Genomic DNA, 144,179 nt, shown 5'->3' with positions numbered 1-144,179 from the left:
GGAAGGGAAGGGAAGGGAAGGGAAGGGACGGGACGGGAAGGGAAGGGACGGGAAAGGAAGGGAAGAACAGGACAGGAGAGGACAGGACAGGATAGGGGAAGAAAGGGGAAGGGAGGGGAGAAAAGGAGGGAAGGGAGGGTAGGGTAGGAAAGGAGACGAGGGGAGGAGAGGAGGGGAGGGGAGGAGAGGGGAGGGGAGAGGAGAGAATAGGAGGGGAGAGGAAAGAAAAGATGGGACAGGGAAGGAGAGGGAGCAAAAGGAGAAATGAGAGCCAGTCACGAGAAATACGTTACTCAGACACTGAAACAAAACCCTACAGGGAAACCTTTGGAAATGAAGACATTATATACCTCAGAGCTGCTTGGAAGAGTGGGTGGTAAGTGGGGCATCAGCACTCCCACACCTGAAATTGGTTGGATAGGACTGGTCACAAGGATTCCCAGGCACCTCCACATCATGATGTCTATGAACAAAGAGAATCTAGCATGTTGAGGATCTCTCTCCACAAACAATGCAGGGGTGGCACTGCCTTCTACAGGGAAACAGTGCAGGCATCTGCAGGAATACAGGAAGAAGGTAGACACTGCCTGCTGCTGCTATGTAGTGTGCTCTGACACACTTAGTGTGTGCAGTGCACTGCTTTTATGGTGCCTACTATTTCTTGAAAGTGTCACTGACTTCCACGTATGGTTTTGATTCTTTAAGGATACATTTATTTAAGGAAAATTAATTAACCTAAAGGAAAATGCTGTGCAGATAATGCTCCAGATGGTATGGGTGTTGGCAAGATTCACAAAGGGACAGAAGTCAGATGACTGGAATTTGATGCACATGAGCAGAGCTGTTTGAGACAGGGGAGCAGCACATTGTGCCCTTCTGTAAAGGGTCACCTAGGTATTTTGGCTTTTTCAGAGCACAAAGACGCACTCCTAAGCATCAAACTCCGGAGGTTGTGGGAAAGCAGCTACAGACATTGTAGAAATAAAATTGTATGGCTGTACTCCAATAAGTCAACACGGAAATTTGAATTTCATAGAATTTTCACCTGACATATTCCTAACAACTTGAAAACTGTAAAGTGGTTCTTAGATTGCAGTTGGCATAAAGACCAGAGACTTTGCCAACTCCTAATTCAAACTCCAGCCCTGAAACATGCTCTGGTCCTCTCCGCTGTTTATATGACCTTGGTAAATGACTTAACTCTCCCTACCCCGATGGTGTCGTCCATATCATAGTGACAAGTGACATATCAACCTCTCATGATTGATGCACAAATATACAGAATCCCAGTGGATTCTGTAATGTGAGCTTCCCTAACAAGGTGCATGTCAATCACTGGAGACTGTCTCCTCTTGTGATTCTTCAAAATGGAAGCAACGCACCTAAAGACTTTCGCCTCCCATCCTGAGATGTGGTTACAGAAGCCATCCTTCCTGCCTGCAAGGAATCTAAGCATGAGGACGCTAATGTTTCTTTCACCGTTGGTGTCAGAGACCCAAAACTGGGTGCATCAGAAGCCAAAGTTTTCATTACACCTAAACTGAGGCTTTAAAGCGTGTGGTTCTCAGGTATGAAGGAACCTAAGAATCTCTTCTAAAATCTCAGGTTCAGAAAACCCAGGGATCTCGAAATTATCAAATATCCTGGTGACTGTTCTGCTACAGATGAATCTGGGGACAATTTAGGAAAGGCTATTCAGATACAGAGCATCCATCTAAGTGAGCATCCGTTCTGAAATCTTCCTTAGTGTTTCTTTATCTGTTTACACGGCCCATGACCAAGAGTCCTAGATCCCAGGGTTTGCTGAACATCCCAAGAGCAAGGGCTCTACAGCCTATTTAACTCTTCTGCCCCCTTCCTTCCATTGCTTCGAAAACTCCTGGATTAGAAGATGGTTTATGCAGAATTCTATATTTCAGATACAATATGCAAATGATCACACCCAATTAAATTTGCCAGTGCAATCTCCATGGACAGAAGCTATTTACAAATTCTTACCTGCAAATGCTTGAGCAGAATCCTGTCCTTTCCCTGATAAAATGTCACCTCTAAAATGTCACCTCTAAAGGTGTCACCTCAGGGGCTGGGGATTTAGCTCAGTGGTAGAGCGCTTACCTAGGAAGCGCAAGGCCCTGGGTTCGGTCCCCAGCTCCGAAAAAAAGAACCAAAAAAAATAAAAAAATAAAGGTGTCACCTCTAAAATGCTTCTGTCTATACTCTCCTCCCAAAAACATATCCCCCGACTCACAAAAGTGGGAAAATGAAACTGTGCCAACAGATTTCACAGAAGTGCATTTAACGTAGTAAACAAACAAACAAACAAAGACGTTCTATGTGGGAATAGGACCAAACCGTTCTGTGCAACATCTATTTTGTCTTCATGCTACACTGTGGGGCAGAACTACAGTGATCTTCATTTCACAAATGGATAAACTGAGACCTCTACAATGGATGCTGTCCAGAGCAACACTGGAACGTGTCTATAAAGTCCAGATCTTTACCTACTGACCTATCCCACGAAAGGACAAACATCTTAATAAGCCCCAAGCTCAACTTTCCCAGCTTAGCATTACTTAGTACATGTGGACATCTTCAAACACCCGCCCTCCCCCCCTCAGCATCTTCGAGTATTTGAAAGAGAATACATTTTAAGCCTTGGCCCAAGCAAGGTTCTTAGCATCCTATCACATCGTGCTCCTTGCTTTGTTCCTGTAAGCCATTGGTCTCCAGATGCTAGGTGTTGCCTTTAGGATACTCAACCCATCTGTCTTGCAGATCTGCTGTTTTAAATAAAATAAAAAAAATTAAAAAACCACATGGAAGAGTTCTTGGAACACTGTAAAGAATCATCTAAAATAGTAATTTCCCAGCCTGCCCTACTCATAGGAAATGTAAAACATTGAGAAGCAATGAGTCTATAGGTTTCATGAAAGCATCTCTAGTAGGCTGTGTAGTAGGAAAGGAGTAACGGGGACTGTTTGTCGGAAGGATCAGAGTGGTGGGAATCGTGGCTGCTTGCGGACCGTTTGACCTTCGTGCTGTCCTTCAGTTCAGTATTTCCTCCTCCTTCTCAGAGGGGATACAACTACTTGGCAGAGAGTAAATGCTTCGCAGAGTGCGACAACCAAAGTTCAACACCAACTGCAGTGACACTTCCACATCTGACCTTGGGTGAGCCATGCTCCTGCCTTGATATCAGATTCCCCAATATAAAAATGGGGAGCAAGTTTTGAATCCTTAAGGAATGTACCAATGGGTGGTAGCATCGAGGTAAAGCAGTTCTAACAAAATACTAATTACAAAAGCTACTGGGTTTTTACCTACAGGTAATTCCTTCAATACACTTAACCATGAATTTCCAAGATAAAATATTGGGAAATAAATACAAAATTGCCCCCCCCCATGGCTGTTAGGAAAGGTAAATTATATAAGAGTTGTCAACAAAATTCACAGCCAGTGCAGGATGTGTATTAGCCTTAACTATTTACTATCTAGGGGGATGTCTGGGGCAAGCTGATGGCTCCCGCCCACTCCTGGGTTCTGTGTGTCAGAGATGTGACACGCATGAACCAAATGGGAGGCCAGGCCAAATGGCACTGAAAACAGAGGGCGGAGATGTGCCAGAAATCCAGGAGATGCGCAGACGGGAGGATAAGGATTCTGTGCAGGGAATGGAGAATGGGGTCTTGTGGGGAATCATGACTGTGCTTATTACACACCACATTATGTTTCTTCCCCATCAGACATCCCTTAAGGAAGAAAAAATATGCAGCCCTGTCGATAAATCTGCCTTTAAATTCTGTCTGCACCACACTAGCTGTTTGAGAGTAGGCAATGGTTTCTTGACTTTTCAAAAGATCACTTGTCACTGGAAAATGTCTACTGAAACTACTGGCATGAGTCCCTGACAGCTACACTTAGCCTGGATCGTGACCTTGACCTTGTGTTCACAGATGAGCGATCCCATAAGAGCCTATTTCTGGAGAATTCCAACTGACTGACACAGACCTTAAAAGGTGTTCCATTAATAAGGGCAACAAATAACACATCCTGAGCTCCTGGAGCGGAGCTCTCTGGAAGTGACCTTTCACCTTTCTGCCCTGGACTCTGGTTCCTCAAGTCCTTAAGAAAAGCCCCAGCGTCCTTCCAATAGACTCCAACCTTTGTTTAAGTAAAGCATTGTTAACAAGTACCATGCAGAGGTGAAAAAGAACAGCTAGAGTCCAGACACAGGGGTTCTTTAAAGCTCTAGACTGTGTTTTCCAAATCTGTAAATCACAGAATCAATATTTCTCTGAAGAGCTGATAGAAAAAAAAATCCAGAAACACGAGGCATAAAACATCTACTTGGGCTTTGTTAGCATAGGATGGATTCCCAATAAACATTATTCTACCTAAGTTTCTTTTTTTTTTTTTTTTTTTTTTTTTTTTTTTTTTATTAACTTGAGTATTTCTTATATACATTTCGAGTGTTATTCCCTTTCCCGGTTTCCGGGCAAACATCCCCCTCCCCCCTCCCCTTCCTTATGGGTGTTCCCCTCCCAACCCTCCCCCCATTGCCGCCCTCCCCCCATAGACTAGTTCACTGTGGGTTCAGTCTTAGCAGGACCCAGGGCTTCCCCTTCCACTGGTGCTCTTACTAGGATATTCATTGAAGGGGCTCGAGACCCCAAAAGTACAACAATGCCAAGCAACCAGAGCTTCCAGGGACTAAGCCACTACCTAAAGACTATACATGGACTGACCCTGGACTCTGACCCCATAGGTAGCAATGAATATTCTACCTAAGTTTCAAAATGCCAAGCTCTTTCTTGGAGAGATGGCTCGGCGGTTAAGAGTGTCTACTGCTCTTGCAAGGGACACAGGTTTGGTTCCCAGCACCAAATACAACCTTCTGGAATTCCTGTGTCAAGGAACCCAGTGCCCTCTTCTGGTCTGATATGCATTAGGCATCCGCATGGCGCACACATGTACATGATGACAAACACTCACAGAAGTAAAATAGAAGTAAGTGGATCATTTGTGTTGTTGTTGAGACAGAGTTTCTCTAAGCAGGTCTAGCTGTCCTGGAACTCCCTATGTAGACCAGGCTGACCTCCATCTCACAGTGATACGCCTGCCTCTGCCTCCCCAGGACTGGGATTAAAGGCCTGTGCCACTATATCCAGCAAATAAAATCACTTGTTTAAAAAGAACTTTCGGAACAAGTTTTTAAAGGTCCATAGTTTGGATGTGATCATGCAAAAATAAAAAAAAAAGTGTTGGCGCTCAGGAGGAATGTGGGGGTTGAGCGAATTTACATTTCGGTTGTTAAAGAAACTTTCTGATTTGTATTTCCTCAGTTACATGAAAATGGGCTGTGGTTTCCCACTGTTCTAATGTAGGTCTGAAAGGAAAGGGAATACAATGCAATTGCACAAGAAACAAAGAGGTGGGTGAAGAATCTTCCTACTTAGTCTCGCAGAGGAGTCCCATGAGGTTCTTGGCATCATACAATGTAGTAAAGGACTCTGGGGCTGATTATCCTGTGAGTGGGGTATTTTACCATCCAACTTGAGGTAGGGGTTGAGTGTAGACCAGGACATGGAAAGATCTGAGGCGGATGCTTAATGAGAGATGAATTCATCACTCTTATTGTTTTGGGATTTTGCTCCACCAATTCCTCCTCATTAATACAATGCTTGTTTTTAAAAGGTCATCTTTCCAAGGAAAGGTTTCATTTTAATTATCTAAGTCTTAATCCCAACTGTGACTTCTAGAGAAGCAGCAGCAGCGTGTAGACAGCCAGTAGATGTGAAAATCGTCTCACCCAGAAACAAAACATGGGGAGGCTGCCCAATGAGGTAGGCTCTACACAAGCCTGGTGGATATTTCCACTGCTCGTCACAGACTGAAGGCCCCTGTCTCTGACAAACCACAGATGTACAGAGTCAAAACTGATGAAGCTGTGGATCCGACTGGCAGCCTTAAAAGAAACAGTCAACCTTCTTAGTCGACCTTGGATCACCAAGTTTATTAGTCATTGCTACAAGAGTCACCCTTACTCTGACAATATTGCAGGCCAGTCCTAACGATTACCCTGTTGAGGGGACTTCTGCATTTTATTTTTATCTCTGCCTCAATGGCACGCAAAATGGAGTGCTCAAAGGGTGGGCTAAGAAGACTAAGGAGGGAGCTGATGAAAACACAGGCACTTTAACTTGGATGCCAAAGACAGTCAGTGGGGGAGTTGTAGAAATGGAGATGCCTTGTTCACTGCTTGGCCCCCCACCTCCTTCCATTTCCCTTTTCACTCTCTCCTCCAGGACCCCACCCAGCTACCCCCCTCTCACTATACACATACCTTTGAGCTAATTCTGAAGAAGAGAAGGTATTTTTCTTTTTAAACGAAGAATGGCATATGACAACCGACTGACAACCGAACACAATTTACACCGAAGTGTCTTTGACCTCCTTCCTAGAGGTCGACTTGGTTGCACAGCTAGGCTAAGGGGTCTTTTCGTTTCTCCTGTCTAGACTGTAACACCAAATCTCATCGCTGCACGGCAGTGCATTGTGAAGATCCCAACAAAGAACTGCAGCAGGACATCACACCAGCCGGCATCAGCACCAACACTCAGCATCAACATCAGCATCAACACATAGCTGAGAGAGCAGGACACATTTATTACCTATGTAAACTTGAGTCACTGCATTTCTAAAATGAAGGCAAGAGACCGATCTCCTCTCTCTCTCTCTCTCTCTCTCTCTCTCTCTCTCTCTCTCTCTCCTAGGATCCCTAATGAAGATTAAATGCGACATTCCACATAAAGCATTTAGAACTGTGCCTGGCACATATCAAGGGCCGGGTTAATGTGAGTTATTAAGAATATTAATGCCTCTGAAATGCACCTCGGCCCGCAGCACATCTTGAGTACTTGCAGGCAGAGAAGTAAGACAGTGAAAATCCAGGAGGAAAAAAGGAGAGTGCATGAGGGTAGCTAAAGAGGCATGGTAGAATGGCAGTTAGCAACATAGCAAGCGTTTGGTTGTAAAGCGTTGCTATGAGGCGACCAGGCTTGTATGACTTACAGGAGTGGTTGTCAACTAGACTATGGGAAGACTTTGTGCCTCCACTCACACAGTTAGCAGTGTTTGGGTATGGTTTCAGTTGTTGTAACATTGGGATGCTACTAATGGATGCTAGGGATGTTGTTAAATATCCTACACTACATAGGACAGCAAGGATCATCTATTCCAAATGCCAGTGCTGTTGAGGCCCGAGAAAACATGAATTATTATGTAGCATGACATTATCTTCATAAGGAAACTCTGGCACTTCACGAAGATGTGAACTGAGTGACCTTTAAAACCCCTGACTCTGAGGTTGAAGTTAATCCTCAACCTCAAACTTAAGTCAGCAGCAAATCTCACTTTTCCCCTTTAACCCTATCTTCAATCAATTTTCTTTTTTTTTTAAAGATTTATTTATTATATATGTACACTGTAGCTGTGTTCAGACACACCAGAGAGGGCATCAGATCTCATTACAGATGGTTGTGAGCCACCATGTGGTTGCTGGGATTTGAACTCAGAACCTCTGGAAGAGCAGTGAGTGCTCTTAACCACTGAGCCATCTCTCCAGCCCTCAATTTTCTTTTGTAAACAAAGGTTACTAAATTTTTTGAAGGTTCACATGAGACATTAGGTAAAGTTATTCTTGCTAAAATGGTGGCAGCTGGAGTGGGTCAATGCTGAGAGAATCTTTCAAAATGATCTAGTTGACAAGACTCTCTTTCAAATTCTGTTTCCACTTAGACAAATAAAGAAGCTAAGCCAGAGAGGGGTAGAGACCTGAGCTAAGTCACGCAATGTGACACTCATCAAGAAGTGATAGAGTGTTTTAGCTAGTCATTGGCGATCACAAGAATTCCCTCTTCCCTCCCTGCATTGATTCTCTCATCTTTCATTTTCCCTATGATCATAGTCTGGGTATGTCACGGACTTTGGAAATTCCCTAAATCCGGGTTTCATCTGACAGAGGTGGCGCTGGTGAGAATAAGAAAAGAGGGAAAACTGGCTCTGGGAAAATGGACAAACTGCTAATTGATTAAGCTTTGGCAACTCCTGATGAAGCAGGAGGAGAAATGAGAGGTGACGTCAGTACCCTGCTTAGATGACTTGGAAGATGATGCATCAGTCAGATGACGGGAGAACAGGGGTACAGGTTGGGATGGTGTGCTGCTTTTGACAACTCCAGGTGCTGCCTTCAGTAGGTGATGGTCCGGAAGGAAGAGAGACTGAGCGGAGATGGGATGATGTTGGTGAGTCCAGAGTACAAAGAAAAGGCATTCGGTTTGATGGCCCAAGGAATAACATTTTGAAGTAAAACCTGGAATACTTGAGGACAACCACAAGTGTTATTGTCCTGGTGTTCTGGAACCCCCTACCTGCTCAGAACAGAGGGATTAAAGGCCTCCTGAAATTTTGGGTAACTTCACTGTGCTCTCGTTCTCCTAGAGTTTAAATGCCAAAGGTGACTCTACCACATAAAAAGTAATTATCGCAAAGATACTCCCCAGAGGAGGAAATGATGTAAACACAACAGGGAGATCAGAGAAAGGATGTACAAAGAAAAACAAATGCAACATTTAGTAACAAATTGGGAATGTTGGAACATCTGGTTACTTTGTATAACCTTTTTTTCTATAGGAAGGTATTTCCTAGATGGGAACTGCTTGTCAGGACTCTGTGGGTCTTGTCCTTTCTCTCTCGGGTACCACATCCATCACCAATGCTGCTTTCCTTCTCTAGCTGTGCTCATACGCAACAATGAGCAACTTCTGATCCGTTGGTCACTGATGCTGAAATCTCTGAGGACCAGACAAACATCTCTCAGCAGCTATAAGCCAGGGTCACCTACAGCTTTAGGACCCAAAGAATTCTATCCCCGAAATATGAAGACCAAGAAGGCAAACTTGCGCCATTCTGCCCTCCCACCCCCTTATTGGAAGACACTTTCATGTCAAATCTGATCCTTAAGAAACACTTCCTGTTTTCATGGGTAAAATGGGAAATCGCCAAGATTTTCTCCCAAGACTCAACTCTAAGAAGTCAACCACTTGCCAAGACTTCCACACCTTTGCCAATTAGCATTCCCCTGAATCAACAGCCACTTCTCTCACAAGCAGCCAGCAGTGCGCCATGCACAAGGTACAAGCAAGCCCGGGCAAGAAGCATCTTCAATTGAGATTGGATTCCGGGAAAGGCAACAGCAGGATGGTCCCTAGTACTGCCAGTGACTGAGACATCATCACGCAGCACAGAACATCCACACACTCCTGCCACTACACACGCGGGCTGCTTATACACATACACGCAAAAGGCAAATACCTCGTTACACATAGAGGGCACACTCAGTCACACACACAATCATCTACAGTCCATGGAGACATCATCCATCAAATTAACACCAATACGGGCAGATATACAACATAGCCTCTCTCCCTCTTCTCTCCTCTCTCCTCCTCTCCTTTTCACACACGACCTCATTTAGTCAGGGAACACGCATGCAGTTTTACAAGTACTTACCTACACAGGTGCAGGGCAGCCTTTCAACCTTCAGTGGTCCCACGCTGCAGACAAGTCCTCCCCAGACAGACAGTCCACCCACCCACACTGACACACAGCCCATCCGTGCGACAAAGGCTGGTGGGTATCGGAAGTACAGAACCCTGAAGCCCCCTCCAACCCGGGCATCCCGCCCCGCCCCCTCTCGGCATCCCCACCTTCACACGTGGGCTCCTGGGGTTCTGATCTCGTGGCGCACTCCCAGCCCCACGCGGCTGCGGAAGGCTAAGGAGAGCGGCACCCTGGCAGATCGCTGCGGCCACCTTTAGCGCAGAGCCCTGCTTCTGCCGCTGCTGCTGCGCTGAGCAGCGCACCCCGCCACTGCCTGCGCCCTCGCCGCCGCCCCCTGATGCCGGCTCCAGCCCCCGCGCTCGGGAAAAGGCAAGAAGGCGGGCACCTGCACCAGCTTAGGCTGGAGACCCCAGATTGGGCTCACCTGGGCACGCAGAGCATCCTCCTCCTTCCAACCAAGCCAGGCTCGGCAGGCTCCACAGCCCCCAGCTTAGGTGTCCCTGCGGTCCGGCTCGCTGCCGCCCCCACAGGGCACGCGGGGTGCCACCTGTGCAGAGGGGCGCACTGGGGAGTGGGCACAGAGATTGCCCGATCTCACACCCCTGGGCTGGCCAGCATGTGCTCTCTCTGACCAGGACCACCGTACCCATTCGCTGGGGACAGGGGGCAAACCCTGGCCTCACTGCAGACTCCTCGGTGACCTTGGGCAAATCTGTTCACCTCTTTGAGTGTCCACTTCCTCTATTCAGAGACAATAAACTCGAGACTGCTCTGCGGTGTCTGTGCCAGAGGCAATCCTTTTGTGCAGTCTACTTCCTCCTTCTCATGCCTGACACCGCCTGGCCCAGAGCAAGGTTTGGCTGGGAGTGGCCTTCAAGGGAGTACCTGGCACTTCGGGAATTGGATCACAAGTTCTGCAGACTTAATGCTTTCAGATGTTTGAGGGCTCCCTAAGCGATCAGCCCCATCCTTGTGAGTCTGCTCTTTGCCATCTTATCTGAAGTTAGTGAGCTGGTTCTCCCAGCTCTGACCACCTGTGACCTTGACCACGTGACTAGACAGGAACTGGCCTCAGTGCTCTCACATGGAAGGCAGGGTACAAACTGATAGTAGTGTTACACGCTTCCGAACGTCCAGGCGTGGGTACCACTCAGGGATCTGAAGTGTCTGTGAGGGCCGATGACAGCGCAAAATCCATCTGCTGTCAACAAATCTGATCAAAGCCTCCAATCACAAGGAAGAAATAGTGCAAGTGTTAAAATGTTAAAACGTTGCTAGGGCAGTTTGGAAAGAGGCCGAGCCTTTATCAACTCGGATGTGGGAGAGGCCCTAAAACCTTAGAATGAAGAATTCATCTTCAAGTACCACCAAGGCTGTCTGGAAGCCGCCCAACAGAACTGTGAGCAGTGATCAACTTCTGAGAGCAGAGAAAGTGTCCGAGACAGTCTTAAAAATCATTAACCTACTGTTTGCCGGAACCAATTCAGGTGAAATCAGGAGTTTGTGCTGGATAGTTTGTATCCAGTATGGGGACTGAACCCAAGGTCTCACACATCCTAGGCTAGTCCCCAGCTGCTTTGTCCTGTTACTTGATTGTTTGCTTAGTTTTGGGACAGGATCCATGCTGGAATTTGAAGCCTTCATGCTTTAACCTCCATTGTGCAAGGATTACAGGAACCCACCGTGGTTGGCCAAAAGTTTAAATTGACCACCCTTTTCACCAAAACATCTCATGACTTTAGTTGGTCTTCCTAATGGCCTACTGCCTTCCTTCAGGGTAATAGGACCATATGGGTTTGAGGATGAATGAGTCAAAGAAAACAGACAGATTTTGGAAGTTGAAGACAGGCCTGAGTCTCACTACCTCCATGTACCCCCAGCCCAGAAAGGATGGCGTCCCTGTAGAAACATTGATATTAACAGGAGAAGCTATTCAATTAGTAAACTAGTGATTATTAAATTAGTAATCTGAAGAACTGTTAGGTGACCACACATCCTAAGTCATCAAGGGATTTGCTGCCATGATGGATAATTTATACAGTATTTGTCTCTTGCACGGTCACACCAGTGCCTTACTTTGATGAACAATGATCAAGGTATCCCAGATAGCCAGCTGCTTTGCTAACCCAAACCTTATTGTGTCAATGTCACAATGCCCTTTCCCTCTTCCTTCTACAATAGAGGTTCTCAACCTGTGGGTCATGACCACTTTGGGAGTCGTATATCACATATCTTTCACATTAGATATTGACATTTGTAATGGCAGGTTTTGCGTGTCAGCTTGACACATCTGAATCATCAGAGAGAAAAATGCCTCGGTTGAGAAAATGTCTCTATGAGATCCAGCTGTAAAGAATTTTCTCAATTAGTGACTAATGAGGGAGGGCCCAGTTCACGGTGGGTGGTGCCCTCTCTGGGCTGGTGGTTGTAGATTCTATAAGGAAGCAGGCTGAGCAATCCAGGGGAAGCCATCCAATAATCAGCACCCCTCCTTGGCTTCTGCATCAGCTCCTGCTTCCAGTACCTTTCCCTGTTTGAGTTCCTGTCCTGACTTCCTCCAATAATGAACAAAAACATGAAAGTGTAAGCAAAAACCCTCTTCTCTCCAACTTGCTTTTTGGCCACGGTATTTCATCATAGCAATAGAAACTCTAACTAAGACACTACAATTCAAAAGAGTGGCAAAATTACAGTTATGAAGTAATAACAAAATAATTTTATGGTTGAGGGTTCCCACATGAGGAACTGTATTAAAGGGCTGCAGCCTTAGGAAGGCTGAGAACCGCTGCAATAGAATGTCCATGAAAGGGTGACACTTGGGAAGAGAGAGACTCAGGTGCAGAAGGGTCGCAAATGTAACGAGTGGTTCAGATGCCTCAATTGTGTGGGTTTGCAAGGGTGGGACAGATGAGGAGACAAAGAACAAATCTATTCCAAAATTAATGAACAAAATTGAGAAAGAAAGCAAGAGGCCTTATCAAGCCAAGATCGTGTCTATGTAATAACTACTATCGCTGGCACTTTGTGTTAACCTAGCAGTGTTGGCTGCCGCCAAGCCAGCTGCCCCGAAACAGGGAGAACCGAGGCGACAAGAGTAGCCGAGCGGTTATCACAAGCAAGATAAGAACACCCTGGCCCCTCGTGTTCTCTGTTCTTTACCTGTCCTGATGCTGTTTGGCTTAACTATTTATCTTTGAAGGGGCAGTTAAATGATTCCTGTTTTATGACCAATAAAAATCAAATAAATGACTATTGAGTCTGTTTGGGGGGTGACAGCCCAAACATGAAGACAGGTAGTAAGAGTATAATTCAGTGAACGAAACCCAAATGAAAGGTTAGTGGTTTCTTCATTTATAGCTAGTAAACTTAAATTGTTTTGATTTGAAATTCTATTAGCTTCCATAAATCCCCAAATCAAAATTGTGTAAGCAATAGCAGCACATTTACTGCGCAGCAGATGGCTGTAACATGAACAAGTATGTTTGGCATAAACCTTCGGTAATATATTTAATGGGACAGATTTGGGTGATAAGCATCGTCCCCTCCCCCTCTAGGGCTTTTGTCCTAAAGAAAACAAGAGTCTGAGGAGGGAAGAAAGGAGAAAAGGGCACTCAAAAAAAATGGCCTTTGACCCCAGAGGATCTCTGGGATAATCTAATCTGTTTAAAGAAAGGAAAACAAAGCTCAAAACAGTGTTTAGAATGGGCATAGGTAGTAGCCAGGACTGTCCCAAGGCAGGTTATGAGTTAGGGCTCTGGCTTGGTTGGTTACAGCACTGTCTTTGGCTTGCAGGGTTGGATCATGTTTTTCAGATCTTTGGTCCAATTATCGGCAACCTCATCCGCCAGGAATGGTAACAAGTATCTGCTTTCAACCAGTGTTGCTGGCAGCAGAGATGGCTGGAGCAGAGATTCACAGGTTTGTATAACCATATTTGGATTATGGGTAATGTGGACGCTTTGAGATTTCTTACTAGTAATAATGAAACATTATAGTGGGGTAGTTGGTGGATTACTTGGTCCATAATTTAATGTTTCAAGTAGAGTTAACCTAGTAAGCTAGATGATTTGTAAATATCCATTTTCTACATTTTCCTCTGCATGTGAGTGTGTGTTACCTCTGTGTGCAGAGACAGAAGAATGTGGCATGGCCTGCTAAACATTCTTTGCCCTATTCTGTTAAGATAAGATCTCTAACTGAACCTTGGTCAGTGGCGAGCAAGCCCCAGCAAACCTCTACCCGACAATGATACTGTATGTGTTAGCAAGCCCATGCATAGCCATGCTCTGCAGTTTAAATCAGTGCTGGGTTCTGAATTCAAGCCCTTATGCTAGAGCAACAAGCACTCTCACTTGATGAGCAATCTCCCAGCCCCAACATTATCCTAGTCTTCCACACGGTGAGGCCTGTGTTTCATTTTAGGGGACATGACTCTAAGAAGATAGGGTCCTTTCTCTCAAATACTCATACCCAACCAGAAGAGACAGGATTTGGCAGAGAATTATAACACAGACTGCGAAGACTCATAATGGAAACATTGGTGACAGGTGGGACTCATCATTACTGTTACATTGTATTACTACTTAGCAGCCATTCACCAAGCATATACTATTTGCTGGTTGCTACTCTAAGTGCTTTAGATACATTCTTAAGTGTCTCCTAACAGCTCGGAGAAATAATATCGGAGTTCTACAAAGTTAAAAGAGCAATTGGTCAAGATGAAGGAACCTGATATGAACCTGATGTGGGTGGAAAAAGGCAGAGTCCACATTGGACTCAACATTAGGATCCAGGTTGTCTTTTCGTGAGCAAGCATGGAATCAAGAGTCTTAACCATGGCCACTATGCCAAACAACACTTGTGATGTATTGCATTCAGTGCCTTGGTCACTCAACAGCTTGAGACTCTTAGGAGAACATGTTTACAGTTGGGAACGATAGAGGCAGGCTGGACTTCTACGTTTGAGAAGGAAGAGGGTAGGTTGGGACATCACTGAGAACAAGGATCACATCCAGATGTGAGTTCTGCATTTGGAGTTTTCTGGAAAGGTGAGCATTCAAGCAGCAACTGGGGGCCATCAGCCAGGAATGGTGGAAGAAGAAACCCCTGTTCTCGGTGTGAGGTTCTGTGTCACCTCTGCTCTCCTCGGACTTGTCTGATGTCAGATCTGAAAAGCTGAGTGTCGCGTGTCAACTCTTGCTCAGCTGGTCCTTAAATAGCAAGGCTATTAAGGACCTTTCTTCCTTCTCTTCCTGGTCCTCTCTGTCTGTTTCACTGGAGGCTTGTGTTTATTGCCATTTGTGTGCTGACAAGCTCTACATTTGCTCTGTAGCCCAAGATTTTCCCTAGATGTAAGATACCCAGGGATGTTGCTGGTCTTGGGGGAATCTGATCCCATTAAGGCTGGATGACTGTGTGAAGAAGGTCTCTAGGAGAAAGAAAATATAGAGTTGTGCCAGATTAAGATCCTGAAAAACTTAAAAGAATACTTTGTTCACATGCGTTTTAAAAGTAAGGTACTTGAATTTTAGGGGCACAAACAGGCTTGTGTCTAATCTGCAAGGGGAATCTAGATGTCTGGGCTTTCAGAAAACAGTATTTATGACAGCATTGCCATCTAATGACATTTCCCAATTTTCAACTTCCCTATCCAACTTATAGATATCTGAAAAAAACTTACTTGGAGTGACAGAACAGCATGCATAACTCCTCATGGTGAGCTGAAGAAAGGACTTCAATGTCCCCACCACACAGAGTAACAGTCAAGAGATGCTAACCCCTTTCATAATGGAAGAGCAAATGCCAGAAGATCCATGCTGCTTAGAGTTGCCAAGGTGATCAGAGAGGGAAATAATTTACCAGAGATCACTCAATAGCAAATAAAGAAATAGTTACGGAAACTTGTTATGTACAACAAAAAAAGAGAATTCCTTCAAGAGCCACAGTGAACACTGATCTGTAGATAATTTCACCTTTCACCATTTACTGTGCAGTGATAACATCTCCCATATCTAGGCAATTTGTGTTTGAGGGAAACTAACCCATTGCGAGTCTTCTGTCTGACAGGATTCGTCAATATTCTACCTAGTTGGCGCTAATCTTTGACTCAGCGAGGGATTAATCTAGCTTGAGCCAGCGGTACACAAAGCCTTAGCTTTGAATTTTGGAAGCAATATTCTTGTTTTTCTGGGAGAGGTCTTAGAAAGAATATCTCATTCCATCATCAGGCAGTGAGATATAAAATGTTATTTGATGAAGTGCTACAGGTATCTCTTCTGTTTTGGAGAGGCTCAGGCTGGGGATAAAAAGGACACATGATAAACAAAAACAAAAACAACAAACAAACAAACAAACAAAAAAGCAAAACCAAAAACGCACAGTGTCTCTAAAAGGTAGAATCAGAGTCCTAATGATTTTTATCTGGATCAAACTGTAGTTAATGCTATAGGGGAAGGCATCTCTGATTGTCACCCATTCTGTATTGCCGCTGATGAGTAACCAAATCTCACTTTTATTCAGGGACAGATGACTTTATCCCCAGCATCTTAGCCTGTGGCTGAGTTTTGACCAATAAAATGGAAATAGATGTGCTCTGTGGAATTCCCAGGAAGACTCCTGAGAGTCCCCAATTATGTAGGGCGCACTTCGCTCCTGTTCTTTTCACTGTGGAGAATGTGGGAGCGATCTCTTGAAAACGGAAGTCATGAGGAACAAAGGAAAAATCTTGGGGTGTGGACTCCTCTGAGATATTGCCTTCTCAAAGACTGCAGAAAGACAGTGTTATTCATCGAGGAGAATCCCTGAGCCAAGGAGGAAAAAGTCGAATCTTTTTTTTTTTTTAAGAAACTCTAGTTCTCTTACAAATTGGAAAATGATATTCTAAGGAAATCCTGCACAGTTTTCTACCTAAGTGGAATTTTAAATTATGGATGGGGACACTGGAAGTATGGGCATGCACAGATACATATACCCAAACGCCTCTCAAAGAGTATCTAAATAATACAAGGGAATATTCACAAAACATTATTAAAAGGAAGAAGTGGAATGCCTAACGGTGCACTTAATAGAAATGCCTTCAGTGGCAGATTAAAAATGTATGAGTTATTTTAGAAAACACTGGCATCAGTTTTCTCTGCCTGACAGATCAGAAAGGTATGCTTTATTTAAAATGGTCATTACACGTTTTAATTGTAAAATGAAAGCTGGACACCGATAATTTGGGGGACTGGTAATGTATCTTGTGATGTCAGCTGTGCTGAGGGAAAATGAGATTGGAGGATGTGCAATCCAAAGCCAAGTAGGCGGGCCGTACAATCCTCCGAAGGCTCAGCATAGTAGGTATGGGATGGAAAGAAATCCACAGACGTAGAGAACTCACTAAACAGGCTGCCCTGGGAAAATGGTTACTCACTTCTGCAGGTCTCCACCTCAGACATTTCGGTGGAGCAGAAAAAAAAAAAATCAGGAAACACACATTAAGGCGATGAAGTGGTTTCCACTTAGGGGAGCATGGCTTTTTGAAAATCAGCTGAATACAAAGCTGGCTTTGTATGCACTTTACAACTTTTAGTATCTTCTTTATCGAGAAGGCTGCCTAGGTCATAAAATGGCTTCAGGAGAGAAGATGAAAAAGGTACAAAGTCAATAAAATGTCTCTTACGTTGGCCCCAGTAAATATAGTAAACACAAGAATGGAATATAAAGAGAAAACTGAAGTAAGACAATTAGCTTTTAAAGGGAAAGTCCTGGTCGTGAAAGAAATAAAACAAAACAAAATCGGGCAAAAGGTAAATATGTGTGTGGTGGATAAGTGGAAGATCGAGTAGCTCTTCGCTTAGCTCTTCACTCAGCTTTACTTTGTAGTATTAAGAAATGAGGTAGCCTTTAAGATCATTGATTTAAAAACCTTTGAAACTGCCAAGTTTGGACACAGTAAAGAGCACACACAATTCCAGTGCAATCGGTTCACTACTTCATTAATAGATGAGATCTCTGACCATGGATTTTTTTTTCAAGCACTTTAAAACAGAAATGCTTTAAAAGACAATAGCAACAGCCACTTACCATTCCCAGCCTCCAATTTTTGCCCCAGGGGACTTTTAAAGACTCTGCTGCCTTGCATCCTCAAAGCTAAAGCTTGTTTCAACTACTACCTACTGTGGGAGCCTATCAGCTCAAGGAATTTTGCAGCCATCCCTCCACCCTCCTCAGGTGGTTGGAATGAGAAGGACCCCCAGGCTTACACGTGTGAATCCTGATTGGTGGCAGCACTGTTTGAGGAGATGATGGAGCTTTGGTGGGGACAGACTTTGAACTTCTGTAGTCTCGCCCCACTTCAGGTTCACATTCCCTACTTCCGATGTGAAGGTGTGATGTTGAGATGTGGTCTTCTAGCTCTCTGCTACTGTCACCAGTATGGAGCCATTGTAAGCCAAGGTAACTCTTCTTTTCCTTTCTTTTGTTTTTTTTCCCCATTAATTTATTTACTTATTCACTGCATCCCGGTAGAAGTTCCCTCCTCTCCTCCCAGTTCCCGCCTCACATGGACATGGTCCCTACCCCCTCCCAGCCTCCTCTTCACCTCTGAAAAAGGGGAGGTCCCTCCCAGGGAGCCAACCTACCCTGGCACCTCAAGTCACTGCAGGACTAGGCACATCCATACCTTCGGTCATGGTATTTTATCACTGAAACAAAAATGTAGCTAGCACACCTCTTTTTCTCCTGGCTCCTCTCCTCCTATTTCTAGTAATAACAGTAAAAACCACTACAATGAAAACTAGTCATTGGCCACCTTGGGAACACTACTCACAATGTTGGTCTGGCAATTGGTCTTTTTTTTTCTCCCAAATTGAAGTAAGAATTTAGTTCTTCAGAGATATTTTCTTTGGCGTGCCTAAAAAACATTAAGAACAAAGAAAGTCTCTCCTTTTCACTCTTCTATTAATGTGTAAATATTTATGAATGCTCCTTAAATAGAATACACTTCCCTGTCATCACCCTTTTTACTGTATTGTCTTTCTGTTTTATTAGTATATTAGCTATAGAGAAAAACACGTTTCAATATTTTATTATCATTTATGTATGTAAGGAAGTATGATTGTATTTACTCCCCCACTGGCCATACTTGCCCTCTTCCACCCTTCTTATTCCTTAATAGTACCCCTTTCCATATATTCTTCCTTGATTGAGCTTATTTTAGTTAATATCACATCACAAAGAATGTTGTTAGAGCTGTAGATTCCATTAGAGACATGATCTGAGTATAGGTCTTCATGGCAGGCTGATTTGATTAGGACACTGAAAGGCTGGACCTTCAAAACCCTTTTCTAGAGAGAATTTTACACATAAGCACTCTATTTACATCATTTGCACCCCTTCCTTCTCCCTACACACACACACACACACACACACACACACACAGAGAGAGAGAGAGAGAGAGACAGAGACAGAGACAGAAACAGAGACAGAGAGACAGAGACTGATTCTCCCTCTCTCAGTAGCCATTACTTACCAGTAGTTCTTTATCTAGGGATGAGGTCATGTGAGATATCCTCCATCCACATTGGCACGTTAATTCGTGTTGCCATTTTTAAAGTCTTGCTTAGGCAGCCATCCTTTTGAGATTTCATGAGTACAGAAAATATTAACTTACAAAAGACATTCTGATCCTCTGGCCCTTCTTCTGCAATGTCCTCTTAATCTTAGGTATGGGGTTGTGTTTTATCAGTTGACACTTGAAATCCCATGGTCAACTGTTCTATGCATCTTGAGCAGTTGTGGATTTCTGTAATTGTCTCTCCGACTGCTACACCAAGAAGCTTCTTTGATTAGGGGTGTCTTAGTTACTTTACTATTGCTGTCACAAAGCACCATGACCATGGAAACTTACAAATGAAAGCATTTAATTGGCAACTTGCTTACAGCTTGGAGAGTGAGTCCATGACGTTCAATTGTGGGGAGCATGGCAGCAGGTAGGCATGGTGCTGGAGCAGTAGGTGAGGGCCAACATGTTGAGACAAGAACCATGAGATAGAGAAAGAGAGCTAACTGGGACTGTCATGGGCTTTTAAAACAAAGCCTACCAGCAGTGACACACTACTTCCAACAAGGCCACACCTCCTAACCGTTCCCAAATAGTTCCACCAACCGCAGACCAAACATTCAAACACATGAAACCAATAGGAGAGTTCTCATTTAAACCACCACAAAGGAGAGAGTTACACTTACCTGTGAGCATTAAGATAAATATTTAGGATACAATTAGAAACTATGCTGGTTTAGAAAGGTAGTGGTAGGAGGGCCACAGGCAGCTGGCTAAGTTTACAGTAGCAGGCAAGAGTTTCTTCCTATTGACCAAAACTTAATCCAATTAGACAGCTGCTGGCTATTCCTAAAATGTAAATGCTACTATTGAACCCTTGGGAATATCTTGCCGTGTTGGCCATGGCTAAAACTCATAGATTTTGGCACCTGGCTAAGATTGTTGATTGATTGGTTTTCCTCTGGTAGCTTTCATAGCATCCTGAGATGCTGTGAGAGTTGAATCTCAGGGCAAGCAGCTCCAGCTCCACTCCTCTACATCCTCTGACTGAAGAATGCTGTCTTCAGCACTGAGTTCTTGGTGGCAACCAATGGTAATAGCAATGGCCTATATTATTCTGGGATCTTATTGGGTCCTGACAAACAACTCAAAGAAAGATTCCCCAAGCCTGGCACGAGGGATTCTGTTAGATAGTGTATGGCTCTTAGGGGGAGCGTTATAACCACACATGTCACAAGTTCATTCAAACTGTGTGTGTGTGTATGTGTGTGTGTGTGTGTGTGTGTGTGTGTGTGTGTGTGTGTATAGAAACCAGAAAAGTGAAAAGGGACCTTGGTGAGCATAGAAAGAAGGCTATCTAGAGAGCAGATAATAGGAAACAAATACTAAGAAGGAGAAATAGAAAAAGTGGAGATTTAACTGAGAATGATGAGGAAGGCCAAGACTGAAAGGGAGGAAGGAAATGTGGGAGGGAAGAAAGGAGGGAAAAAAGAAGGGAAAGAGGGAGGGAGAGTTGAATACACTAAGAATGTTCATAAAAGCCATAGCAAAACATTTCGGTTTCCTTAAAAATTCATATATAATTTTGCTTTTCTTAATGGCTAAGTAATATTTCATATAGTGTCAAAGAGCTAGCCTAGGTAGTAAAGTATTTGACATGCAAGTATGAGTTCTTCGATTTGATACCCAGAATCTATGTAGAAAATCCAAGTGTCGTGGTACACACGCTTAGGATCCCAGAACTACAGGGGGTAGAGTTAGGCAGATGGTTAGTGGTCACTGACCAGGCAATCCTGCTTGGCTACTTGTAAGCTTCAGGATAGTGAGAGACTCTGTGTCTTAAAAAAGAGAGAAAATTGATACTCCTGAGGAATCATGCCTGAGGTCATCCTCTGGATTCTCTCTCTCTCTCTCTCTCTCTCTCTCTCTCTCTCTCTCTCTCTCTCTCTCTCTCTCCCTTCTCCCCCCCCCCCCCCACACACACACATTTGTGCCACATCCATATACCACATTTTCTTGATCTGATCAACAGTTGGTAGGTAGCTGAACTGGTTTTACTTTGTCGTTGTGAATGGTGCTGAAATAGACATAAGTAGAGTTAGTGCCCCAATTTATGCTCCTTTGGATCTTTTAAGTGCACAGTCAGAAATGGTCTGCCTGGATCATGCAGTGGTTCCACTTCTGTGTTTTGAGGAAGCCCTATGTTGATGTCCACAGCAGATACACCAATTTCCATCCCTGTCTACAGTGTAGGAAGGTTTTCCCCGTAAATTGTTTGTTGTTGTTGTTGTTGTTTTGTTTTGTTTTTCTTTGTGCCAGCCATTTGCACTAGGTTAGATGGAGTAGGTTGATGGGATTTTAAATTGCATTTTTCCTATAGCTAAGGGAGTTGGATGCTTTTTCATGAATTTTATGGGCCATCTAAATATCTATTTGTTTGAAACATAGCCATTGATTGGATTGTTTGTTCTTTGGTGTTTAGCTTTTTAAATGTTTTTTGAGTATTCCCCAAGTTAATCCCTATTGGATGAGTAGCTGGCAGAGACTTTTCTCCCATTCTATAGGCTAGCTCTTCAGTCTGTGAATTCTTTCTTTTTTTTTCTTTTTTCTTTTTTTCAGAGCTGGGGACTGAACCCAGGGCCTTGCACTTGCTAGGCAAGCGCTCTACCACTGAGTTAAATCCCCAACCCAGTCTGTGAATTCTTTTCCCAACCTCAGTATATATTTTTAACTTTTAAAGTGTTTTAAAGATAGGACTAGTGTCTTAAATTTATAACAGGCTCCTAAGCACCCGGGGCAGTCGGTGACATGCAGCTGATATATCTAGTTAGTTCTAAGAGCCAATGTGTTAGCACATGAACTTCCAAGATAAGTACATCATACCACACTGACAAATATCTCTTCCTTAGGTATCCAATTTATAACAGAATCATAACAAATTTAACACTTACCAGTGGGACTAGGAGATTAAGACAGAACATGTATTTTCAGATAATTTGAATGAATTCAATTCTCTATGTTCAAGATACACACAAAAACAAAATCAATTTCTATTATAGCAACAATCCTTTCATCTACATCATTCAGTTAATGTTTGCCTGTGAGTTAGCAAATGGGAGTAAAGTTTTCCACTCCCTTCTTTGGTCCAGTTTTCATGAAATACTTTTAAAGTGAGCACTTCATGGTGCTGAGAGTGATTTCAGCATCCCAGGTGAGATGTTTGCACCTAACATACCCTTGATACGAACCAACGAGAGAATGAGTGACCAATCCCAGAAATGACAACTCACCTAAGACAGAAATCCTGCTCAATTGGATTTACTCTGCAGTAGCATCATGGTTTCCAATGTTACTTTTTTTTAAATCAGATTTCCTGACACAGTGACATTTGCACATATGTATTTTTGCGTTTCACTTAAATCTCAAGATCATGTCTGAGCTGCAACTTTACTGTAAGTGTCTGTGGGGTCTGAGGAGAGTCGATTGCTGCACGAGTTGACATGGCAGGAACCGAAGCTTCAGGCAGAATGGAGATCCTTCTGCTATCACAGAATTTTACATTTTCCCATGTCCTTCTTTTTGGTAGTTAGGATTTGTAGTTGAGAAATTCAATTTTGCTGTAGTTTTAGAGGTCCTTGTTCTAGGGAAATGATTTTTTCCACCCAATTATGTCTGGTTTTATTTCAAAGTTCTGGGAGAGAGGAAGAGAGGGACGAGTGAGGAACAGAGGAGACCAATACATAGCATCTTATCTTGGGAATTATTTGTGCATTGCATAGTTTTCAGGGAAGGAAACTATCCAGACCATCTAAGGTTCTATCTAGGCAGCACTAAACAGATGCAACCCTCTACATATTCCATCCCTACAATGGCAGAACAATAGTATCTCTCCCAGAGGATGACAGGAAAACAAAATCTGTGGGCTTGGTAGGTAGCTCGCAGTAATGCGTTTTCTCAGCATGTACAAGTCTGTGAGTTTCACCTTGCCACTATAAAAAATGTAAATGGCGTAATTTTGGTATGGTAGGACTACTTTTCCTTGCAATGACTCTTCAAAGTAGAGTATCGTGTTTAATGCATATGTTGTAACTTAGACTAGTTTTATTTCTTGTACTTCATAACCACATGTGGCTGCTGGATTCCATTTACAGTAAGCACAGTATGAGACTAACCAGTTCAGTTTGAAGCATTCAGCTTTCTTTAACAAAAAATACCCCAAAGAGATGACTCATACTCTGTAAAGTGAGGCATTTGAAGCCAGGGTTAAGGATCTGGCTAGAAATAAACACAAGGGCTGGAGGGATGCCTCAGAGGTCAGGAGTACATACTGTTCCTGCTGGGGACTTTACTTGGATTCTCAATGCCTGCACTGGCCAGCTCCCAGACCTCTGTGACTCCAGCTCTAAAGAACTTGGGGCCCTGTTCTTGCTTCCACAGGAACCTTCACTCATGGGCATATAACCACACACAGACATACACATATACATTCATTTAAAATAGTAATAATACGTTTCCTTTAAAAAGAAATGGCAATAAGAATATTTTTTAGTATTGATACATTGAGAATGTACAGGTAGCATTAAGAGAGAGACACTATACTCTTTCCAGGGAGCCATCATTGAGTTATGGCCTCAAGGGAGTTCCAGGAAAATTATTTACTTCTAAAGAATGATTGGTTCTTGATGTTATTTTCTCCTGTATGGCCGATGAGAAAACTAGAGAAACTACTTACTTATGGTTATATACTTTTAGGGTTTCTATTGCCATAATAAAATACCATGTCCAAAATAACTTGGGGAGGAAAGAGTTTATTTCAGCTTACAAGACTCAGATCACACTCTATCACTAAAAGACGTTAGGATAAGAACTCCAGCAGGAGACAAGAACTGAGGCAGAAGCCATGTTGGAGGGCTACTCATACTAGTTTGCTTCTTATAAGCTTGCTCAGTTTGCCTTCTCATAGGACCCAGGACCAGTGGTACTGCTCAGGGTAAGGTGAACCCTCCTACATCAATCATAACAGAAACAATGCCCCACAGGCTTGCCCATGGGCCAGTCGGGTAGGATCGCTTTCTCAATTGAGGTTTCCTCTTCCCAAATAACTCCAGCTTGTGTCAAGCTGACAAAAAACTAGCCAACACCTATACGTAATTAAAATCCAAATGATCCATAATGACTGCAGTCTTAAGTACGATAAGAATTCTGTGTTGTAAGGGGGAATTGTAACAAACATTACAATATTAAAGAATATAAAGATTTATGTTAGCAGTTGAACCCAAGTGACACTGGAAATGAATTATGAAGATAAAGAAGCAAATCCTGAAGGTAGTGGTGATATAAAAATAAAGATGGACAGAGTGATAAATACAAACAGAGGGAGAGAGAGAGAGAGAGAGAGAGAGAGAGAGAGAGAGAGAGAGAGAGAGAATGTACAAGTAGCATTAAGAGAGAGACACTATACTCTTTCCAGGGAGCCATCATTGAGTTAAACAGAGAGAGAGAGAGAGAGAGAGAGAGAGAGAGAGAGAGAGAGAGCGCTAAAGCCACACAACCTAAGGAAGACCGAGCTTAGCTTCTCTTGGCTCAGTGAAGCCATGAAGATTTGGAACAACATACCCTGGAGGAAAGCAGGAACCCAGCAGAACTGCTAGGCAGGAACTGTAAGACATTACCTGACATAGATGCTGTTCGGTTGATCTTCACGAGCTATGTTACAAAACAACACCCTTGCACCCTCAACCTCTGCTGCCAGCCTGTAGGAAAGCTCGGTGACATTAACTAACCCCAACCCTGTGCTGGAGCTGTTTACCATGGTGGCTCCTCCTCCACCTGTAAAATGTAGACCCTGGGAATGGAAAGTAAAAAATGGCCGCACATGCTGATCCATCGGTTCTTCGTTTTGACAAGTATCATGGACAGATGAAGAGCTCAGAGGTTCATTCTTTTGTTCCTGGGCTTGGAACCCTGGCTACATCATCTGTCCTGGAACCTCAGTGAGCCCCACTCACCTGGATGCTGGGTACAAGGGAGATGGTGCATCCTATCCTATCAGTGCCAGGCACCAAGCTATTAGGTTTAATTATTTTTAACTCCCTCCCTATAGACATAGCTTTGGAAAATATACGCTTTTAACCTGGCAGACGGTCAGATGTTTCCATACATTTTTTTTTTGTTCCATGCTAAGCATTTAATTACTCTGGCTAGTTAGGGAATCAGTTAAAAATACCAATAAGAAAGACAATTTTAAAAATGTTGTTACCCTATTTTAGCATAAACATAGAAGGGGAAGATACATCCTGGCTTCCTAAAAAGAGTCTTTAAGATAGTGCCCCACCCTCACTGAACACAGAAGAATCGAATCAGGGGATGGGGAGGCAATAGAAGGTAAATGGGTGTTAATCTCACTCATGGAGATTACACTATTTAACTTTGGATTTCCCGCCTTACTCACCAGACCATTGCTGACAGAGCTGGAAAACACATTCTTAGATCTCGAAACTACTAACACTGCACCAATAGGTCAATTTCTTTGTGCTTCTCACATTTTAGCGCTCAGTCTGCAGCAAGCTGGATCCCTACAGTTATATTAATCGATCAGTGACAGGGTGTAAATAATTAGCTTTCATGTGACCTTTTCAAACCTGCAGGAGGATCTTGCTATAATTCCTTGGGATCAAGAGGAGACGATGTAGGCACAAATGATAAGGAGATAGTTTGGGGAGAGAGACAGAGAGAGAAATAAGGGGGACACCTGCAGATGGAGGCACAAGTGTGGGAAAAGAGAGAGTTTAGACTCTCCTGGAGATAGCTTCCCATCCCATGGTTGACACACATTTAGAAACGATTTGGGTTGCATTGAAGTGGCTATAGGTTACATGACTCTCTCTCTCTCTCTCTCTCTCTCTCTCTCTCTCTCTCTCTCTCTCTTTCTCTCTCTCTCTTTCTCTCTCTTTCTCTCTTTCTCTCTTTCTCTCTTTCTCTCTATCTCTCCTTCTCCCTCTCTCCCTCCCCTCCCCCTCTCTTCCTCTCCTTTTCCCTCTCCCTCTGTCTTTTAAATGCCATTCCTAAGCCAGTGGCATCATTAGGGTACCTATTGGTCCCAGATGCCAAGCAGCCCAAGGCCAGATTTTCTCCTTTCCCCTCGGTACACCTCCTTCATTGCCTGCTGGACCCAGTGCACAGCTCCCTGAGGGATCTTTTGATGAGAACTGAATGAATGTATCCCAGTGGTGTCTGTGTGACCCCCTTGCTTCGGGAAACTGAGTCACAAGGGCTCGGAAATTCCTTTTATCACTCTGATTAGCTAGCCTAGCATCCCTCCATACTTGGACATAAACCATGTAGAAACTTTATGTGTGTTTTGTCTGACTCCTTTTTTCTTTTCTTTACTTTGCCGGGGCTTAATTTGTCTCTCATGTTCGTTTCAACTTTTCTCCATGCTTTTTTAATTCAAAGAGGAAGATAATTAAGCAAGAAACTCAAACAGGAAGATAATTAACCTCTTCTCTAGCTAACCCCAGAAAAAATTTCAAGTACAATGTAGGAAATAGAGATACTGCCCTCCTGAAAAGTTACTTGACCTCTCCCTCTTACCTCTCTAGCCTCTCAACCACACTGTGCAGATGTTGGCGCTGATGGGACCCTCTGCCCCACGACAAGCTCTGTCACGTGGACCTGCTTCTCCTTGAGGCAGTGCACACATCTGACAGAGTAACAGAGTCTCCAGCAGCCACTGTGGAGTGGAAAGACTGACGCACAGCATCTCAACAGCAGCTCTTGGAGGCTCTTGTGGTCCTTTGCCTCTGCTGAAGCCCAGAGGGGCCGGGAAACCATCCCTCTCTAGGTTCCCATGGGAACGGAAATAAATGCAGCAACAATTAGAGGAGATGAACATACTAAAAATATCATTTTCACAAAGTAAAAAAATGTCACCACTTCAAACATTCACATTATACCTGCTGTCCTTTCTTGCTCTTTGGAAGGTTTTAAAACAGCGTATGAAATCATGGCCCTTTGTTGATTCTACGGCTTGTTCACAGTTCCCAGACTACACTACAGTGTGTGTGTGTGTGTGTGTGTGTGTGTGTGTGTGTGTGTGTGTATGTGTAAAGGGGGGGCAATTGTAAAATCTCTCCAGGTACACACTATGATCTTTTTTATTTGTTCTTTTGCTTAGCTTTTAAAAATATATCCTTTTTATTTTTTAAAGTAAAATATAATAATATAAATTTCCCCTCCTTTTCTTCCCTCCTACCCATTCCCTCTCCAATCTGTGGCCTCTTTTTCTTTAATTGTTAATTGTTTCATGTATGTATAAATACATCAATATATAAATGTAACTTGCCAGTTCCCTTTAGTGTTGATGTACGTATATGATATCAGAGCTGATTGCTTGGAATTGGATAGCCAATTAGGAGTCTCGTCCCTGAAGATGACTAATTACTCCTCACACAGCAGCCCTTAGTTGCCTGTCGTTACTTGTCTAGGGGTGAGGCCCCCGAGGTTTCCCCTTTTGCATTAATTTGTCTATTGATATTGTCATTGTTTAGATCCAGCGTTGTTGAGGCGTCACAGGTGTGTCTTCGCTGACACTTCCAGGAGACTCAATCCCACAGCAGACTGACTCTTACCAATCTTTCTGCTCACCTCTTCTGCAGTGTACCCTGAATCTTAAGTGAGGGAGTTGTATCCCAGATGTATCCACTGAGTCTGACGCAACTAAGATATTTGTTCTCTGCATTTCCTGGTTGCGGGTTTTGTAATAGTCTTTGTTTGCTGAAAGGTTTCTTTGATGAGGACTGACAGCTACACATGTCTGTGGGTATAAGGATAAGCATTTAGGAACCAGTTTAGAATTGTGCTAGCTTAGGGAAATGCTGGTAGAAGTTGTCCTCCAAGACTCATGACTTTACTAGCTCCAGGAGATAAAATAGGTTTCCAGGACCTAGTGTGGTTTTCCTCCATTGAAGTCCAACTCGAGCACTGTCGGTTCTCACCTAGAGGAGTGCTCCTATTGTGCCTTTAAAGCTATCCTGCCATGCCCGTCGTGGTTGTGGTTTGTACCCTCCCTCGGCACTGGTATAGCCCCTTCTGGTATGACAAAAGCTAGTCTTCAGGCTTTCAGGTCAGATCCAGCTTGGATCCTTTGAGTCCTGTGTTCAATGTGTGTGGTATCTTCAACAACAGGGACTACCAAGGTAGGAGGTTACCAAGGGCAATGCAAAAAAAAAAAAAAAAAAAAAACCTGTATCATCTTGGGAATTTCTAGGGCTTTCCCGGCCAACAACTCAAAATGCCTAATATTGGGAGATTTATTGGGAGGGGAGGAGCATTGAAGCCCAAGAGGTTTAACTTCATTTAAACTATATTTGTATGTGTATATGCACACAACACACACACACACACACACACACTTATATGTATTATATACAACTTTAGGTTAAAACAATTCCTCTGGCTCTTTTAAGCATCCTTAGCATCATTTCACCATCTTTGCTCCCTTTCTTTCTGTATGTTTCTTCTTCCCCCTTCCTTGGTTAAACACATTTCCTTCTCCCAACCAACTTTTATGAAGCGCCAAGAGCAAAATACCGGCACCATGCTATAGTCTTAAAATTTTGGTATACATAGTCTAGACGGAGAAACAGAGTTTGAAAAGCAAGCAAAAATGAATACAGTCTACGAAGTGAGACTTGCAGGAAGTCACAAGGCTCATCAGGAAGCACCTCGGAAGGGGTTCTCTCAGGAGGAGGGAATGAGAGATAGTGATCAGGGGACTGCATCCAAGGTTCAAGGCTGAGAGTTGGTGTTAAAGAAAATGAAAGGAGACTGTAGAAAGCTCAGTGAGACCTTTACATCTGATGCAGAGGAATTTATCTAATACTCAAAATGCAATGAGATATGCAATCAGCCAGTTTGTATTTCGAAGATTATAATGGACAGTGTTTTGAGAGCATGGATGATTTAAATATGGGAGCCAAGTGTGAAATTTTCCAAAAGCCCAGCAAGGGATAATGGTAGCTTAGACAATCATGGAGTAGTAGAAATTCGGATGCCTGGGGATGCTTGGAAAGGTGTTGAAGGGGACATGTCGGAACATCTTGTGCTGGTTCTCTGCTTAGATCTCTTCTCACTTAAGTGTCAACCCAAGAGTTGTTTCTCTGTTCTCTGCTGTTGTGCTCCTCTATACCCTGCTCCATCACTGTCTGGACCACAATGATCCTCCCTGGTCCTGGAACACACAAACTGCTCTCAGCTTTTCTCTCCCTCTCCCTGAAATAACCTTCGCCAGGCTGTTAAGTACCATTAGTGTTTACCTCTTCAACTCTTTGAATCTTTGCCCAAAATATATCAACAACCAGAGTTCTTTCAAACCACCTGACCTTCACACCAACTCCTAAAGAACCTTTTGCCTTTGTGTTCTAAGTCTCTCCCTACTGATATGGTCTGCCATGTTCCCCTGTCTGCCTTCTGATGTAAGAATAGACAAACTTCCACATATTTCTTTAGTGCATGGGGAAGGGGTTTAGTTTTATGAATGCAGGTGGATTAGGAAGAGTAACAGCTGGTTCTCAGGTTCCACATCTGGTAATTGGGTAGATGTTTGTAGATAATGTCAGAAAATTTAAACAAGAAAAACTTCTAACCAGGAATAAGAATCAAACCATCCCACTTTCTTCTAGGATATCAGTATTCAGAAAGAGCTGAGATTTTAGTAATGTGAGACATATTCATGTTAAGGGAACTGAGGGTGACCTCAGTTGGCCATGTGTTCTCCTCGGGTGCGCATCCAGACCCTTCCTCACTGTGACGTAACCACCCTCCTCTGTGAGCCTTATATCATGTGTTTTCATTCTGGCCTACCAGACTTCTTGCATTTTCTTATAGCTATTACTCTCAATTGTGGTCTTAGTCTTCTACAAACCAATCAAAGTTACTATCATAGAATAAAGTCCTTCCACTAGTTTTTCTCAACCTACACTTCCAAAGTCTTCATGTGTTTATAAGGACATGAACCATTCCCTGGGCAAATAAATCCAGAATAAACATCCCATTCTTAATACACCAGGCCTCCTTGGCAGCCCCGCCTCATTCTTCTTCTCTGTTCTTTATAATTGGATAAGGAATCAAAGCTTCAGTGGTGTGAGATAGTGAATGGCTTCCTGTTGTACCTAGAAGGCTGCTAGAAAGACTTTGATGAATAAAATAAACACTAACACCTCATTGCAGAGCCAAGAGCTAATAAGGAGATATCCTTAATCACTCCCTTTACATGCCAACCTTACACTAAACACCTACTTTGAGCTGAAGCATTAAGAGAGGATTCTTTTAATTTCTGTTTAAATATGATTTCTGTTAGAAAAAAGGCCAACTAGAAAAGTGCATATGGAAAAACTGAGAAATAGTTAACATCTAGATGGGACTTAGAAAGGTGCTCACTCAACAACGGCCCCCAAATGGTCCTCAGAAACAGGGAGAAACCTCCTCCTTTGAATTAATTTTTCAGGTGGTTCACATTTCAGAGCCTAATAATCTTCGTCGGTATTCAGCTCGTATCTAGTTCATGAACTAAGATGATCGTTGAACTGGAGATTTCTGGGTTCTAGTGTTTGTCGTGTTTTCCCAACCTGAGGCATGCAGTGATCAGTCTGTGAGTAGACAGTTGGAAAGGGACTTACATACTATCTTCCTTTTATTTTAAATTTCTTTTTCTTGGGGTAATTTAGGGTATAGAGAGGGAAACACAATTTGCCTCCAGACATGTAGAAATGTCTTCTCTAAGTTAGAATGCCAGCAAGGTTTCCAGCCCCACTGCTGTCTAGGTGCCCTGCCTTTCCAGGACAGGTTTCCTCATACAAAGCAAAATCTTACAGTGAGACAACTCTACCTAATGCCACAGAGAAGACATAATGTCTGGCTACATCAAAGGCAAAGTGCAGACAGAACTTCACCCTTTAACTTCTTGATTTTTCATTGGTCTTTGGTTCTTGGGTGTAGTCCAGAGCTGACCTAATCCAAATGCTGGGGCTTCCCAGTCAGGAACAAGACAAATGGAAGAGAGTATTCAGAACCAGAAGTGGGGACACACTCCACAGTGTGCTTCTTTCCATCAAGGATTGTATTGTTGAACAAATGAATGCATTCTCAATGTATCTCTGGCATTGCCCTTACATAACAGGCTCACATACAGTCTGAGTCTCACACTCAAATTAATCTGAAAAAGATAAGAACTGGACAACGTTAAGAGCCTAAAACACAAACTCTCCCAAATGTGTGCCTCAAATAAATTTGTATAGTGGATTCATTTTTTTTCCCAGTTCATTTCTCTTTGCTGATGCAACTTTGTAGTTCTATGTCTGTCCCAAAATGTACACATCCCATGCTCCAGTCATGGAGGAGAGACAATCAGTAAAGAAGTGATCATATAAATAAATATATAACTGGGTCATGGAGGCATATTGATAATTTACATACATCCATCTTCTCCAGAAATCAGGAAGTGATTTGTTACAACTCATGTCTTCCCTATACTTGAGTTCAGTTGTCATGACTGGAATTCTATGACTGCCCAGAGATTCACTGCTTCTGGGGGAAGCAGATAAGGTTTCAGGGTTTAGAGCAGTAGGATCTTATTAACTCTATGGAAAGTACCTTCAACATCCCTGGTGATTGGTCGTCTCTCTAACTCCAGGTACACAAGCAAAGCATTCTTGGACAGATCCACCTCACTTTGTTCTTACTAGCATGGGGCAGTCCTTTGAGTTCCAGTTGCCTTCTGATTTAAGATAAAACAAAGAACAGTTTATGGGGCCCGTTGCTTCTAGTGTCAGTGGTAGTCATCTAATGACATGAGGGCTCCCATAGCCTGTGATCCTCTGTTCTCTTCTCAATACAATCATAAGAAGACATAAAAAGGAATTCCCTTGTTTAGCCTTTAGAAATCCTCCCCACCCTTCTATTGGGGTCCACGGTTCAGCGATGCAGGGTATAAGCATTCATTGAAATGACTCTGAGACCTCATTTCTCCCCAGTAAGAATGGTCAAAGTCCAAAAACAAAAACAAAAACCAAATGGCAGTGAATGCTGGCATGGGTGTGGGGAAAGGTGAACATTTCACTGCTGGTGGCTATGCAGATCGGTACATCAACTGTGGAAATCAGTGTGGGAGTTCTTCAAAAAGCAAAAAGTAGATTGACCATAGGATCCAGTTATACTATTCTTGAACATATATGTAAAGAACCGTGTATCCCACTCTCGAGACAACTGTTCATCCACCTTCATTAATGTTCTATTGACAATAAAGTTCTCGATTTAATAAAAACAGACATGCCTGGTTGTTCAGTTTCCAGATCTGGGAAAGGAAGCTTCAAATAGAAAATAATCCTTTGTCATTCTTTCCTTGGAGGACAGTGGAATAGGTCCAGTTCTTGAAGACTCCAAAGACTTGAAAAACCATTCAAGTGTTCAGACAGACAATGCTAAGTTGTATCTCAAAGAATAAAGGGGAGAATTGAGTTCAAAGAAGCAAACACTGTTTGGCCATATTAGGAAACTCAACTTTATCACACATGCTTTCATAAATCCCAGAAGTTTAATTTCTTAGAAGTGTTTGATGCTTTTGAGATATACTGGGCAGGAGTTTCCACCAGTGCTCACACTAATACTCCACACCACACACTCTTCTTTCCATATAAGGTAGATTCTTCCTTGTCAAGAAATACAGTCTGTGACTCCTCCCTGAATCTGCATACAACTGACATACACTAAATCATAAACAGAAGCGTGGCTTTCCTGACTTTTCTTGGGGTATGTGTTGTATTACTTACCTTGCTCATTGCTGTGACCAAACACTTGATATGAAACAACTTAAGGAAGATGAGAATTATAGGTAAAAAGGAGAGTAAAGGAGGAGAAAACTGTGGTTGGGATATAATGTATGAGAAGAATAGATAGGTAAATAAAGATTTATTTTGGCTCATAATTTGAGCCCATCGTACCAGTGGCAGAAGCTTAAGGCTATAATGACAAGGATATGTGGCTGCCTGGTCGCATCTTTATGGATCAGAAAGCAGGGTTAGGTGATAAGCCTCAAATAGCTCCTTCTCCTGTCACCAGAGATCCAGTCCCACCAGCTAAACTTTCTTTTCCAAAGGTCCACAACCTTGTAACACAATGTCACCAACTGGGGCATACGTGTTCAAACACATGATTCTGTAGCAGACATTTTATATCCAAAAACATAGCATTATGCGCTTGGAATCCAACCAGCATGTCCTATGGATGCAGAAATGCCTAGGGAGGCCAGGCAGGATGATTGGCGCGACCACGGAGGCTCCAGGATAGCAGCACTAACTTGGAGCCTTGAGGATGGATGAGCCATGAAGCAATTCCAACTCTCAGGTATTGGATCATCTCACCACTTTTGATGATCCCAGCTGAAACCCAAGGATTTATAAAGCAGCAGCAAGTTTATATGACTGACGGGTACACACCTGGAGCACAATAAAATGTTTGCTGCTGCCTTGCTCCATTAGTCTGCACATGGAACCTGAAACCTAGGTCTTCTTATACCCATTTCTACTAATTTTCATCATTTTAAGGAAATTTACTGATGATACCTTCCCTTTTTATGTTTTACCTACTTAAGACCTTCCATGCTAAGTTGGTTTTTATATGCTTGGCCAGGGAGTGGCACCATTAGGTGGTATGGCCTTGTTGGAGTAGGTGTGGCCTTGTTGAAGTGGGTGTGTCACTGTGGGCATGGCTTTAAGACCCTCATCCTAGCTGCCTGGAAGTCAGTATTCTGCTAACAGCCTTTCAGATGAAGATGTAGAACTCTCAGCTCCTCCAGCACCAAGTCTGCCTGGATGTTGTCATGCCTCCACCTTGATGATAATGGACTGAACCTCTGAACCTGTAAGCCAGCCCCAATGAAATGTTGTCCTTATCAGAGTCTGCCTTGGTCATGGTGTCTGTTCACAGCAGTAAAAGCCTAACTAAGACACTAGATTTACACAAGAGCCCCTGCCACCAATTCTATTGCAATTTCAATTCATTTGCAGACTTTAAAGATTCAGACTATAACCTGACAAGGCATATAACCAATACATTTTCAAAGAATCCATAATGTTACCTCTCCTCTTTTCTGAGGTTGGTGCTTTAAGGGGAAAAGATGACAAAAACAATTTCCAAAATCTGTTAGTACCTACAGAAGATTGAAAGGGAAAGGGAAATAGATGTTACAAGAAAATATAGTTTCGGGGCTGGAGAGATGGCTCAGGGGTTAAGAGCACCGGCTGCTCTTCCAGAGGTCACAAGTTCAATTCCCAGCAACCACATGATGGCTCACAACCATCTATAATGGGATCCGATGCTTTCTTCTGGTGTGTCTGAAGACAGCTACAGTGTACTCATATACATAAATAAATCTTTAAAAACTATAGTTTCATCTAACTGTAAATGAATACCTGTTCATAAAACTTTCTCCCAGCACCAACACAACTCATGATTCAGTCTGCATGCAGACTTTTTATAATAACACTTCTTTTTTCATCAGAATAACCCCATGTTTTGAAACAGATCCATAATGACAAACTGTAAATTTGCCATCAATATTAAGGCTTCCCCAAGTGCTGGCAGAGAATTGCTCCATGCACTTCTTGGAATAGCCCTGTTTCCTTGTCTTCTCCTTTTTTTTTTTTTTTAACTTGAGCTCAGAAGCAGGAGACTCAAAGAATGGAAAATGAATGATAGTCATCGTCTGCTTTCTGGACCTCTAGCTACAGATTCCTAGACGAACCATCCACAGAGATGAAGTACGTGTGAGCCCCGGGACTATCTTTTTCATACCAATCACCCCCAAATACAAGAGCAATTTACTCTGCTTTGGATATGGTCATCTGCTGCTCTCAAAGAGCCCTTTGAGTTGAGCACAGCAGTAGGTCTTTTGGGTCAGTTTTCATTTTTAAAAGTTTCAAGGAATAACTTAACTGTGGTTTTATGGGATTTTTATCGTGTTTAGCAGGTCTTACTGAACCGTTTCTGACAGTAGATGTGTATATGCAACACATTTTTTTTTAATCCTTAAAGAGCAAATTCAAAGGAAAAATAATCTGTCTGACCTCTAACATTTAGAGCATTTGAGGACTCTAGCCATCCTAGACACTATCCACAAGGATTTTGTTTAGTTCTTCAAATAAACCTATAAATCTGAACATCAGATTGTCAGTCTTACAAAGGAGGAAACTGAGGCTTGCAAATCTTAAAGGAACCCGAACAGAACATAGGCACACAAATGAGTAATAGCAAGGCTGAGATCTAGCCCAAAGCAAACAGCTTCAAAGCCAACAATTATAAGAATTTGCACAGGGCTCTGATGTGGAGCCAAGCTCAAGGCTACAGGCTCCCAGCTTTCCCTTGGATCCAATCAGCCAGCAGATCAGTCATACAGAACAGCTTTTTCAGGCTGTCTGATCTCAGCTGATGCATGATATCCACTGCCCACACTGTTTGTAATTTTTCTTCTCGACTGTCTGGATATTGTTGGGCTTTTCTGTCCTTTAAAAAAATGTGAAAAAGAAATTAGCATCTAAAAATACCCCAGTAAGGGTATCTAGTGTAGTTCCCAAATTGAACTTGCTTAGAAAACAGAATGCTCAGTGATCACTGTATCAAGATTAGGGGCTGTCCAGCACTGGGACTGGAAGTTCAATGCTATCTATGATCCATATTTGGACCAAGGTTTCTGGGAAGCTGAGAAGCTTTGGGCAAGACACCACTTTTTCTGGACCCCACTGTTTCCATTTGTTTATGGTATAAAACAGTGTTTGTTAAGCTTTATAACTCAGAGATGTTTACAAGGTCACTTCCAGAACAGGTGAGGGGCAGAGGAAAAGTTCAACCACCTCAAGTTCTCTTATCCTCCTCCAAGAAAAGAGAGGAGCCTCACCTCATGAACAGTGGGATTCCAAATACATTGTTATTGAGGCAAATAACCAAATGGTATCTTCGCCTAGCTGCCATTAATTATGTCTCCTCAGAATTCTTTTCATAATGTCCTTCGACTTTCCCAATAAAGCTGTCTCCAACCCCACCTATCTTGGCCTTTGTTGTGGTATCAGAAAATACAATGTCACTTTGATAGCTCTATGGTCCAAAACAGAATCCCAGAATCTCTGGGAACATGAGTATAAAACATAGAGGTCAAGAACAGAAGAACTTGGAGCAGGTTCATCCCCAGACATCACCAGAAAAGAGCAGTCAATATTATGGAGTAGATGGTCAATGTATGTTTGAAACTTCAGCCAACCCCCATGAGACTATTTACAGATGCATTTACATTTATGATGAGTTTGTTTCCAAGCAATGTGATCAATTGTTAAAAATACTGTAGGACAACACCACCTTGACCACCACCTACCTTACCCAATATCATAGCACAGTAACACAGTTCACTGTCAACTGTTCATCTTGATATCTCTACAGTTGTTTAGAAACTAGGTCCTGCTGAGGTCCGCCATCACAAGAGAATAATTCCCAGAAAACTGAGAAAAGATGAATTCAAAGTATGGTTTCTACTAAACAAACATTACCGTCACACTATTATGAAACTGAACCATAATAAGTCTTGAGCTCTCTGTTGCTGGAGATTGGACCTTTAAGGAGATGATTAAGATCAAAGGATGTTATAGGGTGAGAAACAAATACAGAGAGACCACCGCCCTTACACGAGGACACCCAAAGTAAATGTACACAGAAAACAAATCACTGGGGGACTCAGGGAGCAATAGCCATCTTTAGTTCAAAAGAAAGGTCTCACCCAAAACCCAGCCTACCAGCACTTGGTCTTGGACAGCCAATATGAGAAAATGAACTCCTGCTGTCTGCGATATTATGGACTCAGCCAAGACTAACACCGTCAAGCAATAAAATCTCGGATCCTCAAGGTCCAGAACTGCCTTTTCTAAAGCTCTGCTTTTCTTTGCCTTTGGTCATCACTCTAGACTTTCCAATAGATTGGCATATGTTACAGAGTGAAATTCTGCTGTTAAAGAAAGCCAAATGACTGGAATAGCACTACTCAGAAGCAAAATAAGCAAACATGTGGCTAACTGGTCTCTGTAGCTCTATAGCTAGCCATTTATGGTTTTGATGTCAACTTTATCCTAGAACTGAATGTTTTTTCTGCCATTGCAAGCATTCAGCTAAGAAGGAAGAAACTCACAGCATTCGTCATTTATCCTGTGAATTTTGAAGTAGCTAAATATAGGAAGTAAAATATTCATTCTTTATAGTTACTTTAAGAATGTAAGAGCCTCAGGCTATGCCTGGGGAAGCTGTAACAATTCATGCTAACAATGAACTTATCACCGCCACTTACTCAGTTGTTAATGAATGGGAGACTTCTCAGAACCTTGGTTTCCCTAATTGTAAAACGAGTAAACAAAGCTATTTCTGAAGATATTAATCTATTTATTTAAGTCTATGCTTGTCTTCTATGCATGTGCGTATGTATGAATGCACATGTATGTTTGTGCGTGCGCACAAACACGGGGGTTTGGGTGGAAGAGAATGAGAGAACAGAGAGTTAGTTAGTTAGTTAGTTAGTTAGTTAGTTAGTTTTAAAACCAGTCAAGCCTTTGTATTTCTTTCGCTTGAGGAGCAAGGGAGACACATTCAACACAGAATATTCTTAATTCCCCATACTGGGATAATCTGTGCTAGAATAGGAGATGTTAGAAAAATGAGAGCTATCAATATGGACAAGAGGACATGGGTCTATGATTTCTAAAAATAGTTATGGGCCTCAGCTTTGATCAGAGCCATCTATCTCCAAGTGGGGACCAGGACTGGAGTAAGATCTTCTATCTAAGGAAAAACATCTCCTCTCAGGAAGGTGTCCCTCTTGAAGCTTAACAGGTAAGACACCTTGCTTGTTGGTTAAGGAACCATGCAAGTATACACAGAACATTTAACAGTGCTTACCATGGACAAGTACAACCAGAACGACGTTTCTAATATGAATCTATGGAAAAGGGAAAAGGTAAGCCTTGGTAAGAATGAAGTTTCTGTCCACCTACAAGACAGAGACCCACAGATTTCATTTCTTTCATGGAAACAACAACAATCTGACATTTCTTACTCAGCCACGTGTATGAATGCGATTTTTATGGGTCAGCTACATGAGGCAGACAATTCATATCTCTCAAATTTTTCAAGTATCAAATGCTAAAAGCCAATTTTTCCTTTTCAACGGGAAGAATTAAAGTTTGCTTTCCATGTAAGAGGGGAGCGTCCATTGTCCGGGGAAGTGGGAGTTGGCATCACATTTGCCACAAAGTGCACGTTGGTTTCATCAGTATCTCCCAGCGTAGGGGAAATGTGTTCCTGGGGAAGAGGCTGGAAGAGGAAAGCCAGGAAAGTGTTGTCTGCAATGGCATTTGAGTCCTTCCTACAGCGCAGCCTTGGGAAAGCACTGAATGTGTTAGGGAGGTTTCATCATCTCCAGCTTCCTCTTCTGCCTCCTGTTTCTCCTTCCTCGTTGTCCTCATCAGGACCACCATGTCATTGTCATAGCAGCTACTTACTCTGCTATAGACACTACTCTACTATTCTAAACACGTAAGCTTATTACCCTATTTACACCGCATAGTTCCTTAAATGAATTCCTGTTAGTATTCCCATTTCACTGTTAAACAAAAAACAAAAACAAAAACAAAAAAATAAAAAAACAAAAACAAAAAACAAAAAAACGGGATTTAGAGAGATCGCCTTACTTGAGAAATGGTGGATCACTAGATTTCACGAAGGTACCACAACTACGCATGCAAACGTATTCTGTGGAAAATATGTTTAATTCAGAACAAGATATAGTACACTAATTTAAATGTAATTGTAAAAGCCCAGAGAACAGCTGTAAGAAAACAAACAACTGGATTCTAAGAAGGATTATTGTTCAAATGTTAGTAGGAAGCTAAGACCTACTCCTGGTGGTTAACATGAGCATTCCCAAATATCATTATGAACCTCGTTTACAGCATCTGATGGACCCCACCCACTCACTCACTCTCAGTAACAGCGTCAACCTCACTTCTCTTGCTTACAAGTACAGTTCACAGACTTCCTAGCCTATCTGCTATCAGTATTTGCATATCTGTCATCGGGTTTGTTCTTTGACAATATCAGGCACGCTTAAAGTTCATTCTGACTACTAGAATGCCTAGCCCTCCAGTTTCCCTCTCACCTATATTACCTTCCTGGCTAATAGTACGTCGACATGGCACAAGCTAGAGTCTTCAGAGAGGAGGGAGCCTTAATTGACAAAATGTCTCCATAAGACCTGACTGTAGGCAAGACTGCAGAGCATTGTCTTAATTAGTGATTGACTAGGGGAGGTGCCAATCCATTGCAGGTGGTGCTGTCCCTGGGCTGGTGGTCCTGGGTTCTGTAAGAAAGCAGGCTGAGCAAACTAGGAGAGGCAAGGCAGCAAGCAGCACTCCTCCATGGTTTTTGCAATAGCTCCTGCCTTCAGGTTCCTGCCCTCCTTGAGTTCCTGGCCCAATGCTTGTATGTGATGAACTGTGATGTGGAACCATAAGATGAGTAAGCCCTTTCCCCTTCAAGTTCTGTGGTCATGATAATCCCAACTAACACTCTAGGATTAACCATGTGGCTGTAGGCTTGGGACCACCCACTAGAGCCTGGTAGGTATCTCAGTCTGCTCATTTAATTCAGCCCTCATTTATGTGCTAGTCACAGTTACTCAAGCCAAAAGTAACTCAGAAACCTAAAAACTGCTAATGATCAACAGAATTTTGAGAAAAATTTCTTTAGAACGATGTTGATTATATACCTAGCTGTCTCTGCATTCCCCTACAGCCACCCCCTTGTTGTGTGTAGAGTCATCTTGGTCGTGATGAGAACTTAGCTCAGGGCCACACTGCACTAAGAGCCACTTGACACCATGATATTTCTCTTTGATCATACAATCCCAGACGTTGTCCTTAAAAGGAACTCGCTCATATGTTATGCAGAGAAAAGGAAGTCTTGAAGTATATGGTTTCAAGCAAGGAAGTGGCATGCATGACTGTCCCTTTTAAAAATAGGCATTGACAGCTTCTCAAAGAGACATGAAGGTGAGGGTGTATATAAATATACACCATGAAATTCGTTTTTATAGGCTAACCAAAAATTTATTACAAATAATTTTTTCTCCTTCTTTACGGTCTTGGGTTTTCAAGTTCCTTTTGTTGGTTTTATTTTTTCTTCATAAAAAAATTAAGTAACTGGAAAGCAGAAGTGATGCCTAAGCCAGTGATTCACGTGAGATGTCATAAAGAACCCAATAGAGATGCCCAGTGAGACGAGGTGGACAAGACCGAGTGATTGACATGAAGAAAGGTCACTTTAACTGACATTATGATAGGTGAGAGAACGGGAGGGTTCGAGAACAAGGTGGAAGTGCGTAGCTAAATAGAATATGAAGAGAGGGCTCTTGGGGATGAGATTCTGACGCAAAGGAGAACTATGCCTTAGAGTGAGGGTGTGTGAGAAGGAATCCCAGGAAGAACACGGAGGTCTCATGTATGCTGGCTAGCCTCGATTTCAAACGAAAAGGGAGAAGTGAAAGCAACTCATCACAGAAACCATGACTTATGGTGGAATTACGGGTGGCAGAGAGGAGAATTATATGGGAGATTTTTTTCAAGATATGAGGAAATACCGGGGGCTTCCACAGGCCCAGTGATCAGAGTCACAGATTTATTTCTAGTCCGATTTGTTATGCTCGGTAAGGATGCTGACAGTGGAATCCATCCACTGAGCCCAGAGGAAGTCCCAGGGCTTCTGCTCCTAACTTGATCTTCTTACAAACATTTTAAAGGTGCCAGGGACAAAGGCTTCCCTTCCTACAAGGAAACCTAAGTCAACCTCCTCCCTTGCTTTCCAGATGGCACTGTACCTACTTGATGGAAATGCTCAGGAAGCACACTTTCTTCTTTGAACTAAAAGAAACACCTTCTTCCCTTACAGCCCACGCCCACCTTCTCTCCCTCCATAAATGGAAGCTGATGTCCTTTGCAAATTACCCCATGACCAGTCCTTGCACTGTCTGTGTTCTTGACAGATACTCTGCAGTAGACAGATAAGGCTAGAGCTTAGTGACGTTGATGTTTCTCCTGGTTTCCTTAGCGATGTCCCAGCATGCTGCCAGCTCCCCTACAAACCCGCTTCTGAGTCAGCCTCTTTTCGGCTGGCATCTAGACACTGCCAAAACACCACTGAAAAAAAAATGATAATTTTTTTCACAGCACTTCACAGTTTATAGAATGTTTCCCAGACTTTACTTACTTTTATCTTCACAGCAGAAACTCACAGAGAATGTAGTATCAATATCTACATTACACAAGTAAAGAAACTGAGGCACACAGAAGCTTCTGGACATTCCTAGCATCCCTGGCTATTAAGTAAACAAATGCATAATTAAATAGAAATGATCTTGGACACATGGGATGGTGGTGTTTTCCCATCTTGGACAGTAGTCGATACTGAGTCATAAGCACAGCATCTCCTAACTGACTGAGGACCTCAGACATGATGAAGAAGAACTAGAAATCAGGACTTCCTTGCAGATTAATGGAGGTCCAAACTGCATAGAAGCCAAATGTTACTTCAGCTACTGGCTTGTTCCCTATATGTTTTTAGTGTCTAAAATACAATAGCTTTATAGTGCTTGCTATATAGTAAGTGTCCTATGGGCTCACATAGCTGTACCCCTCCACTGAGCCATGTATAACTTTGACTTTACATTAAAAAGCTATTAAGACAAGGCTGTCTGATATAGTCCTGCATTGTGTAGATCGTTGAAATAGTGAATAAAACTTCTTTTGAATAATTAATATAGGTTAATATTAAATTGGCATCTCAGGGGTTGGGGATTTAGCTCAGTGGTAGAGCGCTTGCCTAGCATGTGCAAGGCCCTGGGTTCGGTCCCCAGCTCCGGGAAAAAAAATAAATTGGCATCTCAAGAGGAGTGTATGGTTATTGGCACAATGTCCTGTGTTTGTATGCATATGAGGACCTATACCAGCAATATGGGCTCCTTCTCATGACCCCTAAAACATTGATGGGTGACCACATTACAAAGTATGAAAGAATGGATTTATCTACCAAACCTCAGAGAAACTTGAAAATAGAATTAACATTTACAATGCAATGATTTTTCTGGGCTCATTTTTTTAAAAAAATCTCCTAATTTTTAAAAAATATCTCTAAATTTCTGAATTATGAAAGTGAGCTACACACTCAATAGAAAAACCTATTTTCCAGCTTCTATTTCTGAAAAACTCAAAATTATTAATTAAGATATTTGATTTGAAGGGCCATTGGGAATAACATGAAAAGACAGTTAAGTTAAATCATCTGCCCACCTGTCTACAAAAAATATATTCTACTCTCCCGCTTAACCCATTAACAGAGTACCACTACTTCATCCATAGTCTGATTTTTCCATTACGTGTCCAACAAAATATTTTGGTATCTTCAGTACTAGTGCCCTGCAATTCATATATTCTCTCTTGGTATTTTTTTTTTTGAGACTATAATACAATTACATCATGTTCCCCTTTCCTTTCCTCCAAATCCCCCTCTGCATCACCCTGCAATCAGGGTCTTTTCTACCCATGCCCCATTTTCCAATAATGACTCTGAGACTTAATTATTTATGAATAGATGATTAGGCGATAAGCTTGGGCTTGTTCTCCAACTAGCTTGTAGCTTATACAAGCTGTATATTCTATCCTATTTGTGCACCATCTCCTCAGAGTGCACACATCTATCTCCCAGAGTCCCAATTCTCTATTGGAAGTCCTACCTCTTATTCCGTGACTTTTGCTAATAGGCCATTGGCTTTTTATTGACAGCTGATGCTTCCACACAGAAGAGAGTCTCTCTACATCCCCCTAAACTTGCTCTCTTTCTTATACATGGCCTGTTTTTTAAAATTATTGTTTAACATATGTGTGTACCTGTTATGGCTATATGTGCAACAAACTAACAAAAGTCTATTGAGCTGCTGGCCATATAAAAATTTAACACACACACTGTGTACTTGATGGCTAGCAATAGGAAACAACATGATTTTATCACTAGAATATACTCCTTGCATAGAGTTTTTTGGAAAATAGCATGCCTCACTGTACAGGCAGCAGTGCTGAGTCCGACATGGTCATGTAAGAGATGGAATGACATGGCTCCCACCCTTGGAACAGAGCCAGCACTTTGGAAGTGCTGATGGTTGTTGTGGGTGTAAAACTTGTTTGTATAATAGTGTAGCTATTTTCACATTCCTCCTTTGAGGAATGTCCTCTCTGCCAAAGTTAATGACTCCATGATTATCACAGCCCCAGTCTGAGAGATGAGGGTGTATCTATGTCTCAGCAAAATGATAGAATGCTGTGACCTTCGGGACAACTCTTAAAGCTGTGGGAAAGAACACTGAAACCATGAGTTCAAGAATATATAATTTCTCAACTATGCAAAATATAACAATGCTACGTGAGTTATATAAGGAGATTCGCAAATCTAAAGGAACAGAGGTAGCTGCACAATGAACCAGCTTGTCAGGAAGCTACTAAGGCAAGAGATAAGGAAATTTAGGAATGGTGATCCCAGGACAAGATCCGCACCACCCCCAAGCTAAGATTTTTTGTTTATGCTTACAAAGGCAGACAGACTCCTGAGTTCAAGGTCAGCCTGGCACAGAAGAAGTTTAGGTCCAGGGCCAGGCGTGGTAGGAATGGTAATTTTAGGGCAAGGTCCTACCCAGATCTTTTGTTGTCTATGCTTGTGCTTGCTGTCTCTTTCTAAGAATCAAGGTGCTGGGGTCATGAGATGCCAACTCATAATAGAACGGGAACCTGGGGTAAAGATAGAATTGATATGTAAATAAAAGATTGGGCTTTCTGTCTGTAGGAGATGAGATTTTAGAATTGAAAAAAAAAAAGAAAGAAAGAAGCTGTCTCAAGCAAAGAGCTTCATGAAGATTTCCAGAGAAAGTAGATCATAGAGCAAACTGGAAAGCTGTCTAGAGCAGAACATTGACTGTCAAACTATAACCTGAGATTTGACTTCGAGTTATTTGTTTTGTACTCCTTCTCTCAGGAACCCCTCTCCAAGGGGTTCTTGGTCCTTAGCACAGCAGCTTCATCTAACGTGTGTGTTGCATCTCTTAACTGTATCAAGAAGCCAGGTTGAGTAGTTGGCCTCTGAATGCTCAAGTTCCACTTGTATAAATACACTTTGTGACGTTGGCATGATCATGAAATAAATAAAGGCACCTTTCTCAGAATTTATCCCCCAACTTAAACAACAGGTGACCCTGTTTTCTTTTATAGTGACCTAAATTTTCCCTTATACTAGTTCTCAAGATAAAGTCATGGGTTGTGAAGTTTGATAACCTGTATTTAAATGCGGGCTTTGCCATTTTCTCTTCAACAACTTGGGACAAATTACTCTCAATGCTTCAGGATCATACCGTAACAGACTATAACTTAGGAAGTATAAAGTTAATGCTACCTCTCATAGTTGTCATAAAGGTTCACTGAAGTAATGAATAATGTTCCTATAATACAATGCTTGTCATAGTTGCTACTTAATTAGGTGTTATTAATACCCTATACCTTCACCTTCTCTGACTTGGCCCTAAAGAGTTATATGAGGTATGCAAGTAAGCTCTACCTGTGCCAAGACTCCATATTTGAAAAGTGTTCCTGTTGGTATTCTGTCTAAGCTCCACCCCCACAGTTGCCTGGCAACAGCCAGCTGTGCCTGACGCTATAAAAAGGGGCTGTTTGCCCCCTCCTCTCCATCTTGTTCTCTTTGTTCTTTGCTTCTCTGCTCTCTTTCCCTCTTCCCTGTCCCCACCTTTTCCTTCCACTGCCTAATCACAAGCTCTAGCCTTATCTGACCAATGAAGGTTTCATCTGACCTCATCTGAGTAGTGATCTACTCCCCATGGGGCACCCCTCTTGAGGGAGCAGAAAATACGAACAGTAATCCACAACAGATTTTATCCAATCATTTTATTTCAAAAAACTTGTTAATATCAAAAATTATAGGGATAAAAGAAATAAATCATTTGACAGAATCTGAGACCTTGTCTTTCTCTTGTTTTTAAGGCCTAAGAGTCATCCATGGGAGCAAAAGAGCCTGAGGAGACCCACAGAAATACTATATAAGGCCACTGAATGCTGTGGGCAAGGAATGAGGATCGGACTAAAAATCCATCTAAAACTAGAAAAACAGCAATGAGAAGTCTCAAAAGTGGGGTAGAGAGGAAAACATAAACCAGAACAGCATAATGTATTTATCTACAATGTCATTTCAAAACAGTTTTTACGGTATACAAAAAGAAATAGGGAACTATCAAATACACTGGAGGAGAAAAGCAAAGAAATAGCTGTAAAACTAAGCAAAGCTCCCTAAGTGGCCATGAGAAATATTTCTAAGGAACTAAAAGAAATCCTGATTAAAGAAATAAAGTAAGTTTGGTGGTAGTGGGGCACGCCTTTGACCCCAGAGTGATGAGAGAAAATGACTTATCACTTAAATAGCAATTCAAAAAAAGGTGTTCTCATAAGATCATAAGTTCTTTATGAGAAGACAATGGAATGATAAAGTGTTCAAGGCGGGTGGAGGGGGGAAAGAGCTGTCAGTTAAGAATCCCACGTCCAGAGAAGTGATATTTTAAAAATTAAAGTGAAATTAAAAATTTCCAGATTTACATACACTGAGTAAAACTGACATTTCCCGGCTGTTTTATAAGCACTAAACATTCTCAAGACTCAGAGCATATTATTCCCCACAGTAATGTGATTAAAAAAAGGAACAATACCAATTATGCTGATTATGGATCTGAGACAATATAAAGATATATTTCTTCTCCTTGCCTCCATCTATTGATTTATGAGGCAGGTGCACTGAGCTCGTCTGTATTGTGAGGCTTACACAGCGCAGAAATGCAATGCATTCAAACAGGGTACAAAGGAAATAGATGGGATCAAGTTGTATCCAACAGGAAAGAGCTCTACATGTTCAGTTGAACTCAGATCAGAAGAAGCCCTGCAGAAACGATGAATGGGAAAGTTACCATGACAACTCCTGTGGCTAGGCACATGACATTATCCTCTGCCAGCTTATCTAGAAGGCACTAAGCTATACAATGAGATTACTACGAAAATATTTTCCTGAGTCTGTAACATTCATAGACATACTACCTGCAACCATAATACCAAAAGACAAAGGTTATATAGAAATAACATTCCTGCCTTTACTTGAATTAAATTATTTATACATATGATGTTGTTTTTGATAAATTATGCCATACATAAGATCTGATATAATCATGAGGGGAATAATTCAAACTTGAGTGAAGAATCATTGGCAAAATGAAAATGCTACATAAAATATTCATGTAATCCAAAAGAAGCCAGCGAAGAAAGAGTCATGGGAAATAAAGACGTGGGAACAAGAACACAGAATGAAAACTGGCAGAAGCATTCCCACCCCATTGATATAAAACAAAGAGAGACATTCTCAGATTGGATTAATAAAATAAATTCCAAGATGCTGTGGGCAGGACATGTACTTCAGACTTTAGACCCCTGTTCTCTACAACCCTTTAATGCTGCAACCCTTTAATACAGTTCCTCATATTGTGGTGACCTCCCCCAACACAAAATTATTTTGTTGCTACTTTGTAACTGTAATTTTGCTACTTTATGAATCACAATATAGATATCTGATAGACAGAGTATCTGATATATAACCCCAAAGGGGTTGTAACCCACATGTTGAGAACCACTGCTTTAGACTAAATGCTTTCATCCTAAAATTTGCACCAGGACAAGGAACATGTTCTCAGCATATCTTCAAAATTTTTTTAATAGAATGATATATACAAAGCCGCAGAGGCAGAAGGGTCTCTATGAGTTAAAGGCTGGCCTGGTCTACACTGTGATAGGCAGCTGCTATGCTGAGACACCCTGTCTCTAAAACAAGAAAGCAGAAACCGAGAGAGAGAGAGAGAGAGAGAGAGAGAGAGAGAGAGAGAGAGAGAGAGAGAGTCCTAATGTGAGACATCTTTCTCTTGTCCATCATCCCCAGTCTCTCTGGTGACTCTCAGGAGTCATAGATACAAGCATCACCAACAGAATACAAGAGATAGAAGAGATAGAAGAGTGAATCTCAGGGGCAGAAGATACTCTAGAAAACATTGACAAAACTGTCAAAGAAAGTGTAAAGTGCAAAAAGCTCCTAACCCAAAACATCTAGAGAATCCAGGACACAATGAGAAGATCAAACCTAAGGATAATAGGTATAGAAGAGAGCAAAGATTCCCAACTTAAAGGGCCAGTAAATATATTCAACAAAATTATAGAAGAAAACTTTCCTAACCTAAAGAAAGAGATGCCCATAAACATACTAGAAGCCTATAGAACTTCAAACAGATTAGACCAAAAAAGAAATTCCTCCTGTCACATAATAGTCAAAACACCAAATACACAAAACAAAGAAAGAATATTAAAAGCAGTAAGGGAAAAGGTAAAGTAACATACAAAGGCAGACCTATCAGAATTACATCAGACTTCTCACCAGAGACCGTGAAAGCCAGAAGATCCTGGACAGATGTCATACAGACCCTAAGAGAACACAAATGCCAGCCCAGGTTACTATATCCAGCAAAACTCTCAATTACCACAGATGGAGAAATCAAGATATTCCATGACAAAACCAAATTTACACATCTTTCCACAAATCCAGCCCTACAAAAAGGATAATAGATGGAAAACTCCAACACAAGGAGGGAAACTCCACCCTAAAAAAAGCAAGAAAGTAATCTTCTTGCAACAAACCCAAAAGAAGAGAGACACACAAGCATAATTCCACCTCCAACAACAAAAATAACAAGAAACAATCACTATTCCTTCATACCTCTTAATATCAATGGACTCAATTCCCCAATAAAAAGACATAGACTACTAGACTGGATATGTAAACAGAACTCAACATTTTGCTGTATACAGGAAACACACGGCAGTGACAAAATCACTAAGAATAAAAGGCTGGGAAAAAATTTTCCAAGCAAATGGTCCCAAGAAACAAGCTGGAGTAGCCATTCTAATATCAAATAAAATTGACTTGCAGCCAAAAGTTATCAAAAAGATAAGGAAAGACACTGTATACTCATCAAAGAAAAAAATCTACCAAGATGAACTCTCAATTCTGAACATCTATGATCCAAATGCAAGGGCACCCACATTCATAAAAGAAACTTTACTAAAACTCAAAGGTCAAAGGGGAGAGGGGCGAAAGTAGGTAACATTTGAAATGTGAATATATAAAATATCCAAGAAAAATAAAATGAAAAAAAAAATTGAAAGAGTTCAATTTTTGACAGCATCAAAAAGAATACTAAACAAGAAATTTGAGAAAACAGATAATTTTTGCTCTAAAAATCATGAAGCATTATAAAACAAAATCTGAATGAATTACAAATTCTCTGTGTCCATTAACCAAAACACTCAATTAACTCTTATTTGTAATGACTTCTAACTCCAAAAGTTTTTGAGTCCTATATTAGTATATGAAATTCAATTGTAACATAGATATGTATACAGATTTGCAATGTTGCTTGATATTCCTTTTACTATAATATTTTTATTTACACACAATATATTTTGATCATATTTATCCTCCACTACTTTCCATTAACTCCTGATTCTACTTTCACTCTTTTATCCCCTGACATGAAGTCCTCTTTTTCTGGTTTTTAACCACTGAGTTCAGTTCGGGCTATTCATACACTCAGGGTCTGGTGCCAACACTGCAGCACAGTTTACCTACCAGAAGACTCACTCTTTAAAAAACTCACTCCTCTCTCTTAGCAAATATCATTGTCAGTATCTCAGCTAAGAGAGAGGAGGAGGTTACCTGCCTCCCCAATCCACACTAGACTATATATTAGCTTGATCTTACTCAGGTCTTGTACAGGCAACCATGGTTTCTGTGATTTCAAGAGTGAATCAGCTTGTGCAGAAGGCACTGTTTCATATCAGTCCTCTCTAACCTCTGGTTCTTACAACCTTTCTGACCCTCTTCCTCAATGTTTCCTAGACTTTTTGGGGTGACCCGTGTACGTGTTTTCTTTCAATCCCGAAGACCTACACCCGATATTCACGCACTGGCGGCGCAGGCGCCAGCATCTGGAGGTCCCACCAAGACCAGTGTAAGCAAAAACACTCAATGTCCAAGATAGCAATAGTCACTAAACTGATTTTCAGATTCAAAAGATTCCTTACCTGAATCTCGCCTAATTTCTCCACATAGTTTTTAAGTTGCTTCTAAAATTCATGCATAATTTTGATGGGTGTAGAAAAATCAAAACTGTTCTGAAAAAGACGAAGTATGTAGAAAGCCTAACCTGTCCTCATTTAAATATTTACTATAAAACGAAGGTAGTTAGCAGAATAAGACTGATAGAAATAAGCTTGCGTTGTTATCAATTTTAAATATTGACACAAAGATTATTCTAAGTAAGGAAAAAATTGTATCCCAACAAGCAGTATTGGGATAAGAGGATAGAAAGTGCAAAAGAAATTAAATAAAGTTGGACTCTGAGTTTATATTACATAAACATTAACTTACAGTAGATTGAACCTAAATATAAAAGTTAAAACTGTAAAACAGAAGAAAAAAAGGAATCTGTATCAATTGGAAAATAGAGTTCTAGATTTATTTCTCTTATTTTTAAGTCTCTCTCTCTCTCTCATGTGTGTGTGTGTGTGTGTGTGTGTGTGTGTCTGAGTGTGTGTGTGTCTGAGTGTGTGTGTGTGTGTGTGTGTGTGCAGGTGCCCAAGAAATCTAGAAGCATCAGACTCCTCTGGAGCTGTAGTTATAGGCAATTATTAGCCACCCACCCAACACAGATTCAAGGAACCAGACTCAGGTTCTCTGCAAGAGCAGTGCAGACGCTTAGTGGATGGGCCATTTCTCTACCCACTTAAGTAATGGATCTTTTTAAAATGGCACCTAGTTCATAAGTAACAAAAGAAAATTTATATCAGTTTAACTTCCTCAAAATTAAAACTATATTACTGCAAAGTTTTCTATTGGGAGAGTGAAAAAACACCCCACAGAGAAAAATGTTTGCAAACCGTATATCTAATTAGGAACTTATATACAGAATACATAATCTTAAGGCCTAATTGTGAACAAATAACCCAATTAAAAATATGCAAATGCCTTAAAAACACATTTCTCAAAAAAGAACTATAAATATCACATAAACACATGACTATTATAATAGTTGACAGAATCACTCACCATAGGGGAATTTTTTGAAAATAGCATATCCCACGTCACAGCCATTATGGAAACTATAATCAAAGTTTCCTCACAGGCAGTATTAGCCAAGGGGAGGGTGTGTGTGGAGGCATTGGAACCCTTATGCACTATGGTGGCGCTATGAAATAGCCCAGATATTGCAGATAAAACAGTGTAGTAATTCCTCACTTTATCACATGATTATGGCATAATTAGTCACAACATTCAAAAGGTATAAACAACTGGATCTACCTAACAACAAGTGAATAAATAAAAACATTGTGGTATATTCATACAAGGATACACAACCTTATTAGGCCCTAAAGAAAAATTAAGTAGAAGTGAACATACTGCAGTTTAAATGAGTCTTGACCTGACACACACATCATGCTATTATGCTATTTCTATAATACATCAGTCTATGGAAACAGTAGATGAATGGTTGTTTACAGTGGGAGGCATGGGGATGGTAGCAGGAAAGTGGGTTCAGAGAGAGAGAGACAGAGAGAGAGAGAGAGAGAGAGAGAGAGAGAGAGAGAGATATTAACATAAAGTAAGAACTAAGGTTAAAACAGTCAAATTATAATGTTAGAAATACTAAGTTAATTCAAGTAAGAGATAGACAAAATAGTTTAAAATGACTGTCACCAGAGAGATTGGGGATGATAGACAAGAGAAAGATGTTTCCCATTAGGTCTCTCTCTCTCTCTCTCTCTCTCTCTCTCTCTCTCTCTCACACACACACACACACACACACACACACACTTTACTTTTTAAACCATATGAATGTATTGCACTGATAGATTTGTTAGTTGTTATTTAGAAAGGGTCTGCAAAAGGGTGACTGTCTTAGGGTTTTACTGCTCTGAACAGACACCATGACCAAAGCAACTCTTTTAAAGAAAACATTTAATTGGGGCTGTCTTAAAGGTTCAGAGGTTTAATCCATTATCAAGGCAGGAGCATGACAGCATCCAGGCAGGCATGATGGGAGAGGAACTGAGAGATCTACATATTGTTCCAAAGGCAAACAGAAGACTGGCTTCCAGGCAGCTAGGAGGAAGGTCTTAAAGTCCAAGGCCACAGTGACACACCTACCAACAGGGCCACACCTATTCCAACAAGGTCATACCTCCTAATAGTATCACTCACTGGGCCAAGCATATAGAAAGCATCACAATGACATTAAACTCCATATTTAATGTCAAGTTGGGGATTTACTCAACTGTAATAAGTTACAAGGGAAGAAAAGAAGCCTATCTATTGGGGGAGTTTAAAATACTTTCAGGCATTGAAATGCCTAGTTAAAACAAGAGTCAACTAAAAGAGCCATTTAAAGAACTCGGGAGTCAGTATAATATCAGTATCAGTATATTTAATATACATTTCCCCTGGGTGCAGTAGAATTGTCTTTACTGCTAGGTGCTTAGTGTTAATTTCAGCATTTAGCTATAGTCAGTGATTGACACATTTCACAGCAAAGGTGAAGATGAAGTGGCTATCAGATTCAAAAGAATGACCAGCTAGGCTTATGTAAAGAACTATATTAGAGGTCAGTGAGAGTTCAAGGACTGAGTGAGGTTCGCTAGGGTGTCCCAAGAGACAACAAGGTAAAAATATTAGAAAGAGGACATACCAGAGACCGAGGAAACATGGCGGATGGTTTTCATTGATTGAAAATGATAAGACAACTGGGAAAGTAAGAAGGGGAAATGACAAATTATAGAAAGAAGGGAGAGGGGAGGAAGGAAGAGTTCGGGCATGCTAATCTCAAGTAACCACAGAATGGCCTGGGACAGCCATGAGAGCCAGAAATTTATATGCTGCAAAGACTATGACCCACTGAGAGGGAGCTGCCCTTCCACGTCTCTACCAACCAGTGCCTCTCCATGCCTGCTGTTTTTATACCTGCTTGTTTCCCAGCAGGATTCGGATTTGTACTGGGATGTATGGTAGACTCCTATGCTTTCAAATCAAACTATTATATACACCTCCCTCCCTAAAAAAAGAGTTGGTGACTGGTTTCAAAGTAGAAACTATTACTTTCCACCTCATATTACTGTAACTCAATCATATCATCATAAGCTTCAGTCTTCTAATCTTCAATAGCATAGTATATTTGCTTTGTTTAAATTGCAGAATTCTGCAAGAGCTGAATGAGATTAATATGTGGCAGTACTCTATACAAAGATGGCACTTTGCTGTAAAGTTGTCTTTGAGAGATTTTTATTAAAACCAATTGCATATCACATGCAGTAGAATGTATATTACAGTACAGTGCTCGTAATGGATGCATTTGGCAGTACATTCTGCACATATCCATGTCATTGTTGGTCTAAGAGAGCTTAAGAATGAACTGCACAGGGGTTGTCAATCAAGGCAAGTAGCTTAAGCAGCTGTAAAATTTCTTATTCCTTATTTTGTATGCTTGCAGACAGTTTTGACTCATACTAGTTGGCTAAGGCCAGTGGAGGGGTGATGTAGATGTCCCTATGGGTAACAAAGAAAGGGTGTCAATCAATATCACAAGTCTGTTGTCTCAAGGGCTCCCAAGAAACGGTTACCCTTCACACATACAGATAGGGACTACCATGTGGGGTCATTTTTTGGTCTGGAACGTTGTAAAAGCCATTCCTGAAACCCAGAAGGATCAAGCAAAAATTGAATTAATAGAAGTTAGTAGAAACTGGGGCTAAAGCCAGATGGTGTTCTCTGGGAATTTGAGAAGGGACAGAAACAAACCTTGTACAGAGGCTTCCTTATGGAATCTACCCACAGCTTTTAATGTAGCCAGCAATCTCATTTCCAGGAAGTCTCTCTTTGAGCTTAATGGACCTTATGGTAAAGTTTCACCTGGAAGCTGTCTCAAATATGACCGTTACTATTCATTTGCTACCAGTTCAGTTATAAGTAGGTACGTCCCAAGGTTCAAAAGAAAACAGTCAAAGACCAGTTGACGAAAGGTTTTGGAGGCTACGCCACTAATTGGGAATGTCTGTAAAATTTGGGGATGAACTGAAGGATTTTAAGAAAAATATTAGCCATCTAAATGTTATTAACTATGGCGTGTACCAAATACCCTACTACTTCTGAGCAAGCCTGTGGTGAAAGATAGGAAACTGAAACTCATGGATTCACTTTCAGTTCATTCCAGTGTGAGAACGAACATGGAGTGGAGTCTTTGGAATCTGTTTTTGATCAGCAGTCTATGTCCCCAGGAAGAAAGGGGATTTAAGCAACACACATCACTGTTTCTGAACCTTGCATCTTGATGGGTTCTCTAAGACAGCATCAGAGAAGACCAAGACAAGGAGACCTCCCTGGGTAGATGACATCTCCTCAAACATAACCACAAAGTCCTAAACCGACACCAGCAGCGAAGCCAAGGGTATAAGCTCTACTTCCTGCTCTCTGCAGATAACAGCTCACGCAGGCAGGGGATGGCTGCGAGCCGGTGGGAGGAGGGAAGGGAGCCGGAGCTGCACTTTGCTAGTGGAAACATTCTCTGAGTAAGGCACAAATAACCCACAAATACTCACTGGTCCCCTCCGCCCCCAAAGGCAACACAGCGAGGTTCTTTTAAGCTGTGGTGTGAAGGCAGCAACTTTGATTTTAATTTTCTAATTATTTCTGGATGGCAGCAGATAAGACATACAAAGAGAAAACCTCAACCAGCTGAGACGAAGTCGCCTTTGGGAATTTACCTCCTTGATGATCCCTGAGCGCTTCACCCCCAGAATCCCAGAGCGCAAAGACAACTAACAACAGAATACACGCCGACCTGTTATCTCCTGGGCATTTTGCTTGCCTTGAACTCAAAACTGTCTGTGATTTCCCTGCCCACCTCTTTCCTCCTACTTCTGTCTCCCAGTCAGTCTATATCTCCACAAGGCAGAAACATTTAGAAGGTATCAATGGCCAGGCAATCTGTGTTTTAGGTCACTGTCAATGTCATTGCTTCAAGTTTACAGTTTCATTATGGTTTCTTGCAGCTCATGTTGGGATGTAGTCTGATTTACATCTAACACAGGAAGCAACTCACAGTCTCAGGACTGCTGTTGAACATACTGGAGGAAATCCAACTGGAAGGACTCCTGGACAAGCTTTTTCTTTTTTGCTTCAGAGTGCTTACGAGTGAACTTCCGGGCAAGGATCTAAGAACACGAGTGCCATGCCTCAGCCTACTAAAGGATTCCGAAGGCCTTTCCCTCTGCATTTATTTTTAATGATGAGTGCTGATAGCACATGGCAGATGAAGATCTTAATATCCTCCCAGATGGGGTGATCTCTGCGTTCTCCTAAGCTGCTCAAGATCCAACAGGTCATAAGCACTGGGCAAAGACAGTGCCTCACAGCCTAATGCAATGAGCAAGGATTGATGCCGACTGCTTTTTGAAGATGAGAAAATGCTTTTTAAGATACCTGTATCCTCACTGACACAAGTGTAGCCTCCCTAGAGCATAGTATAGAATCATGCTGCATGTTGTCACCGAGAGAGGTCAAAATTGGGACTCTCCGTCACCTCACATGCTCCTCAAAACTGACCTAGAATAGAATAGAATAGAATAGAATAGAATAGAATAGAATAGAATAGAATAGAATAGAATAGAATAGAACAGAACAGAACAGAGGCTACCAGAGATTAGAGAGGGTGGGATAGACGGAGGAATATAGAAGAAGTTGAAGGACACAGAAATACAGTTAGGTGAGATTAAGTTCTATTGTTACATAACAGAACAATTAGCATTTAAAGATCTTTCCTTAGAATATACTGTGAAAGCTGTAAAGTGACTGAACTGATAATGGCCCACCTGACATCCATTGTTCCTTGCTCTTTAAACAAGAGAGATCCAGTTCTGGTTGAGGGCATCCCTTTCCGTGGATTTGACGCTATTTTCTAGAGTCACCTTAAAAGAAAAGGCATTTGGGTAGCTAAGTTTCAAATGAGGTGTCTGGAGTAACTCTGTCAGTTTGTCTTTTTTTCCTCTTCGTGACTTCTCCGTTCTGTCAGGAGTGTAGACATGATATCTGGAGTCTGAACGGTCATCTTGCACCTGGATGACAAATTAGTAAAACCTGTGTCTAGGACCTATGTGGCACCGTGGAACAGCCATAATGACTGTAGGAGGTCAGTTTCTAGGATGTCTGCATATGTTACCCGTCCCTAAATGTCATTCCTGTTTGTCTTCTATGATAAAAGGTAAATAAAAACAGGACAAAAGTTTGTAATCAGGGTGTGGAATGAAGAACATAGCATGACAGTCTATGACTGTCAGGGCAGACAAGGTACAATTTCTGGGGTGGGGTGCTGTTTCTAGGAGGGGGCTGGGGGAGATCTGTGATCCCTGAGTTGACAGGGAGGATTTCTTACAAGAGAAAACTGAAAGAAAAAAAAATCCAGTAAGTTTCAACTGTGCTTCCAAATACTTTGTGCCCATGGCAATTATTAAACGGCATTATTTATCAGTACAGTTTGCTAAATCTGGGGATAAAATGCCTGCCCCTTGTCAAGAGTTCCTAGGTAGTTTCTGAATCTACTTAATGAGAAGTGAGATGAAACACTGTAACAAGTTCCTGTAGGAAGCAGGGATGGTATTCAAAAGCTTTGGAATGATATTCAAAAGAGCTTGACTCTGCCTTCCTAATTATTCTTAATCCACTAAAGAGCTGGAAACCTCTTACACATGCTAATTAATTAAACCCCCTACCAGTCCACCGATGAGTCCAGGAAGAGGGCCCTGGGCTCCGTGTTGGGACTGTGAAAGAACAGCACAGTGGGCTGGGATGCACGCACATCTACCTAGGGGAGGCAGAAACTCCAGAAAGGTCAGCCATGGCAGCGAGAGGCACTCCCGGAAGTATAAGGACAGTGGAGTGTTGAAGATGTCAGGAACGGCCTGCATGAAACATGAAACTTCATTATTTCATCCTCCGTGCAATTTCCATCTCTCTCTCCCAGTGGAGAGGTGCCCACCCTGCACCTTCATTTGAGAACCTCTTATCGGACGGGCTTCTTGCAAGTTCCGCCCGTAGCTTTTCCCTCACCTCTTAGAGCATCGATTTGACAGCGATGATCAGCACATACTCCGGTCCTGTTTTAGTGCTGCCTAGATTACGTTTTGCTAAATCACGTCGTGCAAGTCATTTAAACTGACCAAAGTGATGTTGGTTACAAATGAAAGAAAACTCAGGTGAAATGGATTAGAGGGAACTTGTTGAATCTGGTTCGCTTATCTGAAGAGTTTAAAGATGGGTCCACTTTGAGTGTCATTTTAGGGTGCAATCTCGTACCTTCCAGCAGAGTTGCGTTATAATAACCAAGTATAACTGTATCCACCGGGTGGGAGGTGAGGAGGTGAGGAGGTGGGGTGGGAAGGAGGCTACAAAGACACTACAGTACATCACAGCACCAAGAGAATCAGTGTTTCTTCAGGTAGAAGCCTGGTTGACTGATTAAATCTGCCTTGACTCTATTGATGGGAAGAGGACGGAATGTCAGGGCTTCAGAAGTTACTTCTACCCCTTAGGGACTGGGGGCAGGGGTGCTGAAGCTAGCCATTCCTTTCTCACCTCTGTGTCTGAGTCACCATCCCCCTTTGAGTATACTAACTTCGCAGACTACTAGCTCCCACCAAGCCCAGAGCTAAGAATCTCATCAGATAGCATCCTAGGCCAAAAGAAAACCTTTCCTTATCTTTTCACTGTAAATGCCTCTTTGATGTACCCATCAAATACCTTATGTATTTTAAAATAGCCTTGATTTATGACTTTCTTTCTTTGGTAAACCTATAAAACTTCCTGAAACGAATTCTACATCAGAACCTGGAATTTGGGCTAAACTAAATCTGTGTTTCCAGGCCATGAGCTCTCAAATTTGAATAAACTACCTCTTATTCCCACTGAAACAATAGTTTTGTCCTTGTACATGAGCGTGTGCATGCGTGCACACCTCTGTGTGTGTATGTGTGTGTGTTTTGTGTGTGTATGTGTGCACACACATGTGCAGGCATGTGCACGTGAGCATATGTGTATGTATGTGTATCTATGTATAAGCATGTGTATGCGTGTGTATGCGTGTGCATGCATGTGGGTTGACTTGGAACTCACAGTGGCATGCAGAGTGACAGAAGTTTACTCCTTGCTAAACTTGCCAGCTGAGAGTTGATTCCTATCAAGCCTGAACTGGAGAACAGCGAGTTTGGAAGACACATTGATTTTATAGCAGTGGTAAAAGCAATGAAAAAGCACATATTGGTGCTGAAGCTTCCATTTGAAAACGACACTCACAGTTTCACTCACAGTTTCCAGGGCCAAGGATATGGTTGCCTCACGCTGTCAGTAAGAGGAGAAGTCAAATCCTGCAGTAGGAAAACCCAGATGGGATGAGTGTGCAATGCCATCAACGTAGGATATGTGGCTGCAGATGGTATACACTGGCTGGCTCAACCGCCAAGGGCACACATCCCTGCGTTAGCAACGGGAGCTAGGATTTTATACACTTGGGTATTTGCCAACGCAGCCTACCTCTCTAATGAGAATGGGATTTGTCATGGCCACCCCACCTGCTGCAGTTCACCCACTTACACGCACGGTGCTTATAGCGTCTAACAGAGGATACAAATGAAGCTTAAAGGGTGGGAGGTGTTCAACACCACTGAGGCCAGCACTGGGAAGCTGGTCCTGTCGGCTGATTGTGAGTTACTACAGACTTTGACGTTGGTACCACCACGTGTAAAAATTCCTTACCTACCTCATTTGACCAGCCAACTTAGCTAGCATAGGTAGAGGCTCACTGTTATTGGGCACTTATCACATGTAATTCACATGTTTAAAATATGAAAGCCCACCCAGAAAAAGAACACTTCATCTGAAGAAATTGGGCATGTTCCTGTGATGCAGTTCCAAACATACGCTGTAAAAACATCCTGAAGATCAGTCTGCGTACCGGCAGAAGTAATCTAATTGTGTTCATAGACTAACCAAGAAATTCAATTACAAATGTATCTCCTGTTAATACCATGCAGAAGTAGAAAACAAAGATCAATAATCTGCAGGCTGGAGAGATGTTCACTGGCTAAGTATATATCATGCTCTTGCAGGGGATCTGGGTTCAGTTCCCAGAATCCACATCAGGTGACTCACCAGTGCCTAGAACTCCAATTCCAGAGAACCCGATGCCCTCCGGCCACCACAGGCACCTGTATTCACATGTACACAGCCACAGGTACATACACACACCTACATACAAATTTTTAATCCACAATTAAAATAATTACATAAACTGTAAAGGTGCTTAATGAAGCAAAATTTGTTATTTTAAAAGTATTTTTATTTTAAAGATTATAATGTAATTATATAATTTCCCCCCCTTTTCCTCCCTTCAAACTCTCCTATGTACATCTCCTTGATCTCTTTCAAATTCGTGGTCTATTTTTCTTAATTGTGTATATGTGTGTGTGCATGTGTGTGTGTGGGTGTCTTACCTATATATAATGTATGTTCAATTTACATATACGAAATATATACAATTTACATATATATAAACAAACACATATGTAAATTTAACCTGCTTGGTCCAGGTAATGCTACTTGTATGTATATGTGTTCAGGGCTGACCATCTGGTGACAGTTGGTTTGCTCTTTCCTATTCCCAGCAGCCTTAGTGGCCTTAAGTTCTTTGTCCAGGCTGAGGCCTCATGGGCGTTCCTCCCTCCACACTGTCTCGTTTACTGATGCCATCCTTTTGGGGGTCATGTTTAAGTGGCCATACTAGTGAGACTTTGTGGATGTTGCTTCTGACGTTACTAGGGAACTCACTCTCAAGTTTTAAGCAATTTAAATATTAAAAAACTCCCTGAAACTTATTAAGTAAGCCAGAGAATGAACATTTAACAGCGATCTAAAAATTATAAATCATACCTGGATATTTAATCACATATTTTATTCTGGTCTATCAAACTATTATACATCACTTAGGCAGTATGTTTCTTTTTACTGTATGTGGGATTAAAAACGATTTGCGCTTTTGTTTTTAACCTGTCCTTGTGGTGTTGCCTACTTTTCTGCATCACAAGCCCAGTGGCGGTGGGCACACGCCCTTATTCCCAGCACTCTGGAGGCATGAGCAGGCGGATCTCTGAGTTTGAGGCCATGCTGGTCTACACAGTGAGTTCCAGGACAGCCAGGGCCACAGAGAGAAACCTTGTCTCTGAAAAGAACCAAAAAAACCCAAAACAAACAAACAAACAAAAACCACTTGATGGGGGGAGGGAAGTGAGGGGGAGAGATGAAAAAATAAAATTCTGCTTTTATTGAAGTCACCATCCCAAATGAGAGGCAGAATGACGCTGCCACCCGTAGTTTTATGTTCTGTTGATTAGACTAGGTTGCCTTTACCTATGATTGAGTAAATTCACATGTAGCCCAAGCAATAGTGGAGCTGAACAAAACAGGAAATGTGCCTAGAGAGAGCTGAAAGCCTCTTGCTAAGAATGGTCAGTGTGACTCTAATGCAGCCCAGCGAGAAGTCCTTGATTTTAGCTAGTTTTATTAGAGAGGAAAGCAGAATTTTACTCAGGCAGAAGATGCCCATTTATCTTTCCAAATGTTCCAGCTTGGTGCTCAAAAATACCAAATTCCTTTCATTTTTAATCCTACATGGTTCTAGATGCCTTCTGTCTGAATTATCTCTTTTTGTCAAGAAACGGTGCCCCATGTCAATGGCACATGCTGCTTTTATTGATTGGTAATGTTCCCATTCAACAAGCTCAGGTGGGGATTCTGGTCTCTAAAGCTGGGGGAAGGGGTAGATTTAATCAGTACCATTTAATTTGCCAAATTGATTTCAAGCAAGGCAGAATTAACCCCGTGGTTGCAGAGGGCAGGAAAACGGCTACTTTTCTCTTGATTATTGTCTCCGCTCCCTACCAACCAGAAGTTCCCCAGTTCAAACAGATGTGCTATCCAACTTCTGTGAAATTTCTTTCTTGACTTCTTTAAATCTATGCCCAGTTAACTTCCTTAAAACGTTTGATTTAGCACTCAAGAAAGAACTGTGGAAGCTCCTCCTTCACACTGTGGCCACACCTCCTCCTCCTGCTTCCCTGATAAACTCCTTCACTCTACCAGTGCCCTGGCATATCTCCTCCCCTGGGCTTTGCTCCTTTTTTTTTTTTTTTTTTTAAGCTATTGTTTCTGAAAATGAGTAATGCAAATTGTAATATTCTTTTAATTCTCCTCTCACAAGACTGAATACACAAGCACAGGAGAAAATAGATTTTATCTGAATTTCCCGTGGATTTGGTCTGTGGTACTGTAAAAACATGCCCATTTAACATTTTATGTGGATTCTTTTCCTACATATACCTAAATAAATGTAACAGATACATTTATACCCAGATAACCTGGGTTTTTTTTTCATTTTAAGTCTTTTCTATAGACAATATGAGAATATCAAGCAATTCAAAGCAAAATTTTATATAAACCAAAAATAAAGTGATGTCAGATAAAATCAGACTTGTATCCTGAATGCCAAATTCCTCATCTAAAAGATGAAAGTCTCACTAGTTTCCTATCCAGGTCTAATTTAATGAATCTATTTAAGAAACCTCTCAAAATGTCACTTAGAAAATTGGATCTGTGACTAATGCTTCTTGTCGAAGCGTACACCAATATCAGAAATGTGACCTGTACTTTTTTTAAACATGGGTGTAGATGCCAAATCCTCTGGCTATCTGTAAGGATAGCTGAGCTTCCTGTATTTTTCTCCCCAAGAAAAGACCCTGAGAATACTTACTCAAAAGTGCTTTCTTGAAGAAATACAGAATGAATTAAAAAAAAATTTCTTGAAGAAATACAGAATGAATTAAAAAAAAAAAAAAGAGTCAGCCTGAAATTACAGATACCTTCACACTGAGTAGCAAAGGAAATCTGGATCTTATAGCACTTCTGATGAAATTTTGATGAATTCCTCTTACCTGTCCCATGGAAGCATATTTTTTTTCTCATTTTTTATTACTTCTTTGAAAACTTCATACAGTGTAATTTGAATATACTCACTCCTTCCCAATTCTGTCCAGACTAAACCCCCACTCCCCTACCCACCCAGCTTTGTGACCTCTTAAAAAATGAAAAAGCATCAAGTGTAGATAGAGCTACTCATAAATTCCACCTCTTTTCCCCAGCAGCAGCAGTTACTGATGTCCAGTAACTCCTCAGCGAGGAGTGGAGTTTCATGCCCACCTCTCCTCCATGCTGGGATATTATCTGGCTTGAACTTGTGAGAGTCTTGTGCATGCTTTCATAATCCCTCTGAGCCATATGTGCAACTGCCCTGTGGTGTCCAGAAAATAGTTTCCCTATGGCCATCCGCTATCTTTGTTCTTTCAATTTTTCTGTTCTCTCTTCCAGAATGATCTATGAGCCTTGGCAAAAGGGGTAAATTCCATTTAGGGTCGAGCATTCTACGGTATTTTATTCTGTGCACCTTGACCTATTGTGGGTATCTGTTAACCACCATCTATTGCTGAAAAAGTCTTTTTGTGTTGATTTGGTTTGGTTTGGTTTGGTTTGGTTTGGTTTGGTTTTTCCAGACAGGATTTCTCTGTGCAGTCCTGGCTGTCCTGGAACTCACTCTGGAGATAAGACTGATTTTGAACTCAGAGATCTATCTGCCTCTGCAACCTGAATGCTGGGATTAAAAGCATGTGGTACTAGGCCCAGCTTAAAAGGGGTTTTCTGCTGAGGATTAAGAGGTGTATTAATCTATGAATATAACTATTAATCATTAGAAGTTAGTTTAATACTATGACCATTTGACAGAGTGATAATAGTGGTTCTCCCTAGGGCCAATGATTTCTTCAGGGAAAGTAAGGTTTTAAACACATGTACTTGCAGGAAGATTGTCAGATGAAACACAAGATCCCAATTGGATTCAGTCTCCACAAAATGAAGATATTTTACTGTAAATATGGCCTCCAGGATATTTAATGTGTGACTCATATTGTATGACTGTTATTACTAGAATTAGCTAAGTCACAGGGAGTTGTCAAACTGTGACCCATTGTCTTAAAGAGAAACTGTCCTCAGGCCTGAGAGGCAGAAAGGCTCCTGCACTAATATATATTACAAATATGAAAGTTGACATAAGTTTCATAGGCTTTAAAAATGAAAACTGCTCTGGCTGTTTGTGGAAATAATTTTGTTTTCAAAAGTTTTCTCAATCCCAATTAAACTGATCCTGGAGGTCATAAACTTGATGACTTTAATTTAGCAAAAAGGGTAGGGTGGATAGTTCCTCAAACCTTTTGTTTAATTTAGCAAGTATAAAATATTAATGGTCTGTTAGCTTCCATTGTCTTGGTTGGTTCACAATATTCTCTCATGTGGTGCCTTACTATTTGTACTTTCCTTCACGTAAAAAAATTTAACAATATATTTTTAAAAATTCATATAAGAGGCTGGAAAGGTGATTTGTTGGTTAACATCACTTACTGCTCTGCCAGAAGACCTGTGCTCAATTCCCAGCATACACATGGTGGCTTCCAACTGCCAATAATTCCGGTTTAAGGGGACTCACTGCCTTCTTCTGGCCTCCACAGATGCACAGATGAGCATGCAGACAAAATATCTACTCACATAAAATGTTTTTTAACATAAATCTTTAAAAACCAAGTTTAAATTTTGAATGAGCTCTTCACCCACTAATATAGACAATGGACTACTGTTTGTATTGTTTTAGCAAATGCTCTACCACAGAGTTCTATCCTGAGCCTCACTTATCTTACTTTATTTTAAATAAACAACAACACTTTTCCCTAGTTCTTCTTATTTTTTAATTAGGTTTTGTCCTGTAAAGTTTTATATATGTATATAATGTGTTCTGTTTAATCACCCCTGCATCCTATCACATCACTCATCCACATGAATTCCCCATCCTCTTTCCACATCCTTTTCTAAGACCCAGGATTCCTAGTTTTATTTTGTAATTCATTTAGCTTAATGAGGACCATCTGTCTGACCATTGGGCTGGACCTACGCACTGAAGTCTAATACACAATGGGTATCCAACTGAACTTAATGTTGCCCCCTTTCCCTGTTTATCAATAGGAGAAGTGGGAATCCCAGAACTGCCTCCTCCATCCATGGCTAGCGGCCAATAAAGTCATTTTTGTGTAGGCCCAGTGCAATCATATGCAATTGTCAACATTTGTGATTACTGTGGTGGTATATTGACCAGTAAATGCCATTTTCACAGCCCTTTCTATTTTCTGACTCTAACATTCTCTCTGTTTTCTCTTCCACAGTATTTCCTGAGCCTAGGAAAGCATATAAATAAATATCTTACTTATGGCCGAACATTCAACCATCACTTTTACTCAGGACCTTTTGCAGCCACAAGTCTGTATTCACCACAGTTCAATGGAAAGAAAAAAATAAACCTCTTCTGACTAAGGTTGAGAGTAGCAATTGTCCATTAATTACAAGCATTCATACTTAGCAGGTAATGTGCTGCCGTACCAATTTAGTTAAACAAGCAGATACAGTTCCCCCCCTCTAGGATTTATAATGTCTCCTGCATGGACTTTTCAGAGAACAGTAGTTCGCCTCCATTACAGAGGTACCAACCACAACTGCACAAGTGAGCCCACCTTGCTAGACAGGTTGCTACCACAGATCATAGGGTTCACAGCTGTGTAAGACCTCTACTCCCCTGCAGTCTGCACAGAACTTTTTGACACTGTGAAACTTTATTATTCTATACCATGCAACTTACTCATAATTTCTTTTGCTGTGATAAAACACCAAACACAGAGAGAGGAGGAAGCTTTAAGTGAGTGAAGTCCTGGCTGAATGTGCTTTTGGACATGCGCACGCCCATATCAAGGACACCCAAGGCCTGTGACCATAGTACTATTGACAGAGCTGTTACCCACATGGTCAGACTCAGCAGTTTTTCTTGGGAGTCCAAGAGCGTTTATAAATGGTTGATACTTGCACAAAGACCAGCAACTATAGCTTCCTTCTGCCTGATGTTTACAGCCTGAGCCTGCTGTCTTGCATAGACTTTCTACTGAGACTAGCTAACTCTTCCCTGTGCTGTACCTAATGAACACTCTGAGGTTGTGGTGATGGACATTAGTGAACCTTAGCCTGCTTCACTGTGCCTGTCTATGTGCTTCTCCTTTCTTCCCCCCCTCACCTTCACTAGCCTGGGTCCTGGGAGCAAGCTGTACAGTATGTAGCAAGCAAAGAGTTTGTTTCAACTTCCAACTCTCAGGTCACACGCCATCACTAAGGGATGTCCAAGCAGGAACTCCAAACAGGAATCTGAAGACAGGAATGAAAGCAAAAGCCATGGAGGGGTGGCTTGGTCTCCACGGCTGGCTCCGTCTGCTTTTTTGGACCACCCAGGCCCCCTTTCCAAGGATGGCACCAGTGTCATTGAGCTGGGCCCTCCCACTTCAATCACTAATTAAAACAATGCCTTCCAGACTTGGCCACAGGACCACTTCATGGAAATATTTTCTCGAGTAAGATTCCCTTTTCACAGTGATTTCTAGGTTTGTGTCAAGCTGTCAAACTACCAAGCAGCACACCATGCAGCCACAGTCCTGTGGACTTCTTGAGAAGGTGCCCTTAACCTTCATCGTTTGAGCTTATTTTAGGTGATATAAATCCATGGGAAGCCAATCAGGAAGTCCCTAACGCTATGTAGCCATAATTCTCAAGGTCCCTTGGCATTTAAGATCTCCCTAACCAATAGCCTCTGGACGCTGTCTGAGGCCCTGTGCTTGATTTTGTCTGTTCTATAATGCCCATGATCTGTGGAGGAAGTCCTCTTTCTTATCAGTCCTGAGAATTGTCATAGTTCCACCCTGTAACAAATCTCCTCTGGCTGTCATTGATCACCTTTTACTCTAGAGTGTGATCTCCTGGCCATCTCTGGGCTATCTCCTGGCACACTCTGGGCTATCTCCTGACAATCTTCTGACCATCTCCTGGCTAATTTCCATCCATTCTCTGGCCATTTCCTGACCATCTTTTTCTTATCCTCATAAGATATCCTTCATAAGATTTTCTTCAAGATCAATGACTATGGCTAGTATCTTAAATGACTATTAAATGTGTCAGCGAAGAGTTGAGGCTGAGGCACTCTAAGTGAGGGAAGGCAAAGTTTCAGCTGCTAAAGAGACTGAAGAACAATGTAAGGGAGATGTGAGTGAGTAACAGGAGGAAACTTGACTCTAGCAATGGCACCACCATATTGCTGCTGGCAACAGAAGGTTATAGACTCTTCATTGAAAAAAAATCCTTATATTGCGAACAAAAGAGACTCTGTCCAGAATAATTATTCAGAATGGAATTGGCTCCAAAGGGAGAAATTTTCATTTATTTCTTCCTCTCAGTTGTGACCTCAGTCTGGAAAACACAATGTGAGCAGTAAATACTCCATGACCTGGACAGGTGTGTGTGAGCCTGGGAGCCATGGAAGTGGTCTCCATCCGAGGTCTCCATCTTTAATGAGCAGGTCAGCAGAAACTTGCCTCATGTCCTGTCAGTTCACTTTTCTGTAGCTGGATAAAGTAACATGGATAAGTAAGGACTTGGATTGACAGTTTCCAAATAGTGACAACATGGCTAGAAGATTGACAAAAGTCACCTCTTCCCTGGGAGGACACAGAAGGCAAGAAAGAAACATGAACCCTTTTACCAGTGAGCAGTCCCTGCTGGCCAGATAACCCAGTCTCATTTCCCTTCTATTCTGTAGCTTTTACACACTTTGCAGACAGTTATATGAGTTCCTGTAAGATTCCTTTGACAGTAGTGAATACTGCTATTAAAATTAGCAAGATCTGCCCTCTAATGGCCTGAAAACGGCAGTGCCCTTATTCAATTAAATTGTTCATGCATTTTGATTGTTTTTAATGGTTGAGCGGCCCCTACTGTCCCATCATCTAAAACTTAGAATGCAAAGAGAAGAGGAATTAAAAAAAAAAAAATCTGGTCTTTTTTGTTTGTTTGTTTGTTTTCATAACTCAATTCTTCCAAAGCTGTGCCAGACTCTTGCTTCAATAATTAACCTCCATGTAAGGACAGAAGAGTGTATTAAAATCACAGAAATATCTCCCATGCCTGATAAAAAAGATATTTTTAAAGGTAAGTCATCAGCTGCAAAAGAAGGGGATACAATTTAAGCCAGTTTTTAAGATTTGGTAACTACGAAAAGAAATAGACTCTGGTGTAATTAATAAAGCCTCTCAGGCCAGCCCATATCTCAACAGAAGAGTTTGTCAACAAAATATGAAGAATTCAAATTAATGTTAATAATAAAAACCATATAAAAAACCACTCTCAGTAGTCAACTCAGCATCTCAATAAAGGAAAGAAAAAATAGGTCCAGAAGAAGAGAGATATAACCAAGTAGGGTCATCTACACCCTTATTGAAACACTATGAGTAAAGCTACACCTCGTTAGTCAAGAACATACAAAATAGAATTTATAAAAGTATGCAAATTGACTACTAAAAGCATGAGTGACTTATCAAGAAGAGGTGGGGGAATTTCTCTCAGTAAGCAAAGAAAAACCAAATGTGAAATCAAGTTTCTTTATAAAACCTTCACTACAGAGAGAAATTCATTGAACTATTAATCCATGACTGGAGAGATGCTCAGTGGGTAAAAGCATTTCTTGCTCATGCAGAGGACCTGGGTTCAGTTCTCAGCACCTATACAATTCACAACGATATGTAATTCCACCCCAGGGGATTCAATATTTTCTTCTGACCTCCATGAAAAACAGACATGCAGTGAGGCATACACATCCATGTGGGCTAAACATCCATACACATAAAATATGAATCTAAGCAGGACCTCTGAGAAAATTATAAAACACAGACTATCATGAAAGAAAAGACTGCCTATTTAAGAAAAATATTTTGAAAAAGCCACAAAAATTATTTCAAATGCAACAGCTGATAAATGACAAAGGAATGAAAGGTGAGATTTAAGAAAGGCACCATGGAAATACTGATGGGGACAATGACAGAAAAAAAGGGAAGACAGAGTGACTAAAGCCAAGATAAAAGATACAGAGAAAAAAATGTGTGAGGACCCTTGGTGCATGTAGTAGACTGTAAGACAAGCCAAGAGGGAATTCAAAGACACAACCTAAGAAAATACCCTGGGAAGAAAAATGGGGTTCACCGATGGCTTAAAAGAATACCCATGTACCTGTGACTCAGTGGAAGAGTGCTTGCCTCAGTCTCCAGTACTGGAAAACAAAACAAACAAACAACCCACAAAAGCAAAAAAAACAACAACAAACAAACAAACAAACAAAAAAAAAACCAAAACTTACAACACCAGCTGAAAACTCTTGTAGGATGATCAGAACTGAGAAATCCCCTGGTTAAATGAACCCTTACCAAGATTCAAATGAGTGTGCACAACTACAGCAAGTGGCCACTTGAAAAAGAGACCAAAAACACACACAGAAGGGAAGACAGCATCTTCCATCAACAGTGCTGGGAAAATGGAAAGTCCAATGTACAAGAGTGAAATCAGACCCATGTCTAGTTTCCCTGCCTTGCACAAAAATAAGGACTCAGTGTGAAATTTCTAGAAGAAAACACTGGCAGTACTTACAACATACAGGTGTAGGAGGGGACTTTCTGAATAGGCCTCAGTTTGCTCAGGAATTAACGCTGACATTTAACAAATGGAAACTCAAAATAAAATGATTCTTCACAACTATGGAAACAATCAAATAAAGAAGAAATCCATGTAGTGTGAGAGAATCTTTACTAGCTACCCATAAGATGATTAATATCCAGAAATATTATATAATATATATAATCAAGAAACAACCCTATCAAAAAAATTTTTAAAACTTAAGTGGGCTATAGATCTGAACAGAATTCTGAAAAGAAATAAAAAATTACTAAGAAATGTCTTTTTAAAATGTCCAATATTATTAGCAATTAAGGAAATGCAAATCAAAACTACTCGAGATTTCTTCTTACCCCAGTCAAAAAGGCTAAGATGGAGAAAAAGGTCATGCTTAGGTTTCTGTAATAAAGCATCATGCCTGTAGGAAGTGGAGGAAACCTGAATGAGTGAAATCCTGATTGAATGTGTGCTTCAACACAGCCATTCTGAGATTGCCCAGGACCTGAGGTTGACCAGTAGGACAATTGGCAAAGCCATTATTCGTAGAATTCAGATTCAGGAGTAATGGCAAGGCTTTTAGTCTGCACTAGATAGGGTCCTAGAGCTGAGAGAAACGGACACATGCCCTATCCCTAACCCAAAGCTCTCTCCAACTGATAACCACGTGCAAATGAAAATTTGATTTTCCCCAAGGGAGTCTCCACGGGGAAACCAACCTACTCTTCAGGGTTGACCCCAGGCCCAGCAGTAGATGATTAAATGAAAACAACCTCAATGGCAACTTTGCAGGTTCCTTGTCTCATAATGTTGTAACAGGATTTCATTTATTTATTGAATGAAATTTTATCTTATTTTATTTTTATCTTTATTTTTTCCCTATTTACTCCACAGGTCCTTTGTGTATATATTATAGCTTTCAGTTTAGTGGGGTTATTTTTTTGGAATTCCTGAGTGTGTGAATGAGTGGGTCTCTGTCTTTATATCTGTTTCTTATGCCTTTGTTGGGATCTTTTCTGTTTGTTTATTTGATTGTTTGTTTTGCCCTATTTTGATGTGTTCGATTTTCTTTTTCTTAATGATTATCCCCTAGAAGCCTCTTTGTTTTCTAATTAGAGACAGAAAGGGGGTGGATCTGGATGGGACAGGAGCTAGGAAGATGGGAGAGGAAAAGGCAGCTAAAACTGTAATCAGGATTTACTATGTGAGGAAAAGTCTGATTTCAATAAAAAGGGAGTGGGGATAAGAAGATGGAGGGGAAAAAGAAGAATCCAGATAAAACTTTCAGAAACACACAAATCAGCCACTAGAGGGAGAAACCAGGTATTTTCAAGAGATTCCTTGGCTTTGGCAATGCCCAGAGACAAGGTAGCAAGACTAGAGTACTTCTATGTCAGTCAAAGGTGTTATAGAGACCAGAGATAAAAGGCTGCTCTTTGATATGAGGAAGCTGGGGAAATAAACGTCCCTTGATCTCTTTTCAAAACAAAGGCAACTTAAAACTCCCTGACAGCCTTATTTGAAGAAAAAGAGGATTTAATAAGGAACTCACGAAGGCAGAACTCTGTGGAAAATGGTGTACCTTTAATGTCACAACTAAGGGGATCCTGTATGGACACAATGGCCATATTAAACATAGGCCACAAACCCCAACGAAGTGAAAACGACAGATAAAATGTGGAGAAGGAAACACATGGCGACTCTCCTGTATCTGTGCCTCAGGCAGACCTGGTGCACCGCCCCTTCCTGCTGTGGGCCAGACCTGGTGCACCGCACCTTCCTGCTGTGGGCCAGACCTGGTGCACCGCCCCTTCCTGCTGTGGGCCAGACCTGGTGCACCGCCCCTTCCTGATAACTGAACACTAGAACCCAGCACTGTCTCGCTTACACTCTGTCTCCGAATGCTTTCACGCTGCAAGTGCAGAGAAGCATAGGTTGGGACCAAGATGTTTTATCCCACAGGACGAACCTTAAACATTTGCTCTCTGACCCATTATAAAAGTGATTTGCTGGCCCATGTTTTATAGCACTGAGACAATCCATGCATTTAAAATTAAAACAACTTTTAAACTGTAATATTTTAACTACAGAAGGGTTTACACTGAATGTATTTCAGATGACACATGTGCACAGTTGCCAAAGCAGTGTTCATCATGCATTAACTTACACTTTTCATCTTAAATAGCAAGTTCTAGAATAGTTGTTGGTGCTTCTTTTTCTCTTCTCTATTTCCTGAATATTGTTTCTGTTAGGAGCACATATAATCTTTCAGAAAAAAATTGCTCTTAAAAAATCATTTTATGTCATTTTTAACTTGCTTCCCAGAAAATACTCATCCAACTGGCTCAAAGTGCCTTTCTGCCCATTTTTCTCATTAAGGAAAATATTTGTGTGTATTTGGAAACATGATTGGAGGATTTTGGCACTTCGTGTTGTCAGGACTTGGGCGGGAACACATACAGACTGTTAATGGGCATGTACACTAGTACAGGAACTTGTGGAGAGTCCGCAAGCTAACAACAGAATCAACACATGATCCGGCTATCCCATTCCTGACTATATACCAGAGGAAATACAAATCAGCGAACTATAGAAATACCTGCACATACATCACATCCATGTATATTTCTATACTCTCCACAACTGCACATCCATGTGTATTCCTACAGTATTGACACTTGCTTGTCCATATGTATTACTGTACTATTGACACCTGAACATCAATGTGTATTACTCTACTATCCCCACTTGCACATTCATATGTATTACTGTACTATCCACACCTGCACATCCATGTGTATCCCTACACTACCCACACTGCACATCCACGTGTACTCCAACACTAGTCACACCTGCACATCCATGTGTATTACTATACTGTTGATACCTGCACATCCATGTGTATCCCGACACTATCGAAATCTGCACATTCGTGGGTATTACTACATTATTCACACCTGCACATCTATGTGTGTTACTACACTATTCACACCTGAACACCCACGTGTACTCCTACAATATCCACAATAAGCTAGACATGGAGTCAACCTCTCTGTTCATTGACAAACCTGCCGGATAAAAGAGAAAGTTGCACATCTACACAGTGGAGTTTTATTCAACCATAAAAGAAGAATGAAATTGTGTCATTTGTAGGAAAATGAACTAAGTGATCATATTAAGTGAACTAAGCCAAAAGCCAAGTTCAAAAAGACAAATGTAAACAGAATCCAGATTTTAAATGTGTGTATGTGTGTGTGTGTGTGTGTGTGTGTGTGTGTGTGTGAGAGAGAGAGAGAGAGAGAGAGAGAGAGAGAGAGAGAGAACTTTAGATCCTCAAATGAGTTTAAAGGGACACGGACAGCAGGGGGCAGCCTTTGCCCATCCAGTCCTGCCTGATAAAAGTGCATGAACAGTAGACACCTGTGGCACTTAGGTACCCATATCCTCCTATCACTCTGTCACACTACAGAATGTCACACACACACACCACTTACTTTGGAAACTTTGCATCACATTCAGAATAGATTCTAAAGGCTGAGGAGGCCCTGTGTGGCTTGTTCCTGCCAATTTCATTCCATACTCATAAAAAGATGTACGAGTTACAAGGTCACTTAGTCACCAGCAGCAACTCGTTGAGCGTGTTACTACTTCTGAACCTTTGCACTTGCTACTTCCTGTTCCATCACTCTGTGTTAAGGAATTGTTCTCTGCATAATCTAGGAGAACTGTCTCCTCAGAGAGCCTCCCTGACAATCTTATTCAAAACATTAGCCACTTAATTTACTACCAAAGTACTGTGTATTTTTGTTCTTGTACTTTTCAGTCTGTAATTGTTTTATTTTGGCCCTATCTCTCCCAGCAGTACCTAATTCCCTGACAGGAACCTACCTGCCTTCTTTGGCATTGTATCTTCAGTACCTATTCCAGTAATTGGGATTTATTAAATATTCAGCAAGTATTTATTAAATTAATGAATAAATAAGCTCACAAAAAATTAGTACTAGCTACTACATCAAGGCCACCACAAAAAGAGAGGGAACGTAAGTCCTCTGTAGGAGCTGAATTCTATCTGTATTTGTTTGTCGAAGCTTTAACCCCAAGCCTATGACTGTGCTTGAAGATAGGGACTTTAAAAGGTAGTTAAGATTAAGAGAGGTCAGATTGGTAAGACACAATACAATTGGCTTGAAGGAGAAGAGGAACCACTGTGTACATGCAGGAGTGGTGGACGGATGGGCATGTCGAAGAAGGTCAATATAGGTCCCAGCAATACCAGAGAAGAGCTTCAGAAGACAATAATAGCTCTGGCACTTCCGCCTTCCAAAACAGCGAAGAAATACATTCCTGTTGTGTAAGCCACCCAGGGTGCTAAAATACATTGCTATGGCAGACTAAACAAACTAATATGGTTCCTGGTAAATTAAACATGACAAATTAAAATAACGTCGCATTTGAAAGAAACATGGTTAGACAGGAAGAGTGACTCAAAAAATAGCCAGAATGTTAAAAAAAAAAAACCAACCCTATTTGAATAGGAGAACTTGAGAAATTAAATACTAAGGTCTTAAAGAGAGGGATGCTAACATTATTTGTGGTGCTCTATAAAAAAAATAAAATAAAAGCATGTGTTTTCTTATAGGAGGAGACTGCCAAAGTGGCAGTAATTATCCAAAAATGTCCTTTATTTTCCTCTCTCCATGACCTCTTAACCCCTCATGGTATTTATACATGTTATTTCATGTTGATAACCAAAAGGTTAAAATTGAGGATTAGCAACCTGAATTTTACCATCCATTGTTATACCATTCATTGTGCAGGACTAGTTTGAAGAGATATGAACCCCACACACACACACACACTCACACTCACACACACACACACACACACACACACACACACACACACACATTGTAGAGTCCCTGAAATCCTATTCATTATAGAAATGTATGAAACAATCAAACAGTAAAATAAGAAAGAAAGGGGGAAGACAGAGACAGAGACAGAGAGAGAGAGAGAGAGAGAGAGAGAGAGAGAGAGAGAGAGAGAGAGAGCGCAAGTGCAGTGCACATCTGGAGCCCTCTTGATATTGCACTATGTATACCTGTATAAATCACATGTCCTTGGAACCACATCTGGAGAAAAACAAAGCCACCCTCCACAGAGCAAAATGGGCCAATCCCAGACTGACCAAAGGCAGAATCCTCCAACACTCAGCACCATATCTAATCATTTCTAATGCCTTCCTCTAAGGAGGCACCAATGTGAATGAAGTTCAGTATGCGGTCCCGAAAGGTAGAAGCAGGGCTTTACACCATGTGCTACTAATTTTCACAACAGTGTGTGTTGTCTCAAGCTCCGTGCACATCTGTGAGTGTCTAAGAGCCGATAAAGACACAAAACCTTCTAAGCCTGTTTCTGAGTTTGCAAAGACCAACTTGCAAAGATTCATGGGGATTGCCCCTGCTTCTAAGGTAAAATTGGCCTGCATCCACAATGCCTAAGAGGTCATTTTGCAGAGGCCAGCTAGGCACCTTGCAGAAGCCATTAGGGAGGAAGGTGGAGGCAATAGAGGGTTCCTTGGTCCAGCTACCTGAAGCTGACATTCAAATCAACTCTGGTAGGATGTGTGTGGCCTTAACTAGTATGGGAAATCCTGAGTCACCTGGCCCTTTTCTGAAACTAGGGAACTGGGTGTAACGATCCCCAATGGGTCACACTGTTCTAAAAATAACCAACCCAAGTGAAACTCTGACTGGGGTGACAGAGATGGAGCCTGAGAGTCATGTGAGATAGTCCAGCAATAAATAATGAGCAGAGGCCACTCTGAGAGCCCTCTGGGGACTGGTCAGCATTGGACACAGGTTTTAAATGTCCTCTTCTGCTCCTATGAACTGATGTCTCTCAAGGTAAGTGGGTTTAGGGAGAGGGAAGGGCAGGAACTATGAGCAGTTCTCTATCTGTCAACTTTCCCACCCTGCGGGCCTGAGTGACATCTTTTTCATGTATTCCTGTCTAGTCCAAGTTGGGCCAATCAAAGACAATGGACCAGAGCACAGTCCTGAATGATTTGAGGCTTCTCTGAGGTGTTGACCACTATAATTCTTTTTGACTTGTTCCTGGCTTCTGACATCCTAAGCCTCTGAAATATTTCTGGAGACGAAGTAGGCTATAGTGCTAGTGTGTAGGAGACAACAAGCTGTGTGTAAGACCACATAGCACTGAGCTCTGACTCTGATGCTGACAAACTGGGTGACTTCCAGTTCCTTCTTCCTTAAGTTTCTAAGTTGGGTCTTTTATCTCAGGTAACAACAACTTGTTTTTCACGTGGGGACACACTTCACCTCTATTGTGAGATCCTAGGTGGCTGCAGCCTCTTTGTGGCTCCTCCTTTGAAATAAGCCTTCCTTAAACTGCTGTAATGTCTTATACTGGGTCCCATCTGTTTTGCACTGGGTTCTTCTAACCACCGCAAATCCCCATGCTTACTTCTCCCCAAAGCTGACTCCTAGATCAGTTCCTTTCCCCTTTCTCTTGTTCATCCATGTAAATGGAGAGAACTAGAAGACCATGGTGGGAGGATAACTTCAGTCCTGTAAGAAGACCTAGGAGTCTTAGATAAGTGTCTTAGATTGCTATACACACTGGGACCATCTCCTCTTTGTCTATGGTTTGGAGACCTGCTCATTATAGTTGAGTAATAGCTCATAGTTGAGTAAAAGTATCTGTTAGGGACCAGGTCAGACATATGGAAAGTGAAACAAAACACACACCTAACCTGGCCCAGCCAGAGGTGGGTTTCTCTGCCTGAAGTTGTCTTATTGCAGAACCCATGTCAGCTGAGCAAGGGCTTTTATGCCGAGAGACTGGCAGATGGCTGAGCAATCAATACATGTTTCAGAAATGACTGATCTATAGAGTAATTTTCTCCTCTTCAAAAGAACCCAGTGAAGTAGGCAAAATGGAGTTTGTCATTTTTACCTGACAGGAAAGGAAACCAGGCCAAAAGAAGATGGTTTGTTGGTTCATATGGCCAGTGGCTGTTGCTACTCAGAGCAGAACCCAGGTGTGTCAAACACAAATGTAAGTACATTTCAAGGGGGGAAGCAAACAACCCTGTTGAAAAAGAAAGAGAGCTTCTTGAGGGGACCTGGGGTTGGAGTTTGTGTTTTAAGTACCTTCTCAGGCCCTAGGATCCCGCTGTGCCTTTCTATGATCACCCAGGACATGGCGAGAGAGCTGCCAGTGGGGCAGGGTAGGTAGAAGTTCAGGCTGCTGACCAGCAGGGAGTTGAGCAAAGGGGACAAGAAAAAGGCTTTCCGGTGCCAGGACTCTAGGGAAATGTTTGTTGACTTTGCTTCGCATTAACTACATCCAACTAGGCTTTGAAGCTAACTTTTGGATAGAAAGGTTCCATGGGGCGGGTTGAGAAGTTCATGACCTTGTCACTGTGTATTTCCAAATGACAGAAAATCCACAACAGCTCTAGGAAGATGGCAGAAATACACAGCAAGCTGGAAGGAAAACTAGGGAGAAGACAGGACTGTGAGGCAAACAGGGAAAGAGCAACATGAATTAAAAACACAAAACATGAGAAACTACAGGGCCCAGGTCTTGAGAGTGTTGAGGTAACAGTTCACAGAACCCACTGTCGGAGGTCAAAGGCATCATCTTCTTAATGCATTCTCAACCATGGCTTTGGAAACACAATTCTGACCTTCTGTTGCCTTGTTCATTAAGCAGCAGATGCTCCCCCTGCCTGTCAGTGCTCCCCAACAGAGTCCTCAAGGGCTGGAGGGTGTCTCTCTCCACCCCAACATTTCTAATTTTGTCTGGGTTCCATATGTTTTCCCCAGCCCTTTGGCTAATTCCTATCCTAATAGTTAACCATGACTTTCTCCAGGAACACTCTACTGACCGGATTTGCACCCCTGTATTAGTTCCTGTGCCTCTCACATATATGTCCACAGTAACACAGACATTTTATAGTGGTCTCCATGTTTCATAAAGGGCACATACATAGCATTCCCAGCTATACCCCTGGCATGAAGCAGAGATCTAGCACTGATGATGTGTCAATTAAATACCTGTTGAAAAAAAATCAAGGGAGATCTGGTCAATGTCTCTAAATGAGCCTTCTCCCTCATGAAGCAAAGGAGAGGAAAATGATCACATGTTGGGATTTGAGCAACGAGATTATTTTGAGAGAAAAAAGGAAACCCAGAGAAACAAACAGCTTTTCATCTAAGGGTCATCAAGACATAGATTGGCCCCTTGATAATTGTGCAGTTATAATCGTTGCTGCTGAGCAGAGGGCCTTTTGGAAAAAGGATTACAAAGATTTCCTTCCTTAAAAATAAACAAAGAGGGGTTGGGGATTTGGCTCAGTGGTAGAGTGCTTGCCTAGCAACTACAAGGCCCTGGGTTCGGTCCCCAGCTCCGGAAAAAAAAAGAAAGAAAGAAAAAAAAAAGAAACAAAGAAAACCAAAGGTTAGTAAATGCTTATATACCTCAGAATACACTCAAGCTCAAATGTATGTGTGAACAGGACAGAGGGCTGAGAATGCTAACAGGGCAGCTTGGTCCAGGTGTACCTCTTTGTCAGCTCAAACTAATTGCTGAAAACACGCAAAATTGTAGGTCACTGTTAATCAGTGTCTCAGAGAATTCCCAAGTCTGTTAGAGGTTTGTTTGTTTGTTTGTTTGTTTGTTTGTTTGTAAAGTCTTCTGCTTAAATATTCCCGACCTGTTTATGCTTTTTGTAAACACCGATGAATCTAAAGAGCAACTATGTAGATGCCAGGGATCAACTATTGCACCCGGAAACATGACTTCAAGAAGAACCGTTACCTAAGCACATGTCAATATCACACTGCACTCCACGGTCTCCAAACAATGGGATTTACCCACAAAGAGTGATCAATATCTCAATCAATACATGACTAGGCAGCTACATGAGAAGCAATTACTGGCACTCCTTTTAACTGTGGAATCTGAGGAGCCTTATGCAATCTATGTCTGCACTTCTATGTATCTACCAATAGATGGCAAAGATCTTTTTATTCTGTGGCTGGAAGCGTGGAGAAGTGCAATGTCACATGAAGAGTTTTATAGATTGAGACTGATGTGCTGTCTATTGCACTAAGATTTTAGCAAAAAAAACCCAAAAACCAAAAAACAAAAAAAAAAGTCAGTAAAATTCTGCTATCCTCATAGATTGGTGCCCAACTGTCATCAGAGAGGTTTCTTCTGGCATATTTGGAGCAGGTTCAGAGACCTACAGTCAAATATTAGACAGAGTTCAGAGAATCCTGGAGAAGATGGGGAGGAAGGATTGGCAGAGCTAGAGGGCTGGGACACCAGGAGAACATGGCCCATAGAATCAACTAAGTAGAGCTCACAGGGGCTTACAGAGACTGATGCAGCAATCAGAGAGCTTGCATGGGTCTCTGCTAAGTTCTTTGCATGTATGTTATTGTTGTGGAGCCTGAGATTTTCGGGACTTCTAACAGTGGGATTTGCAATGTCTCTTACTCTTTTTCCTGCACTCAGGACCCTTTTCCTCTTACTCGGATCCCTCGATATGAGGATTTGTGTCTAGTCTTTTTGCGTCTTATTATGCTGTATTCAGTTGCTATCCCCAGGATATCATATGTATATGTATGTATGTATTTACATGTATATATGGATGTATATGTGTGTAAATATATGTATACATTACATACACACATATATATACATGTATATGTCTGAATATACATATATATACGTGTATATGTGTATGTATATACAAACATACATATATGGGTTTTATAGATACTTAACTTAGATGCCCCATAGATGCAAGTGTGTCATCTCCTTACACATTGTTTTTCCTATCTCTCCTCATTTCTTACTCTTGTCAAGTCTGGATACAACTAAAGCCATTAGAAAGAGATGGTCTTCCCAAATGTGAGTAAAATTACATTTAGAAGAAGAGTTGGATGACCACAGTGGGGAATGATGCCAGATATTCAGGCCACTCATGGTGGATGGCCTTTAACCCAACTATAACATCGTACATTTGCTTTGGTATACAAAGGCACATAGACGATGATTTTGGACTCAATGGCAAGAAAGATGAGATGGTCTTGGTTACAGAAGGCATTGGGGATCTTTTAAGAATAGTTCGTGAACCCAATGAATATTGAAGGGTGAGACAGAATTCGTGATGGGAAACAGCAACAAGAGCATCCACACGTTCATGAACCATTTACTGAGTCCCGAGGTCTGAGAGTGCTGCTGACAGCCTGAGGTACACCAATAAGAAGAGCACTGCCTGGAAGTGTGCCTCACTCTAGTGGAAGAGACATATAACAAAAAGTGCATTTGTGATAAGTAGGAAGAAAAGCTATCCAACAGCGTGTTTCAAAAGAGACACAGCACTTGTGTTTCTTGGGGTATTTTGGGAGGAGGCAGCATAGCAACTGAAGGGTGAGAGGAGACCAATCAAGCCAAACAAACTAGGGAAGAAAGGGCTGAGCCAGGCATGGGAGCCAAAGATGTCTCACAGGGGAAATAACAACTTCCCCCACTTCAAGAACAAGAACTCAGATTTATAAAGCTGCTGGGGAGAGGTTGGGAAGCCTCCCAGGACATGTGAATGATAACACATTCTTCTGATATCAAGATAATGTAATGGAGAAAATAGGAAGGAAAGCAATTAAGCAACAGGGCCTTGACAACGCTTCTGCTGCTTACAGAAGCCACAGCCAGTCCACTTAACCCTCCACATTCTGGAGCGTCGTTTTGTTGAAGGCAGCCCTTGAGCTCTGTCTCCTTAGAGCTGTTCACAGATAAACTTCCAAAAAAAACCAGCAGGAAGCACTTGTGTTCTGAGGGACAGAGAGAACAGATGTGAGCACAAACGGCCCGTCTAGACTCCATGGTTGTGAACTCACGTGCCCTAAACACAGTGTGACTAAGTTTGTGTGCAGGGAGAGGGAACTTGATGGTGAGACTATTCACCTGAAGTATGCAGATCCCAGCATCTTGTTGGCAGCAAATGTTGACCCAAACACAAACCATCATGGCCGATACTGAGTGGCTTGGCGGCCAGCTTGTAGTCTTAGAGAGTGAAATGGGACGAATGCCATGGAGCATTTGATTCCAGGAATGATAAAAGCAGCATGGTCACCATTGTCCTCTGAGGACAACGACAGTATTTATCTCAGCTGCCAGCCCTGTCCTCCTTTAGCTCAATAAATCCCTCTCTTCCCCCACCATCTTAGATATCCTGCAATCTGTGAGCTCCCACTGTCACTGGGTTCCGTGTCCTCCTTACGTCATCTCAGAGTCAAGTTTATGACCATAAATAAAAAGGAAATAATAGAAAAGACAATGCTGACAGCTGAGGCCAAAGAGAGAGCAACATCCATTAAAGAAGAGGGACCCCAGTCTTTACCAAATGATACAGTGCTTTCCCTTGTAGCCCAGGTTAGCCCTGTGTAGCTGAGGATAACCCTGAACTTTTCATTCTCTTGTCCCCAACCTTCAAAAGGCTGAGTATAGGGGCTGGAGAGATGGCTCAGCGGTTGAGAGCACTGACTGCTCTTCCAGAGGTCCTGAGTTCAATTCCCAGCAACCACACGGTGGCTCACAACCATCTGTAATGAGATCTGATGCCCTCTTCTGGTGTGTCTGAAGACAGCTACAGTGTACTCACATACATAAAATAAATAAATAAATAAATATTTAAAAAAAGGCTGAGTTTACAAACATGTCACACTTGGCTCATACAGTGCTGAGATCCAGCCCACAATTTCCTGGATGGCAGGCAAGCATGTTACCTACTGAGCTACAGACTTTACCTACCCTGTTTTCAGACTTTATCTTAAAGCTCGGTGTTTTCCTAACAACTGTCATACTGTCACCATCCCAGCATTTCTGCCATATCCTCAACCCTTCAGGACTATCATGTTCATATTATTAATCAACATATATTTAATTTTTTTACTAAATATATTTTGATGGAAACAATATTAATGGGATTAAAAGCAAGTAACCAGAAAAAAACTTAGCCATTGAGCAACATCGCAAAATGCCTTACATGCTTACATGTCTCCAAACATTTTCTTGTGTGGGTTGTATCTCAAACTTGAAGATTCAGAATGGTGGGCAGGAAAAGCTGAATTGAAAGATTTGAAGTCTCATGACAGAGAAATCGGAGTTGAAAACACTTCCATTTTTATCTCAAAAAAAAAAAAAAAGCAAAACACCAAAAATTACCAATGATTGTAACAGTCAAGAAATAGGGAGGGAGGGCAGGGAGTTATTCCTAGACAAAAGCTTATGCCCCAAGGGGCTTTCTGTTGGAAAGTAATTTGAAGTCAACCTGGACAACTCTGGAGAATAGCAAACTACTGGGCAGGAACTTGGAGGAGGTTAGAAACAACCCCAGCTATGTGGAATTTCCAAGTTTGGTTCTGTTTCCTTTTGTCTAAGAAGGACTGCTTAGCTACTTGGCAGTTGGCTAATAAAGAGATTTGGATGAATCTCCTGAAAATGAGGAACTAGCTCATAACTCCTGACAGGGGGAAGCCAAGTCTAATAAAAGTCCTTTGTTCTTTTTATAAATTCGTATCTGGTAGCTTAGACAGAGATGTAACCTAAGCATGCGTCTCATGGAGTGCTCCAGCTCTTCATTTTGCCATTCTATAAATATTCACGAAACACCTGTAAAAGCATCAGATACAGTGGCTGGAGAGATGGCTCAGCAGTTAAGAGCACTGGCTGGTCTTCCAAAGGTCCTAAGTTCAATTCCCAGCAACCACATGGTGGCTCACAGCCATTTGTAATGGTATCCAGTACCATTCTGGGGTGTCTGAAGACAGTGACAGTGTATTTGTATGCATAAAATAAAAAATCTTTAAAAACACAAACACTGTGTTTTTACACTGTGCAGAATTCAAAGTTAATAAAGTGAGTGATGACTCTAGATATCTAGCAGGCTCCATGAAGGAAAGATAATGACAAATCAGCCCAGGGTAAGAGAAGAAGGAGCCTACAGCCTGTACCTGAGAAGGAACCTGCCATCCCCCTCTGCTTCACAGCAGCACTGTAGGATGTGGAGACTATGAGTCAGGTCTTCAGAGACTTAACTGAGTGATCAGACATTGCACACACGCTAGTTATTATAGTAACAAGGCCATTGGGATATAAGATGGATATATTTTGGTTTCTAAAAGCTGGGGAAATAATTTTAAATACTGTGAAAACTCGGTGAAATAAAGAGATCTATCAAAAGGATAGTGAAGAGGATCTATCAACATTGCACACTAGTTATTATAATAACAAGGACATTGGGATATAAGATTAATATATCTTAGTTTCTAAAAGCTGGAAAAATCATTTTAAATATTGTGAAAACTCAGTGAAATAAAGAGATCTATCAAAAGGAAAAGAGCCTGAAGTCAAGTGAGTAACTCCTAGATGTCACTAAGTGTAAGATATTTAGGGGCTAATATTGGGTGATACAATGTGTTTATAAAATTGTGGCACACAGTATGTGCTGGTTGTATTTTGTCAACTTGACACAAACCTGGACATATCTGGGAAGGGGGAATCTTAACTGATTCCTGCCACCTAACTGATTCACTCCATAACACAAGATTATGGGACCTTTTCTTGACTAATGATTGACAGAAGATGGGCCAGGTCTTTGTAGGCAGCATCATCCTTAGGCAGTTAGTCTTGGATGATATAAAAAAAAGCAGGCTTAGCAAGCCATGAAGAGCAAGCCAGTAAGCTGTACTTCTCCATGGCCTCTTCATCAGTTCCTGCCTCCAAGTTCCTGCCTCTAGGTTCCTGCTCCCAGGTTCCTGCCTCCAGGTTCCTGCTTCCGGGTTCCTGCCTTGAAGTCCTGCCTTAACTTCTCATAGTGATAAAGTGCGACCTAAGAGTTGTGAGACGAAATAAGCAATTCACTCCCCTGGTTGCATTTGGTCATGGTGTTTTATCACAGCAATAGAAAGTTCACTAAGATAGGGCCAAGCTATAAGTATTATCTGAGCAAGACAAGGTAACCAAAGAAACCCAAAAGCAGAGAGATGACTTCGCCCTACAGAGGGAGCAGGTGTGTCTCAAAACCTATTCTCTAAGAATTAATAACAATATTATAATTTAAAAATTAAAAAAAGCAGAAGAAAAAGCAAGTAACTATTAAATGAACATTTACTAGTTAAAAACAGAACATAAGCTATTTCTGGCCACATATTAAGACATCCAATAACCTCAGTGAGGAAGGAACAGAGGTCACAGTTAGTTAGTCAGAGAACCCACCAATGAAACCATCACTGTGCATGAGTAGCTTCCAGAAAGCATTTCCAAGACAGGCATGTGTAACCCTTACCCCAAGTATTCATAACAAGAATTTCTTAGATTAAGAATGGTATACTCAAATTTCACAATATCTCTTCAGTTAATTCTTCCCTAAGCCCTTCCTCAAGTCTTTTATCACAATGTTTAAAAAAACACTGACAAATGCAATAAATACCATTCTTCTTCTGCCTTTCCTGTTCCTCCAGCCACCCTCCCCACCCACCCCTCATTCAAGTGACCTAGGATTCCAGGTCACTCTGACAGTGTGTGCAGCAGGGGTCCCACTCAAGCCAGCTGTGCACTCAGCAAAGTGAAGTCTCATCTAAGAGGGTTTTTCCCCCCTATATGCAGCAGATACACTTTTGTCATTTACACAAAGGTGCTCTGTGTGGAAAAGCTTGTAGAGCTCAGAGATTTATTTCTAAGAGATCCATTTCCAAGACATCTTTCCCCAAACACTGATGAAAATGCCCATAGCCTTTATGTCCACTCAGGTTGTAGTCAAAATGCCAACCAAGTTATGTCAAATCTGTTTGGAGGGAAGGATGAGCTTCCTACTCAATTGAGTTGTAAAATCAAGGAAGTTCACCTGTATTTTTTTTTTAAACTTACAACTTAAAAGTCCTATCCGAATGTCTCCAAGAGAATGTCTTAGCTTTCATCTTCTTTCAGAAATATTATTTGCACATCAAAGAAGCCCAGCAAGCAACCCCTGTGACAGCTATTGCTGTCATGGGACAGATTTCAAACCTGCTTCTTCTGTTACCTCCAACCTTCCCCACATTCCTCCGGGGGAATCTGCTTATCTAAACATCAATCAACTGGCATGAGCAACAAATCTTGATTCAAACTGGGTTCTGTCAGGAAGAAGACGCCCAAAGAATGCAGCGTTCTTTGGATGCTTGACATATATTTCAAAACCAAGGAATCCTTCAACGTGCGTTTACTTTCTTTGTACCTCCTCTTTTAAATTATGCTATTTTTTTTTCATTTGAGATCGCAGTAAAAAGAGATTTGCACCTGCCTTCTTTGCCTATGAAATGAGAGAAGGTGGTACTTAGGGTTCCCCAGTATTACTAAGTTAATGGCTCAATAAAACATCAGTAGAAGTCATTAAAATGAGAGATATTTGCATTTTGGGAACTATACATTTGATCCAAAATAAAATGAGGGGAAATTGTGGGGCCCTGCAAGAGGAAGTAATCCTAGCTGACTTGGCTTTGTAGTTAATCAGCAAGGTGCACAGATGATCCATGCAGCTGGATTCTGCTTGTGTGGACTTAGGAATGGGAAATAATGACCCCTTGCAACTGTGACCCTTTGTGTTGAATGTGTTTGTTGCTTAAGAAACATTCTTTTTTTATATCCAGAACAGTGTTTGGTTCTCACACTGATCTTGAGAGGTAAGCAAAAAGTGAGCATTGAAATCACTTTGCAAAGACACCGGAACCCCCAGATGCCACTCAACACCCATTGCCCTTCTAAGGCTTCCTGGCTTTCAGCGCACGTGCTTTTAGAACATATGGCAACCCTCTCCGTAACTGCAAGGATGGGGCATATAGATCAGAGCATTGGACTCTAGGTCTCACAAACTACCTCAGGGGTAGACTTATAGATTTGGTTGGAGCTGTAAGAAGACTGCTGTTGGCTGGTGGGATGATGTCTGCACATTCCCTAGCACCTTCACGTAGTGTCTTAGAACAAAGCAAACACATCGGAGAAAAGAACAGTGAGGAAGGAAGTCCTGTTCCAGATGAAACCAGTTCCCAATCCAGGGGGCAGTTGGCTTCTCTTTTCCTCATTAATTGACTTGTGCTGGTTTATTGGTACGTGCGACCAAGGAATGCCTCAAGATGCGTGTGGTGCCTATGGCCCCTAACTTCACTTTTCAGTAAGCGGCAGCTCTCTGCTGTCCATTTGGCACCAGCGTTCTGTATCCATCTGTGTTATCAACTGGAATCTCTCCTCCCTAATTCAGGGAGAGAAGCAAAAGGATGGAAATGTAGCCAACTCCTGTTTTCACATCTAAAAGCTCCTGGCCATCAATCAGCCAATGCATTACGTGCTCCTGGCTCGATGCATTCTCCCTTCCCCACTTAACCCGCAGTGGCCAGAGTGTGGAGAAAGAGGAAGTCATGTGGGCAATAAGGTACAGGATATGGCCAGCCACAGAGGCAAGCTAGTGAAAACCCGAAGACTCAATGAACTATTCTACTGCTTCCATACTTCTCTGTGAGTCCAAGAGATGGACAAATTCCTAGACAGAGAAAAGTAGCACAACTTTTCTTTTGAATTGTGTAGTCACTTACTTTTCAGGTTTGTGCCACTTCTTGGACTAACTCATGGGCTTTCCACACGTGGATGTACTGAACTTGAAAACAAATGGCCTCAAGTGATATGAGTAAGTTGTGAGTTAATGGAGAAAAATAAATAAATAAAAATACTCTCAAGGAAAAAGGAATAAGTGATGTATTCACACCAAGTGAGAACCAAACAATGTCATGGAACTTCCTGGTGCAAAAGGTTTACAATGATGAAAATAGAAACTGTGATGGAAAACTGAGGTTCAGGGAACACGGCCAAGTGGAACTCCAAAAGATCTCATGGGGCAGATTTATGGAGAATTATTTCTACCTAGTACTGTTCCTCGTGCTTTTAGTCCATTTCAAGTCTAGCTGTTCTCTAGTTTTAATTATATTTGATAAATAACTTTATGCTACTTTTGTTTAATTCAACCACAAGATGAGCAATTTATTCTACACATATATGATATTGTAATAATATAATAATGTAATATAATAGAAGTTAACATTATGAACCACAAGAAAGCAATTTTTTCCTTTAAAGGGGTTATTCCATGTCTTAAGCTTGAAAGCTAAAACAGTAGTGTGTGTTTCTTGCCCTCTTCCTTAAGGTCTTCTCTCTAGAATACTTTTCTTTAAAGAGAATAGAGCACCTTTGTTAAATTCTGAAGACATGCTAAAAAAAAAAACCTGTACATATTTAATACATACAACTCAATGAGTTTCTAGATAAGTATATAATTTATGTGCACTAACATATGTATAAGTGTCTAACAAAGCATCGTGCCCTTTGACTGCTATAGCCAGACTTCTCTCTTCATAACCACTGATGACTGCCCTTACTCTCTGCTTCTGAGGGTTCAACTCCTTTGGACTTATCATACAAATAATATTATGTCATATTTGTCCTTCTTTGTCTGTAGGGTTTCACTCAGCATGTCCACCAGTTACATGCATGTTGTCACAAAATGCCAGAGTTTTCCTTTTAAAAAGACTAACATTCTCTGTACATATGAACCTTTTAAGAACATGTACTGTTGGACATTTGGCTGCTTCATTATCTTGGCTATAGTGAGTAGTGTTGCAAAGACCATGGGAGTGAAGATGTCTTTTCAAGATCCTGATTTTTCCAATCATTTGGATGTATGCCCAGCAGTGTGATTCCCTAATCATGTGGCCATTCTATTTTAATTTTCTGAGGAACCTTTATATTTGTTTCTATAGCGACTGTGGCAATCTACTTTCCCAACAGTAACCTACAAGGGTTTGCTTTCTGTGTATTTTTTCAAGTACTGATCTTTTAAAAACAAAACTATAATAATTATAGTACAAATCATAAGGCTGCCTCTCACCGTGGTTGAACATCTCTTCATATACCTACCAACAATTTGCATATTCATACTTACAAGGGAAGTGTCTGTTTGCTCTTTTCCCCCTTTAAAAGCAGAATTATTTGTTGGCTTTTTCCTATGGAGCTAGAGATTCTTTATGTGTTTATCACATGCATGGTTATGACGATGCTCTCCCTTTTCTGTGGAATGCATTTCCTTTCCGTGGTTGCTTTCTTTGCTGCACAGAAGCATTTTGATATCATTTTACTTATTTATGTGCTCCCACACTGGGCACATACACAGTTAATAAATTCCTCCTGACTGACACTTTCATTATTATGCAGTGAAATTTCTTTATCTCTTCTGACAGCTTTTCAAGGTCTTTGATGTTTGACATGAGAATGTCTTCATCTCCTTATTGCTTCCAATTCACAAGCAACGTCCTTACTGTCTAATTTACAGGCTGTGTATGTCCACAAACCAAAACCGGTTCTATTACTTACTTCCTCTAACAATCGACTAGCGTGACTTCACTGTAACTTTTTTGTTTTCTTACTTTTTGACTCTTTTGTAATGATACTTAATACAGACATTTATACAGACTCATTGTTTGACCAAGTGTGAGAACCCGATGGCCATCCGAAGGGCTTTGAGGGAATAATTGCATTTTGCATGCTCTGACCTGACCAATCGATCTGTGAATTTATACTACAATAACATTCTCAAGAGGAGGTAGTGTATAAACTCTCCTTTACATTCTTCTAGCAAATACTGTATGTGCTGAATTCTGGAGAAAAGAGACACAATTTGGGGTGAGATTCCCTATCATGCTGAAAAGGTCTCTGGGGTTGTTGGAAAAGGGACACAGCTGAGTTTAAAATCCATCTTCTCTTACCTCCCACTCGATCCTTACTCATTTCCCAATGTTTCCCACACAGAGATTGTTCTGCTATGATTAATCACTGCGTTCCCTGACATCTTTGAGTTTTTGTACACGCTGTCTCCTCTTCTTTCTGTCCATCCATCATTCTAGTTAATAGAATGAACTCAAAGGCTAGTTTTTCTCCACTCACTGACTCATATTTCTGTTAAGAATCAACCCAACTGTCATCAGACACCTTTCTACTTGCAGTGGGTTGTGATTGACACAACCGACCAAAGTACAGAGAGCAAGCGACTGTGGGATGCTCAGCGCTAAATGGGACATCTGTGTCACACTCCTCCTCCCAAGGCTCAAGGGTCACAGGGGAACAGAGGATAGAATGAGTAGAAGAGGCAGTGGAGGTGATAAACACAAAAAAGTGGCATCTTCCAAACACACCAGAGCAGGGCAGCTACACATGTGAACTCACAGAGGCTGGAGAGCGTGCGTAAGACCTGTGCAAGGTCAAGTCATACTAGAACCCAGCATGGAGTGGAGACAGGGCCATGAAGTGCCACCCAGGGCTGAGGAGCCACCAGCAATTAATAACTGCTGAGAGAAAGAGAGTCCTTAAGAGTGTAGCCTCTGAGGGCAGTGGTGGCACGCATCTTTAATCCCAGCACTCAGGAGGCAGAGGCAGACAGATCTCTGAGTTTGAGGCCAGCCTGGTCTACAAAGTGAGTTCTAGGATAGTGAGGACTATACAGAAAAACCCTATCTCAGAAACAAACAAACAAACAAACAAACAAAAACAAAAAAGGAAAGAAAGAAAAGAAAAGGAATGTAGAGCTTGGTCAGTCAACTGTGCAAAAAGTCACACATCCAAGAACATCTGGGCAGCAAAAATTGACTATGGGTGTAAAAACAAATTAAAAGAGTAAGTTAAAACTAAAGAGGACACAGCGTTGTTTGAGTAGATGGAAGGAAGAATCTAGTAGGAGTTGAGGGAGAGAGAGAATATGATCAAAACATGCAGTACAAAGTTCTGAAACAACTAGCCAAAAATCTTGGGACAGGGGATTAACTGATGGACTGGTGTCTTTAGTGAGCCTTTCTAGTGTCATAGGTGACTATTGCTGTCAGTATCGTCAGTAGAGTCTGGAATGGATGAGAGTAGGGAGATGGTATGGTTCAGTCCTTTGCTCAGCCGCCCGGCACATAACACGGTCTCCAGTCAACAATCAAATGATTAATGACTCTTTAAACCCCTTTAACCTTCCACAAAAATGAAAGTACAGAAAGGGGATGTGAGTTTTTCAAAGTTCTGATGTGAGGTCATTTTTCTGGCTTCTTCTAAGTAGGGGTTGTCAATATTTCTCTGAGCAGAGTTAAAATGAGCAACCGCATTGGACTGGGGAATGAGGTAGCTTGTGGAGAGGTGAGTTCAAGCTCCTGGAAACTGGGTCAGGACTGATAAAAAACTGATAAGCTGTTTAATGACCTTTTGTTGCCAAATCTCAGAGCCCAGACTGCTCAATGGGGATTAACAAGACTCTTGAGAAAGAACTCACTTGTAAGGCAGAAAAACTGGGTTTCAGCCAGTGCACACCCCTCTGTGTGAACCTGGACAAGGCCCAACTTCTTTCTAGACACCAAATTCTAGTAATGGAACTAACAAGAAGTAATAAAAATTCACGTTTATTAGATCCTTGCTATGTCCCAGGTACTATGACACATAGAAATATTATAAATGGAAATATATACCTGCTAAGTATTGAAAGCCACTGAGCTATTAAGTTATAGAGCCAGGAACCACCCCCAACGGGCCTTCTTAAACTCAAGAAACTTCTGGTGGAGAAATGTTTGCATAACTTTGGTTATATACAAGTGTGTAAAATAAAAACACAAGGCAAGTATTACTGATAATAAATTAAATTAATAGTTCAAAATAACTGTTTAGTAAACATATAATTTCATCATTTATCAGACATCAAAGCAAATTTTCACACTTTGATAAGATGGATCTACATATTCATTTTCACATAAAAATTACTGTGCAGCACAGAACTCCAACATTGTCAGAATGGATGTATACTGTGATTTTATAACAGCAAGGCTAATGATGTCACTTTTCATAAATATCTATCACAAAGTGCATATTTAAGACCATTTCAGAAATTATTGAAAAGGCTGTCTTTATCGCACACCAAAATTTATGTAATTTTTTTAACTGAAACTCAAGTTAACAATTCAAACATGATACACATATCACATCGATTGATATTTACATGCTGAGAAATGACAATGAGAAAGAATGAACTCTTTGCTTTCCATAATTAAAACATCTTGTCTCTTTAAGGGCAGAAAGCGTTTTATGCACCACAACACTGTAGTTTACAACATTAATAGTCTCAGGTCTGAGCTGAGATGTTTCAGGCACAGTTCATCTGCACTGGGTGGTCTAGCAGCAAACGGTACAAAGTGCACATACCGTGTGTACAGAACCAAGGCCACTGTGAAGTCAAACATGCAGCAAGGACGAGCGCTCCGCTTTGGATTTATTGCAAGCTCGATTTCCAATTACTCTTCAGTCACCGCGTGCTCAGACATTTTTTACTCCTGCCAAACCTTTGTGATCGTTGTTTGCTGTCCTGTGATCACATACAGCCATGTTTCTCAATTTTCCTAGAGCTGAGACCCTTTAATTCAGTTCTTCTCCTCATGTTTTGATGACCCTTGGCCATATAATTATTCTATTGCTATGTTATAACTCTAATTTTGCTACTCCTATGAATCATAATGTAAACATCTGATATACAACCCCAACAACTGATAAGCTGTTTAATGACCTTTTGTTGCCAAATCTCAGAGCCCAGACTGCTCATGGCCCATAGGTTGAGAGCCACTGATATCTATATCTATATCTATCTATCTATCTATCTATCTATCTATCTATCTATCTATCTGTCTATATATATATATATATATATATATATATATATATATATATATATATATATATATATATATATATACGTATCTCAACAGCTGGCCTTTAGAATACTGGACCAGACTATATAAAATCCAACTCAACTATAAAATCTTTAAAAGAAATTCTGTCACAGTTAGCACCAGTCATTATGTCAAATATAAGCAAATCAACTTAAAATTAGGAAATGTCTATTTTGGCTCAGAGTTTCTATCCATGGTCTGGTGGTTGGTGAGATATGGTTAAGCAAAGTCATTTACTTTATGGAAAAGCAGGACATAGCCAGGGTCCCAGTATTCTACCACTCAGCAATGGCACTATAGGCAAGTTTCTAAGACATGGACCTTTTGGGGACATCTGCGATCTAAACTATAGCACACAATAAACCTTGTATATCCTAGAAATTATTATATATTATATTATTATATTACGTTATATTATATTATATGCTGTCTTTTAAGGCTTCTGTGAGGGTGCTCCCCCACCCACTTCCCTACTCTTGCCTCGCCGCCCTAGCATTCCCCTATGCTGGGTCATCTAGCCTTCATAGGACTAAGGGCCTTCCCTCCCACTGATGCCAGATAAAGTAATCCTCTGCTGCATAGGCAGCTGGAGCCATGGGACCCATGTGTACCCTTTGGCTGGTGGTTTAGTCCCTGGGAGCTCTGCGGGGGGCGGGGGTCAAAAGCATTTGAGATTCTCAATGGTCTGCAATGGAAAACTTATTACTTAGGAGGAAAAAGAAAACAGCTTCAACATGCAAAAGTCTTAGCAGCTAGATTCTGTATTTCATCAGTTTCTTGTGTTTAATTATTATTAATCATATCAGCAAGTTAGCAGGGTCGTTTCATAATCTATGTTGTTCACTCAACACAGCTCCCTGATTTATTTGAGAATACAGAGAGCACTTGACAATAAGTAATGATGTTGGTGTCTACATTCCAGAAGCCCTACTTGGCCACTTTCCAACCTCTGCAGTTGGGTTGGCCAGAGGCAGGGGTAAGTTTATGCAAATCACTAAGAGGTAAGGACCCTGACATCCTTTACCCAGCTGCTTCAACACATATTAAATGTGCATAGCTAAAGGACCAATAAGTCTATCTCCTCTGACTTCATCACTTCCAAGCTCTGGTTTTTGAAACATCTCCATTTGAAAATCCTCCATCTCCCATAGGCAGTTGTGACACCCAGAGAGCTAGCTAACCCTCACTTCCCAGGTATCTATAGCTGCTTTGGGAGAGATTGTCTTTTGGATTAGGGCGTGGCATAAAGCAGATTACTCTCTCCAGGTCAGTACAGACCCCCCCAAGGAGAGCCTTAGTAAGTCAAAGAGTTGGAGAGAGCCTGGATTCTTGCTGCTGGGCTAACAGACTCCCCTTTCACCTGATGGTAGTCATGAAGGAAAAAGAATGTTCCTGACTCTCAAGACTTCAGATGAAAGGGGTTGGGGATTTGGCTCAGTGGTAGAGCACTTGCCTAGCAACCACAAGGCCCTGGGTTCGGTCCCCAGCTCCGAAAAAAAGAAAAAAAAAAGACTTCAGATGAAAATTAGGACCCATTGGCTCACTGGTCTTTCAACACCACCATCTTGCCTGTGTAGGATGTTGACAGCCAATTATAGGACCGTCCTCCATTCACAATTAGGTAAGACAGTATGTTAGAAGTACTGAATATCTGTCTCCCTGCCTATCTCTCTGACTCTTGGTTCTAGAGAAGCTCATCTGACCCAGACATGGTTTTCCCTATGGACAGCATGGAAGTGAAAAGTGCAGGGTTCGGCCACACTGCTCAGCTCTTTGCACACTTTCTTTGCTGACCCCTCCCCCAAGACTCCTCCACGTTCTCATCTCTTTTTTTTTTCTTTTTTCTTTTTTTTGGAGCTGGGGACCGAACCCAGGGCCTTGCGCTTGCTAGGCAATAGCTCTACCACTGAGCTAAATCCCAGCACTCCCCCCCCCACCCCCGTTCTCATCTCTTGATTGTTTCCATCTCTTCTGTGGACTTCACTTTCTACAAAACAGGCAGAGTGAACGAGGCCCATTTGAGTCCTGTGAAGCTTTAGTGAAAACTTGAGATCTTATGATAGGTTAAATGTCCACATGATTTGTGCTCCTCACAGAAAACCCTGTTCGCTGCCAGGGACTCCGAAAGGCAAATGTTCCTTAACATTTTGCCCATTGTGTCTTTTCCTTCCTTCCATTTTGTTTGTGATTCTTGGAGATGGAGAAGATAGAGCCAAGAAGGTGGGGTGGGTGCCTACTTCATTGTTGACCTGGTCATGCACTCACAGGGGGAAGGGAGTTCAAGTGGTTAGGGACACCAAAAGCCCCAAACTACCCCACCCTTTCCCACCTTGGCGTCCAGCTCCACTTCCAAATTATAGGGTGGTTTCCAGATAAATGTCCTGATTGACTGGCACTCACCCAGGGTCCCACACAGCCTTCCTTCTGGTACTCTCTCAATGGTTCTTCATGCACCCAAGTACATTTGTGACCTCTATCCACCCCCCCCCCAAATCTCATGTACAAGAAAGACCTTTCTGTGCTATTTCTAAAAATATGAGTAAATGTTTGAGACCACCTGTATGCATATAGACATTGACTAGTTTATGAAATAATAGCATAAAACAAGCAAACAATCACAGGGCTGGTGGCATACACCTTTAGTCCCAGCACTTGGAAGCCAAGGTTCCTGGCCAGGCTAGCAAGGACCACATAGGAGACCATATCCCCAGTCATTAGACCAGGAGCTGTGTCTATTTACCTGGGCTTGGTTCTCAGTATGGGGCAAGTTTGCTTTGCATGACCCTTTCATGGATAATGAATCTAACTTGGTGAAGTGTAGGGGTTGAAAGGGTGAACTTTAATTGTTTGCACGTATTATATATAAGCATAGAAGTGAGACCCAGGCTAAGTGAGGACAGCTCCTGTTCAGTCAAGAATGATCTCATTCGCCACCCCAGTCCTCAGAGCTCCCAGCTAGCACATGCGGTTAATGAAGACAGGGATATTTTGGGCCTTGAGTTTCTTCATGGAGGTAAGCCAAGGGGGTCTGTCTGCCCCTCCATGTCCCCCATCGCAGAGGCACACATGGTAAGTCGGAGTGCTCCAGTGCCCATCATGTGAGCTTCTTCATATTGGGTCATGTACAGGGTACTGAGTAGTTTCCTTAATATTGTCCACGTTCCCCCACATAATCGAACACTGTCACCATGAACGTTGTCTGACATGACACCCTCACCATAGCACCAGGCTGGGCCTGAGTGCAACCCACTTCAGACTGGCCTGAATCTAACTTTTAACAAGATAAATGGACCACTAGCCCCGTGTCACTAATGAGCAAATGATATAACCAGGGCTCTGGACCAAGTAAGTTAAACTCTTAAAACCTAAGCAGATCACGCTATTTAATAATGCCTTGTTCTTAAATGCCCGAGGAAGTTTGCCATATGTATATCAATTCTTATCAGGAAGGCCTGGAAGCCCTTCCCCTAAGTCGTAAGACTAGGATTATCCCTATTGTGTGACGCAATGGGAGTGAGCTACCGTGAAAGAAAACTTCCTTGTCTGCAGAAATCCTCAGCTTGTTGGCACAGACAAAGTCTAGAATCAAAAGAAGTACCCAGACATGGTGACTCATTGCCTGTAACCGCAGAACTTGAGGGGTCAAGTCAGGAAGTTCGCCTGTGACTTTGAGACTAACCTGGGCTACAGAGTAAGTTCTGGGCCAGCCTGGACTGTAGAGTGAGGATCTGTCTTAGAATAACAAAAACAAAAACAAAGAAATGAGACTAGGGGAAAAGCCAAAGTGCCAATGCATTACACGTTTTCTTTTAAAATTTTATTTATTTTAATATTTTTTGATGCCAGCACATATTGTATGTTGGACATACTGCCTCCCGTAGGCCTCTGCCCTACCAGCTCTTGCCCCACCCCATTAGTCCTCCTCTCCCCTTAGACAGCTTCAGACTACTTTCATCTTACAAATGTTCATGAACTTGTGTGGCTTTATCAAAACTAGGAAGCACAACTGAAAACTAAGACTAGCTTAATACAATTGTCTCGTTATTGATGACAGAAAGTGGAAAGCCATTTCTGTGTGTGCTGTGCTGATGGTCTAGACAATAGCTCTGTCTGAACCTCACAGGCACTGTACACACGGATAGGCTGACTGTCTGAGCCCCACAGGCATCACACACACCGATGGTTGGACTTTCTGGAGCTGAGCTACAAAGCAGCTGGAAGTTCATGCTGCTAAGAGCTTTCTCCCTCCCCTGCCCGTGTGTGTGTGTGTGTGTGTGTGTGTGTGTGTGTGTGTGTGTGTGTGTGTGTCTGTGTGTGTCTGTGTGTGTCTGTGTCTGTGTCTGTGTCTGTGTGTGTGTGTATAAAAGTATATATTTTTAATGAAAATTTTGTTTTCCCATCTGTGACATTAGCTAAACCCCAATGACATAAATCCATAGAAGGACAGCCACCCTGAGTATAGCAGGAAGCTTTCAAACAGTTCCTTCTTGAGTTAGTGTTTTGCCACACCAAACTTGAAAACGATCCAACTAATGTCCCTATATCTCTAGCCTCGATGATCCTGAAACCGCCTCTACTTCTTGCTGTAACCGGGTTCTGCCTGCGCTGTTGCTTCATGCTGCTCTTCAAGGCTCACCTGGCTGTCTGATGCCTATCTCGCCTTGCCCAAAGCACTACGGTTTGTAATATCCTGCATTTACTCATTAAAATACACCAACTGGTATCCGTTTGAGTATTCTCAAATTCTCAACATCATTACCATCAGCATGCTTACTGTGTCTTGGGAAGCACATGTTTAAAAAGCAAAACATCCTGAATATTAAGAATAAGATGCATTGCACTGTTTACTCCTACAATTCTGGTCTACAGTAGAGTATAACCGAGCATCTAATTTAGCACAGAGTTTGTGACCATCGTATTAAATTTAACACAGCGCTATGTGATCCTGTTCTATCAAGAATGCTATGATTTCTAGGAACTTTGCCAGGCCGTATGATTTCTAGGAATCAGTGGACTTCACAAACAAAATGGTCAATTTGCCCTGTTCAACTCAGCCTTCCTAATATGGGCCTCTGGTTCGATTTGCACCCTGTCTCTTCTCTTTTATGTATTTGTTCATAGATGTAGTTGTGTATGGTTTGTTTATGCAAAAGATTCTTGCCAGCTATTTTTAAAAAGGCACAGCCATTAAATAATCCTATAAATATTTATTGAGCATTTGTCATGTGCCAAGTACTAGCTAAGATGTGGAAAGCCAGCAGCATTGAACACTGGCCTTAGGTTCCTTCATGTTAGTAAGGCAGATAGACAACCAGGATGCTCACAATACATGGCATGACATGCTATGTCAAAGATTACAAGGACCCTTCTGTGGAAAAGCTTAGGAGGTAAAGGCTTATATTTGGAGCATGTATAAATTTACACCCAACCAATCAAGTAGTCAGAGAAGGAAAGTTCCTTGTCATTCTAAAAGAAGTGTACTTTCTGATATCCAGTTAATTGGGATTTATCACTTCAGCTCCCCTCCTCCTCTGAGGCATAACCTTGAGCCACATGAGGACTCTGCTGTCCTGCTCAGGGCATTCCTTCCATGGAAGCTGGGGCAGGAGAAAACATGATCAATGACGTTGGGTTGAGGAGTTAGGCATGTCAGTCCATGGACTGCACTTTAGAACCTCCTTCACATGGTCTGAAAGTTTGAGCGTCTCTATCTGTATCCACCACATTTGACTCCCTGCCCAACTCTATGCTCATAATACATCTGTGTTTGAAAGCATGATGCCCCACTAGCTATATATTTCCACTATGGCTTTGATCACAAAGTGGCTACCACCTAGGATATTCTCAACATGAGTATAGTCACTCTAGGCACAAAACATTTCTATTCAATCCCATCTCCGTTTTGAGCCTTGAGGATGCTCAGCTTGTTAAAGTAGTCAAGGTTCCCCATGCTCATCCCAGCACTCCCGCTCATCTCTTCAAGTATGACTTCTGTTGTCCTGCCATATTGGCAACATTGACTTGGGCTTTACCAGTTATACTGTGTAGAACCTTCCCATGCTGCCTTCTCTTTAGTCTCACTAAGCCTTCACGTTTCCATCTGTCCCCACTTTCATTCCAGGTTTACAATGGCCCAAGCCCCAGTCTTGCAAGAATTCTTTCTTTCATACCCTCATCTTTCTTCACTCATGCCACTGTGATTCTCCTTGTTTGGCTTCTTAAGTGAAACTACAAATTTGAGAAATCTTTTCTCTCCCTCGCATTGTTTTCTTGGAGGTCAGTAATGCTGGCTATGAGTACTCTTAAACTATGGCTATAAACACTCCAGGAACTATTAGGGATTTACTTAGAATAAAAACAACTAGCTTAATATTTCAAAACAATGTATTCCCACAAATAAAGAAATCAAAGCAGTTCCACAGAGACACAAGTCACCCGAGCTATCGCCCAGCCTTTGAAAACTTAAAAGAAAAGGCAGAGGTGAATTCATACTTGTTGACTGTCTTCAAAGTCAAGGTATAGTTGCAGGTGTTTCAGGGTCCCTGTCCTTTTCATTCTTCTGGAAAGATACGGCTTTTGTCTTCCAGAGAAGGGGATGAAGTTTGACAAGATGCTATATCATTTTTGGCAGAGTTGAGGCCAGAATTTACAAATTTGGATCTCCAAACGTTTGATTTTTTTTCCTTTTCCACAATGGGCAAAGAAAGCATCATTCAATAGCAAACTAATAGAGTAGCGATGTTTTTTTGGTCCTGTATATGCTATTTATGGCGTGTGGTGTTCTTTGAGAAATCAGTGGATGTCATGCATTTGTTACTGTTTTCCTGCTTCGGGAGAGAGCATAATGTACTAGCTTAGATGTTTGTGGTGACTGACAGATGTACCCTTGCTTTCCAATCATCTCTGGGTCCTACCGTTTTGATGTGGAGTCTGTAGTTACTGCAAAGAACCAACAACAAGGTTGAGAAAAATTAAGGCTGCCGTGACGACTTGTTCCACACAGCTTGCAACAGAACCTCGTGTTGAAGAGAGGGTCCTGCCTATGCACAGAAACACAGCTTTTTCCCTGAGTGGCTCCAGCTTACGGGAGCGGCTGCCAAGTCTCAGCAAAATCGGAGCTCTCTTCTGAGCATAAAGAAGCCTCTGTGGCATGCAGAAAAGCGTCTCAGTTGACATTTTGGCAGCTGAGCCACAAGAGTCCCCAGGGTTGAGAGTTCGCACGTTAAATATAACTTTCTTACCATGAATATCCACTCAAGCCCTCCTGGAAAGTCTGTGACACAGAACATCCCAATGAAGGTGATAGAATCCATGAAGTCTTTCCTATAGACTGGGAAGCTAGAACAGGGTGGCCAGTCCTGAATTACTCATGCACGAAACATGTGTTTTCCAAAGAGAGAAGAATCTAGTACTCATTAAAACAATATAGGTAAAGAGTTGTGTTCTTCACATCTGAGTGGGATTCAAATGGTTGATGGACTGCTATTTTGTGAAATTTGCTTTTTGGTAACTTATGTATCATGTATACACAATATAGCTATAGATACAAGTATGTGTAATTCTGTATGATATGTGTGTGGTGGCAGGTTAGTTTAGAAAAGAACACTGAACCAGAATCAAGATTAAAAGCATACTCCTGCCATTTCTGGCAAATCATGGAATTTTTAAAATTCTTCTTCAACTCCAATTTCTCAGATTTAGAACAAAAAATTACTGTCTAATAGTACATAATATAAGCTTATTGTCAATTGGCACATTACCTTAACCTTAATAAGCCTCTATTGTCAATTGGTATATAAGCTTAAGATATACTATACTCTTGTGTTATACTCATATTCAGTTCTCTGTGTGTCTTGGTCAGCACGTTATTGCTGTGAAAAGACACCACAATCATGGCAATTCTTATAAAAGAAAGCATTTAATTGGGGCTGGCTCACAGTTTCAGAGGTTTAGTTCATAATCATCATGGCAGAAAGCATGGCGGCATGCAGACAGACATAGTGCAAGAGAAGAATCTGAGAGTTCTACATCTGGATCCATAGACAGCAGGAAGAAAGAGACACTCGAACTGGCTTGGGTTTCTGAAACCCAAAGCCCATCCCATGACGCACTTCCTCTAACAAGGCCTACTCCTCTAACACACACCTACTCCAATAAGGCCAAGTCTCTTAATCCCTCTCAAGTAGCCCCACTCCCTAATGACCAACTATGGAGCCTATAGGGACCAGTCCTATTCAAACCACCACACCTTGAAAATTAGGTTAGTCCCAAGTTCCCATTCAGGGTGTCCTGCATTCCACTTGGTGTGGGTAGAATAAAATAACATTTTTTAAATAATGTCTTTAGTCAATACTCAAAGCCACAAAGGACAGAGACTCTTCCTTTGTTGTTCCCCATTGTGTCTCTACACCTGGCTCAGTATCACCTAATAGCTTTTTTAAAGAAGAACAAAGATGATAAAATACGACAACCTGTGGAGAACGTATTTGTTTTGAATATCACAATGGCATGTTAATATAATAACTAGTTTATGGTTTTCTCTGCTTCTCGATCCTTTCTAGTACCCATAACCAATCTTCTGCATCTAAGCTGTATGCAGATCTAATGATTCTATATCTGATTCATCATTTTTGTAAGACAAGCACACAATAATTCAAATGTTTAACATGTAAAAGTTTGTTGAATAGTTGATCTTATTCATATCTATAAACTTACCATCATTCTTCACATTCCACTTACATTACTAGCTCTTTCTACATCCAAATTAGAGTTTATAATTTCCTAAGACTGTCATAACAAATTGCTACAAACCCAGTGATCTAAATTAATGAAAATTTATCCTGTCACAGTGCAGCAGCTAGAAGCCCAAAAACCAAGGTTCTCGCACAGGTGGTTTCTTTTAGAGGCTCTGCAGTGCTGGCACATGGAAATGGTTGACAAGAGTTACAGGCTAGCCTGGATTACATAGAGACAGCAAACATATCCTGAGCTACCCAGTGAAAGCCTGTCCCAAAAAATCAGGGACTAGAGGCATAGCTTAGTGTTAGAATGCTTGCCTACCTGGCATGTGTGAGGTGTTTGTGTCACAACATGAAACTAACTAACTAACTAACTAACTAACTAACTAACTAACTACATAAATGGAGATAAAGGAAGAAAGAGATTTTTACCTAAGGATAAGAGATTTATAAGATAAACTATTAAGTATAAGGCAAAAAAGCAGTGTAGAGCCCTGTACGTAAAGTGAAGAACTAGAATTTGCATAATATATGAGAGGAAACTGCCAAGAAAGTGTTGACACTGGTTGCAGAGAACTAGTTGGCCAGAGACCACGCTAACAGGGAATGCTTTGCTCCAAAACATTTTGTACCTCTTGAGTGTTGGACACTGAGAATATTTTGTCTGTCACTTGTCGTTGATATATTTCACCGATTTCATAGTCACTCAAAAGTTTTTAAGTTATTTGAAATTATCAGTTATTCATGAGCAGTTGTGAATATGATTTATCTCTTTTCCTTCCTGGAACTCACTCTCTAGACAGAAAACAACTTTTCTAGTTATAAGTCAACAAGGACGCAGAGAAGAAAGAAGGCAAACTTGGATTCGTGGTTCCAACATCTTGTAAAGAAGGAGAAAAGATAAAACTCTTGATCCTAGAATTGGAGATTTCTGAGATAGAGGATCTGAGAGAACAAAAATATAGGGAGATTACAAATTAATCAGTCTATTACAAATTGCACAGTCTATGGGAAAAGACACAATGGATGAATTGGAACTGCTTCCCTCTGGGGAATTGAAGCTAATGCAGAAGTCGGGTAGCAGCCTTTTTATTGTGTGCTGAAATTCATCATGACAACATAAGCTTTATTGCTTCAAAAAATACCTTTTATTGCTCAAAATGTAATGTTTGAATGTTCAGTGCTGTGAATGAACTTTACAAAACATTAAGTGACCAAAATTGACCCAGAAACCAACAGTTAGGTGTAAACTGACTGATGGACCAAGGGTGAAACTGGAGAAAGTTAAAGTAATCATTCTCCTTATTATTATTGCAACTAGTATTTTTTCAAATTTTCATTAAATGTTGCTTTCAAACGAGAAAATTCTCAGGAGCAATGAGTATGAGAAAAGTAAATTCTAGTCATGTGAACTGGCATGTGTCAGTAATTTAAAATTATTAAATGCTGTGATTAATTTGATTATGGATTGGTCTAATTGGAATCTAAGAAATTAAATTCATTCATATGGTAAGAGAGTTATTTTCTGACAAGGAGTTTGCTCCTAATGTTTCAAAACTGGAAAGTCACCAACAATACCCAAAAATAGGAACCTTGAAAAAGACTTTTAATGTAATTCTCTATCAATCTTTGACAGAAACGATGACTGCATTGGGAATAGAAGGGAAAGTGAGACTTATCTGTCTTCCAGAAATGTATTCAATTGTTATATTTCAATTTCTGAAAAGCTAGAAGAAATTCCTCTTTGACCCTCAAAAGATTTGGATGTTAAATGATTTGATGGCCACCCTTAAAAAAAATGACTTGTTGAAGTCACTCAGTCATTGTGCAAATGACTTTGGAATGTTTGCAATCAGAGACACTCTTACATTGCCTATTGGATCAGCATGGATAAGATGAAGCCTGTGAATTCAAGAATACTTAAGGCCATGATCACGGGCACTACAACAATGCATTACATTTCGCTGGAACAATCTACGTGATAAGGCTAGAACCCTCACTTAGTAATTGTGAACAGAAGTTCCTCAGCCCTAGTGAAGATGGAGAGTAGATCCAGCCAGATGAGGAAGCTACTGGATCACATTCTAGGGGATGGGAAGGGAAAGGAACTACTTTAGGAGCTAAGATTTTCGGGTTGGGAAAGGCACCTGTGAGGACAGACACCAAATGATAAGGACAAAATCATCTGTAATGGTGGCAAGTTGGAAGGAAATCCCCCAAATCAGAGAAATAAAGTCAGTCATAGACATCAAAACTATGCAATAGATAGCCTCAAATGACAGAACCACAAAGGCCCAAGAGATACATAAAGATATGAATATAAAATACTTGTCAGGAAAAATAAATGCGACACTATAAGTAAATCAAATGTCTTCACATTGAGAACAGCAGCCAGAAATTATGAACAAAAGTCAATAGCTTTAAAATCTATTTTAGTTTTTTTTGGCAGTGTTACATAAGTTTGTACTTTTAAAAAAGGAATATCTTTTGTTGCTCCCAAAATAATCACTTCTGCTGAATCATAGGAGACATGTCCTGACTGCAAAAATTTCCAAAGGAACTCACATGTGGTTTTGTTCTTATCCTTGAGCCCACAGATGTCCCTTTATGCTGGACCCAGGAAATATTTAAAAATAAAAGACAAACTCAGACATATAGACAGCACTAAGCGAACACAGTGGACTTTTTGAAAAGAACACACAAAGTTGGGAGGCAAAATATTATTGGGTTAGGTTGGGGAGGAAATGGTCAGGAGAGAATGGGGGTGGCATTGATCAAAATATACTACATGTATGTGTGAAATTCTCGGACAATTAAACTCTGAAGGAAAACATAAGGCATGCTCAATAAATGTCTTTTCATCAAATGACAACAACAGCGAACAGTGATGCTTCATTTCCCCCTGGAAAATCCCTGTTATTAATGAGTCTTTGTAATTGGAAGAGCATATAGAAGTCAAGTCTGGTGGGTTTTAATTCTGTTCCACTGGGTGGCTCAGGACTCCCCTTCTCAGATAATGAGGTGACATGCTGGTGCAGTTCCTTTGTCTCTCCTCCCACACTCTGTCCTGGAATGCCAAACACAGAAATAATTCAATTGGAGTAACACGGCTGAAATATCTGCTTCAATACTGATGTGCCCAAGCACGGCAGCATAGGGAAGTCAGATGAAGGACCTTAATAACAGAGTCTGAGGCCCCAGTCTGACCTACCTACCAAATCAGTGTCTGACAATTAGCATCAATTGAACACCCATCACCACCACCACCCCACACCCACACACACTGCAATTCTGATGAAATCCAAAAATGGAAACCTCTCCAGAGAGGACTAGAAAGCAGGTGACATCTGACCTTGGCTGGGATGCTTCCAATTGCAGGAGCGTTGTCTCCATAGAGGTGTAAGAATTATAAAAGGACAATGATCTTGACCACAGAGTCGACCTAACTCTTGTTATGCTTTCTCGTGTCAACCAGAATCAAGAAGCCTCCTCATTCTTGGGACAGATAAAGTGGACTAACTGGGGGTGGCCACTGCTTCATAATTGTGCTTCAGGGAATGGGCTAAGGCCATTGTGAGACCAGTGCAGTCCATCATCTTTTTTCCACTCTTGCCTGATTCCTTCTCAGAGAGCTGTCCTCTGTAAGGGTGTTCTAAGCAAACCTCCAACCTGGAGTCTGCTTTTCCAGATGATCCGAGCTATGCCTCTTTGCAGGAATCTCATCTAGGAAGGAAGGGATTGAGCCGAGCTGTAATGGAATCCCACAGCACTTTTGCTAATGTTCTAGCCTTGCATAATAATGTGTGGTTCCAAACAGCTCAATGCTTTAATGCTGTGATGTTCAGACCTGAATACAACTCTCCAAGTGTGGGTCTTCCAGGCTAGCCTATAGGGTGACTTTATTGCTATTCATACTTCTATAATTTAGCTAAAGATTAGATCAGCTTCCTAACAGCCTAAAAATGTAGTTGGTTTATTGGCGTTCATGTTTTCCAACCACTGCCATATTTCTTTCTGTCAAGGCAGCTCCCTCTCCCTGCATCCAAACATCTCCACTCCTCAAAGAACTGCCTACACTTTACGGCTGGCTATATTTCTTAGACATGTTTAGACACATGCACCAAATATGGGCAAAGCTCTGGGAGACTGGAGAGGGATGAAAGTCTTGTTTTTGCAGTGTATAGTACAAAAATAATACGTATACAGAATATATATTGCCCTAAAACTGTGTAGGCTGTTTACCCACCCCGTGTTCAGCCTCCTTGGCAGTTTCAGAAAACACCTTTTGTGATTGCTTTGTGTTCTCAGTTAATGGATGAATCTTTTAAACAGATCTAATGTGTATGGTACATGTGACAATTGTCCCAAAGATGTTCACTGCTGGTTATGAGCTATGTTTGAAAATGCTATGTCCCAGTTATTGGGTCTCACTGAGAAAACTGAAATGGCTACAGGTCTAAATAAAGTGTATCATCTTTTGATTTCTAGTAGTGAAATGTGTGGAGCTGGGTGGAGTGTAAAGATACAGTACCAGACTGCTGAGCAGACATCCATCCTCTCAGGCTCCCACCCACCACGACAGGCACTGCTAATTGAATCTGGCTGTCTTTCGGAGCTACCTGCCCTTTCCATTCCCAGAGGATCTTCTTCTCCTGAGCCCAAATGCTGCTCATCTTTCTCAGAACATCACAGTAGACACCTCCTCCAGTTAGCTGGTTCTGTAAAATGAAAACAAGGTAAACTTGGCTTTGCTCCTCTCCCCCAGTCATTGTATTCACCTCAGTGGGCTCAAGTCCAAGATCCAAGTTTATATAGTGGTGGATAATCAAGCTTCAACTCATTCCCAATCCAGTTCTCTGCCTGCCTGAAATTTACCCAATAATTTCAACCACCGTCAGTCTGAAGACTAGTCAAGGAAGTAGAAGTCTGGTCTCTACATCAATAAGCATGTATTCCATTACAGAATGGGTATGAAGTCATTTCCTTGGCATCCTTAAGACACGGTACCTATCTATAGGAAAAGAAAGGGTCACTCTAGGCCTCCAGGATCCACAGGCCATAGACATGACACCTCAATAACACTACTAATAAAGCCCTGACAAATGGAAACATGTTTTGTACCCTGTGACTCATACCACTAAGCTAATCCCACGAAGGCTCCACCTTGCTGTTACAATCAGGAGAGAGAGGGAGAGGAAAAGTAAATGCCATGTATGTCCATCTGTTTGGTAACCATAACAACCAGTCATAAATGAGAAGCGGCAAACGGTTTTGTTTGAAATTGAGACCAGCCCTCTGGCTCCTAAACCATCAGCCGGAGCCTGGGAGAAGCAAATGACCTTTGGTCCACTCAGGACATTGGAAATTGTTGAATCTCCCCATTGCCGGCGCTAGTTTCTTTATGCCTGAGACACAACAGAGCTATCGAATCACCGGGATGGGAAACCACCAGTTGGCATGAGGTGCCCTGGGAACCAGACAGAAATTACAAGATGATGTGTCAGAGTCCAGGAAATGAATGGAGCTTGCTTTGTCTTTGGCACAAAAGATGATACCTGAAACGCCAACCCTGGACCTCGAAGTTCAAACATCAAATCAGAATGGATTTTAGAGACACTGGCCTAGCATCATCAATAAGTGATTATAATGAAGACCAGAGAGGAAGGAGACTTGGCCAAAGTCACACAAGTATGGCTTATATTTCTATGAGATTGGTTTTTCTTTATTTTTAGAAAGAAAAAGAGACCCCAAAAATGTAACTGGGAACAACCGTAAACTTAAATAATTCATCCAGCAAAATACCAGTTGGTCTCTACAGATCTGTCCCCTCAGAAAGTACAAACCCTATTATCTATCCCATCTGGCTCCAGTCCTACCAAGGGGTCTTCCTTCTTCCCCAGCTCTGACGCTTACTAAGGCAAATCCCTGGCTACCAAGTGACTCAGTTTGGAAACAAACTGGTGACTCAGTCTGTTCTCAAACCACTAGTCTAAGCTCCTGGAGACTTTGGCTTTATTTCATCTACCAATAAGCCAGCATGAGAAGGACTCAATGCGTATTTAAAAAAAAAATCAATGGAGGTGTAGATCTCTACTAGACTGCATGATAGAAACACATGGTGATTGATACTCAGTACATACTAAGCTAGGACCAATGTCACATGGGCTACCCTTTATCATCCTCACGACAACTAAGGATAAAAATGACTGTTTGATGGTCCAAGACAGGAAGCATCAGAGATGACAAGGATGGAGAAAGATTTAGGGGAGGTGACCCTGGTTTCCTTTGCCCCTTACATTTTCTTCTCAACCTTTAAACTGCACAGCACACCATGTGTTTAAGGTATGACAACCTGCATTGTTTTAATTTTTTTGTTTATTTTCTCTTTCTCTTTCCTCCTTCCGAAGCTTCCCATATACCCACCCTTTGCTCCCTTTCAAATGCATGACCTCTGTTTTCATTGTATATGTGTACGTGCATGTACATATATATGTAGATGTATAAACACACACACACACACACACACACACACACACACAGAGCTAAATACATAAACACAGCCTGCTCAGTCTGTATAACATTACTTGCTTCAGGGCTGACCATTTGATACTAGATGACCAGTTGGTGTGCTCTTCCCTGGGGAGGGCTGTTTCTCCCTCTCTCACTCAGCATTCCTCAGTTTTTCCCCTGTCCACATTAACAAGTCTGTTGCTGTTCAGCTCGTATTTAGGTAGGCATGTTGGTAAGATTTTATGAGTGTCACTTCTAACATTCCTAGGAGACACAATGTTGGGCTATTACATCAACACTGCAGTTCTGTGGTATCAGTATTGATGGACGTAATGAGGGGGTGGTTTCAGGCAAGATGGCTCAGTGAATAAAGGTGTTTGTCATCAACTTAACAACATACATTTGCCTCCTAGAATCGGCATGGTGGAAGGAGAGACTCAACTCCAAAAAGCCATCGCCTGACTTTCAACCATCCATACACTTACGATAGAGATGAGATGAGGTGAGGTGAGGTGAGGTGAGGTGAGAAGAGATGAGGTGAGGTGAGGTGAGGTGAGGTGAGAAGAGATGGGGTGAGGTGAGGTGAGGTGAGAAGAGATGAGATGAGGTGAGGTGAGGTGAGAAGAGAAGAGATGAGGTGAGGTGAGGTGAGGTGAGAAGAGATGAGGTGAGGTGAGGTGAGGTGAGGTGAGGAGAGGTGAGGCGAGGTGAGAAGAGATGAGGTGAGGTGAGGTGAGGAGAGGTGAGGTGAGGTGAGAAGAGATGAGGTGAGGTGAGGTGAGAAGAGATGAGGTGAGGTGAGGTGAGAAGAGATGAGGTGAGGTGAGGTGAGAAGAGATGAGGTGAGGTGAGGTGAGAAGAGAAGAGATGAGGTGAGGTGAGGTGAGGTGAGAAGAGATGAGGTGAGGTGAGGTGAGGAGAGGTGAGGTGAGGTGAGAAGAGATGAGGTGAGGTGAGGTGAGAAGAGATGAGGTGAGGTGAGGTGAGGTGAGAAGAGATGAGATAGATGAGATGAGGTGAGAAGAGAAGAGATGAGATGAGATGAGGTGAGAAGAGAAGAGATGAGATGAGATGAGGTGAGAAGAGAAGAGATGAGATGAGATGACAAGAGATGAGGTGAGGTGAGGTGAGGTGAGAAGAGGTGAGGTGAGGTGAGGTGAGAAGAGAAGAGATGTGGTGAGGTGAGGTGAGGTGAGGTGAGGTGAGGAGAGGTGAGGTGAGGTGAGAAGAGATGAGGTGAGGTGAGGTGAGAAGAGATGAGATGAGATGAGATAGATGAGATGAGGTGAGAAGAGATGAGGTGAGGTGAGGTGAGGTGAGAAGAGGTGAGGTGAGGTGAGGTGAGGTGAGAAGAGATGAGGTGAGGTGAGGTGAGAAGAGATGAGGTGAGGTGAGGTGAGAAGAGATGAGATAGATGAGATGAGGTGAGAAGAGAAGAGATGAGATGAGATGACAAGAGATGAGGTGAGGTGAGGTGAGGTGAGGAGAGGTGAGAAGAGATGAGATGAGGTGAGGTGAGGTGAGGAGAGGTGAGAAGAGAAGAGATGAGGTGAGGTGAGGTGAGGAGAGGTGAGGTGAGGTGAGAAGAGATGAGGTGAGGTGAGAAGAGATGAGGTGAGGTGAGAAGAGATGAGGTGAGGTGAGGTGAGGTGAGAAGAGATGAGATGAGGTGAGGTGAGGTGAGGAGAGGTGAGAAGAGAAGAGATGAGGTGAGGTGAGGTGAGGTGAGGAGAGGTGAGGTGAGGTGAGAAGAGATGAGGTGAGGTGAGGTGAGAAGAGATGAGGTGAGGTGAGGTGAGAAGAGATGAGATAGATGAGATGAGGTGAGAAGAGAAGAGATGAGATGAGATGACAAGAGATGAGGTGAGGTGAGGTGAGGTGAGGTGAGAAGAGGTGAGGTGAGAAGAGGTGAGGTGAGAAGAGGTGAGGTGAGGTGAGGTGAGGTGAGAAGAGATAAGATGATCTTGAAAACCTATGAGACCTGAGAAATCTCGCCCAGGGTTTGATCCTCAGTCTTCCTTAACAGGGCATTGGCAAGAGCATCTACCTGGTGGCTGCGCCTCATAAATGAAACCAAATAGTGTAAGTTCAAGGCTCTTTGGATGAGTTATTGCATAGAGTCATACTGTGGGAAAGTGAAAGTAAGTTCACACAGATCTTCAGAGATGTTAGGAAAGCCATGGAAAAGCTGATCCAAAGAACTGGGACTAGTATAGCTCATTTCTTGGCATATATATAATATACATCTCGAAATAGTGCATACAGCTTTTTAGCTTCACAGAAGTTTTTAGAACATAATTTTGTTCAAACTAATAGTGATAAGCATGCCTTAAAACAGTGATTCTTTAACTTCCTAATGCCGCAAACCTTTAATACAGTTCCTCGTGTTGTGGTGAACCCCAATCATAAATTATTTCATTGCTACTTTATAACTGTAATTTGGCTACTGTTATGAGTTGCAATGTGAATATTTGATTAAAGAAACCCCAAAGGGGTCTCAACCCACAAGTAAAGAACCGCTATCTTAAATTCTTTCCCCTTTACTTGGTGTTTTTAGAGGCTTCCTTAACACATGTCAGCTGAAGTAGAGTAGCTTGTGTTCGAAATTATAGACCACCCTCCTGCGGCTACTTGGTGCTCCAGAGTGCCTGAGGAAGTGGAGTGAGCTTTGAATGGGGTCCTGCCTGCTCTCAGACACACTAAGTGAAGTAATTTGAGTGTGCTGCCTGCTGAAGAGAACTCAGCCCGGTTGTGTGGCTCTAGGCTTTCTCTAGCACTCTCTCTCCATGTCTGTGTGTGGTCTCCCATGCTTTCCTGTGTACGGCCCCTTTCCTCAGTCCCTTCTCTAACGCATTCTCCCATGGTGCATTGTACAAACTTGCTTCCTTAAATCCTCCCCTCACTCTGAAGGACCTTCTTCCCCCTCTCCCTGATTCCATGGCTCAATTTTCCTCCAACACCTCCAACATTCTGACTCGCTGTATAAGCTAACAGGAAAGGGTGACCTGGTCTCAAAAGGTAAGTTATGAGTTCAAAAGAAGTTATGAGTTCGGTATGCACAGAAGTCTTTCCATCCTTGGATGCTAGGGAGGCTTAAGAATTTAAGGAGTGGGATCTAAATCCAGGCTCTGCTCTAAGGGACAGGTTAACTCTGGGCCTGGAATTTCATTTTAACGTAAGCTTCAAAGTGGCCACCAGGCTTTAAAATGCCTCATAGAGATGAGGAGAGATAATGTTTGACAAGGACATGTGGAAGAATAACCAGGATATGTACATTATCAGTCACGTGTCCCACTTTCCCCATCCCACTACTGATCTCTGCAAAATTAACATTTCTCTTAAGCCATAGCTTCTACCTACCTATCCCCTGCCTCCCCTGGGAACTCGGTCCCACATGGACTCTTCTCCATTGTATCATCTATGACCTCTTCCACCCCTCTCATAACTCTTCTTGATAACTTATTTACAGACAATATCACATATGTCAATCAATGTCAGAGACTTCCGACACCACCAGAGATGAAGCTCTGATACAATTACAACCCCCACAGACCATGTATCCTTCCACATTGCCTCTGTGCATCATCCTGTCCTTCCCATAAACCTTGTTGCCATCCCTGCATCCTCTTTAATCTCGAGGCTCCCTTTCCAGACTTTGCCCTTTGTAGCTTTGCCACCAGTTTGAAGAGTCCTTTCCTCTTCTTTATGAAAGGCAGTGCTTATCTGCCAAAGCATGGCTTATCCAGATGTCGCTCATTCTAGGATGTCAGTTCTCACTGCCTACCTACTTTTCAGGCTGTATTACTATACATGTGTACTTTGTCTCAAAGATATGAACATCTCAAGTATACGTCTCACAAGTACATGTGTGTCTCCTTACAATATCAAGTATAGAGCTAGACATAGAAAAGGCCCTCAGAAGATATGCATTGACTTCAAGCTTTAGGAAAATAATTTATCTGGGTGGAGAACTACATTGGTGAACACTTACTCAACCTTGGCGTGTGCTAAGCAGCGAATGTAGTGGCAATGGAGTGAACTAAAGTGAAAAACTAGTCATCGACCTCTGTGACAAATATTGCATGTGGATTTTTTAATTTAATCTTCAAAACAACTATAAGCAGGATAAACTATGCGTATGCCTATTTTGCAGTTGGAGAAACTAAGACTTGAAGAAGTTCAATGATCGGCTGTCTTAGTGTGTTTTGTGTATGTATGCTATAGCAACGCATGCAAACTGGGTAATTTGTCCAGATAGGAAACTTATGTTTTACAGCTTTAGAGTGTGGGGAATCCAAGATCAAGGGGCTTGGCATTTGGTGAGAGATCTTGTCTGCACTAGTATACAAAGATAAAGAGGGAGGGGAACAATTGGGGAGTAAGGAAGGGGAGAAATGGGCTGAGAAAGAGAGCATTGAAGTCTGATTTGAAGCAAACTCTAGAAATAATCCACCTATTCCCACAATGAAATCAATCCATTCATGAGAGCAGTGTCCCCAAAGGTTCTACCTTCCTTCTATTAATGATCCATTGGAATTGATTTTTTAGCCTAGGAAATTTAGGGGAGAGAGTTACTGTTGTTTCTTTCTCCAAGGAAAATATAAGGAGATGTCTATACTCCAAGTAGGGCACCAGAAGATGAAGAAAGGATTCTACAGCCAAGCCCAACTTGGTGAACCAATGAGGCTGACTTACAGGAGCAGGGATGAGTAAACACACACACACACACACACACACACACACACACACACACACACACACTAGCAGTTAGCATTTCCTAACCTGTTGGGCAGGTTAGGAATCTCCAGAATTCCCCCTCATTTTACATGTCAACCTGTCTGATCTCATGAGGGTGTTACATCAGACCACAGAGGCTCTGCTCCAAGGACGAGCAAGTCCAACTTTGAGTCAAGAACTATACTCTGGAATTCAGACCTTATCAGTTGCCTCTTGTCATCCCAGAAATGTATGTCAAAATTGATTATATCTCATTTACTGATTAATTTACCTAGTTAAAGCTCTATTTTCTATTTTTATTTACTTACTTTTTTATTTTGCTTTCCAAATTCATTTATAGTCCCCAGAGTCCTAAAAATTATTCTAGGTAAGTCAAAAAGTCAGTGAGTATGTAAACCAAGGCCTGAGAATCAGAATGATCATCATATCAATTTTAAAAAAGACCGAAAATCAAATGAATTCTATTGATATTAGTAAACATTGTGATGGGATAGGATTCTCATGAAGAGAAAAGTTGATATTTATATAGTCAAATGATTTTGACTTTTAAAATAATAGAAAATTTTAGTAGAGCTTTTGTTACTTAGCATACATTTTTAAAAAGATTTATTTTTATTTGTTTGTTTATTTATAAGTACACTGTAGCTGTCAGACACACCAGAAGAGGGAATCAGATCCCATTACTGATGGTTGTGAGTCACCATGTGCTTGCTGGGATTTGAACTCAGGACCTCTGGAAGAGCAATCAGTGCTCTTAACCTCTGAGCCATCTCTCCAGCCCTCTAACACAATTTTAAGGTGTTTTATGAGCTGTTGGACTTGCTCGTCCTTGGAGCAGAGCCTCTGTGGTCTGATGTAACACCCTCATGAGATCAGACAGGTTGACATGTAAAACGAGGGGGAATTCTGGAGATTCCTAACCTGCCCAACAGGTTAGGAAATGCTAACTGCTAGTGTGTGTGTGTGTGTGTGTGTGTGTGTGTGTGTGTGTGTGTGTGTGTGTGTGTTTACTCATCCCTGCTCCTGTAAGTCAGCCTCATTGGTTCACTAAGTTGGGCTTGGGTAGAATCCTTTCTTCATCTTCTGGTACCCTACTTGGAGTATAGACATCTCCTTATATTTTATAACTTATATTTTATAACTATAAAGAAGCACACTCTCATTTGTACAAGCTATGAAGTCATAAGTAGAATATCATTCCTATCTTATTTAATTTTCAGTGTGATAGTTAGTGTGATGGAAATTGGATAAAGCAGTCTTACTTAATAAAACTACTGAGACTGTGAGATGGGAATGTAGCAGGGGCTCAGTCACTTCACTGAATTGACCGAATTTAGGCATTGGCCAAACATATCTTTCATTTATTTGATGAATGATTTTCTTTGAATCTACCCCAGAAGGCATTCTCCCAGGCTCTGGAGACAGAAATGATAGAGGCAAGTCTCTTTCACATCCTACATTCTGTCATGGAGCACCAAACAGAAAAACAAGCAATCCAATGAACAAACAACAAAATGTAAGTACGGATGAAACCACAGAATAAAGGCAACCAGAGCTGGAGTCGGTAGCTGATGGAAAAGAAGGCTTTTTGGTCCAGAGACCGAGAATGAACTGGCCAGAGACCCCAGTGATAAGAGACACTGAGTCATAGGGAAATGTGGGCTGAGGAAGCATGACTAAAGAATGCTGTGAGTAGAGGCCCTACAGCAGGATAAGCTTGGTGTCCTAGCAAAAATGATACCAGGAAACCCCATTGCAAGGACTTCATCTTAAAACCAACTAAGCTTTGTTCAGAGATGAAAACAGAATTGTGTTGCATAATTACCCATGCAGCCAAGAATTTGGGTATTCTGAGTTACTGTAAAACAATGTAAATAACTGATATGCTCGAGTTCATAATAAACAAATACATAAGGTCACTTTTCTGTCCTGTATAGAACAGGCTGAACTGCCCCAGAGAGAAAAGTACCCTTGCACTATGACTCTGGTTCCAGAAGAGGAGAGGAAAGAAGGAAAGCAACCCAATGGGAGTGGGATTTGGTGGAAAGGTTGCTGGGGGCCGGGCAGTGGTCAAAAGGAGCAAGGACAAAATAAGAATGCTGCATAGGACTAATGAGTGCAAGCTTAGGAATTCTGGAGGTCACCTCAAGTTTCCACTTTGCTGGGGAAACTGAGGAGAGGGGAAAGGTTATCACTGTGCAGCCAATCATAGCACTACCTGGAGTATGTTGCCAAGTGTCTGAGACACATATGTAAGTGTTCAATAACGTGAGTGGCAGCAAACCACATAAACACATTCAAATATCCAATGAGGCTGTTTCAAAATTAAACAATAATTTGATATTATATATTTGACCCTGAACTACCTTTCTGCCTAGAAATATCTTCTTGCTATCCCACCAAATTGCTAAGTGTGCTCCTGAGTAAATCCTTCTGTGCAAATACAGTTGCTTTTCACTGGTATCTGCTCATGTTCTGACCTGGGCTATTCATCATATTTGTATATTTTTGGTTGTCCTAAGCAGAGAAAAGATTAAAGAATGGCAGGGAGCAACAGAGCCTTTTAGATCAGCTTAATTCTTTTCTTAATGAGAAGAAGCAAGCCTTTCCCTTTCTAGCAGGGAAATGTCAGAGTTTTACTGTCCTTATCAAAGCTTACATGAAATTTAATCCCATCGTGAAATATGAAGAAAGGGGAATACATAAATGATTAGGTCATGAGAGTTCTGCCTTTATGAATGAGTTAGTCCATTTACAAAATAATGCATTAATGGATTAACAGATTATCTCTAGATAATCTATTATAAACTGTTATAAAGACCAGTCTGGCTCTATCTCCCCTACACTCACCATGTAGTGCTCTAAACTATGTCAGGAGTTAACAGATTCTCTAAGGAAAGCCTTCATTTAATAGAATCCTGGTTCATAGACCTCCTAGCCTCTAGAATTTTAATTTGAAATATATATATATATATATATATATGTAGATGTGTGTGTGTGTGTGTGTGTGTGTGTGTGTGTGTGTGTGTGTGTGTGTCACTGTCTTAGTTTAGTTAGGGTTTCTTAAGAGACACCAACCATGACTACAGCAACTCTTATAAAGGACAACATTTAATTGGGGGCTGGCTTACAAGTTCATAGGTTCAGTCCATTATCATCAAAGCAGAAGCGTGACAGTGTCCAGGCAGGCATGGTAGGGAGTTGAAAGTTCTACATCTTGATCTAAAGGCCTCTAGGAGAAGACTGACTTCCAGACAACTAGGAGAAGGATCTCAAAGCCCACCTCCAAAGTGACACACTTCCTCCAACAAGGCCACACCTACTTCAACAAGACCACACCTACTTCAATAGTGCCACTTCCTGGGCCAATCATATTCAAACCACCACAGTTAGCTTGTCTGTTTTACTGTTATAGCAACAGAAAATTAACTAAGTAAGGTAAGAAGTTACTTGCCCCGTTACCAGAGAGATGCCCCCCCCCACTCCCCAACCCCCCTACCCCCAGTTCTCCTGGTCTCCATCTAGACCTGTGATTATCATCACAGAATCTTGTAATAAATTTGTACCTTGAAGTCCTGGGGTCTAACCAAATGATTCTGCAGTTGGGGAAGCTGGAAGTTTGAAAAGTGTATTCAACAGTGCACACGAGCCCAGTAGTGTCGCTTAAGTGAAGAAAGGCTCAGGTATCCTGATTCCTGCCAAGACGATAACCGCATGCTCCTCTCTGCTTTATCAATAAATGCACAGAAGAGCCAGAACTAGTGCGAACTGAGTCTTCAGTCATCTGAAACCTTGGAGTTGAAGCTGAGATAAATACTGTCAACATACGTGTAACCAACTAAAGGTTAAAATTAATGTTTTGCAATTATCAAAATGATCACATTTTATTTAAAGAGAATGGATTCAACCTTACACTTCTAAAAGTCTCATCACTTACTCCACCCCTATCTGGACACTCTTGGGTCTTTTCTTCATTTCAAACTTTAATACGTCATTCATGGTGGCTATTTTAAGTTGTTTTTTTTGTGTCCAAAGCAGATTACCTCAGCTTAATCATCAATCTGTTCAACAGTCAGTGTCTGGGCCTGAAGAGACCCTTCCAGTGAGGTACCAGGGATGGAGCAGACACCGATAAGTACTAACAGGTAAGATGCTTACTCTTGATTCAGACTAATGAGGCTGATCATGTGCAGTCAATTCTACTGTGACAGGGTCAGAATCATAAAGAAGTGGTGACTGAATAATTATTTATGAATCTAGAATTTCTAATGACTCCAGTTCTCACGGAAAAACTGAGTTTCTCAAAGAATAATCTTTTAGGATTCTGTATGCCGTACGAGTGTCAAGAAATCAGCTGTCCAAGTATTGGGTAGATTAAGTATATTGACAACTGGCATGAAAAAAAATGAATCTTTTGACTAGCCACAAGCTTAACATGATCCTGTGATGGGAAATGAATGGAATCTCTTGCAATACTCCTGGACATGTGCCACTCAGGAACAGGGACACTAGGACTAAAGTTCATGTTTAGTTTTCTTGTCAAGGAGTTCCATGGTTATTGTTTAAGTTTCTATGGATTGTTTTTAGGAGTTGAATTGTGTCTTGTCCCAAGGAGAGGTTGACATTCTAAACCCCTGTGCCTTTAAAAATAGCTTTACTATAAAATAAGAACCTGGCAGGTGATAAGCTAAGTCCATTTATATCCAATAGTTTTCTAACCTTGACATAAAGGAGAAGTTTTTTATGCAGCCATGCACGCAAGAAAAATGCTTTGTGGTGATGAAGAAGGAGATCAGGGTGATACACCATGATCCAAGGAGCACCAGGGGATTACTAGTAAGCCACCAGAAGCTAGGAGAGTGACACAGAATAGATTATCTCTGACAGCTTCAGAAGCAGCTAACTTTTCTGACACCTTGATTTTGGAAAGAACACAGCCTCTGAAAAGAATCCAAAGAGCACCTATTCAAACTTGAAAGAAACAACGATACATGGTGGAGCGATCGCTCCGTGGTTAAGAGTAATTGTTGCTCTTCCAGAGGACCCAAGTTCATATCCCAGCACTCAAATAGGGCAACCTCTAACTCCAGGGCATCTAGCATCCTCTTCTTGCCTTCTTGGGCACCTACACACACACACACACACACACACACACACACACACACACACACACACACACAGGAAATAAAAATATTTAAACCATGAAGTAGAGACAACCTCCACACAGACTCTTATCAACAAAGCTATCCCATAGGGGCAAGCATGTAGCAGATTTGCGGTGGTCATTCATCTGTAAAAGAAATGATTTTCTTATCACCCCACTACTGCTAAAGGAGAAAAGGGAAGATACATTGCCAGATTACCTTCCTTTACCATTTCCTTTCTACCAAGCACAAACCATTCAGTACACCCTCATTCCACTTTGATGGGTAACACATTGTGGCAATTGACTAAGTATAGGTAAAGAAACTAGGTCTTAATGAGGAAGAGGACCCAGTCTTCACTTGTGTGTCTCCCCTCAAAGAAGACTCCTGTTTCCATTTTTCCTACTACAGTCTCATGTCTTCTAGTATTCTCTCTCATCTGTAGTTTAAAATGCAAGCGAGAGATGAGCTATGCTTCTTGAAGCCAAGAAATATCTGAAGAGTGCTGGAGGTTCTCATGAAGAAATAGCGACATCTACTATCTAGGGAAGAGTTGACTTTGTACAAGTTCTCCTACAGCAAATAATATAGGTAGCAGTCTCATTTCAGATTCACAGAAATGATACCAAAAAGGTTTTACTTTTACTTTATAAGTGTTACATTTATTTTTATATTTTACCTTAAAGGGTTTTGCCTTTATTTTATAAGTGAGCCAAACATAATTTATCATATATATTATTACATATTCTCTGGATATAACTTATTCAGAGGCATAAGGCAACTTTTGCAAGGGTTACAGTTTACATGTAAATCCAGCGTTGTGGTTTCTGAAGTCTACTCTCCTAACCTATTTTTCTATGATAGAATTAGACAGTGAAGAGCCGGCCTGATGCAGGAAAAAGAGGTCTATGATAGATGAAGGGAATTGGGGTACCATTTGGCTCTAGCCACTAACCAACTCTGATACCTAAAGCAAACATCCTTACCTGCCTGGGTCTTAATTTCCTTAACTAAAAATTGTGAGGGGAAAAATAGACCATGTGCATGCATCTATTAATAGACTTATCAATATTGAACCCTGGCTTCAATTTACTGGTCATTCACTATATGTCAGGTATAAATTAGAACACTTAGAATCAAGTAATTGCCAAAAGTCTTGCCTTCGTGGAGTTCGGCATACTGAGTGGGTGAACATGAAGTAAAATGTTTTTGAAAGATGTGCGAGGCTAAGCACATCCTCTCCCACTGAGGCCAGGCAAGGCAGCTCAGCTAGAAGAATTATCCCACATATAGGAACCTACATGAAGACCAAGCTGTGGCTCTCAGAAACTGAACCACCAACCAAAGAACATACAGGGGCTCACAATTACCTAATTCATAGAATTCAGTTGAATTTGCCAATCATGCTAACCCTAACTGAGAGATTAGCCAAAGATTCATTCTTATTGACAGCATGCCACTTAATTGGGGATGGTTTTTAGAGTCTTTACTAAAGAATCCCAAAAAATCCTTTAATAGTTTGTAGTTGACCCATGCTTCCTTATTGAAAGTCTCCAAGAGAAATGGCTCCTAATAACAATGTCCACTCATTCTTCTGTCTAGCCCATTCTTCTTCATACTAAAATAAGGAATGTACAATTACACTCTCCTTAAAAGCCTCCAAGGATGACAGTTCTCAGTGATGGTAACATTATTCGTGTGCCAAATTCCATATAAATCCACACAAAAAGAGAATACATTTATAATTTATAAGTTGCTTTTTATTTTATCATTTATAAATGTATCTTTTAATGAGTAATATTTCATTTCTAAATTAGACTTCAAGTAACCTGAATCTCTCAACGTCTCTAAATATGGGTATTACTCTCAAAATTAAAACAAAGAGAAGACATCCATGGGGTTATGGTGTTACCAAGGGGTACTTCTCATCCTAAATTCAAAGCCCAACCTTAGCATTATATATGAAATGAGCAACCTTAGCCAACTCATCAAGATTCCTTAGATTCACTCCTTTATTTTATATAATAAGTAGTGTGTGCCTCTTCTAGTGGTCATGGGGTAAGTGACCTAATACCTATAAGCCCAGATCCTGGCTGAATGACAACTGTAATTAGCGAGCCATGGAGTCCCTTTCCCCACTATTCCTCATGTTATCTCATTGATTTGTATCAGTGCTGCCTCGGAGAAGGTGTGGCTCCAGTGGCAAAGCAGCTTATCTCACAGCAGAGTCTGAAATCAATGGTGTTATGAGGCCTAACTGGTTCTGAGGGCCAAGGACAAGAACCTAACTTGCTCAGTGGGTCTTCCTCCTGGCTTCTTGGATTTGTCGGCAGCATTTGGTATTCCTTGGAATGTAGACACATCCTTCCAATCGTGACCTCCCACTTGCATGGTCCTCTGCTTTTGAGTACTGGTCTATCTCCACACCTGTCCCCTGTCTAAGGATACCTACCTGTCTTATTAGATGAGAAACTTCATGTTTGTCCTACTATGCTCTCATTTACACACACACACACACACACACACACACACACACACACACACACTACAACCTTATTTACAAATAAGGTGACAATCTGAATGGAAGTAAGGACTTCAGTGAACAAACCTAGGAGAAGATAGCAACTCCACCTGGACAGGCCTTGACACGTTTTCTTATCTATCATCTGTGCCCTCAATGTCTCCTTTAACAGCCTCCCATAACCCACAAACTTGTTTAACAAACTAACTCCTGCTTGACTCTCAGGTTTCAGTGACATCTGACTTTCTAAGCGCATCTCAGCGTTCTGCCACCTCATCATTTCAGAGTCAGGGCCTCACTGCTGTCATCCCAGTGTCCCACACCACCAGTGCTCTTACCATACCCGTCATTCCTGCAAGACTTCAAACTCCTGGTAGTCCAGGCAACCTCAGGATGCCTCAGAATCCAAACAGATTCCGAGTTGCTATCTTGTGAATGAATGTCAACGTCTCATCTTGTTTCTTCAGATCTCACCTATTGTGTGGTTTTGTGGTTATTCATAAGGAAAAGGCTGGAAGAGCTAGAAAGGTTTGTCAGCATTGTATTGGTTGAAGTTGCATTTGGAGCTCAGAAGCTGTGCTGGTTGTTTCAAACTAAAAGACATTTAAGGCAAGACATGTGTCACACAGTTATCCAAAGCTTATGCAAATAAAATGCTCAGAGAGCCATGTTGAGAGTAACTTCAGGAGGATGCTACCACCAGCCAGAATAAGAGAACAGAAGGAAGTGGAGAGGCTGCCAGAGAGATGCCATGGACAGGAAGTTCACAGCTAGGCAACACTTAGATCTCAGAAAGAGGAAGAGTCATATGACTAGAGCATGGGTTTCAGAGCATGGGTTTCAGAGCAGAGGGACAGTGTATCCAGGGGTGCTGAGATGATCTGTACCAACCGTGCCTTGCTACCAGTGAGATCATCAATACCCAGCAAGAAACACCCAGAAATGGAGTTAGCAGATCTCAGCACCTGCATCACAGAAGTGAAAGAGGAAAAGAGAAACAGTGGCTTCAACGTGCACGATAAGCACAAGCCAAAGCCTAAACCAGAGGCCTATGAGCCACAAGGGTTAGGATGAATCCTGGAAAATGGGTTTCTAGTGATGGCTGACATGTGCCAACCATATCCTTCTGCAGAACATTTTTTCCTCTTCTGAGATTCGGATTCACTATCTGTGGCAGGAAGGAGGAGCAAGATGCTTGAGGGCCCTTCCCAGCACGCACAAGGATTGGGATGAAAAGCACCAGGGGATTGTGAGTGATGCTGACACCCTCAAGTCCATAAGATTCTGTATTTGTCTTTCACCGTCCTATGCATGAATAGAGAGCATTTCCTGTTTCTGGTTCTGCGGCTTTTGTTAATGTGTCTCAAAAAAGGAAAGAAGCCAGGCCAGTATTTCTCTGTCGTGGCGACTCTTGATCACACTGATTCCAAAATGAGCCATTGCACGGAAGGAAGGTTTAACTGCAAACTTTGAGAAGTAAAGGGAGAGATTATCAAAGTGACAGCTGGGACGGGGTGGGGGTAGAGGTCTAGGGAAAGGGAAAACAATTGGGAGATGACTGAGAACTGACTTTTACTTGCAAAGGCCTGGGGTTTCTATAGGACTGCAGTGCTGTCCCAGGCCTCTGCCTCTCTGCTTCCCATGGTTCACCTGGGAATTTAGAAGTCAGGGAGGCTCAGTTCCTGTCTCAGCGTGGCCATTCATTAACTGGGAGACTGATGTCTGTTTCCCAGTTCTACGGCCTCTCTAGACAGCAAAGCTCAAAGGAGCTAACACAGGCAGGTACGCTGTCTCATACTAGGCACCATGTACAAAATAACAGTCTGCTGTTGAATATTCTTGTCTCCTTTGGTTATTTCGGTTTCAAGGTTCTTGACCTAAAACTTGCTATGTGGTCCAGGCCTGCATTTGCAAACCCCTGGCCTTTGCACCAAAGTTCTGGAATTATGAGCACAAACCACCCTGTCCAGAAGAGGAGTCTCTTTATTAATATAATATGCGAAAATGTCATAATAGGACACAGTATTTCATATATAAACAAAAATAACTAAAATATACTCATGAAGTACATGAAATATATCTAACATGCATATATGTATGTATGTATGTATGTACGTATGTATGTTGTACCTCAGTAAGACAACTACAAGACTGTGAAAGTGAGAAGTGATTTGAATTTATTTTAATTGATGAGCCGAGGGTGATGTCGGGAGAAGACGTGACCTCCTTAGATATTGGACCCAATAAGCCTGAGCCAATAGTACACAGGGAGCTATGTGTTCTTGGTTAACATCCATGGCTGCAGACATGCAGATGCCTCCTCTGCTTGGATTCTAGCTTTGTAAAAGGAGAGCATGCTTACAGGAGAAAATCCAGAGAAGGTAGGGAACTACGAAACTGAAAAATTTAAATATCCATATTTTCAGCCTATAGATAAAACGTAAAGATGATCTGTGAATTTTAAGTGCTATATAAGTATGAGGGACTAACAATTCTGTGTCTGTCTGTCTGTCTGCATGCCCCTGAAGGTGTAGAAACCAGAAGATGCTATCAGATGTCTTGCCTTATTCCCTTGAGATAGATTCTCTCACTAGACTTCATGCTTACCATGTTGTGGAACGAGCCAGCAGTCAGCCAGCCCTGGCGATTCACCCATTTCCACCTTCAGACAACCCTGGAGCTATAAACGAAGACAGCTACACCAGTGCGTTGTATAGGGCTGTTGGAGATTCGAATCCCAGTCCTCATGTTTGCACAGCGAGTGTTCTTAACCACTGAGCCACATCCTCTGCCTGAAGTTGAAAATCGTATAAGCCAAATATAGACAGCAAGGCGGGGGCCCTCATGAAGCAGGAAACTAGCACGGAGAAACGGCACCGTGAGGTAAATCACTGCTCCTGTGTTGGTAGATGACAGCTAACCGCTTAGCCTGAAAACCAGGAGTACCTAGGGAGTGACAGACTCTAGTCAACTCAAGTCCACATGGCTGAGTGGAGGACTTTCCTATGCAGCCCTTATTTATTGATTCCACATTTCTGGTAAGGCTGGTTCACTGATGATTTTATGAGATGCTACGCTTCCTAAATTATATACACAATTCCAATTTTAACCGCTGGAGATTGGCTAATCCTTTAAACTCCGCAGGCCAAACCAAAAACCATCTGTGGGCCAGATGCAACCTGTGAATGCCAACTTGCAGGCATTGCTCCCGGCAGAGAGGGCAGGGTTTAGTTCACTGAAGTCCCTGTACCAATAAATAACAGGAGCCGGCTGTGTGCTTGGGAAAATTCCTGAGGCAGTTAGCATAAGGAAGGGCTGGGAAACCTAGAGCTGACGAAACATTTAACTGGCCGTGAGGATGAAAACAAACAAACAAAAAAACAACAAGCATACAACTCCCCTCCCCCACCCCTCCGACACCCCTCCCCCCTGCCCCCTCCCATCCGCACCCCCACCCCCCACCTCCAGGCCCTCAGCAAATAGGAGCAATTCTGGTGAAGACAGGGTCTGGAGGAATTGAGGAAGTGTTGCAAAAGGAACCAAGAACCTAAAAAGAGAGACCGGGTGCAGTTTTGTCTTGCAGCCTTGGGAACCCACTGTTTAAATATGAGGAAGGAAATGCACCTTGTTTGACAACAACTTGGAGAGGAGGGGGTCACTGGATACAGGGAAAAGACTGACTAAGGCACTGGCTGTGGGCCTTGAGGGCAGAGTCTTGAGAGTGGGAGCAAGAGAGGGTGGGGCTAACACCTCAGTGACAGACAGGTCCGGGTGGGGGCTAATCAGCCTGTGAGGGTCTGTGGAGGGGAAGCAGGTGAGTCGAATCACCGTCCTACAGTCCTTGAAGGGACTTGGAACACTCAATATGAAGATGAGTAACAGGAAAATGGGAGCTTGCCTCTCACAACAACTTCTTGAGTGTCAGCAAGCGCAGAACTTTAGCTGGTAATAGGTCGCAGCATTGAAAAGTCTTCTGGGAAAAGATATCGTCTAAAACCAAAGGTATAGAGAGTTGGGATACGCGCTGAGACAGCAAGGGGCTTGGCGGTGTATCTAGGGTGGGAAAGTTTATTACCACAGGAAGTGATAATTAAGCTCGAAACTAGGAAGTGAGTTGGCAAAAATGTGTTAAACAGGGTTGGAGGGTTGGGGTGGTGGGGGTGGAGAAAAAGCTTTGAGCACCAGGAACAGCGGGTGCAAACGCTGACCCACAAGGAGAACTGAGAAGGGCTAGTGAGGCTGAAGCTAGGCTTCTCACCACCGCTTTCACTGTCTGCAGCCATCCCTGAGGCTCCTTTGCTGAAGTAAGGTATTGCGGATTGAGGTGACCCTTCAGGGCACCTCTGAGACAGAATGATCTGTAGCCCTGTTGATCTGCTGGACTGTTAAAAAAAAAAAAAAAAGGTCCCATCAGCAAGCTGCATGCAAAGATAGCATAGAGACGCACTCAGCGTGAAAAACAGGCCTCCAGCTCTCTTCTAGAAGCTTCCTCGTTGTTTTAAGTTTTACCCATCATCATTTTCATTTCCTGGTTTTGTTTTACTTACATCCTTCCTCCTCCCTTTCTAAACAGATTGAAAAAAAGAAAGAAAAAAAAAAACTAACGATTTCTACTTTTACTTCTTTGCGGTTATCTGCAAATCTCCTTTCTACCCTCATGCTACGGTAAAATTGCATGATTACTTCAGCTGTGATAGTATGTTCCAGAATTCCAGGAAAGCATGACCCGAACCATTCAAAACCTACAGCGCATGTCAAAAAAACCATTGCCCTTGTCGCCCCTGCTCCAGCTAGCTCCTCCCCCACCTCCGAGCCCCGCCTCTTTAAATCTAAACTATTATAAGCAGACCCAAATCGTGGCCCTTTCTGAATCTGCTTCTTTCCTCGTCTGCTCTCTGGCACTGGGCTCCTGAGCACGCCTCTGTGGAATGGCCTCCCTTAGCTAGCAGTGCAGATTCTTCCAGATTGCCATGGCCCAAGACGCCTCCTTTGCTTGTTTATTAGGACTGGGGGCCTCCTCACCTCAGCATTCAGGGAATTTGAAAATGCGCAGTGCACCTCAGGTGCTTCTAGTCCCTTCTCCCACAGCAAACAGCAGCACCTCCAAGAATATCTGCTGTTTCCTAAGCAGAGATGAATGGGCCCTCTTCCAGGCCTCGGCCCGTGCTGTTTCTCCATCACATATTCCTTCCTTGTCAGACCACCAAAATCCCATTCGGATTTCTTTTTTTTTTTTTTTTTTCTTTTTTCTTTTTTCGGAGCTGGGGACCGAACCCAGGGCCTTGCGCTCGCTAGGCAAGTGCTCTACCACTGAGCTAAATCCCCAACCCCCACCCCCATTCGGATTTCAAACCCAGCTCTGCACCCACCCAGTTGGAAGGAAAACTCCTGTGCGTGTACCTATGAGTGTGGAGTCCTGAGGTTGCTGTCCAGCCATCTTCCTCAGCTGCTCTCCACCTGAGATTTTGGAGGTAGGGTCTCCCTTGAACTTGGAGCCCATTGACTCAGTTAGTCAGGACAGTGAGCTCCAGAGATGCTCCCGAACGCTAGGATTGCCGAGATATTGGCTCACAGCGGGTACATTTGCGTACATAGTGAGGATCCAAACACGGGTCCTCATGATAGCGCAGCTATGCTTTCCTGACATTTCCCCAAAGCTTGGTGGACATGTTTATGCTGTCTTTTCATTTGCCTCGACACATCTAGCGAAACCAGCCTGCTGTTACGTGCAAATCCCCTTTCACACTTTTCATAGCCTTCACCACACACCGACCTTCCACACTTACTATGGCATTACTGTACATTTTTGACATGTAGTAAGATAACCAATGACCCCGAGAGTTTGCAGCAGGATCTGGGATAGTAGAGGAAGTTCCATTGGATTTCACAAAACCAACGTATCGTTTTTACAGTACAGCAAGGCCCAGTGCCCGAGTCACTCCCCATATATCGCATACATTTTCAGTGACCACATATCACAACACACGGTTTTTCTTCTCATCCATTTAGATCCTTTCTCTTCTGAGCAGCTAGTACTTAAGGATATTTCTTTGCTAGAATAGCTTCCACAACTCGCATTTAAGAGAGAACTTTGTGACGCTGGGATTCTAGATGAAAGGACGTGTACATTTTTAATAAATCCTACCAAATCACTTTCTCCCGGCAGCCATTACAATTCAGTCTCATTTTTAAAAGCCCCATTAGCCTGTTGGCTGGACTCCTCCTGTTACCTATTACTTGCTATTCTTAGGAGTCTTTCTTCCTGCGTCTCCTTCCCAGTATCTCTGCTGGAAGGTGAGGTACTGAGCTGGGTGGACCCCAACCACCCATCGAATCAAGTTTGTAGCTGTGAAATGGTATTTACTGCATTATGCGAGAGTTGAGGCTACTTACTAATTGCTACTATTATCAGAGGAGCCTCCTTATTTGTTTCCTTACGATGGTTAGCTTCTCCCATGGTACCTTAAGAGTGTCTAGGTCTGAGGTATCGCATGCCCCTGCATGTGAAGTACTTGTCTTCTGTAACCTTGACCCTGTAATGGGATACTGTGATTACAAACAAATAAAGTAATATATCAAGTAAATTGGGAATTGATACTGACATTATACGAGAGTTATTGTACGTTCAGTGCATGCAACCACACTAAAAGCCTGCTGATCTAACTCAATCTACCAGTAAGCAAGTCTTTTTGGAGAAACCCAAGAGAGTACAGGTTCGTGTGTGTGTGTGTGTGTGTGTGTGTGTGTGTGTGTGTGTGTGTGCATTCTAGGGGGTTGGAACCCACGCAGGAAATGAGCATTGAAGAAAATCAAGCGAATGAAGACATAGGAAAGGGGCATGAGCACAGCTCAGAGACTTACCACCAAAGTCCAAGCACTCTTATCTCGCCTCTCTTTTTAGAAATCATGAATGAGGTGCTTGGCTCAAAAAATCTTGGTTCTTTGGCCTTGTTCCCTTAAGTGTGGAAGCTGATGTCTCTTAACTCTGGTAGTCTTGTGAAGCTCAACTGTGGGCCCCTAGCAACAGGGCACTTCCTCCACAGCAGGCAGAACATACAGCCTTGCTTTTAAGCTACACATGTGGGGCTGAGTCCTATGACAATGATTCAGACTTAGGCTTGTAATCAGATGGGGCCAGTTTAAAAGCCCTTCTTCTATTCTTTACTATGTAACCTGGGGCATGCTGCCCTGTGTCTTTAAACCTCCACTGTCCCACCCATGAATGAAAAAAGCTTTGCCCCTGTTGTAAGGTTGTACAGAAATGAGAATAAAACCTAAGGTTACAAATGAAAATAGCACAAAGGTGCCACATCCAGTTCCTGGTATGTAATGGGCGAGATGAACAGAAAATTTGATTATTGTTTTTCAGACTCCACAGTAAGTTTCAACTGACTAGGATGTACCAGGAACTGATCTTAAAGACTCTTGATTCGACCTTATCACTTTCTATATCTGAAAACAGAGGCCAGGTAAGGGGCAGTCATATAGTACAAGGAAGTGCCAGGACTAGTTTCTCTGTGTTACCTGACCCACGGTCAGTAGACTTAGTTGGGACGCCTTGACCTCTCCTTGACCATTGCAATTGAAAATTCTCCTCCCTAGGCTTGGGGATTTGAATGTTTGACTCATAGTAGTGTTTGGGGAGCTTTCATAGGTACAACCTTACTGAAGGAAGTAAATCACAGGGGCAGACTTTGAGAATTCAATCTCTCTGTTCCAGGCTTATGGTTGAGGTGTGAACTCTCAAGCTTCCTGCTTCTGCATCATGGCTTGCCGCCATGTGTCTCTGCCAAGATGGACTCTTACGCCTCTGGAAGGGCCAGCCAAAATAAATCGTCTTTGTCCCATAAGTTGTTTTTGGTGATGGTGTTTTACCACAGCGACAGAAAAGTAACTGGTACATTGACCCGGGGCATGGTTTCTTTCTGTGCCACAGCAGAAGATCCTGTTTTGGAGAAGGGCCTCTGTGTTTCTTTCCTGAAGATTCTCCTCTTCCTCGGTCCTTTCCTGTAATCGACTTCACTTCCTGCAGGTTCTTCATCAGCTCTGCTTTCTCTCTCAGATACAGCTTGATCACCCCAACCCCTTTGCTTCTTTCTTTCAGAGACCCAGAGGCTCCGCATCTCCTTGCCTTCTGCCACAGCACCATGCAGTTTACACGTGGGACTTCCTCAGTCCCAGTCACACGACCGGTCTCCGCTCCACAGCCTGTTTTCTGAACTCTGTCAACAATGGGCCTTTCTACAGATGCTCCGGGTTTACTGTCAGTAATGAATGTAGGACAAACTATCTGGCAAGCTAATCCTCACCACATTGGAGATATTGACTTGTCTGACACTCGCAGCATCCAGTGAGGTTGTGAGATAAGAACACTTATAGATAAGCAACGTGTGACGTGGATTAAGTAACTGGTTCAGGGTTTTTCCACTAACAGTTGGCGGAAGCAGTTGACTCCCGAGTTGCTCGAGCACTACTCCTAGAATCAGGCTTTGCCTGGCTCTCTGCTTCTTTCCACTCTCGGCTGCTTCTCCTTCACAAAGACTTTCCTTTCTCAATACTAGCAAGCAAGTCCTCCCCCCAGGAACTAATCTAATGCAAAACCTTACCAAGTCCACTATAGGTAACATTCAGTGTATCAAAAGGGTCCAGGCTTTGCTGGATCAGTTTCTTGATTCATTTAAAGAACTGCCCTTAAGGAAATGAATAGGATTTCCTGAAATAGAATCTGTCCCAGAAAACTCACAATGATGAAGATGATGATGATGACGACAACAATTTCTATGGTGATGACAACTATTCCTCTTGGAAACACTGCGCTAAGTCCCTTAAATGCACTATTCCCTTTAACCATCTAAAACATCTGAGGGCACTGCTACTCACCTAACGCTTCCGCCATAATGAAGGGCCAATACATCCCTCCCTTCTCACCTGTCAAGGTGTAACTCGATTCTCAATTGTCATTTAGCGTTTTGGGATACATAGAAACACTCTCCTTAGGTACTAAAATACCACTGATAGTCTTTCTTTTCATCAGAGAGCCTGTCTCGGGCTCAGGACTTTGACAGGCAGCAAAATCAAGCTACATTTCACTAGCATTGTTTGGTTTTCATGGTTACTTTCTATTTATGGCAAGTGATACTAGCTCTCCGTACGTGGTTAGGCCTGGATTTAATTTTTTTTAAGTGTATTTGAGCTTTAACAGTGGGCCAATGACCTAGGAAATCATGCTACACCTGCTATTCAGGACAGTGAAATCAGGGTGGCAGGAGGCACAATGTGAGTGTGGAGTTGTAAACGAGTTGTTTCGTAGGGTTCTACTTTGTCCTTGCCAACTCCACAGTGACTCTTCCCAGCCAGGAACCCATCTCCACAATGGCCCTCAAGTAACTTCCTCCCACAGCAGGCTGGTGAATATTTGATGGGAAGCTCCTCATTACATAGATCCCAGTTGAGGCTCCAAGAGAGCAGATGACTTGTTGAGGTTACTCAGAACACCGTGGCTTTTCTGGGATTAGATCTAAGGTGTGTTCATCCCCTACTCATGGCCTGTCTATTCAATCCAATGCTTCCCTGCCATCCAGACATCCAGCGCTTACAAACTGCTCCTTATTCATCCCCACTCCTGAAGGAGACTCCAAGCCACCGCTCTCTGCTTCAGCAAGAGAATCACGCACAGATCCCTCGGTATCCATTGCACGGTGAATACCTACAACTTCCTTCTTATGTCCTTAGGAGGATGCTTTTGTAACAGCTTAGGAGAACTAGAAAGAACACTTAGTCAAACGATTTTCTATGGGATTTAATTTTCTTAAAAATTCGAATCAAGAAAGCTGTTGGTGTTTAGTCCCTTTGAATGATTAATTCTTTTCAGGTCAAAGAGTCCTGTATGTGGTCAGATGAATGATCTTCCCCCTCCCTTGTTCTAATTTAATGCCGTCTCCTTTTGTCCAATGCCCCTGGGATGTAGAGGATTTATTAGCATGTCTCTCATAAAACCCAAGCATAGCAGGAAATTAAGTTCATCTGGCACGAGCACCTGTTTGGAGAGTTTTGCTGGTTGCCCTGCTCTACTTCACAGTTGCCAAGGTGATCGCAAAGTGACGGGTGGCTTGTTTGAGGATGGTCCAGATATCAATGTTAGCATCATCAACTAAATGAAGCACTGTGGGGGAGAAATCAGTCATAGTGGCCCGGGGTCTCCCAGACCCAGGAGGAGAGATCTAAAAGCGAGAGGTGACTGATTTGAGTGGCCTCAAGGGGGCGGACTTAAGGGTCATGCCCATAAACAGAAAGAAGATAGATTTTAGCTCAAAATCTGGACAGTGGAAGCAATATACTGTGAACAACGACACCGATGGGGTTTTTACTCACAAGAGTTTGGGGGAGCCCACCATGTCAAGAACTAAGACTCTTCACCCCAAGTCATTACCACCCCCTACAACTAGACCACTCAAATGCTAGTGGTAATTATTTTCAGGTTCCTTCTTCTCTCTGGAAATTCGAGTTTTGTTTACCCTCATTGTAACTCAAACAAAAAACAAATTACATATTACTCGTGGTCAAAGGGTCCTTTCACACATGATATGGTGAGACACATATGCATTCTATATCTAGCTTTTAACACAAAAATATATGACCAAGGGGACAACTATCTAGTTTTGAAGGTAGCATGTTAAGTAACTCATGTGTGTTTAACCTCATTCAGTATAAACATGGTGAGATAATTCTGTCTAGAGATATTGTTAGAAGATAGTCATGTTAAACAAAAGAATTCCACGGATGTTTGTCTGCCCAAGAATCGAGAAGATGGAAGAATGATTGCCTGAGCCTAGATCCAGGAGGAGGTTTCTTAGGTGTCCAACTAGTGGCTGGCGTGCGGGCCTTCTCTGGCAATACAGATCCTTACTCCTGTTCAAACCCTCATTAAATAAATCAAACTGTGTGTGTGTGTGTGTGTGTGTGTGTGTGTGTGTGTGTGTGTGTGTGTGTGTGTTTTATTCCTGTTTGGCAGATGGGAAATAGCAAATCAGTGTCTTAAGGGATTGACAAGACATGTAATTAGACACAATCAATCACCATAAAAGAGCTCGACTTTTCTTACATCAGATAAACGCAGCTTAGCCTAAAGTAGTATTGCTTAACTCAATAAGGTCTCGAGGTCCATAAGCAGCCGTAGCAGACTCACTCGCTGTGAAATGAACAAATCACAGTTGCTAGGTAGGGAAGGGAGTGCTGCCAGGAGGGTAGAGTCAGACTCTTAACTTTCCTAACACCTTGAGCAGGACACGCCCCATTTCTTCACTTCAGGCCCCCCCTTTTTTTTCAAGCTGAAGGAAATAAACAAAACAGTCTGCTAAGCTCGTCCCAATTTTAATCGTGTCTAGACTTAGAATCCTAAAAGGAGGTCAGAGAAAAGATAACATTCTGAAATTCCTACCTCAGGGGGAAAGTGTATGCCCATTTGTCAAAACTGGTAGGGAGCGTCGCAGGACCTCCTTTTAGACCAGTGTTATTTCCCTTTCTTCATTTAGGATGTGTGAGGTTTTTAAAAGATGTTTCCCAAATTACCTAGTTCAAGTTCGGGACGACTTAAGTGCATAGGGAATAAAAGGTCGTGTTTCTCCTAAAAGAGGTTTTGCCTGAATCGTTTTTGGTTGTTAGGGGAAGATTAAACTTCATGCTTATTTATTCCATACCTTCACACACAGGAAGTAGGTTTCAAATGTTTTAGTTCCACAATCTGGGGTAGATGTGTATTTAAAGGAAGATTGTTGCGTAACACAAAGCCTCTTCCTAAAACGCACCAGACCAGAGCCAGTTTTAGAAAACGCAAATAAGAAGTGGGTGTGCCTTGAAAACTGTGTGAACAGAAGGATCTTCAATTGATATTTGTGGGGTTTCTGGGAAATATCTTTGAGGCACTTGTCAAAAGAAAAGTATGTGTCACTGAAGGGTCTGTGTAGGTCCCGTTTCTAAGCCCCATTTCTGAAGTCAACCCTGCTTGTTTCTTTCACAAAGTGCTTTACTGTTGCTCTGTTAGAGGCAACGAGTAACGTGTTCTAAATGAGTAAGCAAACTGCACAGAGCTCACTGACAAACTCACGCTTGTCTGACACTTAGCTAAGAAACAGTACTTATGGTTTCTATAGAATTGGATTGACACTCACCATGATGAAAGTGGTGCTCTCTCTCTCTCTCTCTCTCTCTCTCTCTCTCTCTCTCTTTCTCTCTCTCTCTCTCACACACACACACACACACACACACCCCTACACCTGCAGCACATCCCCTTCAGGATGGAGGGATACTAATCCCTTCTTTGTGGTTTGACTAAGGAAAATGATTGTCAAAGTTTCAAGGTGAACCTGCAACTCAGGTGCTCCAATCCCAGTTGTAGCTTCTTCTGTGCCCTCCCCTCGTCTACATGGAATAACACAGTACCTTAGAAAGGTGGCAAGGAAATGGACCTTAGAATCAGACAGATTTAGGTTCCGATTCAGATTCTGGTGCTGCCTGGCCAGTGTCCATGGGCAAGTGATTTGCCTCTTTGAGCCCCATTGGAGCTAAAAATACCCCCGTGGGATTGTGGGAAGGATTAAATGCAATAATGCACAAACGGAATGTCCCCTAAATGTCAGCCATTGTTATGTTATTATGTAATCTACAAAGTATGTTTGCTTATTCCATGTGAAAGACTTTCGGTCTATCAAATATAATACACGTGAAATCAAACCTTGAAAATTAATTTTTTTCCGCAACAGTCAAGTCACTTGCCAGCTGCAAAGGTTGGTGTTTCATGAAATCTTAGTCTTGGTCTGATGTTTTTTTTAAATGGGAAGGAAAAACTATCATTTTCTTTCTGTAGTTTTAAAATGGACTTCAGAAAACACATTTTTAATATAATGAATTATATGAAATTGTGGGGGTTTTTTAAAGACAGAAAAGGCCCAGTGGTGGCAGGTTCACATGACATAGCCTAAAAGATTAGCTAATTATCCAGCCAACAAATACAATTAATACAGTTAACACTTTTATAATTACAAAGGAGTTACTTAAGAAATTGTTTGAAAAGAAGATCATGCAGACTGGAGAGACAGCTCAGTGGTTAAGAGCATTGGCTGACTTCCAGAGGACCAGGGTTCGATTGCCAGCACTCACAAAGGCAGCTTGTGTGTTGATACTATCTGTATATTCAGTCCTAGGGAATCTGATGCTCTCTTTCTCCTGACCTCCAAAACATGCACAAACGTGGTGCACAGACAAACACAGAGATAAGACTCCCATGCGCATAACATAAGTAATGTAGTTTTTTTTTTTTTATTTTCAAAAAGAAAATTCTTGCATTTTCGTTTTCAATGCATCCCTGGATATCCACCATATAACAAGAAAAATGATGCCACACTCCCAAGAATTAAGAATAACACCCCCACCCCAACTCTCCCCAAGTGCGTACACATCAATTCCTAAAGAAATGCAAAGGGCGAAGTTACTGCCTTGGTGCGGTTGCCTGCATGTTCTCAAGGAGGGAGGACGCCAAAAAAATATTTTTCACCAAGTGTGCTTAGAAACTCTGTAGCTGTTGGAGTCACCTCCTGTGTTCTTGCCAAATAACTGAAAGGGAATACACTGGGTGTCTGCGAATGGGGTGTCATTTATGAGTGCTAGAGGAGGGTAGTACCTGGATGTGAACACCGGTGTCTAAGTGATCCGCACTCCATGTCTCCACCGGAGCCCTTGTGTGTGTTTCTTTCAGCTTGCTTCTGGGTGTTCCTGAGTTTGTTTATAGCCACCTCTCTGTGTTGGACCAGGAGACAGCTGTCGTCTCCAGCATGAGCGGGCGCGGGTGTGTCTCGGTGTCTGTGGCTGTGGTTCGGCATAAGTCTGAGCACGTCCCAGTCAGCAGGGTGCGTTTGTGCCTGTGTGTGCGTGTCCGGGTGAGCTTGTTCTTTCTGTTCCTAAAAGAAAATGCACCCACTGCCACTGGCGTCCAGAGACCTTCCAACCCGCACAGGTGACCTACATGAACAGGTAGCACTTCCAGACAGCGCCTGGGTGGTTGGCGGGTCGCACAGCAGTCCCAGATTTCTCTCTCGGGAGCCCCAGCTAGGGTAGCTGGAAGGGAGTGGTGGCCTGGCCTCCGGGGAGCAGCTTGGGCCCCGCCCGGGCCAACCCCAGGAGGAGGCGGGCTAGGCAAGGAGGGTTGGCCCTTAGTGCCTCGCCCCTCCGGGCATGCGACGGTGCCATTGGCTCAAAGTTGCTGCACGTCACTGGGCAAGTCCCCTAAAGTCTAGTGCACATAACGGGCAGGGTGCACTGCAAGGCTGCTTCTCCCGCGTTCAGGCTGCAGCTGGCAGGCATCGCGAGCCCGGAGCACCCACGAGCTCAGTGTGCAGGACGCGCCCCCAGCACAGCCACCTACGGTCTCTGAATGAAGCTTCCAGGAGTCCGCCCCCGGACGGCTGCGCCCCATCGGAGGTGCACCCGCTGAGAGCGTCTGGGCACTGAAAGCCGGTGCGCTCACCTGCCGGCCATGGAGCCACACGGGAATGACAGCGACTTCTTGCTGGCACCCAATGGAAGCCGAGCGCCAGGCCACGACATCACTCAGGAACGGGACGAAGCGTGGGTGGTGGGCATGGCCATCCTCATGTCGGTTATCGTCCTGGCCATCGTGTTTGGCAACGTGCTGGTCATCACAGCCATTGCCAAGTTCGAGCGACTACAAACCGTCACCAACTACTTCATAACCTCCTTGGCGTGTGCTGATCTAGTCATGGGCCTAGCGGTGGTGCCTTTTGGGGCCAGTCATATCCTTATGAAAATGTGGAATTTTGGCAATTTCTGGTGCGAGTTCTGGACTTCCATTGATGTGTTGTGCGTCACAGCCAGCATCGAGACCCTGTGCGTGATTGCAGTGGATCGCTATGTTGCTATCACATCGCCCTTCAAGTACCAGAGCCTGCTGACCAAGAATAAGGCCCGAGTGGTCATCCTAATGGTGTGGATTGTGTCGGGCCTTACCTCCTTCTTGCCTATCCAGATGCACTGGTACCGTGCCACCCACAAGCAAGCCATCGACTGTTATGCCAAGGAGACTTGCTGTGACTTCTTCACGAACCAGGCCTATGCTATCGCTTCCTCTATCGTATCTTTCTACGTGCCCCTGGTGGTCATGGTCTTTGTCTATTCCAGGGTCTTCCAGGTGGCCAAAAGGCAGCTGCAGAAGATAGACAAATCCGAGGGCAGATTTCATGCCCAAAACCTCAGCCAGGTGGAGCAGGATGGGAGGAGCGGGCACGGACTCCGAAGGTCCTCCAAGTTCTGCTTGAAAGAGCACAAAGCCCTCAAGACTTTAGGCATCATCATGGGCACCTTCACCCTCTGCTGGCTGCCCTTCTTCATTGTCAATATTGTCCACGTCATCCGGGCCAACCTCATCCCTAAGGAAGTTTACATCCTCCTTAACTGGTTGGGCTATGTCAACTCTGCCTTCAATCCTCTTATCTACTGTCGGAGTCCAGATTTCAGGATTGCCTTCCAGGAGCTTCTGTGCCTTCGCCGGTCTTCTTCGAAAACCTATGGGAACGGCTACTCTAGCAACAGCAACGGTAGGACAGACTACACAGGGGAGCAGAGCGCATATCAGCTGGGGCAGGAGAAAGAAAATGAACTGCTTTGTGAGGAAGCCCCTGGCATGGAAGGCTTTGTGAACTGTCAAGGTACTGTGCCTAGCCTTAGCATTGACTCTCAAGGGAGGAACTGTAACACAAACGACTCGCCACTGTAGTGTAGGCTTTCTACTCTTTAAGACGGCCCCTCCCTGACAGGACACTAACCAGACTATTTTACTTGAGTGTAATAACTTTAGAATAAAATTGTATAGAGATTTTGCAGAAGGGGCACATCCTTCTGCCTTTTTTATTTTATTTTTTTAAGCTGCAAGTGAGAGAGAGAGGGAGGGAGAGAGAGAGAGAGAGAGAGAGAGAGAGAGAGAGAGAGAGAGAGACTGTATTTCAGTGCTTAATGTTTTCCTTGTACAGTTCAGTTCCTCTTTGCATGGAACTTAAAAGTTTCTGTCTGAAGTGTTGTTGGTCTGTCTGTTTGGATGGTGTTTCCATGTATCTACCTCACTGGTCAAGTATTAAGGATAATATATATATATATATATATATATATATATATATATATATTGCTGCTGGAAATTCATATGTAAAGGAGAGAGTTTTCTTCCTGTACCCTTGGACTTGAAATATCCTGTGTCTTGGACCTTTCTGCTGTGAATGTGGACTCTCTCTCACTCCACTTATTCGCTCAAATGGAGTGTTGTAGGCAGGGATTTGAGGGACAACATCAGTTGTTTTTCTGAGCAAAGTCTAAAGTTTACAGTAAATAAATTGTTTGACCATGACTTCATTGCACCTGTTTCTCCAAAACCTCTTGACTCTGGAGTGTCCTTGTCTCTCCCACTGGAAACCACAGGTAACTATGTGTCATAACTGCTGAGTGGCTTAATGTGTAAGGGTACCAGAATGGCATGCACCGATTGCCTAGCCCTTCCTGTGTCTTTGGATCTCTAGATGCGAACCGGTGTCTTTCCTAACTTCACTTGTGTCCTAAATCAGTCCCACCCGTTCTCAGTACAACCCAGTGTGTCCTACAGTTGCCAGTCTGTGCTGTCACCTCGGAAACCCTGACTCACAGAGACAGAGTTGTGGGCATATGTTTTGCCCCACATGCTCCTGACACCCACCTTCCAGCCCCACTTACTTAATTAATAACTGTGTGTATTTATACCACTGCCGTCTCTTACAGCAGTGCCCTCTGTACTGCGGGAGGGTTTGGTGTGTTCAGGATGAGGAAGATGTTCTGTGTAAAAGCTATCCAAGCATCTAGGAATTCCACGGGAAGTCAGAGGCCTTGGTCGAATAGAGAGAGAGAGAGAGAGAGAGAGAGAGAGAGAGAGAGAGAGAGAGAGAGAGAGAGAGAGCAGAGCTTTAAAACATCTCTGGTGAATGCATCATGCCTTGAACACAGGTTCAGCCTCTCCTTGCTCCCTTCTACTGTCTCATGTTTTCTGTCCCCTGATTCTCTGCACTTCTGTGTAAACTAGGCTTTTCCGTGTCTGGCATTCCCACGTGTTATATGAAGTTTAGTAGCAGCCCAGTACCCAGTAAATTCCAGTAGCACCCCTCGAGCTTACAAATAATAGCCAAAAGTAACCTCAGCCATGACCTGTTACCCCTAAGGGTGAAATACTCCTTAGCAGAAAGCCTGGTGTAGACTTTGGAAAACTAAATCAGCTGTTTTATGCTGTTCACTACAAAGGCTCTATTTCTTACTCCTACTAAAGCGCCCCCATCCAGTTCACTCAGTTCTGACAGCCCCTCAGCCCTCAATCCTTCCTCTTTCTTCTTCATCACACTGCCTGCTAAACTTGTGTCCCAGCTTCCCAGGTAACTCCCAAGAAGTTAAGGTTTTAGGTTCATGCAATGAGTTATGTGGGAGGGTTTATCAGTAGAGGTGAGGCCCACAGGCTCTTACCGCCTATTTGAGGAGAGATTATAACACTGGTAAGAGGCACAGAGGGAAATCACAAAAGTAAACACATTTCTTCTTGCAGCCCCTTTCTATTTTTGCCTGTGTGTCTGAGCCAGAGCTTGGCCCAGGTTTCCTGGAGTGGATCGTCCTCCTTGGCAACACTGGACTGGAAAGGGTCAGTCTTCAAGATTCGATGTCATTTCTTTCACTCATAAAGCTGACTCTACTTCTATGTCCCCTACTGTCCAAAGTTCCCAACACCAGCCTCCCCTGCTTCTCAAAAGCTCAGTGGTGGGACCTCTGGAGATCACTGATCTCTCTGAGGAAGGCCAAGCCCATGCGATACAAAGTGCAGTGTATGCTATTCTGTGCTCTCACAGCTTGGTCAGGGCTTTCATATTGCAGTCTCCTCCTGCTCTGGGACTCATTTCCCCGGGTACGGCAAGCTTCTCCAGATATCCTCCACATCACCCATAGGGGGGGTCTTGAACTTGGAGAATCTGTAAGTCTGAAAGCTTGATAGCAGAAAGGACCTACACAAGGTAAGTGATGAAAGACGTGGGAGCAGGGGTTAGCCAGCAGCCCAATCACCTGCCAGGAACTGCTATGCTGCCTTGATGGTATCACCACTGACCTCTGCCTTCATCTGAGTTGTGGAACCTTTCCTTGGGGTTGTACCATACTTAAGTCATTAGGGCAGGGATTTTGGTTTTGGGTTTTTTTTTGGGGGGGGGGGGTTGTTGTTGTTGTTGTTTTGATTTGGTTTGGTTTTTGGGTTGGTTTTTTTTTGTATATGCAATACAAAAATCAGAGACTAAATAAATATTTTGCAAAAGGAACAAGAATAAGAATTGCTTTATTAAAAAGAATCTACTCAGTTACTCCTTGCGTTAGAGAAGTTGGAGAATCCCCTAATATTCTTTATGACCAGCATGTAATTTCAAATCACTTCAGTTAGAATTACTCACAGTTTTAAATATATGTAAACCTGCCTGTCGTTATTTGTTAATTAAGTGGACAAGAAATACTATTGACAAATAAGTCAACATTATGCATATATACTTTTGGCTAAAGGAATTCCTAAGGCAAACTTGTTAAAATTTCAGCTATGAAGGTTAATGTGGATTCTCAGCTAAAAGAGACTTTTGCAATATTTGAGTCCCTTTAGGAATGCTTTAAGCTTAAGAACTTTGATCCAATTTTTGGGGTTCGGAAAGCAAAAACATTACGGCAATCCCTTGTTTTTCACCTCTCATGTGGGTTTGCTTTCCCTTGTCCCTCCGTGTCTCCTGTTTGTTGACACGCTAGTTACATAAGGTTTGTGTTGGATTTGTCACCGTAAAGTTTTCTTTGCCTGGACAGCAAGTTCTCGGAGTCTGTCAGATGAGAACCTTATCCTGAGATGCAAGCTGACAGGTGTGAATGGTGGCAGGACAGGGTGGGCCTGCCTGCAAGATAATTACTGAGGCAAAGAATCTAGGAGGGGAGAGGAGCCTGGAAATAGGAGTTGCCCTTACATGCTGCTGAGAATGTTTGTCATGGTGGATTTGCTGCCAAATCATTGTGCACCAGAAAGAGTCCTCGGGTCGTTGTAGCGCACTTGCTGGGTGCATGTGAGAGAAGTATGAGCTTGTGGTCTCCTCCTTCTGGGCCATGATAGAATACTGAACAGTTATCTGCCATGAAATTGAACTGAAGGTCGGGGTTATGTTAGGCAACTGTTGAGAGCTGTAAAATCTTTACAAAACCTTCAGACACAGATAGAATAGTTGTCATCTAGCAAACAAAGCCGATGTTCAAAGAGCCACCCAGCCAGCTCGTGGCTGAGGAAATATCAGAGCCTAGGTCTGTGTGATTCAAGAATACAAGGAGTCTAGCACCCATTGAAAGCAGGAAGCAGCAGGGAGCGGGGAGAAGCTAGTGATGTACGCCCAAACAAGCGCCAGAACTGGAAACGCAATACCTTGTTGAGAGAAGAGGGAGCTTGTTGTGGGCTGGGACAAGAAGGAATGTCCCTGTAAAACATGTGACTGCCGGATGCCTAGGGACCAGGGCAGGGGACAGATCACTGAAGTGCCTAGTGGATTTCTCTGGGTCTTCATCTTTTCTTAAAGAAGGAGGCCAAACAGAAAAATAAAAAGGATATGAAACTTGTAAGTGAACACGGCAGGGTACAGGGTGACGAAGGTCCCAGCAACTTCATTCTCTGTTCCAATGTCAGGAAGGTCTTCTAAGTTGAATGGGTAGCTGAGCCTTGAGGACACTGGTCTGGCTTGTCCTGGAGCTGTCTGTTTTCAAGCTGGTGTTCTAAGGTGAAGGGCAGTTGACTTCCGACTACACAGAGCAAGGAGGACACATGCACACTGACTGATGTTTTTCACAGTGTAATCTCCACTCTTCCCTTCGCCTGCACAGTACAGCACAGTGTCAGGGTCAGCTTGCTAAGTTTTACCTTATTGATAGGTGGTACAAATAAATTTGTTGGAAAATGTTTAAAATACTGTGGAAAACAAAATTTCCAATTGCTTTCAAGGGTTTAAAATGCTGGTGTTTACCTTTAATCCCAGTGCTTGGGAGGCAGAGGCAGGCAGAGCTCTGTGAGTATGAAGCCAGTCTGGTCTTGAGAGTGAGTTCCAGAACAGCCAGGACTATGTAGTGAAGCCCTGTCTCAAAAAACAAAACGAGAGAAAGAAAAAATGAAAGAAAGAAAGGAAGGGAGGAAGGGAGGGAGGGGGAGAGAGAGAGAGGAGAGAGAGAAAAGCTGATATCTTGTGAACAGTAGAAAGTTGTGTACAATGAAGAGATTTTAAGACCTGGGGAGTAGGTCTCTACGCAACCTCTCTCTTTATTTCTCTCCCTCTGTTTCTTTACAGTACGGTAAGGTAGTTTCCTAGGGAGGCCTCAGTTCATTTACCTGTAAAATGGTCCTATAGATATTACCCAAAGCTGTGCTAAGCCCTGAATTGTACAGCTGTTCATTTAGGGGCTAATTGGAGATTTCTAAATATCTCGTGTTTCTAGTTTAAAGCGCATGACATTTGTTATGGAAATAACAGCTGGGCATTCTGAGAATGCTCAGTCTGCCCAGGGCACGCTGGGAGGTGCTATCAAGTGTTGGAAGACTGTGTGCGGATCAGGCAATGTCTATTGTTTGTAAACGCCAGAGGACAAACATGGCCTGATGGGTAGGCAGATTCCAGGGCAAGTAAAAGAAGGTTTCCCTGAGCATAAACTACAATGACGAGCCTTCTTTCTGTCTTTGGAAGCTTTCAAGAGGAAGCACTGCTCAGGAGGAAGCACACAGTCTTCTCCATTGAACCAGACTAGGTTCCTTCCACATCTGTAATCCCACTTCTTGAAAACAGTAAACCTGACTGCCCTGTGCTCATCCTTCCAGCTGGCCTTCCCCCCAGTTCCTCTGGATGTCAGAAGTTTCACCATATTCATAACTGGGAAACCTCCCGGGGAAACCAGGGTCTCAACAGTCCGAGGCCATGGGGAGCAACCAGAAATAGAGCGATAAGGTTAAGCAGTTTTCCACATCATCAGACCTTTTCATCAGCTGCTCTTCCCATGCCTCTCGAAAATGACCTACTAACTCCCAAAGAGAGGAGGATGAGAGATGCAAAGGTCTCTCTGCAAAGGCTATTACATCCTTCTCCACCCTTGAAACCACCGCACTTCCCGGAGTCCGCCATAGACCCTCACAGAGCAGGAAGGAGGGGAGGCAGGTCTCTGGCCAGCACAGAATGCTCCGAACAGTCTAACCTCCAAACCCAGAGACCTAATGTCTGTGATAGCCCAGCCACTAATGGTCAGGGTGGGGAACCTCTGGCAGGCCACTTCCTCTCTCTACACATTTTATCTTATCTTCAGAGGTACCCTGGGTTACATGACCTTCTAACTTTCCTTCATCCTCCTATCTATAGGAATCCAGGATGCCTTCTGTGATACACATCTGGTCGCTTTGACTTTATTTTAGAACACATTTCCCCTCCTTAAAAGGGTAGTGAATGCCTAGTATAGAATATTTTAAAGCATCTGAAAGCTAAATCTCACATCATGTTATTACACACATGATTCCTATCTCAGTTTGAAGCATGTTTATGCAGTACATATACATATATTTTAAACTACTGTGCAATTAGATTATTCATACTGGTTTTCATTCACTGCTAATGCGTCCACAAATACCCTCCCAAATGTTTCTATCTGTGACATGACCTAGATATTATCATTTTTTGATGACCATTAGCCTCGTGATACAGAGTCCTAAGTGTCACACATGGGGTACAAAAGGACAGACACTCTAAAAGACAGAAACAGAAGATCGTACTTGAATATCCAGGAATCTACAGTCCAGAAAGTTCCTCGTGATTTTATGACACGAACAGCTATGAACATGTTTTAAAGAACACTCAGGTCTAATATTTTCAAAGACGTATGATCATGGAAATTTTGAAAAAAAATCAGACCACATTTTGAAGAGTAAGTTTTTCAGAGACACAAACACTGCAAATTGAACAGAGTTCTCCTTGCTACCTTCCTTGCGAAAGGAAGAAACAGCTGTTTCACTCCGAAGACCTGATGAAGGCACGCTGTCTGTCTGCTTTTAGCATATAGGAAGTTAATCACTCAACTCTCGGGACTGAGTTCTTTCTCCAGTGTTCAGTGCCTCTAGCCCAGTTTTGACTTTTGTTCCGATTAGTCTATGCAAGCCAGGTAGTAGCCAAGAGCTGCACGTGCAAAGCACGTCGGTACGCTTCTATTCCAAACACAGCTCTTATAAACTGAGCAGGGAGATGGCTAGCAGCCACCGGTGCTGCCTCAGGGCCAAGCGCTGCCTGGGCAGTTCTCATGTCTGTTTCCACTTACTATCCAGAAGCAGCTTTAAAACCTCATACTGTTGTGTTTGTTGTTACATCATGAATAAAGAAGGAGACTTGAAGAGGCTAAGATGCCCAAGGTCACATAAGCCACTAGAGTGAAACCAGAACTCTGTGTGGTTTGCCTGCCACTCTTCCCTGGAGAGAAACAGCCAAGAGAGGAGGGCAGAGGGAGACCAGAAGGGGACGTAATGGAGGACTGCCATTCTCTGGGGACATGTCTCTGATTCATTTATTATCCTGGGAAGAGCAGGGAAGGTCCGTGCCGTCTAGGCAAGCATCAACAGCATGGAACTCCAGCATCAATCACTTCCCTGTCATCCAAGTACAATTTGAGTGAGTTTCCCCTCCTGGGTGTAAGGAGTAGCCAGAGGCACATGGGGACACACCATAGCCTGCTCTGAGTCAAGTCTCCATTTTCTGTGAGACATTGACACCTCACCACTGTATGCTTTCCCCGTTCTTCTGCTTGGGATGGACCCGGATGTGCCTCTAAGCACTTAGAGACCACTGGCTTTGCAACCCAGGTTCATGGTGACGGGGATGACCCAGCAAGGCAGTGCCGCAGCCGAGAGGCCAAGGTCTTTTTTGGCTTGTATTATTTATTTTTCAAACACTATGAGAGGAAGCTGGAGTTTCTGATGTGTTCATATCCAGGAAGAGAAAACAACTTTTCAAGTCACAACAGCAACACCCATGACACAGCAGAACTGGAGTCCTAGACACTCCTGTCAGCTCTTCAACCCTACCACGTTAGGTTTGAAGGCTAAGGCCTGTGCGGGAAAGCCACAGGTGCCTTTGTCTGGGTATTTTCTTTATGATCCGGTTCTATTGCTGGCTTGCTGGCTTGCTGGCTTGCTGGCTTGCTGGCTTGCTGGCTTGCTGGCTTGCTGGCTTGCTGGCTTGCTGGCTTGCTGGCTTGCTGGCTTGCTGGCTAGCTTTTCTCTTTATTAAGAAAAGCCCTTTTACTGTTTCCACACTATGGATTGTTCTAACCATCTGTTGTTGGACTTGGGAGTTGTTCTCTTAGGTTTTCTGTTTGGCTGCTTGTGGGTTTGTTCTAGAAACTCTCATTTCTTCTGATTTGTATTGTATGTCAATTCTGCTCCCAGACATTTTGCCGCTGTTTCTTCTTGCCTTGCCTACAATGTCCCTCTGTAAACTCCTCCTCATCCAGTGTCCTCAGTCTGAAAGAGTGGAAGTTCTCCTTCAAGGAAATGAGGCTGGCACGTGTAGCCATCCCTTCCTGTAGCCTCGTGAGAGGGGTGGGAGCACCAGCTTACATTTCTTGAAATCATTTTTTCTATCAAAGTGGGCCTCCAACCTTATAGAACATACAAAAAAGGAGTTGGTTGGGGGGAACTCCTGAAAAAGAACACACCCTCAACTCCCATCTCTGAAAGTCTTAACCAGTAACCAACGCAGCTGGAGGCCAGAAAACTCCATTTTGCCTCAAGTTCTCAGAAGATTTCAGAACAGAATCTCTCAGGACAACAGTCATGTGGCCTGGACATCATACCGTTGTCTTCTTCCCTTTCTGCTCCTGAGCACAAAATACAGGCCTGGGTGTTAAGCCCTACCCTTCACGTCAGTGTGTGTTCACACACATAACCACTCTGTCCAATAAACAGAATCACGATTTCTCTCCGTTCTCTAATAAAAACAATGTAGGTGGAAACAATTTGATAATGATGTAATCTGGCCTGAAAGAGAAAAAGGATGATAAAGTATCTCCAGCATCAAGGCATTAATTAAATAATTAAATAAATGGTGATTAATCACAAAGTGACATTAAGTGCCACCTCTGTCACCGAGTCACCAATCCTCTGCATGGGACTGGGAGGTAGCAGCTAAGTTTGGCTTCTTGTCCTTAGCTCCATGCTTGACAACGGCCTGCCTTGCGCTAAGTCAAACCACATTACGGTCTACATGAATCAGTTCTCTTGATGTACATAAATGCTTCCACTTTGAAATCTAAAGAGAGACCCACCCAGCTTCAGAGAACAGCATGACTCACACATATGCATGTGCCCACGGATGCACACACCCAAATAAGCACACAGACTCTTACATTGCTGTTGCTGTGTTTTAAATATGGTTTGTCTCTTCCAAGAGTCATATGCAAATGTGGTCTCCATTTTGGTGGTGGTGTGAGGTGGGAGTCTTGAAGAGTGGTTACATTATTAAGGAAGAAAAATGCCCTTCTCCAACTCCCTTTCCACGAGAGCGTGTTGTCATAAAGTGAAACTGTTCCTTCTGTTTTGTCTCTCCTGTTCATACCTGTTTGCCCACTGATCTTGAAGCCAACAGACACAACCAACCAATCTTGAACTTCCTAGTCTCCAGAACCGTAAGCTAAAATAAACTTTTCTTTTTTTATAAATTAAAGTGTCTTGTGTGTTCTGTTACAGCGTCAGAAAATGAACTAAGGCAGATGTCTACAGGCATATGAGCACATTCATGCATGTATTTTTCCACACATGTGGAAAATGCAAATGCAAAAGTATTCCTAGGCATAACTCTATGCCCTCTAAGTGAGCAAACATACCACATTATGTAATCATAGTCACACTACTAGCTACATGTATACAGGTCCATGTGCTGACCCCCTCCCCAGACAAGTACACACACACACACACACACACACACACACACACACACACACATCCCTGATTTATTACATGTCTACTGAGGTCTTGTTATTTGCCAGGAAATCGTAAGTGTTGAAAGTTGGTGAGGTAACAATAACAACAATAACAACAACAAAAACCCTCTATTTTTGCCCTATATTTGTGTGATAGAAACAATAATTCTTTAAAAGGCATACCCACTTACCAATGACACCCCCCCATCACACACTGAATGTATGTGAATGTATAATATTGCAATTATGGTAGGTACCATGATGGCACTGTGGAACGTTTAGAAAGAATATGACTCATTCAGAACGGTCAAGTAAGGTACTCTCAAAGAAATGGAGTTTCAGTAGACATCCAAAGGATAACTACATAACTCCTAGGAGAGGAAAAGGAAGTAATGCATGCCACCTGGGGGGAAAAGCATGCGCCGGTGTCGTACGTTAAAGGGAAGCCTCTTACCTCAGAAAAACCAAGCACACAGATAACTGGGTGCAGCTGGCATCCAAGGAAGAAGCCACAGGTGTCCCTGCAGCTGCAGGCAAGGGAGACAGACCATGAAGGCTCCTAAGCTACATTAGGGTCTGGGTCTCTATCCCAAGAGCATTTCTACACCAATGATGTATTTATAATAGAGGTCCAGCTCTTTACTAAAGATATATTTAAAAAGGATTCTCGTGTCCATCACTACACACAAAAGGTTTACATAGATATATGCGTTCTTTAAAGTGTATATTTACATGCATGTGGATTAAACTACCTCTTGGCTACTTTACAAACAAATCACACATAAGATCAGGGGGAAAGCACTCAGAGGGCACTGAGGGGTGAAGAGCGCTCTGTTTACCAGATAACACCAGGCCCAAAACAGTCCGTGAGGCAAAAGCTGGGACAGCAATGGATTTGAGAGGAACGCTCTGCTCTGCCTTTGTTGTTTCCTCTGTGTTTGGCTGACTGGTATTTTGCATGTGCCTCCAGCACTGTTCCTCCTCCTCTTCCTGGCTCAGAGCACCCAGTGACAAGGTGGAGTTTCTTCCAGAACATGATCATTGACTATTCTTGGCCTGGGCAAGGAGAGGAGGATGGGTTGGTCAGGTTGCATAAAGATTGCCTTGTGCCTCCTCAGAGTTGTAAGCAGAACCTCTGGCAGCCACAGGCTAGTGTACTCTTAGCACAGAGTAGGCCACACGAAGCCACAAACACAAGTAACAATGGGGAAATCAGAAGACTTGAAGACTTGCTGGCACCGCAGTGGGAACAGCCATGAAGCTCTGGGACATGTGACAATGGAGGTGATATCAATGGTGGCCGTGTCCTCAATGGCCTTAATACAGTAACTCATATTTACTCATAGTGAACTTTCCTGTAGTTGGGGGTAGCATCTCTCAGTGGGGAAGTTG

At 42.3% G+C, this 144,179-nt stretch overlaps 3 protein-coding genes and 1 long non-coding RNA gene across 30 annotated transcripts in view; 2 read left to right on the top strand and 2 right to left on the bottom strand.

Moving 5' to 3' along the window:
* The window catches only part of Htr4 (5-hydroxytryptamine receptor 4), a 185,314-nt gene extending 174,473 nt beyond the window's left edge, over window positions 1–10,841 (bottom strand). For 13 of the 16 annotated variants that reach the window (XR_015642115.1, XR_015642113.1, XR_015642114.1 and 10 more), the window contains exon 1: window positions 10,046–10,649. The gene's annotated coding sequence lies outside the window, so the exon portion shown is untranslated. 16 annotated transcript variants of the gene reach the window in all.
* Window positions 10,842–73,959: 63,118 nt separating this feature from the next.
* LOC147999835 (uncharacterized) lies at window positions 73,960–127,551 on the top strand. 11 transcript variants are annotated; one of them, XR_015642579.1, is made up of 6 exons: window positions 73,960–74,115; window positions 75,195–75,289; window positions 94,623–94,750; window positions 111,455–111,573; window positions 114,096–114,202; window positions 125,827–127,551. XR_015642579.1 is itself a non-coding variant. In XM_087593623.1 (6 exons), exons 1-5 carry the CDS (start codon window positions 74,017–74,019, stop codon window positions 114,190–114,192), a joined length of 504 nt encoding a protein of 167 aa, XP_087449749.1. In that variant the 5' UTR covers window positions 73,960–74,016; the 3' UTR covers window positions 114,193–114,202; window positions 125,827–127,551. The 11 variants fall into 11 exon arrangements, 1 of the variants encoding a protein (XP_087449749.1); XR_015642580.1 differs by lacking the exon at window positions 125,827–127,551 and adding an exon at window positions 118,855–119,062; XM_087593623.1 differs by having other exon boundaries at window positions 114,130–114,202.
* On the bottom strand, window positions 101,690–124,764 carry LOC102556293 (uncharacterized). 2 transcript variants are annotated; one of them, XR_015642590.1, is made up of 6 exons: window positions 124,584–124,727; window positions 124,116–124,255; window positions 121,981–122,104; window positions 120,330–120,514; window positions 103,430–103,528; window positions 101,690–101,877 (listed from the first exon to the last, which is right to left on the bottom strand). It is a non-coding gene; the product is annotated as an uncharacterized LOC102556293 (long non-coding RNA). The 2 variants fall into 2 exon arrangements; XR_015642589.1 differs by lacking the exons at window positions 120,330–120,514; window positions 121,981–122,104; window positions 124,116–124,255 and having other exon boundaries at window positions 124,584–124,764.
* Window positions 127,552–132,050: 4,499 nt separating the features above from the next.
* Adrb2 (adrenoceptor beta 2) lies at window positions 132,051–134,127 on the top strand. Its single transcript, NM_012492.2, is given in 2 exon segments — window positions 132,051–133,869; window positions 133,896–134,127. A coding segment is annotated over 1 exon segment (1,257 nt). The 5' UTR covers window positions 132,051–132,249; the 3' UTR covers window positions 133,507–133,869; window positions 133,896–134,127.
* The last annotated feature ends 10,052 nt before the right edge of the window (window positions 134,128–144,179 follow it).

The sequence above is a fragment of the Rattus norvegicus genome, chromosome 18 (assembly GCF_021556685.1).
Source record: "Rattus norvegicus strain SHRSP/BbbUtx chromosome 18, alternate assembly SHRSP_T2T, whole genome shotgun sequence".
NCBI classification, from domain to species: Eukaryota; Metazoa; Chordata; class Mammalia; order Rodentia; family Muridae; genus Rattus; species Rattus norvegicus.
Note: the sequence above shows the minus strand (reverse complement) of the source record. Positions and strands in the feature narration are given on the sequence as shown.

Excerpts from the sequence above, each read along its gene's own strand:
- LOC147999835 (XM_087593623.1), top strand. The coding sequence starts at position 74,017 with ATGAGCAGAGGCCACTCTGAGAGCCCTCTGGGGACTGGTCAGCATTGG. Across the intron at positions 74,116-75,194 it reads ATGAACTGATGTCTCTCAAG|GAAAGGAAACCAGGCCAAAA; the intron begins GTAAGTGGGTTT and ends TTTACCTGACAG. Across the intron at positions 111,574-114,129 it reads CAATGAACAAACAACAAAAT|TCAGTGTCTGGGCCTGAAGA; the intron begins GTAAGTACGGAT and ends TCTGTTCAACAG.